At 34.5% G+C, this 120,084-nt stretch overlaps 5 protein-coding genes across 5 annotated transcripts; 2 read left to right on the top strand and 3 right to left on the bottom strand.

The window, feature by feature from the left end:
• Positions 1-366: 366 nt before the first annotated feature.
• LOC128245600 (heparan-alpha-glucosaminide N-acetyltransferase-like) lies at positions 367-6,442 on the bottom strand. The gene has a single exon (XM_052963808.1). The coding sequence runs from the start codon at positions 2,587-2,589 to the stop codon at positions 757-759; it is 1,833 nt and encodes a 610-aa protein (XP_052819768.1). The 5' UTR covers positions 2,590-6,442; the 3' UTR covers positions 367-756.
• Positions 6,443-11,288: 4,846 nt separating this feature from the next.
• On the top strand, positions 11,289-32,313 carry LOC128245591 (protein zer-1 homolog). The gene is made up of 16 exons (XM_052963799.1): positions 11,289-11,352; positions 13,727-14,820; positions 15,464-15,628; positions 16,404-16,518; positions 17,456-17,605; positions 17,918-18,009; positions 19,477-19,539; positions 20,208-20,295; positions 20,637-20,690; positions 21,159-21,323; positions 22,446-22,613; positions 26,074-26,118; positions 26,242-26,309; positions 27,301-27,492; positions 27,836-27,933; positions 28,926-32,313. The coding sequence occupies exons 2-16, from the start codon at positions 13,784-13,786 to the stop codon at positions 29,090-29,092; spliced, it is 2,667 nt and encodes an 888-aa protein (XP_052819759.1). The 5' UTR covers positions 11,289-11,352; positions 13,727-13,783; the 3' UTR covers positions 29,093-32,313.
• A 2,491-nt stretch (positions 32,314-34,804) lies between these two features.
• Positions 34,805-37,922, bottom strand: LOC128218106 (uncharacterized). Its single transcript, XM_052925657.1, has 3 exons — positions 37,816-37,922; positions 35,916-36,022; positions 34,805-35,706 (listed from the first exon to the last, which is right to left on the bottom strand). The coding sequence occupies exons 2-3, from the start codon at positions 35,994-35,996 to the stop codon at positions 35,347-35,349; spliced, it is 441 nt and encodes a 146-aa protein (XP_052781617.1). The 5' UTR covers positions 35,997-36,022; positions 37,816-37,922; the 3' UTR covers positions 34,805-35,346.
• Positions 37,923-38,625: 703 nt separating this feature from the next.
• On the bottom strand, positions 38,626-47,434 carry LOC128242810 (thymidine kinase 2, mitochondrial-like). The gene is made up of 11 exons (XM_052960150.1): positions 47,250-47,434; positions 46,835-47,067; positions 44,793-44,845; positions 44,382-44,456; positions 43,837-43,890; positions 43,374-43,463; positions 42,725-42,798; positions 42,369-42,457; positions 41,779-41,858; positions 41,385-41,465; positions 38,626-40,886 (listed from the first exon to the last, which is right to left on the bottom strand). Exons 1-11 carry the CDS (start codon positions 47,393-47,395, stop codon positions 40,800-40,802), a joined length of 1,062 nt encoding a protein of 353 aa, XP_052816110.1. The 5' UTR covers positions 47,396-47,434; the 3' UTR covers positions 38,626-40,799.
• A 341-nt stretch (positions 47,435-47,775) lies between these two features.
• LOC128218680 (guanine nucleotide-binding protein G(o) subunit alpha-like) lies at positions 47,776-75,388 on the top strand. The gene is made up of 9 exons (XM_052926339.1): positions 47,776-48,391; positions 55,547-55,638; positions 62,188-62,280; positions 62,666-62,826; positions 63,066-63,194; positions 69,479-69,608; positions 70,282-70,353; positions 70,767-70,854; positions 71,962-75,388. Exons 1-9 carry the CDS (start codon positions 48,268-48,270, stop codon positions 72,150-72,152), a joined length of 1,080 nt encoding a protein of 359 aa, XP_052782299.1. The 5' UTR covers positions 47,776-48,267; the 3' UTR covers positions 72,153-75,388.
• Positions 75,389-120,084: the final 44,696 nt, after the last annotated feature.

Genomic DNA, 120,084 nt, shown 5'->3' with positions numbered 1-120,084 from the left:
AGTACATACATTTGGCATCCTTCCTTCTGGCTGTCAGGAGAAAGTCCTTGATTTCTTGAATCTGTCGTGGCTGAAAATCAAACACATATGTTAAAACGAGAAATGCAGTTAATTAAAAGATAGTTCAAGCTACTTTTGCGGGATTTATCAAGGCTGAATAGAGCAAAGATAATGGAGAGTGTACAATTACTAGCGCACTTGAAAAAATAAAATAAAATAAATATATATATATATATTTAATAAAAATAAAACATTGTGCAAGTATTGTGTGTCATGGTACTCAAAAATTGGTCAAGACCCAGTCATATTATAGTTATGTGATTAAACCAGAAAAAAACATAATTTCAATTTTAAACTTACCATTGTGTTAGGATGTCAGTCACAGAGAACAAGGATCTGAAAAACACACAAAAAACAAGTTTTGTTAGATGTCACTTTAAAAAATACAGGATTTCAAAGGGTCAAGGCATTCGACATGAGATCTGTTGTTTTGTTCCATTCTTGGCACTGAATTTAAGCAAAGAAATGTACTTATATTAATTTACCTTCTACGTTAAATCGTTTGCCTTCAACACTGGTATTCATTTCTCACCAACAGCTCAATAAAGATCATAAAAACAACAAACATTTAGTTTGTAAATTTATGTATGTATTTGAACATGCACCATGGTTATTGAAAAACAGTGATAAGGATAAATCCTGAAGAACAACACACAATACTGTCACAGCAACAAGAAGATATAACATACATTGTCTTTAAACATTGATGAAAATTTTATGGCAGTACATAAAGAATGACAACATGATCCAGAATGTCACATCCCAAGTATTGATAAGGAAGAAGACAGCATGAGAGTGAGGCTCTATATCCCAGAAAGTCATGAATGGTTGGCTAAACACTTCATGGCACACGTATACCACTATAGAGTTCATGCCCGGGTAGAAAAATGGGGCGCCATTCCACCACTTGTACACATCAATGACAATGTAGCAAAATGTCAAGAGCACAAATGCCATAGATGCCATGGCTAGAATGTACGAAAGTGACCAAAGGTTCTTGTTTATGGGGATCCAGCCATCATTTTTGCTCATTTTACACAATATAGCACTGATGATACCAGTAACCAGAGCCCAGGCAGTGAAGCGTGTCACTCTAGACTTCACATCACGGTAGATTATCAGTATTTTTCCGGCCTGAAGTCCTAAGAAGCACAAGAAGCATGAATTCAGTGTACCAAGAAGGCCCTCAGGATCATAATGCACAGTGCTGTCATAGATTTCTTTACTTGTTGGAGAGCCATAGACCAGGGAAACTCCAAAAATTTGCTCATCTATGTACCCTGCAGCACCGCCAGTGCAGTTGAAGACATCTTTGCCACCCCCATCATTTGCCAGTCCTCCCGGCCCAATATAGCCTGTGGGACAACCCGGTACGGGCATGAAGAAGGTCAAACTCAGGTGGAGGACAACCAGTGAAAGCTGGACTATCCACTCCTTCCAGTAAAGGGTTAAATCCTTAATCAGAGGAAACTTAGTGGGCGCTTTGTTAACATTGAGCATGAAAGCCAACTGACTTGAAGCAGTCACCAGATATGTGAGGGCAAACCGTTGTAAGACGCCCATTATTCTCCAGTGCTGAAAGTTATGTGAACCTCCACTATTGACAAGAATTCCAAGTGCAAAAAGGGTAAGCGATCTTCTGAGGATTTTGACAAACATTGAACCAAGGCTTGCATTTGATCGTGCCAAGGACTGGAATGAATAGGCCAGAGCAGTTCCCATGATCCAGATAAACCAGGGAAACACTAGGTCTGCCACTGTAAGCCCATTCCATTTTGAATGGTTGAAGAACCAATAGTCAGCACCGCCATAGTTTACAAACATCATTATCACAAGTGAGATACCACGGAAAGTATCCAAAGACTTTAAGCGTTCCTTCTTCACTTTTTCTTTCTGTCCACTTTGTTCCAAAGCTGTATTTGTAGGCATGCCAAGATCTCTTTCAGTGACAATATTAGCATCAGCAAGACCCTCTGACGGGGCAATCTCTGATATCAACTTCAAACAGCATCTCCTTCCTTTTTTTATGGCAATCCATATTATAGCAATTCCAGCAAATATTCCCAGAGCCCCATACACAGCAATGTTACTGTCTGTTGGGGAATTCTGAAGCATTGGTTTCAGGCAATTAATAACTGAATCTTTCCGTGTCACAAAAATATAATACTGTCCACCTTCTAGAAATGTAAACCTGTCAACATCTGTACAGTTCCTAGCCAAGGTATCATCGCTGTTGTTGCTAATAATAGCCATCCTGACTGGCCAGCGTGTGTCCACAATGACAGAGCAGTTTTTCACCCCTGGGGGTATGTAGGAGACATTCTGTAGGTAACAGGTATGACACTCTGTGGACACCATCTGTAGGATCACGGTGCTCCCCACTCCCACCGCATTCACTTCAAGGTGGGCAACGTTCACACCGCTGTGGACTGAACGTGTGGATGGACACATGAACACAGGGCTTTCCCCATCACAAACAGGAATCCACACAATTACAGCAATAAAAACAAGCCAACAAAGTGCAGCCATATTTTAGTATAGAAAACTAATTGATGTTATCACAGGTACAGTTCAAGCTTGTCACAAGACATGTGATAAGCTTTATCTATTTAAAAATGAGATGTACAGAGATATACTCGGGTAAAGTTAAATACATGATATGATATGTATACACTGCAGCTCCATGAATCACTGCTGACCTCAATTATCTTTCAGATGAAATTAAGGGTTTTAGCTACAAGGGTATGAAAGGGTGCTGCAAACTGTCCTTTTTCAGTGGCACCCTTCTGCTCTCATGGAGACCAGCATGGGTACCATTCTGCCTTCATAGAATTAAACGCCCATGACTCAATTATTTCTTATGTTTTGTTTAAAACTTAAAATACATGTAGCCCGATTCAATGTGCCCTTTTTAACCTTAGCACCCTGTCCCTTTTCTGCAGCAACCTTTCCTTTTCAAATCCTGGCTAAAACCCCAAAATTGCAGTAATTTTTTAAAAGCAGAAATCACAACCAAGCAGAATTGTATCTTAAAAAGGGGACAAACAGTTGCATAAAGTCCTCCCTCAGAAAAAAATCTTCTAAGTCTTAGAATATCTATACATCAAAAAGTGAACTTCAAATTCATACAATGAAGCAAGTAGATACTTGTTACCCAAAAACTCAATAACTGCATAATTATAGAAATAGAAGCCGATATGAAGATTTTGTTCTAAGCCAGACTAAGGTGACATCTGTCTGAAATTTCCCAAGTCGAAGGGCAATCATTGCGAAACCCATCAATCCAACAGTCATGACCAGTAAATTTGATCTCAGTCCATCTTGAATTGTAGGGGTAACGTCCGTCTCAGTTTTCACCTTTTTTTAAAGAAGTAATCAATAATTAAAACACTGCTTAAAAGTGGATTTTTTTTAATTAAGGTTTTCCTCCATAATACTGTCGAATAACCAGGGCTTCTTAAAACCGACAATTTGCCGGTTTTGACTGATTTTGACCATGCTGAAAATGGTTGAAAAATCCAATATTTGTACATTTTTTTTTTTATAATTTTGGTCCAAAACGTCAAATTCAGTAAAATATGTAAAAATTGTTATACACAAACCTGGTTTGTCATTCACGTATCCCAATAATACCCCAATGAAAAGATAACCATCAGACCAAAGTGATCAGCAACTTTGTTCTACTACCATGAACACTCGATATTGACGGACACTTGTAATTGGTCTAAACACGTGGTAGACAACAGGAGACACATAATTAAACAAATTAAAGAACTGTTGAAATCGGTCCATGTGCCAAATTAACTGCGATACCGCTGATCATCACAGGATAAATACCAAACTGTTAAATTTAAATTAAGTACCACTTCTGTTTTAAAATAACATGAAAAGCACCCAAAGAAAGAAGACAATTCCTGTTTTTTTTATACAGAACACTCAACGAGTTAGACCCACTTTCCGTTTCCCTCCTCGGATTTTTGCTATCGAGGACAACAAAATGATTTTATCGACTGTCCGCGTTCCTCGGAGTTTGAAATTAAGGCCCTCGGAGGGTGATCAGTCGACCGAAGAATAACGAACTCGGCAAAACTCGGCGGACACTAGATAAGAATCTACGCTAAAGTTATATTTATTTTATTTATTAAAATTTTCAACCGATTACGACGGCTCAAGTAAATTGCTATTATTCTTTTTCCTCTGCCCGTTTTGCATTTAGTTAGCTTACCACAAAAATGCAGTCATATTTCACTAGTTGCACACGCATCTTATAAAAGTGTTTTTGCTAATGACTGATAAACATATTTCTTCCGAGAAATTCTAGGTTACACATTTTCGGAAAATCAGGAGGTCAAACACGCGTTCCAAGTTCACAGCGCATGGTTTTGAAGGCCTTCTTGCCTCGTTTTCTGTGGAAAATTCCATGAAACATCATAGCTATTTTTAACCACCAATAATAAATAGTATATCCTACATTGTATTGATCACGCACTTGACGTCAGAGGTCATGGTTCAGAATCTCGTAAATAGTCGGCTGCTTTATGATGCAATAACTTCAATGTTTATAATTCAAGACAATATTCAATTGGCGTTTATGGACATAAATACAAATTAAACGTTGGTACATGTAAGAATCTTTTACGCTTAACAATGTGCATAAGCATAAAAATAAGTAACTTCTAAACAAGAATGATTTCTTGCTTATCTGATTAGACTCGGGAGTTCCGCCGCGGGATCATAAAATCGGACGATTCTCATTTGTCAATGTTCATATTAAACTCGGCGGTAAGCCAGCCACTCTGAAGAACTTGGGGGGATTTTGGCGAGGGCAACAGTTTTACACTCGGAGGAAACCCGCGATCATCGACTTTATCCCTCGGAGTGAGCGAGAAGTGGGTCTAACTCGTTGAGTGTACTGTAGCTGAATGTGACATTCGTACCCTATCCTGAACATACCACAGTGATTTTTTTCTCTTTTTTGTGAAACAGCCCATGCCTTTTCTTTTGTGAAATTTTAGCGCATTTAAGTTTAAATTGTGAAAAATTAACAAAACCTTAAAATTCTAATTATGATATACAATAGTGCTATACTCATACATACAGTCTGATTAAGTGTCTGTATTGACAATAAAATGAAAATAGACAACAATGAAATTTTGATAATTGCATATTTATTAAAGTGACACTCTTATTCAAAATCGATACATACACATGTATAACAAAGTTCAATTTTGACTGATAAACCTTAAACTACTTACTAGAATAGATAATGCACTTATGGAAAAGAATTAATTGATTACACGATTGTAACCATGTATTTAAAAGCAGAAAGCGAAAAAATATGAAATGATTGCTAAAAGATTGACGGTGGTCTACTAAATGTTCATAAGGTAGAAATGCCATGTTTTATGCTTATTTCTATCAAATTAAACTCGGTAAATGATATCTGTTTAAAGGCGGAAAATATTGTTGGAGAACCGGCAGCGTGGATTTTTAAAAAAAATTCTGATAATACTTGCCGTTTCTTGCCTTTACATCTCAAATTGTTTACAAATTTGGCTGAGTCATTTTGCTCCGCGTGACTAAGTGCTTTGCGGCCAGCGCTTTACATTAGGAGCGTGCGTCTACTTGATCGGTATCGATAAAAGCTGTCATTCGGTATTCAATATGTATGCGAATTCGCAATCGCAGATTTCCATGTAAATCTTCAAAGTTTTACACAACTTTTACGAGTTTTGACGCCGATTTAATAAAAAAACACTTTGTTCACAAGAAGCTATTGGGAATTGGGAATTTTTATTCACATTTTTGGGAATTTTAGCGTTTTTTTTGGCGATTGTGAAAAGGCTGATATTCGGTGTCAAATTGTTAGTAAAAAAATCACTGTACCAAAATAAGATTCGCCCCCCCTACTATATTGGCAGTTCATTTATAAGGTCATTGTGATTGTTTCAAATCCTTAGCTGTCTTGCGTTTTTTTTATTTCATTTAAGATGCTATTTGGAGATGAACTATGTGACATTGACAAATACACTTGCCGAGCCAAAAATGATACATTATTTTATATAGTTATAGCAATCAATTTGAATGTGAATATAAACTGAAAAGGTGTGAGGTATGGCATAGTTTTTGTATCAGGTGTTAGGAAAAGTATCACTTCTCCCTAAAGTCTCCCCACTTCTCCCTAGTCCAAATAATTGTACGTTGACGGATTTTTTTTTAGATTTTTGATATGGCAAATCCTTCACGTACAAATTGTTTAGTATCAAAAGTGGGTAGTTGTTCCGATCAGGATTCCGGGTTAAAGCATATAGCGTATATAAAATATCATAAAAACAAGAAATATTACCAGATAATGTTATTTTATATTAGTTAAGTACACACAAAAAAAAATATCCAACTTATAATTATGAGTTTGACGGCTTTTTTTCATTTTATTCTTTCGGAGTTGTTACGATTGTATAACGAGGTCTATCTCGAAGCTTTGTCGGAGGAGGCCGAGCTATTACGATTGTATCGAGTTGTTCCCCTTCGCATAATTGTTGTCTGTGTCAGTCAACTTTTGTTTTATTGGAAAGGTAAACAACTTGTTTTAATGCATTAAATGCTTGTTTAGTGCAAAATAACATTTCACTTACATGGTAAAATATGAATATAACTCTTTATGATCAATTTCAACCATAAAATACTTCACTTAAAACAATTTCAATATTTTTAAAACACCCCCGTTTTTTTGCACATTCCCGTTTAGACGTTAGGGATTGGAAGAATCCCGTATAACACGTCTATTATTTTAGACTACACTTCTCTCTAAATTGACTGAAGGGAGAAGTCACTTCTCCCAAAATTTTCAGCCTAGTCAGAGCGCTGATTCTGAATTTGACAGAAAATTTTCACTCAACAGGTGAACCCCAGGAATATTATCCTATAAGTGCTTTACACCTGGCATGTTTAAAAACATAAGAGTTCGCTAAGTTATAGGATATCCCAGGGGATCTCTTGACCCCCAGTTTCATCAAAGCTTCTAATATCTGGATTTGACTGGAATTTGCAAACAATTCTATATTACCGTATTATATCATGCATAGGACACACTTTTTTACCTCCAATTCTTGTCTTAAAAAGGGCCTGCGTCCTTTCTATGCTATTAGAATTGCATCTGTTTTTTTCCAAGTCCATTTCAGGTCGAAAATATCGGACCGGGGAAGAACGCGGTAAAAGTAAGTATCTGTACTGCGTCACCAAAGAGAACAACTGACATAGGTAAAATCACGCAAGTTAACACACGCAGAAATGTTTACTTTAAAATGATTTATTGAGAAATAAATTGAAAACAAACAGGAGTGTTTACTTTTTTACAAAAGGGACGCTACTCACAAAAACTCGATGTGAGTCAGCACTTTTAACTGGTTTGAGTTATAACGGCAACGGAAAATCGGGAAAGGAGGTAAATATCAATTAATCATTGTTGATGATTTTAATGTTTCGATATTTTACAAAACATTTTGTTGTATCTTACTGTTTTTAAAAAATAATAAAAGAATGTGCATAACGCAAAGTAGCATTATTGTCACTATCAAATCTTTTTCAAATGTGCGAAGGTGTGAAAAACACCCGCTGTCTGTCATTAGAAAAACATCCATAGAACGAACTATTGAGATGTTAATACCGTATGGTTGTTTGTTCGCACTTTACCCGTCGTGCCTTCCGCTGGCAAGGATAATTACTGACACGCATTAATTATGCCTGACATGCTTTAATCCGCGCAGCGACAAGCCTTATCAAAACAATCATCAGTTTTGACAATACACAGTTTTGCAACGGTTGCAACGGTTGACTGTCATTCAGAAGGCATTTCAGAACTATTGCAACGGTTGACTGTCATTCAAAAGGCATGTGGAACTATTGCAACGGTTGACTGTCAGTCAGAAGGCGTTTCAGGACTATAACAGCAATTGTATAAGTCTTATAATATGCGTGAATGTTCTCAAAATGTCAAGACTTATATCATTGTTGTGTACACTAAATTACCGAAATACGACGATAATTATCGAAATACACAAGACAGTTATCGAAATATGCCTTATATACATTTTTTTTACTTCAATATATGTTATAAATACTTGACCAACCTCAATTTTTCGGCTCCGATTTTGACATTTTTTCGCTGCGTCCTATCTTATATATTAAGGGTTTTAACCCGTTTTTCCAACTATTTTTTTGCCTGCGTCCTATCTATGCTAGCGTCCTATACATGATATAATACGGTATGTCACTTTTGGCATTTGATACTTTTTAAGTATGTTGAGTCACAGCAGGGACATGTCTTAGTAAAGCACTAAGTGCTGTTAGACCCTGATAATAGCGTCAACCGCGCATGTGCAAAGCCAATTATTGCGCAATCAGTGTTTTCGCTAAAACCTGACCCGGAAATTTAGCATATTTTATATGCGTCATTGCGAAGAAAAGAAAGGTTAACCAAATGAAATATTAGCATAAATGGGTGGGATTAAGTCCAAATATGGCGTATATGACCTACATATTATATAAATGCTGATTTTTAGTAGGGAGAATAAGGTTTGAAAACTAAACAAATCGCGATTTTGTTGAAAACGGCCATATACGCGGATCTTTCTGTGGTTTTAATGAAGTTTGATCATTATTCTAAATAAAATGGGTAACATTTACACCGTATTTAACCGTAATATATGTGAATTTAGGTTATTTTCAATATTGGTGCGCGACCGCGAGGGGAGTTAAGAATGGATAAAATTACCTCCCCTGCCAATCGAGCACTTGCTAATGTGGACGTTTCCGGAACGATTGCAAACAAAAATTAATGCGTATTACTTCGTAATTGCAACAGCGATTTGTATCTGGTAGATGACAATATTGCCGTTTGGTGCAGGTTGGTTATATTGAGTTATTGCATGTATGCATTTATTGAATCTTATTTGTTTGTCTGATAAATTGATGCATTTTTGTGATATCCTTTTCGTACTGTACTCAAAATCGTTCGTACTTTTCATACATTTTTTTGCAATCGATGTTAAATATATAATCTAAAAAAAGCAAAACTAATATTAGGCAAGGCTTTCTTCTCATTTATCATGCACAAATATTGGTTCCAGTGTCAAACCTGAAAGTAATGTGTATAACTGAGTTAACAAATGGTTTTGTTTAAAAAATAAGTGCATTTGTATTCAATTCATTTTCAGAAGAAACTCACTGACTCCGTGACAGAGTGTGTACGCCTCGGGCTGGTTCAACTTTGATTTGAGTTTTATTATGAGTGACCGAGACCTATTCACAACTGATATCAGTGGTTCCCAGCTTTGGAGAATGGTATAATGTTAAATATGACAATGATGATGCTATTTATGCATATAACTTATGTCAGGATTACGTAATAAACAAGGCGATTTGCAGCTTGTGGTAGAATAATTGTGCTATTTATAAAAGATCAGCTTAAGCAGTATTTAAAGTTCAATGAAGATTATTTGAGCTTTTCAGATATTGACATAGAAACTGGTGTTGGCATAATCCACATTATTTACATGTAAGACACATTTAACAGTGCACATGTTCCAGTTGAAATCCTCTGTGTCTGAGGGAGAGTGTTAACTTTCCATTAACATTTATTATTTTCAGGTGCCAGTTTAACACTCTCATCTCATCCCTCATCAATCATGTTTCATTGTTAAGTTAATACTATTAAAAGGCACTCATGTTTCATTGTTAAGTTAATACTAAAAGGCACTCATGTTTCATTGTTAAGTTAATACTAAAAGCATTCATGTTTCATTGTTAAGTTAATACTAAAAGCATGTAGCATGTTGTTAAGTTTAGATGCTTTATAATGTTAACAAATGTTGCTTGCCTAGAACAGTAGATTAGTTTCCGAGTTTTAGTTAAGAAAAGTTAATTATTTTTGAATAAAACATAAGGCAGTTTTTTACATACTAAATGACAAATATCACATTCCATTCTTTGGTTCTAAAGCTAATAATGCTTGCTATTTCGGTTTATTTTCTGTAGATAATGTAAAATAATAACACATGCTAACAACTCTTTAGTTTATGTTCAGAATTATATTAACAGTTGGTTTATGGGGTAACTTCATAGCTTCTAACCTGACATTATATCATTCTTGCAGTGCATTATCATTTCATAATTGAGAAACTAACCTGTTTAATATGTATTTTTATAAAACTAATGTAAAATATAATATGATGAACATTTTTTCCCATATAAATGTCTTATATGTATGTTTTGCCTATTTTCAGGTATTTCTGTCTTGGCGCGGCGCACTTCGATTCATCTTAGCAGCATACTGAGAAGTTGCCTGGTCCAATACAAGATACGGGATAGGTCAGTTTAATATGTATTTATATAAAAGTAATGTAAAATATAATGTGATAAACATTTTTCCCCATATTAATGTCGTATATGTATGTTTTGCCTATTTTCAGGTATTTGACTGTCTTGGCGCGGCGCACTTCGATTCATCTTAGCAGCATACTAAGAAGTTGCTTGGTCCAATACAGGATACAGGATAGGTCAGTGATGGTTATAGAAGCAGTCAGGAGTGAATTGTGCACTGGAAAAACATTCTAGAGTGGAATAAAAAACTTGGGTCAGCTTTTTGTGAAAAGTGAAAAAAGTGACTTTCCGAATGTTGATTTTTTGCATAATCTGGAGTTGTTAAATTCTATGTGCTTTGACATAACATATTAAAAGTATACATTTTTGTTATAAGTATGGTTATATCTATCTGAAACAGTAAGGTTTAAGCTGGATTTGATTTTTTTTAAAAATCACTGATTGTTGCTACTGATAATCACAGATAAACAACAAATCCAAGCAAAATGCACTATTCATCAAAGCCATTATGCAGCCAATAGCCTTGAATAGGCGCGTGCAGACTTTGATAAACAAAAACAAGCAGCAAATCAGTCCAAGCAGTACTAAATATCATTACATGCTTCTCTGTAAAATATAACATTGGGGTATTTATACATGAATTGAAGTTGTAGAATGCCTCATCAAAATACTGCCAATTCAAACATAACACCAATTGGACAACGGAACTAACAACATATAACGATTGAATAAATATTAATATTGACGAAAATATTACTAAGGAAGTGAAGAATGGAACAAAACAAGAGATATATTAAGATATTGTCACTGACACACAAACTGTAATGTTTACCTCTGTGGAAACAACCGGAAAAGGAAGTGTTTTAACCGGTGTCGAAGTAAATAAGCATCTATAAACTAATTGATAAAATGGTAAATACTATTATTTTAACATGCACATAATAAATACAATCTGAAGTTTTCGAGTCCAAGATGTTTTGAATAATGTGTGTGGTTGTAAATAATAGATGAAGTGTACTGGATAATGATACAAAAGAGTACAACAATATTCAGTTCCAATTCGGATATTTTTTTCGGATAAACTCAGGTTACACTCAACTAAACATAAATTTCAATGTAAAATTCATTTTTGAACGTTCATATAATATGGTCAAAACTACTTGGATAAAAGCACTTTTTGCGATACCATTTCAACTTTATACCATTTCAACTTTTAAATTTGCCATTTTATAAAATAACATTATCTAGTAATATTTCTTGTTTTTATGATATTTCATGGACGCAATATGCTTTAACCCGGAATCTCGATCGGAATAACTACCCACTTTTGGTACAAAACAATTTGTACATGAAGGATTTGCCATATCAAAAATCGTAAACAAAATCCGTCAACGTACACTTATTTGGACAACTATAATATTGTGAGACTTGCCATATAAAAATTTGTAACAAATTTGGGGTGATATAAAAAGCACATAACATGCAGATATAGTTATAAAGAATTAGATGATGGGCAAAGAAAAGCAATGCCTTAAGCAGATAACATACTCAAAGAATGCCAGGAGATTACACAGATTATGCGATAATAATATAAAATTATGTAATGGTCTTGAGTACTTTTTCTTTTATCATTACTTGACTGTATGCATCAACTTTTGAAAGGGTCTATTACAGATAATGGAAAAGGTTTATTTGTGCTGAAAATTGTGTTGTTTTAAACTAGTAGTTTGGAGTTTTTTGTGTCAGAATATAATGATAATTAGTATGCTATCACTGACCTATAAACCCATTTATATTTTCTGACCATGTTGCTAGCTACAATAATGAGCGATCTAGGATTCTTTTTTATTATTTTGACTTTTCTTATGTATCCCTGTAATGCTACAACTCTCTACAATTTAACACCGGACGAAAGAATATATAGTAGTATTATGCATCGATGTTGAATAATGATGACAAAATTGTTCAATATTTACCCGACAGTGATATTAACTGGATTGAATTTGTCATTAGTTGTTATTTTCATATACCCGGTAAATATATTCTGGGTCACCAATACCGTTATAAATGTACACAACCAGTCAGATTTGTCCCAGATTTACAGATATCGGGATACTTGATAAACAATCAACACATGTAAGTGTTTTATGATATCTGAACCTGTATTTTTTTGCATAATGGCAAGGACCATTCGCTACTTTTTGCTGGGATGGTGGATGTCATGAGTCTGCCATAGTAAAAAAAAATCGTCAAAAGACTCGTTGACGGCCATTTAGGTGGACTAACCATGTAGCATACAAAAACAATGTATACCATTTTTGACATTTATAGAAACTTTATTCAATATGATAAATCAATATTATATTTATAATGTGTAAATTGTTACAATGTATATGAGTGTGTTAGTGTGTGCATGCGTGCGTGCGTGTGAGCGAGTTGTCGAGTTGTATTATATAATTCTAGCAACATGTAATTAGTGACCTCTTCAAATCAACGAAAGAGGTCTTTTATTGAATTGAAGAGTTCTGAAAATCATTTGGAGAGGTCTCTAATTATTTAAAGAGATTTTCAAGTATTTGAGTTTGTGTAAATTTGGCATTACATAATTATTTGAATTTCTGGTTTAGGTTTTGCATGTAATCAAATTTTAAACCAAAACTTTGCCATCCTTAAACTAAAAAGCGCGTAATAGTCAAGCACTCTGTCTCAATGATAGCTCTTGATTTTAATGTTTTCCAGTAAATTTGATACAATTCAATAAATTGAATTTTTAAGATACCGGAAAAATATGTGTCTGTGCAAAGACTGTTTTTCCTAAAAAAAAAATGAAAAAAAGTTATGCAATCAATGATCATTATGGTTATGGTGATAATTTAGTCTCCATTTTGAGGTGTGACTGCAAACTTTAACCTTGACCAAAACTTGAAAAACATTCAAGATATTCAAGTGAAACTTGGTACCGTACACATGTTGCCAACTTGATAATACATTAATTTCTATTAAGAATCATAACTGTAGCTTTCATTATTTCAGAAAAATGCCCATTGTTTGACTAAAAAAATGAGCCTTTAATGGTTGATGTTTGCTTTTGTTATACATACATTGACAATGATTATTTCAATGGACAAGCAGTTAATGGGATAGTAAGCTTTGTCCGTGTGTTTCTTCTTAATGACATTCAAATGCTGTATCTTAAAGATATGATCATTTTCTCCATTAGATAAATTATGTTTAAATATAGATATTTTTTGCATAATAATAATATAGAGCTGCATCTTATTATCAGGTAGATGTACACACATACACAACATTGCTGAGCTGAAATTCCCGTAACAAATATAAAATGGAGAGCAGAAAGGCATTTGCTGCCCCTGACTGTCTGCAGGACCTATGTGTCTTCTACTGCATGAATCACCTGGATGTGTTTGTGTCTGCTTTAAAGGCCTCAGATATGTCGGCTGCCTCTGGGGGTTCGTTCCCAGTCCTGCTTGGCAACAAACTGCTTGACTATTACATGAGATGCAGTATACCAAAGTATAACCTCACTTTTAAGCATCCAGACCAAAGTGAAGTTGATTTGCTTGATGATCTTGTCAGCAATGGACATACGTGCAATGAAATAAGTGTGATTCATGGTGAAAAGGTTTCTGCAGATATTTTTCACACTCTTTCAAGTAATAATTTGTTCAGGACTGTTGAGCTTACAAGCTTTGATGGGGATGAAATTGCTGGAATGAAAAAGGTTAAGTGTGAAATAATCAAGAAAAGCTTGAAGGTGCTGTCTTCTGTGAAACTGAATAAACTCAGTGATGAGGAAATGTTTCTTGAAATACTCTGTAATCTTGCTGGACAGTCTTACCTTGAATCGGAATCATCTAGCAGCGAGGTGGCAGAGAATACTGAGGACAACTTTGAAGATGAGAATATGGTGGCATTGCCTTTACAAGTTGACATAAACGAACAATTTACTGTTGCAAATACTAAATATAAACCTACAAAATTGCAACCAAATTGTGATAGAAACACAAATGCGCAAAAAGATGATTTCAGATGTGTAAATCTAAAATCATTCACATACAACCAATATGCTTCCAATTTTGACAATATGAATGAAGTGGTGATAAGGAAATTCAGTTTGTTTGTATCTGCGCTGTCAGAGATCTTAGAAAACAACTTGAACCTCCAAACATTCTGTGTGACATCGGCTCTATCATACCCGCTGGACTGGTTTTTAAATCTACCTTTCTTGCCACTATTGAAAAACCTGCAGTCTCTAACACTTGCATGTGTAAACGTCCCAAACATACGTATGGAAGAAATGTTCGCTGCTCCTAGGCATCCTGATCCACTTTCTATGCTGCCAACCTTGCAAAATCTAAGGTAAAGACTAACGCTAGATAATGTGATATCGGTATGAATAGGGACAAAACAGACCATGGAAATATTGACAAGATGGAAGTGACAATGTTTTGCAGTCTTATTAAATAGTAAACTAATACACTATACAGTGTTTATTTTCAACTGAAAACAGGGCAGAATTTCAGTTCCTTTCACAATCCCAAAGAGTTGTTGTTGTTGTTTTTTCATAAAAATTGACCCGAAATTCACAATCATAAAAATGCACATATTGCTTGGTATAACTCTTAAAATGTCAACTCGTACAGCTATTTTTAAATGCAGTCTTAATCTCCTGAAAAATCTACAAACCTTGGATCTTTAACGGGACGTTACTTTGTTTGAATTATGCTATGATAAAATCACAATTTAAAGCGTTTTTTTGCTATTTTCTTAATTCTCAATTCTAAGAGCCCTAGCCCCCTTCACAAAAATGTGAAAAACATAACTTGATAAAAATAAAGCATGTACTCTACAGAGAAGACGTTGTTTTCTTTATCTGTCTTTTAATTCTGAATGCATACTTAAAATTGTTATGAAAAGTAACTGCTTATATGCTGATTGCCAGATATGAATTATTGAATAAAGTTTTACTGTTTATAATCATGTTAAAACCTTTAAATTGTAGACATTTAGATATCTCCTTCTGGAATCGTGACGGGGAAACTTGCGCCACCTACAGTAGACTTCAGTTGAAGTTGTTTGTAGAAGGACTGAAGTCAATGCCCAATCTCCGATCCCTGGATATCAGTGGTACAAACCTACAAGACATCATCTCACATGAGAATGGAAGGTTGGTACTCCTTACATCTTTGACGGATACTGTTCATTGTTGCGTACATGTTGTCGTTGAATTGGCATTGAAGGGACTCTTAAACTTGCACAAAAATGTTTTATCCATTCTCAACCACTTGAACACTTATAATTGATATATTTTAACAGTTTTCTTTCACAATGCTGGTGAATTTGAAAAAAATTAACAAAATTTCATCACTAACCTTGAAACTTTTCAAATTTGTGCAATTTAGCACCAGCAGTATTGTCATGGGATACGGGTAGGATCATAAAAATCATACATATGAAGTATTTATAAAAAATTCCGCTGCACATGCACAAATATTTTGGCCTTTTTTTATCCAACTGGTGTTATGAAATTCTAAAGTGATGACGTACAAAAGACACAATTTTTACATATATGAACATTTTTTGCATGGAGAAAGCATTCAGTAAATTAGCTTTATTAAGTACTACTTGTAATTTTTGATACTTGCATACATATTTTTTTTTTTTTAAAGGTGCTGTTTGCCAACGTATGATAGTGTTCCTTTAAATACAATTTGCTGTTAACCTGACTATATTATGACAATTTTACCTTCAGATACAAATTTTATAAACAAATAATTTTATTTAATGCAAGCTGCATAACTGACTAAACTTTTGAAATGCCGGGTCTCCATTATTCTTACTAAAATTGATAGTTTCCAATATTTTTGTCTAGTTTAGTCTTGGGAAGATTCTCATTTGACTTGGTATGTAATTAGGTTTTATACGGGTAATTTGTATTTCAGTTCAGAATGTGAAGAACATTGTATGCCAGGGTTTCAAGGACGTAAATTTGATTTCCTTGGGCTTTATGAAACAGAGAAATGTGTCTGCCACCACAGATTCATTCCTGCTTACAAGGTAGGTGGCAAAAACAAAACCAAAGCAGTACAGGTAATATAGTCGTATTCAATTAAACCATAAAGATATTTATACTACTTTATTTTAGTTCAGTTTTTGAAGACAAATGCAAATGGATAAAAAACAGTTTCACCCATTTCTGGATTACAAAGCAGTGCATATAGTGGTGTCCATTTTATAAGAGGCCAAATAATCTTCATAAGGTGGGATCTCTTTTTTTAACCCACCAAAAGGCGAGGGGATATGGAAGTAGTAGGCGTGTGTGTGTTGGCGTCCTAACATTTTTGTCCTTGGCATAACTCCAAATGTCTTTGAGGTATTGCCTTCAAACTTTATAAACAGATGGATCTTATTGTTGAAAAGTGCAGTGCTCAAGCGCCATGACTGTGGCTGCTGTATTCTTAAAACTATTGGGGCTTGTTCAATTCCTCTGTCAAAATGTGAAGGAGATCCTGTTTGTTTACTGTAACTATGTTTATATCGGTAAAAGCTATACATAGCTTATGTTTAAGAGTTACATGATATCTGACAATAAACAAAATATTGACTTGCCTTGTACTTATTCAACAGGGGTTTATGGCAGTCTGTGGCTGCACTTGTTTTAAATGCAATGACAGAGGGGCAGGCGACATCCATCATTTGTTTATGCTCATTAACATAAGCTAGCATTGATGGACAGTAATGAAAGTTGGTGTGTAGATAGCTTATGTGAAGCGCTAGCTTGAGTTTTCATTTAAGAGGGTTTGGGTCAAGGTGACTGTTGAAAAATGAAAAATGGTTTCTGCCCAATAACTTAAGTAAGAATTGATGGATAATGATGAGCCTTGGTGTGAAGCTAGCTGTAAAGCACTAGCTTGAAATTGCTCTTTAGGGGCTGTGGTCAAGGTCACTGCTACTGAAAATGGCAAAATGGTACTTGAATGATCATGTTTATCAGGTGAGTGGGAGTGGGAGTGAGGAGCAGCTGATTGTGGCTCTATGGTCGTACCAACACAGCCCCAACATCATGACCCATGTCCTTGCAAACATACAGGAACTGGTTGTGGATTCTGAAACAACCCTTAAACATCCGCTGGCCTTATATGAGGTAAGTTTTATGTTTTACATTTAGAGGTAGTTTGCAGCATTTAATTTTTATACCCTTAAGATTTATCTAGTGAGGAATTCAGATTGCATACAAAATATTTTTTGTTTACATCAGGTGTATACCCCATTCATTCTATGTATCTTGTATCTATTGTACTAGTATTTGATATGTCTGTTAACAAGAGATTTAAACTGATTTTTTTTAAGGGTTTTGATGTGCTTATAATTATTTTATTTATATATTTATTTATGAACATGACTGTGTTAATAAAATTTCTTTACAGTTTTGCTGTATTGCTATGTTTTCATTCAGGGTTTGGTGGCCTACATGGGAAAGGTGGGGAGCTGGCACACATCCCAGAGTCGTAGCACCTATGGGATTGATGAAGGCTTGTATTCATCTGTGTAAGTTATGCATTACCTAGTGATGAAACAATTATCGAGTACAAACGATAAATCTATGCTATGTCGGCGATAACCGATAGTGGTTGTCCAAAATTGATGTCGCTAATGTTACTTCCAGTAACTACGTATTTTTCTTTTGTTTTGTGGTAAAATTTGAGTAAGTTTCTCGCTGAATTGAGTTCATTTTAAAAAGGGAGGTCACTCTCTTTCACAAATGCGTTGAATGTATACACTTTTGCTTATAAACTTACAAACTCTCTCAAAATTACAAATTGTTTTTAATTGTTTATATATTTCATAAAATCTTTTTCAATAACCTGTCTCTATGGTTAGGTTGGTCCGGTTTTACCTGCAAACACCGGGGATCCTGGCTCGATGCATTCTGTTTTGAAACCTTTTTTGGTATCATTTGTTATTAACTAATTAACTCTTCTTTTTATACGCCCGAAGGGTCGTATTATGTTATGGCCTCCATCGTCTGTCCGTCTGTCTGTCCGTCCGTTAGCAATTCCGTGTCCGGGCCATAACTTGGTAACTAATAAAGCGACAACTTTGTGTTACTACTAATAAAGGAATTTTTAGAAAACGTGTCCTAGCCACAACTTTGTAACCAATAAAGCAATTTTTAGATAACTTTATACAAATTATTGCTACATTAAAAGGATGTGTTGTGAGCACTTTCCAAGTCCTGCTACTTTTAAACTTAGTAAGCAGTATACTAGCATAACCTAAATGTTTATTAAATACCTCAAGCCGAATCTTCTTCGGGCGTATAATGCTCCATTTCGCGGTGCTCTTGTTTTTAAGTTTTATGAAATAAAGATATTCTAATGAAATGGTCAATTTAACAGGTTATTGAATGTTAAGCTGGTTCACAAATATTTAATAGGCTTTTAAATGGATAAAATGCTAAGATAACTTACTTGATGCGGTGTGCATCATTTTGCAGTTGATGTGCATTTAATAGTGTTGTGTTGTTATGTTAGTAAAGACAGAAAAAGGTTATGGAAATTTACTTACTGTTGCCAAAAGCATGACTATAGCGTCACACGTAGTGATTCCAGGTTTAACTATTTAAATGATTATGAAGATACTATGTACGAAGTATATATTCCTTACTGATATTATGAACTTTTGATTATTGTCCAATAGTAAATCAAAATGCTTGGTCCAATTCGATTGGAGTATTGATAGCAAATGGTGTCCGATTTTCAAACACTAGCATTACCTATTAACAAACTCCAAATTTTCCATTTACTTTGGGCAGGAGGATTTGATACTGGGACCTGGTATTACTACACAAAGTCATAACTGCTGGAGTGCTGAGGCATTGATATTTAACCAGTGATATTTAACAAGATAGACTCTTGGTTAACATAAATCTGTTAGTACCAGGTATCTAATACACACTTATGCCTAATCATTTGGCAAAATTTGCTTCACTAATTATATTGTAATTTGTTTCAGGTATATAATGTACTTTCTTCTCCGGAAGGATGTAAAACGTTTACTGACCATCCAACATAGAAGGTTGTATTCTGTTTAACTCTTGATAATTTATGAGAATTATATCCCCTATGTAGATGGCATAAATTTAGCCGGATCTAATAAAAAGATTTTTCCATAAAGGTTGATAAACATCAATATCACATTATTCACTCCAGAGTTATGGCCCTTAATTTTTTTTAATTTGACCATTTCAACATTGTGTGCTTTCTGACTCAAGCAATTCTTATCTAATTTCAATGTTTTGGAGCTTCATTTTCACTTAAAGGTTGAAAACAGCCAGATCATAACAACCACCCCAGAGTTATGGACCTTGAATTGTTCACTATAACAAATTTACATTGATTGCTGTATAATTTCAATAATAGCTTCAGACTTTCCTTTAAAAAATAAGGGTGCTTCAATCAGTTGACATGTTCAACTCGCCCCTTGCCATATTCTAATTCTTAAAATATGAAAATTGAATGTCTATATACACGTCTAGCAAAAGTTTTAACTTCTTATTGAACAGACTAATGCTGCATTAATCATTGAATTTCTGTGAGAAAAATATCTACAAGGCTTTCATTTTGGTTTAGGTTTCTATGTCTCTTTAGTTAACTCAATTTCCTATCTGCCCCGTCACAACATCGTCATAGGTGGCTCATACATGTACGTATGTACGTGAACTGTTGCATGTTTGTTTGTTGTAGACACATGTTGGAGAACCTGTTGACCATTATGTGGTCCGTTAGCCAGCTGACGAACTGGCCGCAGCTGGTCACAGACAAACGACACAAGGTAATTATAGTTACTGCTCACTCATTATTCATGTTCAGCTCTTCTATTATCAACAAACCCAACTGGGGCATTGTCATAGCACAAGTGTTGTTAGCTGCAGCATTTTCAGCAGAGTAAAGCAAGAAATGGACACAAAGTTCAGCATATATGTTTCCAATGTCAATAATTAAATGTGTAAAAAGGCTGATTATGTTTGATGTTTCCTATATTCATTTTACAAGAAAATCTGCCGTAGAAGGTTTATTCTTGCCAGTATAATTCATTGATTTGGTTTATTTAAAGTTACACATGTTATAGTATTGCCTTTGGTTTGTGACTGTGTGGATTTATGGTGTTTATAGATGATGAGAATCAGCATGCTGATAATCCTGGTGCTGGACCTTGAGAGTGTTGCTGTAAGTTAACATTATTACATGTGTTGAATTGACATGGTACAAAACTGCCCTGATATAAATATTCATAAATGTTAAACCAATGAAAAGATTTACTAGTTACTTGATAACTTTGGACAAACAAATACATGTGTTCTTAAGTTTCAATAAATATTTAAAAATAATGGAGGTATTTATTAACTACAGTCATAATCAGACTTTACAGGTTTAATTGCATGTGTGCAGCCACAGGTTTAATTGCAGGTGTATGGCTACATGTTTAATTGCATGTGTGCAGCCACAGTGTAATTGCAGGTGAATGGCTACATGTTTAATTGCAGGTGTATGGCTACATGTTTAATTGCAGGTGTATGGCTACAGGTTTAATTGCAGGCATATGGCTACAACTTAAAGTTTAGTTGTCTTCAAGTATTTGGCTATAGGTTATATATTAATTTATGATTGCAGAGTTAATTTCAGTTTTATTTGCAGGTGTACAGCCACAGATTTGAGCAGTACGTGCAGGTGTTGGTACAGGTGAACATGGGCTTCTGCAGGTCCACTCAGCGCCAGCTGGTCCTCCGTCTCCTCCACTCGGCCTGTAGAGTGAGTCAGGAGCACAAGGCTATCATCGGGCAGAAACTAGGCCTTGTACAGGTACAAGCACATTATGGTTCTTTTGAATTCAATTTGAATTTGTCTTTGGCAAGTATGGTTTCAACGTCTTTATCTTATTATACTTAAATTTTGCCTTTTCACTTAATATTGTCTAACTTATTTAGATCATTTTGTCTTGACCAGTAGATGGACTCTGTTATTTTTGGGATCAATAGCTTAAAGGTTTTGAGAAAATAACTCTAGAACTGTTTGATCGAGGACAAATTAACCTCAATAGTAGGTTGACTTTGTCCAGTAGCTTACCCCTTAAGTTTTTGAGGTCAAGATCACAGTCATATTTATGTGCACTATACCCCCAGAACAGTTTGACGAAGGACCATCAAACTTCAATAACAGGTTACCATTGACCAGTAGATGATGCCCATTGCTTTTGAGGCCAAAGTTTAATGTCTTGTTCAAGGTCTAAAAACTATGTAAATACATTAAAGAACTTAAGAATGGTTTAACCTGAGATCATCAGATTGCAGTGGTAGGTTGTCTTAGACCAATTATTAGTCCCTCTTGTTTTGGGGGTCAGTAGGTCAAAGTCACAGTCAGTTGAAATCTTTGTCAGCACAATACTAGAGAACGGTTTTATTTAGGACCATGAAACTTTAGTGGTGGGTTGCCTTTGACCAGCAATGACCCTATTGACTTTGAGGTTAGTGTATCAATTCAACATTCAACAGTCTTATCAAAACTTTGTCTGCATAATAACCCTCCTGTAATAGTCCTGGTTTTCTATATATCCATGAAACTTCATTCGTATGTTGCCCTTCTTGGTTGATAACTCTGATTGTCACAGACAACAGCCTTATGCAGACTTTGTCCTCAAAATCATTTGAGAATGGCTGACCTAGGACCCTGAAACTTCAGTGGTAGATTTCTCTGTTTTCAATGACCCCATTGAGGGTGTGTCAGTAGATCAAAGGTTACAGTCAACAGTCTCATGAAAACTTCATTTGCAGTTCAAAGTCTGAAATATTTGTCATCTCATGCATGAAAATATTAATAATAAATGCAGGTTTTCTTAATACACCTTAATTCAATATTGTACATGTTACTGACAAAGCAGATATCATGCAGCAAATTTTTTTACAAATATTTCTAATGAAATTTCAGGCCTTGTTAAAATACATTGAGCCTTGGTCGATAAATGGCAAAAATGTTCTTATGGAGGTTCTGGAGAAATACTGGAGCATTCTGTGGACGCTCACAGATGAGGTGCCAGTCAATTGTCACCTCTTCATGCAATATGGAGGCTGTGAGATCGGCAGGAAGTGCATCGAGGTAACTTGATCTTGAATTTATTTCTGGATTCATTCAAGATTAATACTCAGTCAATCCTTTTAAGCTGATTTTTCATCGAAAAATTACGGGTTATAGAATGGCAAAAACCAGGCGGGCGGGCGGGCGGGCGGGGGGTCGTTTACAATTTTGCGTTAAAGTTTTCATTTTATGTAATAAAATCAAGAGTTTTTATCCAATGGTAATCAAACTTCATACAATGGTAGAGCATAATAAGAGGAAGTGCAGTGTACAATAACCATAACTCTATTCTTGCTTATTACTGAGTAATTGCCCCTTGTTACTTTTTTTTTGTCCGGAGTATAACTTGAAAAGTACTGGATGGAATTCATTGGAACTTCACACAACCGTAAAGCACAGTGAGAGGAAGTGCATTGTACAATAACCATAACTCTATTCTTCCTTATTACTGAGTTATTGCCCCTTGTTACTTTTTTTGTCCGGAGTATAACTTGAAAAGTACTGGATGGAATTCATTGGAACTTCATACAATGGTAAAGCTCAGTGAGAGGAAGTGCAGTGTTCAAGAACCATAACTCTACCTAAACTAATTACTGAGTTATTGACCTTTATTTGTGTTTTTTTGCTGTCAATTTTTTTTCCAGACATTATCTTGCAAACTACTAGATGGAATTTAGTAAAACTTCATACAATGGTAAAGCACAATGAGAGGAAGTGAAGTGCACAAGAACCATAACTCTATTTCAGCTTATTACAGAGTTCCTGCCCTTTGTTACTTTTTTCTTTTCCGGAGCATAACTTAAAAACTATTGGATGGGATTTAATAAAACTTCATACAGTGATAGATCATAATGAGAGAGTGCAGTGTACAGGAACCGCAATTCTATTTCAGCTTATTACATTGTTAGTGCCCTTTGTTACTTTTTCTTGTCCGGAGTATAACTTGAAAACTATTAGATGGAATTTAATAAAACTTCATACAGTGATAGATTATAATGAGAGGGAGTGCAGTGTACAGGAACCGCAATTCTATTTCAGCTAATTACAGAGTTACTGCCCTTTGTTTCTTTTTTCTTGTCCGGAGCATAACTTGAAAACTATTGGATGGAATTTAATAAAATTTCATACAGTGATAGATCATAATGAGAGGAAGTGTAATGTACAGGAACTGCAATTCTATATCAGCCAATTACGGAGTTATTGCCCTTTGTTACCTTTTTCTTGTCCGGAGCATAACTTAAAAACTATTGGATGGAATTTAATAAAACTTCATACAGTGATAGATCATAATGAGAGGGAGTGCAGTGTACAGGACTTGCAATTCTATTTCAGCTTATTACAGAGTTACTGCCTTAGGAGAAAGAATTCCAAGGCCATAAAAATTCATTAATTTTTGTCAAATCTTTATGAAACTTGCTCAGAATATTTGTCTACTTGTTGTCATAAACATTTGTGAATATGGGTCACCTCAGATCAAAAACTAGGTCACTATGTCACTAGGTCAAATCTTAGGAAATATTTTCCTGATGTCATAAAAAAATTTTTTTAAATCATGAAACTTTTCATGAAACTTTCACATTTTTTTTTCTCCAGGATATCTTTGTCACATTTAAGTATAATAGATTTTTAAGAAACTATTACATTTTTCGCGTGCAAGACCCGTGCCCCTACCTCTAAGGTCAAGGTCACACTTAGTGTTTATTCACAATGGAGTGCTGCATATAGGACATAGAGTATAGGTTGTCGTGTCTGGGCTGTTACTTTCCCATGTATTGACAGATTTTAAAATAACTTGCCACATGTGTTTTACATACCAAGACGACGTGTCACGTGCAAGACCCGTGTCCCTACCTCTAAGGTCAAGGTCGCACTTAGTGTTTATTCACAATTGAGTGCTGCATATAGGACATAGATTATAGGTTGTCGTGTCCGGGTTGTAACTTTCCCTTGTATGGACAGATTTTAAAATAACTTGCCACATGTGTTCCACATACCAAGACGACGTGTCGCATGCAAGACCCATGCCTCTACGTCTAAGGTCAAGGTCACACTTAGAGTTTATTCACAATGGAGTGCTGTATTTAGGACATAGAGTATAGGTTGTCGTGTCCGGGCTGTAATTTTCCCATGTATGGACAGATTTTAAAATTACTTGCCACATGTGTTCCACATACCAAGACGACGTGTCGCGTGCACGACCCGTGTCCCTACCTCTAAGGTCAAGGTCACACTTGGGTGTTTATTCACAAGACGACGTGTCGCATGACAGACCTGTGTCCCTATCTCTAAGGTCAAGGTCACACTTGGGTGTTTATTCACAATGGAATGCTGCATATATAAGGACATAACAGTGTCGGTTGTCAAGTATGGGTGGTATTTTTTATGTTTAGAGGCAATTTAAAATAACTTGCCATATGTATTTGACATGTAAAGGCAAGATCAACTTTTCATGTACTGACCTTGTTCATAGGTCAATGTCACAATCGGGGGCATTTGTCACATACTGTGACAGCTCTTGTTTTTTTTAATTTTCATGACATTTGGTTACTTTACATACATACACAGTATAAATATGGGTCTTTTTGGTTAAAAATACTAGGTCACTAGCTCAAATCCTCGGTTTGCAAAATTGCATCATCAAATAAAAATACGGCTTTAATGCGGCGTTGCCACATTGGCGTCTTGTTTGTCAATACAATAGTTTCCTGCTTCTTATAATCTTAATATGCTTAAAAAAGTATAAACTGTCTTAGATGTGATAGGGTTTCTTTACATTTGAATAAGAGGCAAAACATTGATGTTATGATTGTGATCATTATTATACCCAAAGAAACACATAGTTACATCATGCTGGAGGCCATATAGGACCACGTCCCTGAAAAGTCTTGTGTACCATGTACTGTAGCTCCTGTATTTCAGACACTTATGAAACTTCCTAGTAATGTTGATCAGCATGAAAAATAATGTACCTGCATTTTGTTCGACATATCAGTCAGTCTAGCAAGAGTAATTGTCCTTGACACACAAAAAGGATTTGTATGAGAAATACCATTCCTGTGTCCAGGTGTTGTAATGGAGTATTCATCACTTTCGTAGCACTAGTTTTATGATTGAGTGTTTTTATGATGTCTGGGGCCAATGGTATAAAACAGAATAAAATGTCCGCAGGTTTTCTTTTAGTCAGTTTGCACATGGTAGCTATTAATTTGGACAACAGTCATTATTGGATAAATATTGACCAATCAATAAACATTTTGACTAACTTTAACCAATCATAAGAAGTAACTGGTTTTATACAATTTGCTGCAAGTGATATCATCAAAGTTGGTGAATATGTAAGTACAAATATAGAATGAATGAATGTGATTCACTTGGACATATCCTAAATTTGTACATATTATTCTTCATCCTATAATAGAATGATGGCCTATTATTTGTAAGAAAGTGTAACAATATTGTTTGTTTATCTGTTATATTGTAGCTCTTCAACGTCAATGATCTGCGGAGAAAAATCACTGGAGCTATTGTAAGTTCATATTTTGTACAGTAAAATTCTTAATATATCGATGTAAAACATAAACAACCTTCATATCAGCCGATATCTGTTCTATACATTAAGTTCTCTGTTTAAGTGGCCTGTTTGTTTCAGAGCAATGTATCTGAGAACTTTGAGCTTCACCCTCTGTTGATGACACGAGAGGTGGTAGTCCTGTTCAGGTAATATAAACATTCATAAACTTTATTCAAAACTTTTAATGCATATATTCTTCAGGTTTTTTTTAGTACAAGTAATGAACAACTAAAATGATCTTAATGTAAATATTTTTTTCATAATTTTGAAGAAAAGGTTTGTGGACCAAACTTTTTACATACCGGTAGTTTATGAGGGAATGATCTGAAACTAAGTACACATGTTCACAGTTAAGTGTGCTAGATGCTGATGCGGTTGGAGTTAAACTTGAATTTTACAATTATTGTATTATGGGAAGTTGAAAAGCAAACTACTTTCACAGTTTAGGAGGGGTCGTCCTTATTCTTTATACACATGATCAACTATCAAGTGTTCTAGTGTCTTTTAGAAACATTGTAGCAGTGCCTGGCATTGTTGTGAGGAAACTTCTTTTACAATTTTGGAGTGTGTGGAGCAATTTGCTCCCACAGTTTGAGAGGTATCACTCTGATACTTGGTACATATTACCACCATGATGGGTAGTAGTTTCTATTGTGTCATTCTTGGCCCCTTGCTAATGACACTTTCAATGATACCGGCCAACTCTTTTGTGAGTTGAGTGCGCTTTTGCCCATTTTAACACTTTGGCTATAATGAAGATTTTGTATTGACATTGTGGCAAACAAGATTTCTCTTCTTCATATATTCTTAAAACATCAATTACAATCTTTATTTCAATATTTGCTTTTGATTCAAGGTGGTGTGTGAGGGAAGTCATAACTTCATGATAGCTCTAGTTTTTTAGATTATAATAATTGCTAATAGTTCTGCTTGATGCTTATGATAAAATCGTGTCAAGGCAGCATGTGAGGCTAGACATCTCTCCTGCGAAAGATCTAATTGTCATTGATGCGAAAATCTGGTGTTGTCTCTATGACAATGAAAAATACACTAACAAAAATCTTTGTCTTCATGATATCAAGCAGTTCCCTTTTTTCGGGCACATAATTGTTTTGGTTATGTCCCTTGTTTTACCAGGGATATGCTGAAGTATGCAAGTGAGAGCGACTATGACGTGAGTTCACATGCTGCAAGCTTTTTGGTGCAGTTGGCATCCTCTGGTCCAGAACACTGGATGCTTGCTGAGCCTTCATGGGAGACCATCCTGAAGGAAGTAGATGAAGCCATACAGAAGTGGGACATTAATGGGCCCAAAGGCGTAAAATTCAGGTACTGGCATTAATGGGTCCCTTTTGATCAAGATTGGGTGTTTATGTTATCAATTGTTGGTAGATCATAAAGTTGTTCAAATGGTCGTTCATAACTAGATAACTGTTTGAACCTAGACTATTAACTTCACAGGTAGGTTGTTGTTTGTTATAAAAAGGTAATTTAAATCATTCTATGTAACATTTAAACAATGCATCTCTAGCTGAGCCTGAAGTTTGTGAATATTGCCTAGGACATAATTTTCTGTCTTTTGTTTGTTTTATATTAATAGCATGTCTCCTAATTGTATACAATCACCAAACATATACACAACTTAAATGTATGTTTTTCAATTTCTGCGCAGGTCTTTGTTACCGATGTTGAGGCAGGTTGGGAACCAAGAAGTGGGGGTTGCTCAGCTGTGGGCAGCCTGGGGCATTTGTAACCTCATCATTGTTAAACGTATGTACCGGTATACATCACTTCCTGTAACAGTTCTTGCTCATCATAATCAGTAGTACTTTGACTTCTCTTCATCTGTCTTCGCAACAAGTGGAACTGAACTTAGCATTTACTGTCTACCAGTATACTAATGGCTGTGAGTACAACTGATCCAATCCCAGGATAATTTAATGTGTGGTACTAAAGTAATGTATTATTAGCTCGACTATTCGAAGGGTGGGCTATACTACTCGCCTCGGCGTCGGCGTCCGGTTAAAGTTTTAGGGCAAGTTGGGATTTTCACTTATAAGTCCAATACCCTTCATTCAATTGACTTAATACTTCACACAGTTGTTCAGGGCCATCACATGATGAGGTAAGATAACTCCATATTATTCTTTACACAGATTATGGCCCCTGATTGACTATGGAACTTAGGTTAAAGTTTTAGGGCAGGTTGGGATATTTATTAATAACTTCTATACCCTTTGTTCAAAATTCAAAATTATTATTTCCGACCATCTTACAACAAGAAACATAACTTCATTTTAACCCTAAATACAAATTATGGCCCTTGAATTTTTTATTTATTTTTTTTAAATTTATTTTGAAAGACATATTTGTATATTCTTAACCACATTTTCATAATGGGAAATCAAGTTATTTGAATGACTTGCGTCATTGTTTGGTGGGCTGGTATTAGGGCAGCATCAAAGTCACCTTATGTATCGAATAATTTTAGTTAGGTTTGACATAAAGAGACCAAACTTGGTAATATTACATCGTTATTGTATTCACTTCTAAGTCAAAGTGGCGTAGTCGAGCGCGCTGTCTTACGACGGCTCTTGTTTTTAATACAGTTACTACACTTTCCTCCAATTTTAACTATGATAAATTGAATTGAGCTCCACACACATTCATAAATGATTCTCTAACTTCCTTTATTTAAAGCCATTGTAACATATGTTAACTAGGGAAATAGGACCTCTGGTGAGAAAGGATTTATATTTCAGCAAGCAGGTACTTCGCGATGTTGGAGCGGGAAGGAGGGTTAAAGGTGATGTCGGACGCCCTAGAGAACCCGGGTATCCGTGATGATGTGGCCAGCCTTATAACAGACATCCTGAACCGCCACACACGCTGGTCTGACGCTGATCACTCCATAGATGAGGATGATTAACATGCAGAAAACTTTAAAATTGAAGTGTGAATAATGTATAATTATCTTTTTTTTTTCTCCACGTAAAGCATAATATTGACAGCTTCTCTGAAAACTATTGAATAAAGAAGTTGACAAGGACAGTTTGCTATTGTGAAACACAAAATGATGTATTACTAATCAGCTGATGTAACAAGCGGTTGAATCAAGATCTAATTTAGGGGATATAAATACAGAATCTGATGGGACAGGGAACAGCCATCAGGAAACTACTGTACTTTTGCTATTAAGTGTTAGCATCCTGACTGCAATCATGCAAAGTATATTACAGAAACTGAATTATTTTCAGCTTTTACTTTTGTGTTTGCTAAGTGTCAGTAGTTGTGAATGAGCCATTCTGGAATGATATAACTGTGATACAAGGAATAACACTGTGATAATTGGAAGTTTTGTTGTGAGAGCATTTTGTATGTAGGACAGCTTGTGAGTTGACTGTGGTGAATTATACATGTTATAATGACCTGATCACTTTTTTTATAGCTGTCATTGTACATCTCACAACACGTATTTGTATGTAACTTGTATGTGATATAATAGGTCTTTTTGTACTCTGTCATGAACAGAAACAGTCGGGGATAATTTGTTTGTGTTAGGGGAAATGAAGTCTTTCTAACAGCAGTAAACTTGTAAAAGTACAAGTAAATCATTTTGACCCTTTTACTACACGCATATGTTCACTGCATAACAGCTAGTTTTGGTAAGATCTGAATATGTGATCTTTACTTGGTAGCATTTGTCTATTCATTGAGAAATTACTTCCACAAGGCAGTACATTTCACATCAATATCACATGTACCTTATGTAACTCCTATCATTTTGACGCTGATTTCAAAAAAAGTTTGCTACTGCTGACTGCTACTTGCTAAATGCTGTTAGATAGCGTTATGAAAATATGTATGGTTATACCTTTATAACTTAACACAATCATACAGTTATTTAAATATTTATGTATGAAATGTTTACTTTGATTACTCTGCAACTATCCTGTTTCAGAGGATTCTTTGATCATGCACCGTTACTATTGATTCTGATCATACTGTTATGTACTTTTGTACTTAATGATTTGTTTAAAAAAATGGTACTATGTTGTTAATATTTGATATAGAGTAGGGTTTTATATAAGGAGTTTTAAAAGGATGCTTCTTTTATTGTAGCACCTTTCTGACCTCATGTAGACCAAAATGGGCACCATTCTTCCTTCATAGAATTAAATGCTTCAGACTGTGAAATTTTACTCTTGTTTTTTAAACTTATCATGTTCATTTAAATACATGCAAATTTGGTAATTGAAACCAAATATTACTTCAATTAAACACAATCCCTAACAGTTTTGTCAAATTTATAAAAACTACGTTCTTCACAGCCTGATAAAATTTGCCCTCATCACCCTTAGCATCCTGTCCCTCTTTTGCAGCACCGTGCCCTTTTAAATACCTGCCTATAACCCTGTAGATGTATTTATATTATAAAAGCTTGACTACTTAAATCTAAACCAATATTTCCAATTCATTTTTAGCTCGACTATTAGAAGAATAAGGAGAGCTATACTACTCACCCAAGCGTCAGCGTCACACCTTGGTTAAGGTTTTGCATGCAAGCACCTTTAAGTAAATATCTCAGTAAATACATCATGTATTGCATTGAAACTTTAGATATGTATTCCCAACTATCTAACCTACTAAATTAATGAGGTTAGATAACACTTATTTGAATTTAATGCAAATAATAGGCCTTTATTATTCGACTTAGAAATTCTGGTTAAGGTTTTGCGTGCAAGCACACATAGGTTAATATCTCAGCAACTACTTGAGGTATTGCATTTAGTTAGATAACTTTAGTTTGCATTTAATGCAAAATAATTGCCCTTTTTTATTTCGACTTAGAAATTTTGGCTAAGGTTTTGCATGTAAGCACATTTGAGTCAATATCTCAGCAAAAACATCATGTATTGCATTGAAACTTTAGATATGTATTCCCAACTATCTAACCTACTAAATTAATGAAGTAAGATAATACTTTTTTGAATATAATGCAAATTATGGGCCTTTATTATTTGACTTAGAAATTCTGGTTAAGGTTTTGCATGTAAGCACACATAGGTTAATATCTCGGCAACTACTTGATGTATTGCATTGAGACTTTATACAATGGTACTCAACCATCCAATCTACTTATTAATAAATAACCAAGTAAGATAACTCTAGTTTGCAATAAATTCAAATAATGGCTCCTTTTTTATTCGACATAGAAATTTTGGTTAAGGTTTTGCATGTAACCACTTTATTTTTTAAGTCAATACCTCAGCGAATACATCATGTATTGCATTGAAACTTTACACACAGGCTCCCAATCATTTAACCTTCTTATTTAATCAAGTAAGATAATTCTATCTTTCATATTATATAATTTTTGCCCCTTTATTATGCGACTAAGAAATTCTGGTTAAGGTCTTGCATGTTAGCACACATATGATAATATCTCAGCAACTACTTGCATTGAGACTTTATACAATGGTATTCAACCACCCAACCTAATTGAATAACCAAGTTAGAAAACTGTGTTTTGCAAATAATGGCCCTTTACTATTAGACTTAGAAATTCTGGTTAAAATTTTGCATGTAACCATATTTATGTTAATATCTCAGCACATCATGTATTGCATTGAAATCTAATCCAACAGTGATCCGTGCACGTTTCGCAAAATCTTTTCAATCCTTACACTGAAAAGCGGCAGAATAGTCGAGCGCGCTGTCTCTGTGACAGCTCTGGTCTTATTTACACACATTTTTGTAGGCACTATATACATGTATGTGTTAACTGTTAAGTTGTATACTCCCTTGAACACGAACTTTGTTGTAACAGTAAGTCTTGTCGAAAGTCAAGTCAATATTTGTTATTGTCAGATGTGATATGTACAACATAGATAATGAGTATGATATGCAGTTTGATAAATGAAAGAAACTTCACATTGAATTAGTTTTGTAATTATTGAATGCATTTTTGGTTCAATATGACCCTTCTCAATGGCGAACTGTAGCTACAGATGTGCAAATATTAGGGATGCAAGCGAATGTTTTGAATATTCGATCGAACCTTTAGTGTTCATTCGATTGTCAAAATGGGTATTTGAATATTTCATGCTTTTTGTTGAATAAATAAAACAATAAACCTTTTGCCTACAACTGTGTTATTGTGTATTGTCTTGTATCGACAACAATTGGGCCCCATTGCCAGAGGTATGAAGTTGAAGACAATACTCTATACATGCGTCATATGGGACATATCGTACGAAACTACAAACAGTCACCGTAATTTACAATAACTGGCTATTACAGTATTTAGATATCCATCAAAGCTCGGATCCTTTGGAAAACCAGCCAGATCCGCACATGCTTCTAAACTGGTTTTTAAGACACTTATATAAGACAAACTTTCAAAGTCTTCTTGTGTCAAACCACAAGGCTCATACCTTTGATTTTTGTTGTGGAGCATCATGTGATCACCCTCTAGCAAAACAATAGAAATTATGCCCCTGGGGCCATAGCTGTCCCCACCCCTTTTGACCTATTTATTTATTTTTAAAGCAGCAGCAATGAAATTTGGACCATGTTTGTACAGTTTTGCGAATGAGCATCAACGTTGTCCTCAGATGACCTTGACTGTGACCTTTTGACCTACTTTCTTATTTTTTGAAGCTACAGCAATAAAATTTGGACCATTTGTACAGTTTTGCAAACAAGTATCAATGTTGTTCTCAGATGACCTTGACTGTGACCTTTTGACCTACTTTCTTACTTTTGAAGCTACAGCTGTGAAATTTTGACCATTAGTTCAGTTTTGAAAAAAAAAAGGTTTTTCCTTTGGATGACCTTGACTTGACACATCAAAATAGTTCATGCAACTACACTTTCTGTCCTCAGATGTTGAACGTGCAACGTTTTCAGCTAACCCAAACACAAAAGGTGAACTATGTTTGTTGCCCATTACCCATACATACTTGCTCTGGATTGAAAATGACCACAAGAGCCTTGCCAGTAGAGCATAGGCCCTCATGGGCCTCTTGTTTTTGTTTGTTCAAAATAAATTGCTTTTGGTTGGGATATATTCTAAAAATGGGAAGGGTAAAAAAAAACGTCTATTACTATAGCGAATAATAAAAGTTTACTACAACTTCTCAAAGATTCATTTTGGTAATCGAATATTCAGAATTTGATCAAAAGAATTACCGAATATTCCAATATCAATTTTGCCATTCGTTTGCATCCCTAGCAAAAATAATCTAGGTTGTTTCATCAGCAATTTTACAGAATTACTTCCAGCATGATTTTTGCGAATACTTCTACATTGGTATTTTTTTACTTTTAGGTATTGCTTAGTATGTAAGCTTAAGTACCTATAAAAATACAAACACACTTCACACTTTAAAAACTGTTATTCCAATGTCTGGCAAAATCAAGCACAAACAATACATACATTATGGCAATCATCAATTTTAAATATTGTCATGAGGAAGCTAAGATGAACAGTAGGTTCCAATCCCAGTGAACCAGAAGGTGTCAATCACTGAAGATTAATATATCAAAAGTATATCATTTTTATATGTATCCGCTCTGTATTTTTAATCCTTTAATCATGTAATGTGTCTCCGATGTACATGTACTTTTAGATTGATAGTATAACGTGTCTTCACCCTACTGATATGTCTCCTCTCTACATTAAGTTTCTTTTTATTAGTGTCTAGCTGTCCCGATGGGACCGAACAGAGGTGTCTTTTGTTTACGACTTCCTTTATAACCAATGGAGACAACCTTAGTAAATAAATGTCATCAAGTTGTTTCCCTATATAAAATTTTGCAAAACTAAAATAAAGTATTGTATATAATAGTGTATTGTTTCATTGTAATTTTAATGCCCCCGAAGATGGGTGTATTAATATTGCACCGTCCATCAGTCCAGTCAACTCAATTTCTTATGTCCAGACTGTTAATTTTCCTTCCTCTAAGGTCGAGCTAACACTCACAGATATTAAAATAACTAACCACATGTGTTTGACTTACCAAACCCCCAGGCATGACCTGTGTCCGGACCTCTAAGGTCAAGGTCACACTTAGTGTGTGTTTACATTGGAATGCAGCATATATGGACACAGAGTTTCAGTGAATGTGTCTGGGTCGTAACTTTCTCATGAATGGACAAAATTTAAAATAACTTGCCACATGCGTGAACATATCAAGACGACTTGTCGCCTGCAAGACCCATGTCACTAGTTCTAAGGCCAATCATTCTTTCCGGCTTCATTTCTCATGTCCAGACTGTAACTTTCTCTTTTATGGACAGATATTAAAATAACTTGCCACATGTGTTCAAAAAAAGTCTACTGTCAATTGTAACTGATGATTTCAACCAAAATGCAATTGCCCGTCCAACGCTTCAAATATACCAGAGGTTCACAGGAAAAGGAGTCAACCCGTTTTCTCACACACCGACCCATGTATTAGGTTCTTGTCTTGACCATATGTATCTCTCTGGTTAATTTGGCATAAGATCAACTTCAACACTGACATATTACAGTGACCATGCATGGATCTCATGTGTTGTTTTAAAATAAGTATTTTTATATATTCCACTTGTTTATAAAAAATCCTTTTTCATCCACACATTCGATTTTCATTTTTTCCTTTCTAAATGGCCTTTGAATCACACTTCAGTAGTGAGTACCACTTCAGGGGCATTTGTCACTTACAGTTCTTGCATAAATCTTAAATCTAGCAACAAAATTTCGTTTTTTTTTTATTTCAGCTACTCTATTTGTACCCAATTATAATGTGTATACATATACCTGATTTCAAACACTATCTTTTTGTTGAGATAATTTACAACAATTTAAACCAATACAAAGTGACTGGTCAGTATAACATTTCAACATATTTGTATTGCAACTGCCTTTAAGGTAGTGCTGTTTAACAGCAGTGCATTCAGTAAGGAGAGCGTTTACCTTACATAAACAAACTATTCTGTTTTGTATCCCCGTTACAACATATCGCATACACTGCAAGAGAGGAACCAAAACAGCAAACTTTCGCCGCCAACACGTTTACTGAACGCATGGCAGTATTCCTGCTGTATTTTACACTGTTATTACATCTTGCATATAACAATAATGGTGAGCATAATTTTATGGAAATAAAAGTGAATGACATTCATTGAATGTTGCATCATGAATTTCCTAGTCTGTTTCCTCCACTTTGTGATGGCCTTGGGCGTCCTTGACCTTGACCGCCTTGACCACCAAAAAATGAACTAATGCCTCCATCTGTTGTGCTTATTTTAGATATAACAAACAAGATTGCTGCCAGCAGCAAACCTGGTAATCCCAACAGTAATCCAGCAAGAACAAACCCAACCAAGACTATGGGTTCAACAGTATGAGCACCAATATTGAATCTAGGGACACCGTAGCCCGCAAGTCTTTCATTTAGTCCATCGAACACTGAAAATTGCTGCCCACCACCCTGCCCCTGGCCTTCATACTGCCTTGCCATTTCATCAGGGTCATGCTGTATACGTCCAATATTCTGAAATCAGTAATAATATATTTTCAAAATGGCCCAGATAATTCATTGTCATGCAATAATTATACTTATCATTCGAAAATTGCTAACAAATGTGATTTTATTAATTCTTAAGGATCAGCATAAGACACTGAAACTAATACATGAGTTTAAGTTTATTTTAGATGATTAATTTTTTGTGAGTGAGAGGGAAGATATTTTTCATTACACACCTGTCTGCTTCTGCTAGTTCCTTGTTGAGCACGGGGATCACTATCCTTTACAATCTCTCCTGTACTCAGAATGCGCACCATTGCAAGGAGTAAAAAATCGGTGCTGCCTGAAATTCACCAAGTTTGTACATTTTAGACACAGAAAAAAAGCATTTCCACCCTTGTTTTAAACAGAAATCCCAGCTGTGACCAGTATTTCCGATGGAATCTGACTTCAGGTTTGAAATGTTCTTTTTTGGTTCAGAACAAAGCTGCAATCCATATACAACACCCACTAAAACATTTACAGCAGTGTAGCATATAAACCATTAAAACCTTGTTTAAGCAAAATTTATCATAGACGGCATGATCGGTATCATAATATAAAAGGTAAGATAATTTGCTTTCTATCAGTATACAATTTGATCGTCAAAACAATAGCTGAGGAGTTTTATGGTAAGTTAAAAAAACAATTTCAAATTGTTCCATGGTCGATATCTTTCAGACAAAATGTTAACAGCATTTAGAAGGCTCAGTTTTTTAAAATCAAAATTCATAAGGTTTGATTTCCAGGCAAAACTGTTGTGGCATAAATGTGACATAGCCAGCTTCATTCAGAATAAGCCCTTTTATCAATGAAATAGTCCTGGTGTGACTGTGATCATGTTAGTGTTTGTAAATGGATTTTTTTAATTGATTTTTTTCATTAAAACGATAAAATATTGAAAAGCGCACATTTAACCAGTTCCTATGTGAAATTGACTTGCTTACTTTCTCAATGTCTAATTGACTTCATGCAATTATTACATTTTTGATGTGCACGAAGATCATCAAGGTTGTGGTGACTGAAAATCTGTTACCCATCAATAACTGAAGAACACTTAAAAGGCCCCAAGACAAGTTGACCTCCATTCCATCTTGCAGTGACTAATCATTTCAACATACAAATTTTGCTCTTGAATAATGTAAAGGGTCAATATTTCCTAACCTCAATGGAAGGGTGGGTCTTCTTAAAAAAATATGTGTTACATATTCAAGGCGTTATGTGCTAAACATGCCCAAATACTAATTGCTATCTGTCCAACAAGGCCTTTCTGGGACATTTGTCACATTCCTGCAATAGCTCTTGTTTTAAATGCATACTTGCATTGCGTTGTATTCATTATGTCTGAAAGAAGCACACCAATAAAGGTGAGTGGGCATTTTTTGGTCAGTTCCTACTTGGAAATGTTTCTGAACTCTTCCATGCAAATGTGCCATGTTTAAGTAAAGATAGTAGTTTTGCGCCTTTGAAAATAAAATGATCTAGCGTTGAATATTGACACACTTTTAGGCTTTTCTTCAGAATTGATGCTAACATGAAGCTGGTAGCAATTGATTTGCTGAAACACATTCCTATCACTTAGAAATATGCGCCCAATTTTGAAATGTATGTATGCAAGTCCTGAAAATGTGTTAAAATGTGTTTAAAGCAACGTGATTTAAAAAAAAATATGCAACAAGGTCCTGGACCCAACCAAGCCTCCCCAACACAAGATACATTCCAGTGCCTCTGAAAGAAACTCAAGATAATTAAAATTATCAGCTGAACAAGTTTAAGGTACAGTTGGCCCTGGTTTTAGTAATAACCCTTATATTTTCAATATCATAAAATTCTGAACAACAAACACAAACCAAATGAGGCAGCAAAGAACTTTGTCCAGCTTAAAAGCAAGTTAATATTATAACATCGCACTTTATTGTTTAGACACACGGTAATAAGTATCGAATGTATACATTCAACTTTCATGTTCTGGAAGTGACTTCAACTTCTGATTGTGAACAGGACAGGTCGGTGTCAACACAGACAGTAAAACTGTATATAAGAATAAACAAACGCTAAAGAGGTGGAGGAAATTCTTGTTTTGTTATCAAGACAAACCTTTATTTCTGGTGATTAATGGATTTTTCCTTAGTTCTATCAGTATGTCACGTTACAAAATAAAAAGATCAACCTGTCAAAAAATAGTCTGTGCGATGAAACGCTTGCATGGCATCTAGTCAAAACGGTCCAAAGAATATCGGTGAATGCATTTCCAGGTTGATGACTTTCAGTCATTGACCTCATACTTCGTCCATATTCCCTCACCAAACATTCATATTGCGATTGTATTTATTTCATGTTGGGTGCAGTTACTTGACATATGCTGTTTTAATTCCAGTTTAAAGAAGTTAAAACCAATTTGCTGCCTCTGTCAGAAACGTGTGATAGTTTAAATGGAAGTTTATTTAAGAAATATTTCAAGAATAAATGCATTTTCATTTTCATGAAAGAGAAGACATTTTGACCTTTGAACGATGGGTTATTTCTGGTCAACGACAACATATCATTGAAGATTCACGATCCTACATATAACTGTCCTCAAGTAATAGGCAAACAAAGTTCGCATAAATGTTGATGGTGACGTTTGACATTGGCAAACATACATGCCCCTTTTGTCAAGTGATCATAAAGAGTTATTGGATTCATGGTCATGTTGAGCGTGTGGCAATACATTATAGATAATAAATTTAGTATGCTTAACATTCTAATAATGTGCAAATTGATCTTTGATCAGGGATGCATATATATCCCAATATATTTCCATTGAAGTGCACACATTATTGCCAGAACTGCAATCAGGACATTGCAAATGAACATTTATGAACTTGTCTGCATTTAGAGACTATCTAATATAAAACAAGCAATATGTATATTTCTTTTGTTTTTATCTGCATGTAAATACATACTGGTATATATCATAGGTTATTACAAAATATAAATAAAATAGCTACATGTACGTTGAGACTGTAGCCACAGATATACATTTAGATACACATTTATTTTAAGAGTCAGAAGAAAGGAAGACATGGACAGAAGGAACAATAATTTCAAAGATACAACATTGCCAATTTAAAACAATTCCTTATTAGGATTAAATTCTAAAATTAGAAATATATATATTTTTTAATCATATATTTATGGTAAATAAGTTTAGTGACAAGTTAAACTGATACTTTAAAGACTGAGATACACTTACTGGTAATTTTACTTAATTCATACTAATGCAATATGTAATCATTACCAAACCAAATAATATTGTACTTTAACAAGCCAGTACATTAATATTGATTAAAAATGAATTGTTGTTATCCATAAGCTGTATCATATTTTTTTTATTTATTCAAAGCTCATCCATACTGCATTATCTTACTTGTGTTGTTTGTATCATAGGTAATATTGATCTTAATCAAACATATCTTGTATATAATGATACTGAATAAATGTTATGTCTAAAATCAAGATTTACAATTCTGCAACATTACATCTTTAAAATAAACACATCTCATAGTTTAATCTAAATAATTGTATGCATGTACAATTCTAGTACTGGCAAAATATCTGCATTTACATTCACACAAATGAACACAATTAACCTTCCTGAGATCAGTAGACGTGTATTAACTACACTTGGAATCCAAACAAGGTATGTTTTCTAATGGAAAAAATGGTATGCAAGTTAAAATAATGATTTCACACTTCAGGAAATGAAACAAATTGGCAAAATGTACAAGGTGATACATTTTACTACAGTCTAGTAAGGAGTTGTTTTTGAAGTAATGATCAAACTGGTTATCTCAATGAAACCTAAGAAAATTAAGCACCAGACTCAGTTGTAAAAAGTACATGGCAAGCAATACTGTTATAATACAAATATTTAAACAGCAAGAAATGTTTTGTATGTTTAAAAAGAGTTTATCCAATAGGATAACAGTTATAATATACCCTCCATTTGCATAAGCTTATGGCAGTGATGCTTTTATTAATTTATGTAGTTATCACATATAAACTAGATGTCAATTAAAAATAAAGCACAACTCTTAAACAACGACAATAAAAGAAAACATGCACAGCATTATAAAATGAAGACATATTTGAACAATGCATTCAAATAAAAGAAAATGCTGCCTAATTCAATAATTTCACCACACATTCAACCCCAGAACAACTATCAGTTAAAACTACACACTCTTCAAACAGTCAGCACATTGTTTATAATCAAGTATACGCCATTTATACTTAAATGCATTCAATGGTTTTAATATATAAATATCAATGACAACTTATTTTCAACAAGAGACAGCGCGCTCAACTATTCCACCGCTTTTTGGTGTATGGATTGAAAAGTTTTGGCGAGACATGCATAGATCACTGTTAAATTAGATTTCAATGCAAAACATGATGTGCTGAGAAATTTACATGAATTTAATTTGAAAACCTTTGTGGTACGCAAACTTTAACGTAAGTCGTAAAAGGGGCATAATTTTGTCAAAATGCGTGAGAGAGTTACCTCCTCCTTTGTACAGGTTGAGGGCATGGTGGTGAACAAGTTTCAAAGCCAGATGTCAATGGACTTTGAAAATATTTGAGGTGGTACGTAAACTTAACGTAAATTCTAAGTTGAAAATGGGGCATAATTTTGTCAAAATGCTAAATAGAGTTACCTCCTCCTGTGTACAGGTGGGGGGCATGATGGTGAACAAGTGTGCAAAGTTTCAAAGCCATGTGTCAATGGACTTTGAAAATATTTGAGGTGGTACACAAACTCTTACAAAAACTTTAACAAAAGTGGTTATGCGGATGCCAACGCTCGGGTGACTAGGATAGCTCCCCTTATTCTTCGAATGGTCAAGCTAAAAATCATGTAGATTTCTTATTGTTACTAGTGCACACAACTGCCTCATTTCCCATGGGCCACTTTGGTGTGGTTACAGCACAGACTGTTCCTCTTTATTGGATTCCGTACAAACACGGGAACAGTTCTACAGAACACACAATTCCACTCAGACACTACTCTTTGTTTTATAATAAGAAATTAAGAGAATTCACGCTTTTATTCCACAAAGAATTTCATGTCTCTTTTCCTCGTAGATTTCTGTCATTTTGTTGTATTCATTGTTGGCATCAAGTACCTGAAAACAGAGGATTATGGTTGGCTTTAGCATGTTCAATCGGCGAAGGTGAAAATAAGACACATACACATTTTACAAAGCCTTTGCGGGCAACCAGCTTTAATCACATTCACCTGAAACTTTGTCTTCATTATTAATTTTTATGTTCTATGTTTCAACAGTTTGTAGCGTTACAAAATTTGACAAATTAATATTTATCCACTCTCTTCACAATTACGGGTAACCAGACAGGTCAGGTGGCTCAAAAATATGTCTTACAATCAAACTCTGGCAGAAGAAGGTGTGTATCAAATAGCCATGCGGTTAAGTTTCCGGTCCAACTTACTATTAATGAAATAAAAGACAGAACTTTTGACAGAAGACAAATTAGTAATCAAGAATGCCAGGACAGACATTAGCAGATATACATCAGACATTTTTCCTGCACCTTGACAACCATGTTAAGCATTAAGGAGGTATAAAACTGAAAAAGAAATGTCCTGGCTGTTTTGCACCTACCAATACAGGAGCAGGCAGTTTCCCACAGATCTGCTGTACCAACCACTCCTCATGCAAGTTATGTAGATCATCTATCAGTTTCTGAAAACCAACATGTTCAAAAGTTTACTCCATGCATATAAATTAAGTGTGCTTCAATAATTATAATCAGTACTGGTATGTATAAGGCTTAGTAAACCTTCAACTTGTCAAAAAAGCCTGAAATTGTTTGTCAGTTCTTTTGCAATTCAGGCAGAAGAAACATACAGTCATACTTGAAGATTTAATACAACAACATAAACAAACCTGCTATATTAGATGCTGAAACTCTGTTAATGTTTTCTATTCTAATGTAATTAGTTGAAAATCCTAAGTAATAAAAGCATCAATTCATGAGTTAGTCAAATAAACATACATAAGGTACTCCAGCCTCCTCCTTCCTTGATCTCCTCTTTATTCTATCAAAGCACACTTTGGGGTCTGCTCTCAAGTACACTGTAACAAACAGGAAATCTTTGATCAACATGTAAATAATTGACCTATACCTGTACGGTCATCAAAATTAGAATTTTTTATACTATTGCTAGGCATTTTTTTTTTTAACAAGCCCTGCTATAAAATTCAGAATTTGAGGAAGCACGAAGGACATTTTACCAGAACAGGGCTTGCAGGCTTGTTTTAATTTCAACCACTGCCTGGATATCATATACTTATTTTAATTTGAATTCAATTAACATAGTGCAATGCATGTTTGCAATATTACTTCAGTCAGCTGTGGGCAACTTTTTTCCAAAATATTCAATCACTCTAGCCCCAATAATCTTCTATGGACAGTGTGTAAATAATGTTAAGATACCGGCTTCTTATTAAAAGAAATGGCATCAATGATCATTTGGAATTTAAAGTAAACCAACTGCAAATTCTGATTAAATGACAGATGGCCAGACTTCATGCCCAAGTCACAAATAAACATTTGTATGCACTGTTTTTTTTGTACTCTATTACCTATAAGGTCAATCCCAGTCCTCGGCATCTCTGTGAGGTAGTTAAACCACTCATTCAGGATCGCATATTCAAGGCCATTAATCGTTCCACTAGAAAAACAAAATACTAAAGATAAAGTTCACTGCTGAGAATACTGAACATGGAAGTATATCAGAGAACTACTCTAAATTACTAAACAGATCTATACACTTTAATAGGATAATCATAAAAAAAACACAAAATAAGCTTTAAAGGTTACAGAATAGAAATAACCATTTTACTTTAGTTTTGTTGAACAACAGTTTGAAAAAAAAAATAAGACATGAATTTCCTACTTTTCATTTTTCTACTTTGGGTTTTTCTACTGGTCAACTTACTTTCTGAAGTCGTTTTCAACAAAGCAGTGTTTAGTGCTGAATAAAGATCTCTCCAACATCTTGACTGGTTTGTGCTGTAATAAGGAATAGCCTGATAATTAAACATACGACAAAAGGGCTATTGGCAAGTTTACATGTTTTAGTGTCCAGGCTTTTGCCTCCACCAATGGGATGGCTGGACAGACTCGCATTTAATCTTGTAAAGAGCTCTGACACCCAAAAATACATTATAAGCAGATTACAGCTGCCAATTTTCTGTTTAATCATTATTTGATTTTATAAAGTGACTTATTCAAAAGCTTGTCACTATGCATGAGCACTTGCTAGTTTAGAAGCATTTGTTTCTGGACACCAAAGAAGTCAGCATTTATTGTTGGCCTTCTAAATGATTAGTTGGTGCCGGCCTGCTGACCTTTTCGTGTAGAAAAGCAACAGTAAACACTACAACTTAGATACAAAAGGTAGAATTGATTCTCACATGCAGGCCACAGCCATTTCATGATCTCATAATGCATTCCATGTATTTCAAACCAATATATGATGTTGCAATAATAATTTATCAATTTTGTCAACAATTTAAGGGCCTTTCAACCAGTGACGTCCACTATCTTGTTTTTCAATGTAAAATTGTACAGTTGTAGCTACTTACATGTGGTCTTGTGTGCATCTGGACTCTGGTCAGTTGAGCATAGTTGTTGAAAGAGAAGCTCCATCGCTTGGGGTCATCATACAACAGTTGCTGAAACAAAGAAATTAAAAGGTAAAAAATGCATTTTAAACTGATTGGGTAAGGAAGGGTATATGATTCAGGTAAGAATATTAACCAGTCTTTCTTTTTATATAGTGGAAAAACGCACATAATTACATAGACCAAATTTGCAGGGAGCATGCCCCCAAAACCTTTAGCAAATGAATACTGGTCAAACTATGCCCCTGAATTATAACCAGAACTATCATGCATAACAACAGGTCAACAAATGTAAGGGTGCAATCTGAAATATTTGATAAAGGATATTTATTCTTTTTACAGTTAAGCAGTTTACCAAAAGACATTATTATCTAAACAGTTTAATGACTAACAACTTCTAACAAAACTGTCTGTCACTACTTACCAATGCATTGTGGCCCTGCACATTGGTCCACTGGCTTACTGGTTCTTTTATTGCCTGAAAAGCAAATATTAATAATAGAGAGCGCTTTAGAAAAATATAACAAGAGCACCGCCTGTGGGTGCTGAATGCTCGTCTAATTTTATCCTTTTACGGTGTATTTATTTCAAATTGTACATCTGATAGTGAACAGGTATTCCAAAGTTTGAAAGTGATAGCTTTGATAGTTTGCATGTAAGTGACCCAAGCACAAAACTTAAAAAAATCAGACTAGCTAAAAATTACAAAGTCCAAAAATACTAAAATATCCCCACCCTCCCCCTTCCCATCCAAATGTGTTACTCAAAAACCTGTTTGATATATTGAAGGCATTATTCATTTATTGTCTGTGAAATAAAATCAATCCAACAAAAATTAAAGAAGCTATGTCCAATTATCAAAATCCATCAAAATTCATGTTTTTACTCTCCATATTTAATATAAATGAAAAGTAAGCAGTTGGCATGATCATACAACATCAATGTAAATGTTGACAGCCAATCCATTACCTCTACAACTTTTGAAGACTTGAAGTACTCCAATAAAGTTGTTTTTCCACAGCCAATGTTACCTTCTATGGAAACCTAGAAAAAAACAACATATGTTACACACATTTTTTTTGCAAATGTAACACAGTCTCAGACTTTTTCGTGTGAATACAAATACTTAGTAGTTAAAATAAATGGAAATATGGAGAAAAAAACATGATGAAAGATAACAAATCTAAATTCCATTTCAGATTGGTGTCAAAATAAAAAAATAATTTCAGAAATACAGTACTTTGTACTTTTTTGTACTGCTTGAATGCATGTAAAAGATCCATTATCACTAAGAATATCTGATATTGTTAGATATAAACACTTTGTTACCAGGCATGGTGTTACAAACCCTTAAAACCATTAACAAAACTAAAAACTTACAGTATATTCCCTTCCTGGCTTCAGTGGTATCTGGATGTTGTCTTCTTGAAGAACTGAAAAAGTCAGAATGTGATATGAAAATAACCTCTTAAAAAATCTTGTAACAGTTAATTCTGTAAAATTTTGAGTGATCTATGGTCTTGGACAAGACATTGCCTTTCACACACACACACACGCACACATAACCGGTTGGTGTGCTACCATGGAAACACATTCATCCTTGTAATTGTTTAAGGTAATCGAGGAAACATTTCAAATATCAACTTACATTGTTTAACTGGAAAATTTCAAATATAGAAATATTTTAGCTAAGCTCCGATTATCCACCCATAATCTAAACATTAAACTAGGGGACATAATATTCATAGACAAGATTGGAAATGTACACTGTGTAATTTAAACGATATTGAAGATGAATTTCATTTTGTATTAGTATGTCCAAGGTATAATGATATAAAGCAGAATTATATTCCTAGATATTATGTCAGATATCCTAGTATGGTAAAATCTATATCATTACCTAATTCTGACAATAAATATCTGTTTGTAAGATTAGCTTATTTTTGAACCAAAGCTTTTTAAATAAGAGACTTGAATGTATAAATCACCCTTAATAAAGACCTCCTCACATTCACTACTGCTAAATCAGCATTTTTAAGTTTGCTTTTTACTAGCTGTATTGTATAATTTGATTGTAAATAGTAGAATGCAATATTTAATATGTGTATTTATTTTTGTGTTTATAACGATGAGCTATATATATGCTTAAGTTGAATCAACATTTTGTTCTGTTCTGTATATTGAATGTTGAAAGTGCAAAATGTGCAAAAAGTTTGAAATTCTTTCGGTTATTTTTTAAGTGTTTCATATCAAGCATTAAAAAATCACAAAACACTTTGAGTACTAATCATATGGTCTTTGGATGAAATTGAAACACATAATCTTGAGTATGCAACAGGGTGCATGTGTCTAAATGAACGTTGTGCTATGATAATGATTGTTTATTTGAATTGTGAAAATGGTATGAAACAGTAATAATAAATATAATATTAATAACAGATATAAAATAATTATGGCATGTTTTACTTAGTGAAGAAATGTCACACAACCATTTTATTTCAGAATAACTCTAAAAGGAAGGTCAGCCAATATGAACTTGATGTAATGACCTGCATATAACCCTATGCTCTGCTCAAGAAAGTAATTTTGGAGACAAAATAATAAAATCAGTTATGTACTGTTTTAAATATTCAACTTTTACTCAGCTATAACCAAAATTTGCTTCAGGTGAGCATTCCAGGTTTTGATGTTAATGTTAGGAAGTGTCCATAAACAAAACTGCTATTGTCAAATAAAAAGTTAACCCCTTTGTAACACCTCATTTGGAGCCAAAGAGAAATTCTTTCATTTCACTGAATTTTGCATCATATCAACAGAAAAAAGCTTAAGTTTATTGCATAAAAAATATTTATTCAGATATCTTTAGACTTAAACAACCAGGAGAATATCTTCCAGTGCTCTGATTGAACTTAAGATGTATTTTGGATTTTGTTCTTATTTTAATAAAAAATTAACATTCTGCCAAAGAATTATCTGATTATGACTTTATGGGGTCAGACTTTGTGTTTGCCAGGATACCTAACTTGAAGGTAAAATTTGGTGTCCCTCCATCATCCATAACATGAGATGTTCTCAGGATCCCTTTACACCTAAAGTTCAGAATGCTGTACTGTGTACACCTTCATTACAGGTCAAATGCAGCAGTGATTATAGTAGTACTGTACTGTACTGTACTTGATTAGTTGTGATACGGAATGAAAACCTAGACAAAGGGGGCAACTACTTGCAACCTTTTATCACAAATGACTGTGAAAATCACTTATACACATAGTTATATTCAGATTAACCATCTAGTACATCTTATTTTAGAAAAACATTGACAAGGCAACTGAATACAGCAACATGAAACCCTCAAATGGTAAGACATAAATAGTCCTTTTTTAATACAAAACAAGAAAATCAATATATTTTTGTGCACAAACCTTTAGTTGCAAGCATTTTTCGTTGATTGGTACCCAACATGTTGTCCGATCTTGTGCTGAACCACCTTTCCCCAAAAAAAAATTGGCCCTTCCTTGTGGCTTTTGCAATGGCGCACTGAATGTTCCCACCAAAAGATCTTGTAAATACCGCCAAACGCAATCCAACAAAGCGCGTTAGTCGATTGGCTGTGAACTTTCGTAGCGCCATCTGTGAGTTGTTTACAATCGTAACACTACAAAAATTAAAAAAGGTGTCCTAAGACAATGCTTTTTTTGTCTATGCAATCCCGTTCATTTTAGCTTGTAGTTTTATATTGCACATCAACTCATACATGTAATATCACATCATATCCACATATTTATCATTCAAGCGCTATAAAACTAAAAGCACAAGGTCGCTGAACGCATGGCTCACATTTCGTTGTTCCACTTTCCTCTCCACTGGTACCGGTGGGAATGTTGTTTATTTATCTGTTCAGTACAAAACGTGAGAAATACATTTCGTTCAGGCGTTGCCACTGACATTGGACATATAAAAGCAAGCAATGTCAGCATTTTCATTTTTATAAATTTCACAATCCATCCTAAAGTCAATATGATGTAAACGCTTGCTTTTCTGTGAAAGTTTTTGAGTAGCCTCCCTTAGGTTAATGGAAAAAAAAAAGTTTTCATTTTGTAAAAAAATGTGCAATATCAAACTTGTATAACTTATATATATATGTTTATTGTGTTTTAAATTTATAATCTGAAATGTATTTAATGTACATATATATTTATAAATATATATTAATTAATTTACTGTGTGAAATTGTTAAATTGCTATTGTATCAAAGAAATAGAAAGTTGCCACGCCCACCTTCTTCATGCGCCCGTTTCATTGGTTGCTATTGAAGCATTACCTGCTCACTCAGGTGAGTTAACCTCATATCACCTTGTTTTGCAATACATGAATGACACTGTTTACGATAGGGATGTGATGATAGTATTCCACATGTTATAGTGTTAGCAAAATCTTATATGACTTCATTGATTCATTTATTGGAAATTAAGATTTAAGTGGATTACAGTTGTAATCCTAATTTCACTTGATTAAGTGTCAATTGCTTATAGCTTTACTGGTATAGCGATATTAATTTTGATGTAAGTAAATCACAAGTGTTTTAATAAACTTAATTGGAGATCATTAGAAATACAGCCCTATCATGTCATCCAGTTAAAAAGGAAAAGTAAAGATTATACACATTCATGTGACATTTCAACAATTCAGTTGTTGTTAATGACACTTTCATAACTTTCTTGTTTTACTGTGGATATATTTAAATGAAGATAATGATGTGGTAGTTAAAATTTACTTCAATTGTGCAATAAGAGACTTTAAACATGCAGTCAGTGAGACTCAGACTAGGAAGTGGTTAGCATGACGTAGTGTGACGATGGGTTCTTGTCTCAGCCTTGACCAGGAGGAACTGAAGGCGCGAGCCCGCAGTGATGACATTGACAGACAGATCCACACCTGGGCAAAACAGGAAGAGAATGTTGTCAAGATTCTGCTGCTGGGTATAATTTTGCATTTCTCAAACAAAATGAATACCTAAAAATACCAAATACTTTTTTGCAAAAGCAACAACACTTTTTGAATTTATAATCATTGAAAATAGTGCCTTTTAAAGAGAAAAATATAAAGGTTTGTTAGAGGTGGAAAAGTGAAACACTATTACATACATAGGTAGACTAAATAATAAATCATTTGAAAAAAAACTTAGGGTTTTTATGGCAGAAAGGTTTTTTTGGCGTTTTAAAAAAAGAAAAACGACTGACATCAGATTCTGTGTATTCATTCAGTGTAAATGAAAATCATGATAATCATCTTTAGACATGGAAAGTTTTGTCAGTGATAAATATAAGAGCCTGTGGCAGGTATATATTGTAGTTTGATATTTGAGGAATGCACATTTTAAATGAGGAGTGGTTTCTTAACTGGATTGTATTTTTGATAAGTTGTATATTTTTAAAGCCTTGGAAATTTGTGATGAAATGAATGTCAAAATGTGGCCTTGTCTTTAAAAAATCCATTTGATATTACGAAAGATGTAATTATCAATTATGAATACTGGTAGATATTGTATAGGTATTGTAAGAGTTCTGTGTTGAATGATAAGTATGTGTATTTGGTCAAAGTAAATTTATGAAAAGTATTTAAAAAATGTTTGCAAATAAACAAGTTATTTAAACAGGCTATTCACAAAATATTAAAATATTAGTAATTTATGTTTGTAGAAGTGCCCTCAATAAATATTTTCTCAAAATCTTAAAGATATATATTGCAACGATTAAGCCTCTTACGTTTTGAAAGGTTTATTGATACTTGTAGAAAAAAACATTTTCACATTTAGTTAATTTGATAATCATACTCTAAGAATTTGTAAAATGTTAATTGTCTTGAACTTAGTTAAAGGCCACATTTTATAATTGGTCTTCAGACTTTATACAAGAATATAACATGTTCTTTGAAACTGATATTTTGTGGGTGCTGCAGTAATAAATATATGAAATAGATGTACTTTAAAAAATCTGAAGGCCTCAATGCTATGATTTTGTGAAATGGTTAAACCAAGGTTATGAATTGTACTCTTTTCTGAATCAGGCAAAATAACAGCCCTCTAGTATTATGATTTACATGTATATGAATAGCCATGAGGAAAATGGACTAGTAATTAGTCAGATTATTATCAAACTTTTGATAATGTTGTCAATATTTTTGTAACCAGTCCATAAAGTGTTATGATTATATGTAAATGAATGTCAGTTACATTGAAGGATGAATATTATACAGGTTTTGATTGTAGATATAAGACATCTGCAGGTCCAATGGGGATGGCCAATTCATTTTGATGTAATTTGACTTCAATTGTAAGATTTTAGTATTTAAAAAAAATACCTGTAATTACATGTAACTACTTTTTTTAAAGAAGATTCAGATTAGAATTTGAGAATTTTATTATGATGGTGATTTTTGTCTTGAAAACTGATATCATAACTTCAATAATTAATTGAGGTAACATCATCTAAATCCCAGCTCAATCTGAATTCCTGCTTGGAGATAGGAAATTAAATGCTGAGTTCAAAGGACGCTTGTTTTCCGCTCCATTTATATTAAAGTAATTGCCTTTTATGCTCCAAAATGAGCATCATTGCAGCCCATGTAATCTTCCCCCAATGGGCTGTACCAAATCCTCTTGAAACCCAAATTAAATATTTAATGGCCACCAAAAGAGAAGGTGTTGAGTATGAAGAGACAAGGTATTTTTTCAGAAATTTTAACAACAAAAGTGAAAGCCCTATTACAGTCACTATTGCTCATTTAAGGAAAAGAAGAAATAATTAAGTATTTAGTGTGATAGGACAAATTTTCTTCTTAAAGGGAAATAAAACGTAATTTAAATTAACAGAAAGGAAACAAATAGATTGATGTACAAATTGAATCCTTACTTGAAGGAATTGACAGTATAACACCAAGGAGGTGTTAGATTTTGATGGTCAAAAGATGAAAGGTTTGTCCAGCGATGACGAGATGACATATAGTCCTGTTAGAGGGGCAATAAACACTTGAGGTATCGTGGTGTGCTGGTATTAAATTGTCACCAGGATGTCAGTGAGAGGTGCTCATTATTGGTCTTTTGGTCAGCTCATAAACGATCACAGTGATATTTTTAATGGTTTTCAGCTAGATTTTTTTCTTCTAGAAATTACTTGTTCAAAGAAGAACAGAATTTTCTCTGAAACATCAAATACATGTTGACTGCATATGGTGGAAGTTTTCAAATGCTATGAAATAATACTTTTGTTATTTTTACCTGCCTGTGAAAAAGGCAAGGTGATAATTGAGTGTAACCAATGATCTTTCTAATATTTTAATTTATCAACAATTTGTTGTTTTTTTGCTTTGAAAAATATTTTCTAATCTCTATATTTGTAGTGTATTCAATTACAATGTAAAAGAAAATGTTTGGAATGCAAGTGTGCAATATTTGACAGATCTCATTGCCTGTTTGATCAGATATCACAGTCTTTCTTTTATCAAATTATTGTATCAATTAGTATTTTCATGATGAGAAATTAAGATTAAAATGTTAAGAATATAAGGTCTAAGCCACTAAGTCAACAGACAGGTTTGGTCATACATATGTCGTTGTAAATAAAAGTAATGCGATAAGGGGGAAATTTGGTCTTGATCTGCTAAATACTTAACGTCAAGTTGCTGTAAGACAGATTAATAGTAATTAAAATACATGTTAAAACTTGTACTCCAAGGGACAGTTTTAACTAATGTTTAATGTTTTCTTGACTTGAGGAGTTTTTGTTTATTCCTAAATGTTTGAACAGCATGAACTTGTTCCCTTAATCAGATTATATCTAAAGTTAAGCCATACTCATAATTTGCAATCCTTGCTTAACGAAAGAGAGAGCACAAATTGCTCTGTGCCTCGTGTGGGGATTGAACCAACAACCTCTTACTCTGCAGATGGATACTCTGCAGTCTGGCTATACAAGCTAGTTCAATCGATTTTTTAATACCCTGTTTCTTTAAGTTGTACCTTGTTTCTATTGTGAAGACTGGATAATTTATTTAAGGTGATAGGTTGAAGCCAGTTCTGGTGTCCACTTTAAGAGATCACCATAAAAAAGTCACTGGTGTGGCTCAAACCAGGGACTCCCTGGTGTGGCTCAACTGGGAACATCCTGGTGTGGCTTGAACCAGGGACTCCCTGATATGGCTCAACTGGGAACATCCTGGTGTGGCTCAAACCAGGGACTCCCTGGTGTGGCTCAACTGGGAACATCCTGGTGTGGCTCGAACCAGGGACTCTCTGGCGTGGCTCAACTGGGAACATCCTGGTGTGGCTGGAACCGGGACTCTCTGGTGTGGCTCAATTGGGAACATCCTGGTGTGGCTCAAACCAGGGACTCTCTGGTGTGGCTCAACTGGGAACATCCTGGTGTGGCTCAACTGGGAACATCCTAGTGTGGCTCGAACCAGGGACTCCCTGGTGTGGCTCAACTGGGAACATCCTGGTGTGGCTCGAACCAGGGACTCTCTGGTGTGGCTCAAATCAGGGACCTCCTGTTGTGGCTCAAATTATAGACCTCCTTTTGTGGCTCAAATTATGGACCTCTTGGTGTGGCTCAAATTATGGACCTCTTGGTGTGGCTCAAACCAGGGACTCTCTGGTGTGGCTCAAAACCCGGGACCCATCGATGGATGTAGAGGCTCACGCCAATTATAACACTAAATGTTACTCTATACCTATTTCTTTTAGCCCCATTTAGTTGAAAGCCATTATCCTGAGTTCTGAAATGAGGCGCTCATATTTATAAGGTTAACATCATCTGTTTAAAGCAGGGATGTTTATAGAATAGTTAAACTTTAAGCTACAGCAGTTAGCTTTAAGAATATAATGGTTGACTTGAGTCCACTTTTATTTTATTCAAAATCCTTGATTTTGATTGTTTAATCAAATGATCACCAATATGTTGATGTTATGTTTCGTTGTAAGATCAAATTCATTACTACAACTCATAATTGGTAATTGAGACCAATATTTCGTTTATTCTCAAACATTTGATAAGAAATTGGAGAATCTGATAAAAGGTCAAAATAATGTGTTAAAAAAATGGGGTGAAAACAAAAACTAAATGGAAATTGAGACAGTCAGGGGACGTGTCAAATTAAATATCTTGATTTGTTCACTTAATGGCATTGATTGTTTTCTGATACGTCTGTCAGACTGTCAATCACAAGTTTGCTGAACTCGCCTAAAACGTAAGTTTTGCTATCTTGAGGTGGAACATGTTTTTAAACCTTTTAGAGTAACCTTTCAATATTAGATAAGGGAAGATTTAGTGCATTTGCATTTTATTGATTTTCATATTTCCATCACAAAACAGCTAAGGATAAACTAATCAGAAATTAAACACTATCATTTCCTGTCACAGAGTGATGTCAGCTTAGGGTGTTTATTGATTTTGTCATCACTGTTTTAAGAGGGCTTATTCAAACAAACAAACCTATAAAAAGGAGACTGGAATTGCAGAAAATGCATTTCATAGCATTATACGAAAAATGCCTATACAAAGAAATGTTTTTTCATTATCAAGCTTTTAATTGCTTTACTTTAACAATCTTTATTTGTGTTAAGTGACTGTAAATTGATGAAGTAATAAATTAGACGATATAAAGAGCATTTTTGTATTAAAATGTACTGTCAAAACTTAATAGAGTGGTTCCCCTATTATGGTACGCAGTATCAGTATTCAGGAGCTTTTAAAGGAGTTTTCAAGACTCCAGAGGATTGTGCACCATACACAAGAACTAAAAATATGACAAATATTCAGTACTCAAATAGTTTAATATTATTTGTTGAGTAGGATTTTTGTAAAATATGAAGGAGTATTCAGTACCTCATGGGGGAGTCGGGTTACAAACTGATATATTAGCTGTTGCAGCAAACTTCCATAGAGCTATATAATGTAGACTATTGTTATCACTCGGGTTGAGATCATACAGGTGTTCCTCTCCTTGTTGTATTCATGCTAAAATAATACAGGATTATGGCCCCTTGGTGTACTCAGGCTGAAAAATACAGTGGTTCTGCCCATTGATGTACTCAGGCTGAAAGAATGCAAGTGTTCTGCCCCTTGATGTACTCAGGCTGAAATAACATATGAGTACTGCCCCTTGATGTACTTTTGCTGAAATAACATTTAGTACTGCCCCCTGATGTACTCGCGCTAGAATAACACGTGAGTACTGACCCTTGATGTACTCAGGCTGAAATAACATTTAGTACTGCCCCCTGATGTACTCGCGCTAGAATAACACAGGAGTACTGCCCCTTGATGTACTCAGGCTGAAATTAAATTTTAGTATTGCCCCCTAATGTACTCGCGCTAGAATTACAAGTGAGTACTGCCCCCTGATGTACTCGCTCTAGAATAACACGTGAGTACTGCCCCCAGATGTACTCGCGCTAGAATAACACGTGAGTACTGCCCCCAGATGTACTCGCGCTAGAATAACACGTGAGTACTGCCCCCAGATGTACTCGCGCTAGAATAACACGTGAGTACTGCCCCCTGCTGTACTCTGGCTGAAATAATACAGGATGTATTTTAAAATTCATAATGGTCAAAACTCCAGTAGATGTGGATTGTCATGTGCACGTTGGCATTTTGCTTTAAAAGGCATATGATATATTATGCTACATAATGATGCACTTTTTGAATTGGTGAAATTGATGATATTGTTTGATTTTCATTGAATTATGAAATATAAGTGAAGAAAATGCATGTTGTCAATCATTTTCTTAAAATGTTTTAACAGACAATAATAGCCATCCTGTGTCTTATGTACACGATGTGTCGATATGACGATAATCAATCTCGACCAGACATGTTTGTTTACTTTCACCGCCTTGGTATACGCCAGATAAAATGGCCTTGTAAAAAAAGATTTCCGCATTTTAATTTATAGCCTATATCTCATTTTCAATTTTTTTTTTTGACAGGCCCTATTGTGTTTGATATAAAGAAACTATAATAAAATTATTATTTCATTTTCAAGTGTTATCATTATGTACTTGTGGGAAGAAATCATATTTCATGAACTAAGTGCAAGACAGTTGTAACTTGATTAAGAAATAGAAGGCTTTATAACAGTCTTGTTTTAAGTCCGCTATTTGTATATTTTGATCGTTAGACTGGTTTGTAAAGGTAGGAGTCATGCAGTCTGTCATTCTTACAGCTACCAAACAAAGTCTTTTTTATGTCTGATGCAGAAATGAAAATATAAATAAATTAATTTTGTTTAAAGAATACAATCAAAATTATTATTACACTGAAAAATAAAGTATTAATTTTGCTATACCGGTAATTGTATGTGCATGTTGTGCATTATTGTGTCTGCTCGTAATGTGTCGGTTGGTTGGTATAATGACTTTCACAGGCAATGAAACATTGCTTCCTGCATTGGAGGTGTACATCAAAAGTAAAGGCCATTTTATAAATTGTTATGGGTAAACATTTTGTATTTCAAGAGTTATTACAGACCCTCTGGTTATGGAGGAATCTTAAAATCCCAACTTGACCAGTCACTGAAGAACGGTCAAGGAGAATTTAGAAATAACATTGTTAAAGTAAATATCTTAAAACATAATCTTTTTACCAATCCTATTTTGCCTACCCAATCCAGTGGTGTGAAAGGATATATGTGTAATACTACATTGTAGGTGTCAGAGAAAAATTGAACATTTAAAATTCCAAACAGGATTAAAATTTTATCATCTATAATTAAATTTGTAGTTGAATTTTTGCCCAATTATGTCACACTGACAGTTCAGTGATCAAACGTGGCAACAAGGACAGCATGAGACAGACAGCGAGAGTTGCCCCTTTAATAAAAAAGGATGAAACTAGAAATAAAAAAGGGTGAAACTAGAAATAAATAAGGGTGAAACTAGAAATATCATCTTCAAGTTTGAAATTTTTAACTGCTACAGTTACCGACCCGTTTAATGTAATGAGCAGGTGAATAATCAACTTTAATCAGTTCTATCTTTTTAAACTTGACTCTCCATAAAACAACAGTTTTATGTATTTATAATATGTTAAAGGTTATCTGACTTGTTTAGTATAGGTCCATGTTTATTATTCCAGGGGCGGCAGAGAGTGGGAAGAGCACGCTGGTCAAGCAGATGAAGATTATCCACAACGATGGCTTCACCTTCGATGAACTGCTCTCTTTCAAGGTAGGTGGGCATATCAGAAATCTCCACCTATTTAATTTACATTATAATAATCTATACATTTTGGCCCTTCTAGAGGAAGTTGGGGTGTTCTCTGTGACTCTTAACATCTTTGAGTACATAAGTGATTTTGAGATTTTTTTATAAAACAAGGTCCTGAATAATTTTTTCTTTTACAAGCAGTTCAGGGCGTGAAAATTGGTCACAGACCGGTTGCAGACTAGCCATTTCACATGTAGTCATTTCATATACTAGCCATTTCACATGTAGTCATTTCACATGCATGTATTAGCCATTTTACATACCGGCACTAGCCATCTAGTTCACATGCAACAATTTTTCATCTAATTTTGAAGAAAGTACTTTCTAAATGATAAAATCATTGGTCATTTTATTGAGAATATAATTGAAAATATGAGAATTTACACTAAATAAGGTCAGTTAGTTACATTAAAAAGAATGCCTGTCAATGTCTTACTAATGAAGAGACTGTTTCTAATGTGATGTTGATGAAATGCTTAAATGTTTTTTTTGTAAATTTTAAAGTTAAACTGCATAGAAAAACAAAAACCTTTCCAATGACGCAATATATTTATTTTAAGCATACACGTGATATCGGGAAATCATTATGTATCATTAAACTGTGTTATTACCAATCCTTTTACTCAGTAGTCAAAATGATTAAAAAGTATGATTGATTCAGTGCAAGGAACACACCGGCATTTCTTCGCCTGTTATAATTATATGCAAAAGGTAGACTTGTCGGTATTTCTCAGCCAATTTTCAGGGACAGTGGTGCTAATGGATTTATCAAAATGAACAAAAATGTCTTTGTGAACTGATTTGTGGTTTCGATGTGCATTTTATTCAACTTCTTATCTACTTTTATCAAGTATACAATTTGTCTTTGTCAAACAAATCAAGTTCATATTAAACTTGTACGCCCATGCATTTGAGTAAACCAAAAAACGAACATACAATGCCTCCTGTCATGAGAAAAACATTTCCATCTAGCGATGCGACACATCAGTTGCTTAATTGTTTGAACTCAATACACAAATTTAAACAATAGTACTTCCATTATTGAGATTAATTAGTGATGCAGCCAGCCCTTTATTGATTGATTGATTGTCTGTACAGTATTGATGTCAGGGGGGGGGGGGTAGACAGGTGTGCATGTTGGGTGTAACGTCTCTCACCTGGATAGACAACTCAATCACCATCTCATGTTCCATCTTGATGTCCTGCTAGAGGCTCATTTTACCCCATTTTGTTATAAGTACTGCTACTTACATTCCCAAACAGACAAGCATAAAAATTACTCTTAGTATTTTTAAGCTCATGACTGGTCCAATGGAATCACTGGTAGAATTTACATTTTATAATATAGAAAGCCTCTAATGAAACAATTGCCAAATGAGTTATTACCTGTTTTTATTTAGTGGGTTGGTTAAAAGCTCACACATGATCACGTTGGCTATTATAGAGGCATTTGGCATTCAACACCAAGAAAGTTAGCATTTATTTTTATTCAATTGAACAATTAACTCTTCACCAATTCTGGCACCTTAAGTGTATATGTTACTAGAGACGTATCTGTATACAAAGTAAACAAGCAGTATTATAACTAAAATTAAAATCTTTCTTTTTTGGTCCTGAAAAAGATTTCATTAAGATAAAGTGACATCAGGTTGAACCTATGAAAGGACAGGATGTGATCCCTAATGTCCATATATGTCCTCATCAGTAAGAAAACAGACCTACTATACATGTTTTGTGATGACGATTTATTGTAGATGTGACAGGCAAAAGCAATCTTCTAAATGGTCTTTTATTGAACAGTTGGATTTCAAAACAACAAAATCGAAAAACCAAGCTTTAAATGCCATTTAAATTTAATCTTACATTAATGGTAATGCGGTACATGTTCTGGGTTGGTCTGTTTGATAAACATTAAAGATGGTCCCCCAATATAGAAATACCCAAAAATGACAGATAAAAACCACAGATTTCTTCCCTATAAAATTTGATAACCAATGATTGTGTGATAGTACAGCTCATAAACAGGCTTAATTTCCCATTTTTGTGGTGGAGAATCGATGTTGATATGAACAAAATAACAACTTGTCAACGATGCTCCCTGTAGTCAAACTTTCACTTATTTTTTAACGGTTATTTCACAACCATAATTATTGGTATATATTTCATTTAAATATATACTCTATGTAAATATGTCACTGTATCAGTCTCAAAATTCATTATTATGATTCAAAAAATGAAACCTGACACATTACAATAGGCCAGTTCATTAACCATTTTAGCCATTTAAGCTTTATTTAATGCATTCAAACCCAGCATTTTTGTTCGCATAGTCAAACGAAACCATCTTGTCATCCATAGCTGTTATTAATGTTAATTATGGGAAAATACACTTTATTTACATACTCACAGTTGCATCTGTTTAAATCACCTTCTCAAGAGATTATTATAAATGTTATCAGTTACTGTATCTGATAGTAGGGCTATTACATATAATGATTATGACACATTAAATCATCTGTGACCTGATATATTATTAAGAGTGAGTAGTCATGTCCTCTTTAAAAGTACATGTACTTGTATCACACATTTTAGGAAAATATTTAACCACCAGCGTCACCCCCCTTAAATCATCCCAAGTTTTCTTTTTATTACAATGTGGGAGAAAAAAAGTAATAAAATAAGCCCAAACTGCACCATTTCGGAAATTGTCAAAACTTTCTTGGGCGAGTCAATAGGTTATGCCCCTAAGTTATGCCCCCTCTTACGTCTAATCCACAGATAGCCCCTGCTAACCCCCAAAGAATTGTGGAAGACTGATTGTAAAAATCTTTTTTATTGTAGAAAGTTAAAAGCTCATCTTGGACAAATTTAGATATTCCTTATTATAGAAAAATACATGGAAAGTCCCTCTTTTTGCAACATTCTGTCATCAGCATTGTATTTCTCCCCCTAGCAGCCACGTCAGGGGGGTCCAATGGTATCATTGGAGAAATGACTCAGTTTATTAAATAGAAAATGATAGTCATCTCCAACATGTTCATGAAACCAAAGATGACAGGTATTGTCCATGCACACTGACTGTGACTTTGATCTTTCCAGTAAGTTGACCTTACATTTATAGGTGTTCATGTTTCCTGCTGTTCTGATCAGGGACCTTTCTTCTATCTTGTAGCTTGTCATGAAAAGAACATTCGTTAATGTGACATAATTGGCCCTATTGAAATAAAGTTGTCACATTAGGCAAAAAATAAGAGTTTTTTGTTTCCACTAACATTTAAAAAGTAGGGTTGGTAGGCGTAGCATAATCACTTCAAAATTACACACCTTTTAGGAAATTATGAAAAATTTGGGTCGATGGGTTATTGGAAACAAACATTTAAAAAAACATTACTTCTTAACTTAACATTAAAAGTTAGAATTAAAAGTTGTTCAGAAATTTATGTTTTGGATTTGCAACTGTCTTTTTGAGAGCAAATACAAAATTACTTGTACTTGAAATAAAAATAGACATTTTGTATAATAGGAGTTGTATGTAAATACCTTTTAAATGAAACATGTGATAAGATTTTCTGTAGCTGTCATTACATGCATGATAAACAAGTAACTTGATGCTCTGAAGTTGAACCAACTAGTTGAAATCAATGTACAATAATTTAAACAAGGTGGTGAAACACAAAACTGTGTGGTCTGTAATTTCTTCTGCATGTTTTACTTTTAATTGCTCTTTGATCTAAATAACTTTATAATTGTCAGGGTCATTCTTTGACATCTGACAGCACCAGTGTCTATAAGAATGCTTCTTTTGGCATGCCATTGCCATATGATCTTGAAGCTGACCTTGCTGTTAGGATAATGGTAATATGAGTCAGAAGATCATCAAAATCATCAAGCTATGAGCATTAATTGTTAAAGTTTGATTTTTGACACTACAAGCAGAGGCAGCCCTGTCATTGGTGTCAGCATTATTTGCAGAGCCATCTCTGTAATTGGTGTCAGCATTATTTGCAGAGCCGACGGACTCTGTCATTGTTGTCAGCTTTATTGGCAGAGCCATGTAAAAACATAGTTTTTCACATGAAGGCATGTTTATGATAACAAAACACACATGTGTTACAAGTCCCATAACTCTTGTTTAGTTATTTGATGAGTTATGCCCTTAAAGTGAATTGAAAATTGTACTTAGTGTTGGCATTACTGAATCCTACTTTTTTACTTACACAGTAACATGTTTATATTGACCCAGAGGGCACATGCTATATATGAAACAGTGTGCTGCCATATTTTGCAGCTGTTAATTTTGTATTTTTTAAAGATCAAGACTATCTGAATGCATTATTTGTTCCTGTTTGTCATGAAAAGGTGTGAAGATTTCCTGTCAATAAACATTCTCAATGTGGTAATTGATTTAGCAACATGTTGGCGATCATAATCTCAGTTTGCAGTTGATTTCCGCACTATGAATACTCACTTTGCACCGGTTGGTACCCTATCTTATAAAGCAAATGAATCTAGCCATTTTGGATACTTAATTTACAATTAAACTTGTTCAAATACGGTATCTGTTAGTCTTATGAATAGGGGCCCTCCCTCAAGTGCGAACTTAGTCTAATTTATACAAGTATGTTAATTCTACCCTTGAAATGTATAAATGAATGAGCCCTAACACTGGAATATTTGCCAGCGCCATTAATGATTGTCATTAGTTGCCCTTTCATGTAAGAAGTTAAAGTATCAAATACTTAATTATTTCCCATATTTTTTTCTTATTTAATGAAATTTTCTTTTTATGGTTGGATTACTTGATTTCATGTAAAAAAGGCATCTACTTCTCCTGGTGTTTAATAGGTTACAGTTAAAGTGATTGCTTATTGAAAATAGAGATAAATGTTTTTTAAATGATGCGTAAAGAATGTCGATTACATGCTCTACAATTATGTACTGAGATGACTGAATAAGTTGAATTCTATATCTGAAATATTGAAAGAAATACACGTTTTTTTCTGTCACTATATATTGTGTTGCCACATGCTGTTCATTTTCAATGGTTAAACTGCAGACAACACTACTTACCTGAGGCAAGTTGTACTCTTCGCCAGATAACACATAAGAGCCCCCTTACCTTAGCAGCGACCTGATTTTTAAAAGCGCTTTTGGTTGAATAATAAAAAAAGAACATGAGAGTTTGAGCCCCAACTCCAGATAGTCCATGTTAGAAGTACCGTTCAGAGGCAGCAAAATTCTAGCCAAGGGGATAGTCCATGTTAGAAGTACCGTTCAAAGGCAGCAAAATTCTAGCCAAGGGGATAGTCCATGTTAGAAGTACCGTTCAGAGGCAGCAAAATTCTAGCCAAGGGGAACTACGAAGGGCGCTCTGCTAATGTACCGGTTCCATTGCAAAGAAATTTGTATCAGGGCGCTTGGGAGCTCATAGCACCCCAGGATTCCTTATCATTTAATCCAAGGATGTTGCTTGTCTTCTTAAATATAACTTGGAAACAAAAGTGTAAATATCATCAATTATTTTTCACAATAAAAGGTAATTTGAAACAGTTGTACAAAAACAACAGTCAGATTTATTAATTGATCAATTGAAAATACTTCATGAAAATAATTGTGAATTTAGTACATGTGTTATCATTTAAAGTAAAAGAAAACTCAGTATCTTTGATAAAATAGAGCTACCTTAGGCTTGAATGTTTTACAATAGATTTATATTTTAGTTTGTGACATTCCTTTCATACCTCTGATAATTACCGATAGTATTGCTTGTAGTAAAACATCCCTTTAATGTGGCGAGAGCTATAAATGGTAACATTTTCCATGTCATCCACTGATTACAGGTGCGACTATATTTGTGAATGATGACATTTACTAGTCAATATTGTTTTGGGGACAAAAGAATACAATTATTGCAATTGACAATTCAAATACCATTATACACAGCACGTTTGAGCATTAAAATTCAAAATGCTAATGTTGTTTTTTAGCTTTCACTTTTTCAAGACCATGTTGTACTTCTTGACTAATGTTGTCCAAAACACACACAAAAGGTCTCCTTTTTAATATAACCAAATGAAAGAAAGAAATTCTTAATTATAAACAAGTGGAGTGTAATAAAAATCATATTTGAGTTGTTTCTGGTATTTTTATGACTAGCAATACATCATCTCATAATTATTACATTACAACTGAACATTGGATGATAGATACATATATTACCTTGATTATCAAGTGTTGTTTGTTGTACACAGGACTTTTATTGTAATTGATGAATAATGTAATGAAATGCATCTAAAAGTTGTTGACATAATATCATTTGAATGTTATTGTTGTTATAGTAGCCTCTAAACAAAGAAAACAGTTTCTCATTTTCTTTTTTGTTGTGTGTCGTAGTATTTTAAGAAACTGAAAAAAATCACTGGTATTTATTTTACTTTTTCACTGCTATATCTGGTACTTAAAATGTTTGTTATAAACATGAATTCAGAAGACTGTCTCTCGTTGTTTCAGCCGGCAGTGTTGGACAATCTAGTCAGCTCCATGAAGTATGTTCTTACTGGTATGGGCCTTCTACGAGTCAACCTGGAAAACCCAAAGAACAGGGTAAGGCAAAAGATTGTTACGCAGTTGATGCTCCTGTATACATGGTCTTGATTTGTGTCGAGAAATGTAGTTGATTTCATGTTGGTCAAATGACCAATAGCTATAATATCTCATCTTGGGATTGTTACTAGTAAATAAATAATCATGAGGTGGAAGTTGATTGTTGTTTTTAATGTTAATGTTGTCATTTACACATAATTAAAAAAATATTCATAGAAAGTTCCATTCCAATAAAACATTTTAGTCGGGTTGTTTGTTAGAACGAAGGTTTCTGTTTTATATTACTGACTTAGACAGGCTTTATAACCTCAGTAACTTTTTCAAAGTAAAATGCTACTCAAGAATTATTTCTGACTTTTTTAATTCCCCATATCCTGAACTCCAGGTTCATGCTCAGGTGATTCTAACGTGTGACAGCAGTTTTGACCACAACAAAAACATGCTGCGCGATGTGAGCCACGCCCTCAAGAGTCTCTGGCATGACAAGGGTGTCAGGACAGCCGTTGCTAGGGGCTACGAGTATGAGCTCAATGATTCAGCTATATAGTAAGCAGTTTGCTGATATTTTCCTTTTTTCGATGGAGATTAAAAAAGTGTCATAAAACTATAATGACTCAATATGGCTTTTGTATCAGAATACTGCTATACAAATTACTGCGTAGGGATATGGGTAAATCATTTAGATATCTGATATTCAAAAACCAGACATTTTCACATTAATTTGTCTAGCATTATCATGTTACCTTCTGTTTGCTCCCAAGCATATATGCATGATTTCATTGCAGTTACTTTGAGAACATGGAGCGTATCTGTTCGTATAAGTTTGTCCCGACTGCGCGGGATGTGTTGAGGGCACGAGTCCGGACCACAGGCGTTATAGAAACATGCTTCCAGATGAAGGGATGCCTTATCAGGTAACTAACATTATCAGGTTCAAGTTACACATCATATAACAGAATGAATGTTAAGAATGTCCCATTACTGCACTCTTCTAACAAAGCCGTACCAAGCTTGGTTCCTGGCTTGGGCTACTAAGTGAGGTTAGTAGGTTGTCACTAAGATGTCCCAAGCTTGGTTCCTGGCCTGGGCTTATGTCCCAAGGAACCAATTCCTAGCCTGGGCCTATGTAAGGTTAGTAGGTGGTTATAAAGCAGTACCTAGCCTGGTTCCCGGCCTGGGCCTATGTAATTTTAGTAGGTGATCATGAAGCAGTACCTAGCCTGGTTCCCGGCCTGGGCCTATGTGAGGTTAGTAGGTGGTCATGAAGCAGTACCTAGCCTGGTTCCCGGCCTGGGCCTATGTAAGGTTAGTAGGTGGTCATGAAGCAGTACCTAGCCTGGTTCCCGGCCTGGGCCTATCTGAGGTTAGGAGGTGGTCACCAAGCTGGACAAGTGTGCTTCATCCAGGTAGTTCAATTTCCTCCTCAGCACAAAATACTACATTTGCTTGTAGCATTGTGTCAACAAGCATGATCAGGATGTTGTTAACTTGTTACAGAATTGTTGCCAATAAGTTTAGAATAATTACTGTTGCCAAAGTGGCTTGTATTGTGCCTACTAAGAAGTAGCCATTTCTTTTTATGTACATTTTATTTTAGAAATAGATAACTGTTAGTGTCTTTCACTCTTTGGAGCTCATCAAGGAATCTTGTCATGTTAATATGCAATCATTCTGCAATGTTTGATTATCCGTATATGTCAGGTAATATGAGGGCCATTCCAAAAAATTGTTGACTTTTTTAATAAGTTATGAAGTTTTGATTTTGTTGCATAATATTTGGTGATATTACAAAATACGATATTCTTTAAAAGATACCGCAAGAAACCCCCCCAATAAAACAAGGCTTGCATGGAGCACACGGTGTAAAATGGGGTTGTACTTAAATGTTTAAATGATTAAAGTTAAATTTACATGTGTGTATAATGCTATCAAACTTGGTGACTCAGTGCACTAATGTATTATTGGTGAAATATAAAAAAAATAATCCAAACCAAACTTTCTGAGAATCCAGCTTTTAGATGCAAACATATATATGCATGTATATAAAAGTAGTTTCTCTTGAATTTTGCTCATGTTCTAATTAAAATGATGCCATAAATAGTTGAACTTATATTGTGTTAAGGCATATATACTATTCAGGGTTGAAGGATTCATTTGTGGTCTGAAAAAGATTTTTTGGAGTTTAACTCTCATGGAGTTGAATGAATGAATTTATCGACTTTTTCAGAAAATGACATTTATTACGACTATAAATGGGTCACTTTCTTGTTCTTTTGAGGTGACTTCTGAAAGGTTGACAGGGCGATTGACAAAGATAATCCAGAGATTGAATTAGTAGACTAGATAATCTGACGAGATAAGTTAGGGGTGCTCCAGCAGATTTACCCTGACAAAACAAGGCATTGATGACTGGAATACATAACATGGGTTTTGATTTTCTTCACTTCAGCAAATGTACTACCTGAATAAAATTCTGATTTTTTTTCTCTCATTCCATAGAGCAATATAGCTTTTAATTACTTTAATGGAGATGAAAGAGATAAACTATATTTTTACCTTATTTGTATGAAATTATTTGAAAAAAGGAGAAGATATAAATCATCATGTACAAACGGGATTGGATTTAGTAATGACTATGATGCATGCATTCATTTTTTCAAGTTTTTTAATTGTCTCATAGGTGTTCACAATTTCCAAAACTGCTTGTTGCAGAAAAAACATGGAACACTTGCAGTCTTAATATGAGTTTACTATGTTTGATTATTTTTGTGAATAGATTTTAATTGCACAAGAAATATCATTCATTACTGTAATTGTTTAAATTCCAAATATATTGTGGTTGTGTAATTGTCACAACATGAAATTATTCTCTGCTTAGGTCTTATTAATCAAGTCGAAGACCCATTTATAGGGAAAATATGAATCTGGCTCATATTTCCACTGATTATGTTAGAAACTGACAAAAGATCTGTCCAAAATTGTGATTTGTAATTCTTCAAGTCTTTGAAATTATTTCTGAATGTTTGTATATCTTTTGGAATGAAAGTCTTTCACTTAATTGCAAAGTACATGCTTTGTAATTTATAAATGTGAATTATGTAAGAAATGGAATTATAGGCCCGAAAACGGTGATGTTGATCATAATGAAGTTTTTGATTGGGAAGATTAATAATTTGAAAAGAGCATGATTATTATGTTATATTTCTGCTTCTTGAAGGCCCTGTGATGAGCCCATGAGGTGAAAACATTTAGTAAGCAAGGAAATGCTTAATTTTTATTATTTTAGTAGTTATATGTATATTCGCTGTGAAACAAATACACATTTCAACAATGAAATTGAATATATAACATATTCAGCCAATAACACTTTAAATGCAGGTTTGATTATACGAGTTAAGTGTTTTTGTCGTAGCTGAATTTAAAACGTGAAAGAATTTAATTAATCATCATTTGAAAATGCAGTGACACTGGCAGCTGTTAATATTCAAATTTCAATGCTCATATAAATGACAAATATACATCCACTAGTGTGCATTGTATGCATAGAATTTATTAATGGAACTGCCATATGAATAGAAATGAGTTCATTGTTATAATGGTTTGTTTTAATTATTCACAACAAGAACATTCAATTGTCCTATAAAGTTATGACAAACATGCGACAACCCAACATATATCTGGAGGGGAAAAACACATTTAAAAAAATAAAAAAATCTGATTATGGCAAGGTTTTTAGACTTTTTGAGATAAACTAGTGAAATTTATTGTTTTAATACATTGTCAACTGAAAGCAAGAACTTATTATCTGATTCTATTTCTGTACTTAGTATTTGAGTTATTGCACTGCAGTGATGTTATGTTTTTTATTGCATCCCGATGTTTATTTAGACATCAATTTTGAGTGGAAAAGTCTGTTAAACTACTGTCTGAACTTGATAGGAGAAAATTGCTCCCCTGTGATAAAAATATAAAATATTGTATGCAGCAGAATGTCTTTGAAATTTGATATTAACATTTTCACAGGAAGGTTTATTTTTTATAGCTGCACATTTAAGGTAATCAACGTACAGATAAGTTTTGCTTTTGGTAAAAATGTTGGACTTTGATGCTGAAGATGAATCCATGGCAAGCTATTGGTAATACTGTTAGACTCCGATGCCTCAGGTGAACCCATGGCAAGCTATTGGTAATACTGTTAGACTCCGATGCCTCAGGTGAACCCATGGCAAGCTATTGGTCATACTGTTAGACTTTCATACCTCAGGTGAACCCATGGCAAGCTATTGGTAATACTGTTAGACTTTCATACCTCAGGTGAACCCATGGCAAGCTATTGGTAATACTGTTAGACTTTCATACCTCAGGTGAACCCATGGCAAGCTATTGATAATACTGTTAGACTTCTATGCCGCAGGTGAACCCATGGCAAGCTATTGGTAATACTGTTAGACTTTCATACCTCAGGTGAACCCATGGCAAGCTATTGGTAATACTGTTAGACTTTCATACCTCAGGTGAACCCATGGCAAGCTATTGGTAATACTGTTAGACTTTCATACCTCAGGTGAACCCATGGCAAGCTATTTGGTAATACTGTTAGACTTTCATACCTCAAGTGAACCCATGGCAAGCCATTGGAAACAATGTTAGACTCCGATGTCTTAGGTGAACACATGGCAAGCTATTGGTAATACTGTTAGACTTTCATACCTCAGGTGAACCCATGGCAAGCCATTGGAAACAATGTTAGACTCCGATGTCTTAGGTGAACCCATGGCAAGCTATTGGTAATACTGTTAGACTTTCATACCTCAGGTGAACCCATGGCAAGCTATTGGTAATACTGTTAGACTTTCATACCTCAGGTGAACCCATGGCAAGCTATTGGTAATACTGTTAGACTTTCATACCTCAGGTGAACCCATGGCAAGCTATTTGGTAATACTGTTAGACTTTCATACCTCAAGTGAACCCATGGCAAGCCATTGGAAACAATGTTAGACTCCGATGTCTTAGGTGAACACATGGCAAGCTATTGGTAATACTGTTAGACTTTCATACCTCAGGTGAACCCATGGCAAGCCATTGGAAACAATGTTAGACTCCGATGTCTTAGGTGAACCCATGGCAAGCTATTGGTAATACTGTTAGACTTTCATACCTCAGGTGAACCCATGGCAAGCTATTGGTAATACTGTTAGACTTTCATACCTCAGGTGAACCCATGGCAAGCTATTGGTAATACTGTTAGACTTTCATACCTCAGGTAAACCCATGGCAAGCTATTGGTAATACTGTTAGACTTTCATACCTCAGGTGAACCCATGGCAAGCTATTTGGTAATAATGTTAGACTCCGATGTCTTAGGTGAACTCATGGCAAGCCATTGATAACAATGTTAGACTCCGATGCCGCAGGTGAACCAATGGCAACCCATTGATAACAATGTTAGACTTCGATGCCGCAGGTGAACCCATGGCAAGCCATTGATAACAATATTAGACTTTGATGCCTCAGGTGAACCCATGGCAAGCCATTGATAACAATGTTAGACTTCTATGCCGCAGGTGAACCCATGGCAAGCCATTGATAACAATGTTAGACTTTGATGCCTCAGCTGAACCCATGGCAAGCCATTGGTAACAATGTTAGACTTTGATGCCTCAGCTGAACCCATGGCAAGCTATTGGTAACAACGTTAGACTCCGATGCCTCAGCTGAACCCATGGCAAGCCATTGATAACAATGTTAGACTCCGATGCCTCAGCTGAACCCATGGCAAGCTATTGGTAACAATGTTAGACTTTGATGCCTCAGCTGAACCCATGGCAAGCTATTGGTAACAATGTTAAACTTTGATGCCTCAGCTGAACCCATGGCAAGCTATTGGTAATACTTTTAGACTTTCATACCTCAGGTGAACCCATGGCAAGCCATTGGAAACAATGTTAGACTCCGATGTCTCAGGTGAACCCATGGCAAGCCATTGATAACAATGTTAGACTTTGATGGCTCAGCTGAACCCATGGCAAGCCATTGATAACAATGTTAGACTCCAATGCCTCAGGTAAACTAAGGGCAAGCTATTGGTAACAATGTTAGACTTTCATACCTCAGGTAAACCCATGGCAAGCTATTGGTACTACTGTTAGACTTTGATGCCTCAGCTGAACCCATGGCAAGCTATTGGTACTACTGTTAGACTTTGATGCCTCAGGTTAACCAAGGGCAAATTATTGGTAGTACTGTTAGACTTTGATGCCTCAGGTGAACCAAGGGCAAGCTATTGGTACTACTGTTAGACTTTGATGCCTCAGGTTAACCAAGGGCAAGTTATTGGTAGTACTGTTAGACTTTTATTCCTCAGGTGAAGCCAGAACATGTTTGTATCATAAGAAAGGGTATAATTGCTATCAGATTACTTGATGTAACACAAATGACCAAAAACAACATTATAGATCAAGTTAATGCAATTTGTTTAATTGTTTTTGTGTGTTTTTTGTTATTGGTAGTGGCATGACCTATTTAGCGATCTTTCAGAGCAAAAAAGCATGTTTGTAACTTTGTATACATTTTTTGGCGATATAATTTTATCATTAGCTTTTCTTACCACTTAAACCCATGTATATGATTGCAAAATGATATAGAGTCAGACATTCCCCATGCATCTTAAGTTCCCCTCATTGTACATGGGTCACCTTAAGAGGTGTTTTTCTATTTAAATATGATTGCACAGGAGTGTGAGTTAAACCCAGTCATCAGACATGCAACAATCAATAGAGGGTTGTAAGGAAAAAAGTGTGTCAGTAGGTTTAAACATTCACTTTGAAAACATGCTCAAATCCCCAAGTTTTGAAGCTATTTTCCTCATAATAATTTGATCCTTGGTAAATTTCAAAGTTTCCTTGGCAATGATGCTCCTATGTTTAGGGATTGAAGGCATGTATATGTGCTATTTATATATACAGCCACTCACTGTGCAACTGAAAGTGATATAAGAGAAAACTTCCTGTTAAAAAAACAAGAGCAAATAAAATCTTAGGTGATAAGTGTTTTTTGCTTTATAGACAGGTGTGGACAGGAATGTTGAACTTGACATAACTTGGACAGTATAATTTATGCATCGTGACATATCTTTAAACATTGTCATGATTATTTATACTTAAATTTGATTGTGTCTATTGTTTTTGTGTTTTAGAATGTTTGATGTCGGTGGTCAGAGGTCGGAGCGTCGGAAGTGGATCACATGTTTCGACGACGTCAAATCCGTCCTGTACGTTTGCGCTCTCAGCGCGTATGACATGTGTCTGTTGGAGGATTCTAATGTGGTAAGAGCCGTCATAATATTGCAGATGTCAAAAATATATTATGACCAGGGACATCTAGGTGAATTTTGATCTTGCACATCAGGTATTTTGTCAAGTGCCATATGCACTTTGCCCTTCTGTTTTTAATACTGCAGTTCTTGCCATAATTTGTTTTTATCTTAACACCTGATATTATGTACATGCTTATGAAGGGTAAACACAGATGCCGAGCAGCTGGTTGTAATGGTCAAGACTATTTAAAAAGACATCAATCTCTCACTGTAACTGTTACTATATGCAAGATTTTATTAAATTACAGAATGATTGTAACAATGGAGTGAAGTTGATAAAATTGAAAAAAAAATCACAAATTAATTAGGTTTAACTGAGGCAAAAATACTTTCGTTGGACAGATTTTGAAAGAGTAGTGTATGGTTTCTATTGCAACTTTCATTCTTAAAAAAATTGCTTTGATAACCATTCACGCTTGTTTCAAGTGCAGTATTTGCATTCAAAGCTACAGAGATATTGGGTGATTAATTTGTAATGAAAGGGTGTATCTTGGTTACGTTTGTCAAGGCATGAAATGTAATTCTGCTGAATAATGAAGTTTAACTGTGAGGAGTTGTCTCTCTTCATATATCATCCTTTTCTGTAATGATGTAAGGTCTAAAGAGTTGTCTCCCTTTTTCAGAATCGTCTCCAAGAGAGTTTGAAACTTTTCCGGGGTATTTGCAATAATCGTTTCTTCTATAAATCATCCATGGTAAGTGCAATTACAAGATAGATATATTTTCTAAACATTAATGTGCAGCTGTGATTAAAGGTTAGCTTTCATTTGCTGTATCACCAGTTGCATTTGATATATAATCTAAATCAATATGAAAATGCATTTAGATTGGACATGTTTTCCTGATATATATTTTTTTGCTCTGTAATTAGAAGTTCTGTGATCTGTTTATTTTTTATATTGGCATTAAAAATTTAACAAAGTGATATGATTGAAAAATAAACTATTGCATCTTGGGTAAAATTGAAGAAAGTTCTTAAACTTTTAAGGCACAATACCTCGCCAAAATAAAATTGTCGCTTGTTTTTCTCCACAGTGCTCATTTGATATGAGGACACCATAATTGATTGGAATGTTCTTGTGTTTACTGTATGTTACTCTGTTTTCAGATCCTGTTCCTAAACAAGGTGGACCTGTTTCAGGACAAAATTCGCTTCTCTGGCCGACATCTACGATACTTCTTCCCGGATTTCAAGGGTAACAATACATGCTCAGTCAAATCTCTTGTCACAAACTTACTGCAGATTCTATGCTGTTGATATCAGTGTCAGTGTAACAAAAATGCAACAAAAATGTCAAGTTTGTCAAGGGATTATACAATCTATCCACTTTATGCTGATTCAAACTGTGTATTAATAGCTTGTTTTGGATCACCTGTCGAATTGAATAATAATAAAACCGAAATGGACAACCATTATGGATCATTGAATCAGAATTAATCGAAAGTGTATTTCCATATTTAACATTGGTATGAAAAAAGCCTTTATGTTTTATTTCAAGACAATTATGTATTCAGGCCTTCCAGCGTTCCTACTTTTTCCTGTTTTTCCTACTTTTTTAACAGCTTCCTACTTTTTCCTACTTTTTTCTAAAAAAACTCCTACTATTCCTACTTTTTTGAAAATAAAGTCCGCAAAAATATTATAGTTTGATCTTTGTACTAGTTTTATTTGCAAAAAATGAACAAAAGATGTCAAACTGGCTGGTTTCTGTTGTTGAAAGGTGTGGCAACATGTTCCACTTTGACGTGCATCATCTTTTCACCCACACAGTTCAGCAACAGAAACCGACCAAGCAACATTCACTGAAATATTCAATGTGGCATATAGAATGGTATGATTTTGCATTAAAAACATCTCCTCTAGGTAAGTTAATAGCTATTAATAATTACATATTTAACCAAAAATATTCCTACTTTCCCTACTTTTTTGTAAAAAATATTCCTACTATTTCCTTCTTTTCTGTCAGAAAACCTCCTACTTTTTTCCTACCTTTTTGTTAGTGGCTGCTGGAAGGCCTGTGTATTTTATGGCTCCTATATAAAATAATAAAATTTAATAAAAATAGACAATGATGGATAATGATATTCCATACCGCCAATGTTGGGAACCCTTCTACTATTACTGATTTATATTTGATCAGTAAGCCATTACTAATTTGCACAAAAGGTATTGTGCTGTTTTATGGTCCTATTCACATGTTCAATAGACATCTGAGGCCAGAGTTAGGGTGGTTCTTAACTATGAGGTCAGGGTAATGGATGGCTTATAGATGATGCAACTGACTTACATGTAACTGTTGCAGGTGCGGACAAGGATGTGGACAGCGCCGCCCGCTACATCCAGCAGCTGTTCCAGCAGCAGAGTTCCCTCCCTGGTAAGGTGATCTACCCACACTTCACCACAGCAACCGACACCTCCAACATACAGGTTGTCTTCCAGGTTGTCATGGATACCATTCTCAGAGAAAACCTAAGAACGGCCTCTATATTATGAGAAAACTTTGGGTTGTGAGGAGAAACTATTTTATGCTGAGAGAATCCACACAGTTTGGCAATTCTATGACGTTATGATCTGTGGAACTTTACGTATATCATTTCGTGACAACAATCATGGTGCAGTCAAAATTTTGTTGATTTGAATGTGAGTTTAAACGGATTAGTGGAAACATTGGTTGTGGAATAGTGAAATGGATCAAGAATGATAGTGCTATAATTATATGGTTAGTGGTTAGTGGTTTAATTGGACTATTAGACATATAGAATGATAGTGCTATAATTATATGGTTAGTGGTTTAATTGGACTATTAGACATATAGAATGATAGTGCTATAATTATATGGTTAGTGGTTTAATTGGACTATTAGACATATAGAATGATAGTGCTATAATTATATGGTTAGTGGTTTAATTGGACTATTAGACATATTGAAGACATATTTGTCTAATTAATGAATGTGTTCTCGAAAAATGCAATTTACATTTATGTGTTCCAACTGTTGAATTATTTCCTAGTTAATTGAAATATATATCAAATCATTTGGACCATCTGTGCTTAATTTACTGCAAATCTTCTGTCTGTCTGATTAAAATTTTGACAGGATCCTCAAGACAACCAATAAAAGTTAAGTTGCATTTGGAACTTCAAATTGTTTCAATTTCATGGGCTGCATTAGGAGAAGCATTTAGTAATTTATGGCAAACAAAACGATATGTCTTTAAAATATTTCCCTGAATGCAGTCCAAATGCATTTGGCATGTCAATTGCATAACTTATAAATAATGTGTTATATTATAGCAACAAATGTGATAAAAAGGCACAATTATATAATGGAGTTAAATTTTACAACTTGAAAATTATTAACAATATCTGCTGTAATATCAACCCACTTGTGTACCAATATATGCCAAACTCTGATTGTTTAATTGTATTATGGGAAGATGCAATCCTGCATGTTACTGTGTTTTCATTTCTTTCAAAATCATTTGTTGCAATTTTAAAACCATTTAATATTTAGTTTTGTTTGTTTTGTTTCATTCACCATTTGGACAGTGTGTAGGTATTTGTAGGTATCTCTTTTACACAGTAGGTTTTTGTATGCCTCTGCTTGTGGCGTACCTAGGCATACTCCAGTATGCCCGGTCGTACAAATGAACTTAGGTTCCCGCTTAATGGCAAGTGCTTAAACTCAACATCCAGAAGCTAAAGGGGTATAACTTTTCACTGGTTTAAGTTTGTTGTAATATGATTCTACCCCTCCTACACCCACCCCATAAAACATCTTCCTATCAAAATAGAGAAAGACCTTCATATGCTTACATGTACGGGTGTACAGTTCAAAATGCTTCAGGTTATGTTGGCTGATCCAAAAATGTTGGTACTGTTCAGGAGGTCATACTGACTGACCCCATAATGTTGGTAGTGTTTGGGAGGTCATGCTGGCTGACCCCATAATGTTGGTAGTGTTTGGGAGGTCATGCTGGCTGACCCCATAATGTTGGTAGTGTTGAGGAGGTCATGCTGGCTGACCCCATAATGTTGATGGTGTTTTGGAGGTCATGCTGGCTGACCCCATGATGTTGGTACTGTTCAGGAGGTCATGCTGGCTGACCCCATAATGTTGGTAGTGTTTGGGAGGTGATGCTGGCTGACCCCATAATGTTGGTAGTGGTTTGGAGGTCATGCTGGCTGACCCCATAATGTTGGTAGAGGTTTGGAGGTCATGGTGGCTGACCCCATAATGTTGGTAGTGTTTGGGAGGTCATGCTGAACATGCTTTATACATTTTTTACAGGTTATTACAGATAATACTTTTGCTCTTTATACCAACTGAACTACTGGCATAAGGTTCTAAATTCACTACTTAAACTCTTTCAAGGTAAAAATGGCTTGATTCTAATATTAATTTTGTGTGTTTTTTTTACATTTTCTTACCTTATAATGAAAAATATATGGGGGCATCTAAAATTCTCATATTCCAATGTCAGATTCCTTAAAAAATAATTCAGGGGTGGAACTGTTAAAATAAAAGAAATATGCTTAGTTTAATTCCAATGTTCTTATTGTCTGTTAAATACAATGTATGATAACTTTTTTAAAGTCTTTACAGATAATGGTATCATTCCTTTTAGGAAAATAAATACATTGAATGTTTTAGATAGTTAAAATAATAGTCCTAACTCATTGTGTTTGTGTTTTGCCTGTAAATAGTTGTGGTTATATACATACAATGTATAATGGTTTGTTTGTAAATATTATACTGCATTTACATTTAAAATGCTTTATATGCTGCTTCCTGATTTGATCTCACACATTCTCACTTCCATCTTGTCATTTGTGTGGGCTTAGCCAAATGTGTTTGAACATTATATTATACACATGTACATGTTTTAAAAAGCTTTGTATACAATAAATATTTTTCTACATTGTTTTCTAGATAAATTCTTTCAATATCCATTCCTATTATTTCAAGTGTTTTTACCGTGTTATATGTGTGTATAAAACTATTTTGTAATTTACATTTGAAATTTTATAAGATTAAATACAATCTTGTTAACATTAAGAGAGTTGACACTTGTTATGTATATATTAGATATGTGCTTTTTTCCTTTGTTTGTCTACAAACAGTTATTTTTTAAGATTTATATAAATAAGGCTGCCTTTAAACAAATGTCTCAGGCTGCATTTACCCCAAACAACCATTAGAGTATTCGAGTAGGTAAACCGTTTATTGTCCAGAAATCACTGTCAAAATATCCCTATTTACTGACTCACTAAAAGTATGGGGTAGGGTCATAATTTACAAACATTTGTGTAAGGATGGTCTAAAGTTAAACGGATGTACCTACGTTAGTGTATGTTTCTGATGCCCTTGGCAATAGTGGGAGAATACACTGATTGATTGTTAATTCTGCAATCTGCAAATGCAATTATCTGTATCTATTCTTAATTAACAGAGCATCCTGCTATACGGAATACAGGAATTCACTTCCAATTAATTATCGTTTTTGATAAACTCCAGAATCACTGCACGCCATGTGTTATGCATTATTGTGAGGTTTGATTGTTTTCATTTTTCATTATACATTTTGTTCATTATCACTGATTTGATTGTTAAGTTATTGAACTGTTTCTGCCAGTTGTTGGCGATGTTTGGTGATATCTTGCAGACGATGAAGAAATATTTTGATAAAAAATGTTACAAAAGGAATAATAAAATGCTTAAACACTGACCACAATTCTGTTTACTTGCAACGTGCAACAGGGAGACGTAATCGTTAACGCGCAATCAAATAACTCCATGGAAACTGGTAGGGAAAAGCCTAGAAGCCGGGCCTCATGTACAATGAGGTGTCAACCAGAAATATACAAGACAGCACACTAGCAGATTTGGATGCGTAACCCCACCCCTAAAAATACCGAATTTTAATCCTGGAATCATAGAGCCGCCCCCGCATCACACATGCAGTTTGCCGAGCTAAAAATAGATCGTTACATGTTCCGGATTGTCCGCATTTACAGGTTTTCTCAATTTAAAAATACACCAACACTTGTTGATACACATCTGCGTCGCCACCAGCGTCAACTAGAAGGCAACGGAATACTAGTATAACAAGGCCAAAAATGCGCTCTTGAATAAACTTCAGGTATGCTCAACGGTTAGAGGTTTACTGGCACCAAGACGGTCCCAGCTTCTACATGTGCCATGTGACACATTGCACCAAGACGGTCCCAGCTTCTACACGTGTCATGTGACACATTGCACCAAGACGGTCCCAGCTTCTACACGTGCTACGTGACACATTGCACCAAGACGGTCCCAGCTTCTACACGTGCCACGTGACACATTGCACCAAGACGGTCCCAGCTTCTACATGTGCCATGTGACACATTGCACCAAGACGGTCCCAGCTTCTACATGTGCCATGTGACACATTGCACCAAGACGGTCCCAGCTTCTACAGGTGCCATGTGACACATTGCATTGGTCAGAGCAATGTGTCACATAGTACATGTAGAAGCTTGAAGCATTAACAAAGGTAGAGGTAAAGATCTAATATACTCGTACATTGAAATTTGAAGCATAGTGCCTGCCAAGTTTCATAAATATTTTAAGCTTATGTCGGGGCATACACACAGTTATACACCAATGATTACAGTCTGTGCCAATGGACCATATCAGAAAATTCATATTGATGTTTGGAAGATTCAAGAAAACGTTTTAAAGATACCGACAATCTTTTGTAACTAATAGGCGGGTTCTTCAAAAACAATATGTTACATCGTAAAAAACGTACAAACCCCTAAAAGACACACGAACTCGCCTTTTTGTAACTTTGTAATATATGTATTTCATTCGCAGTGTTTATGAGATGTATTACTTCACAATTGAAGAACATTATCATTTGTGAATTTAATTCAAACGGCGAATTTAGGTATGGATTGTTGGACTGTTTGTTTCCGAAAATTGCCTTTATATTACTTATTTGCCAGAAATCTCGTCGCGTCTATTCATAATACGATCGTAAATACTATATTTGATTGGCTATCTTCGTTCAATCACTGTTAAGCGACTGACAAATATATTTCAAGCAAAAAATGTGTTATCTGTTACCGGGATTTCGGCCAAACAGGAAAGCAATCAGATCAAACATGCTTGCCTCGCCCATTCAATTACTCGGCCCTTTCCGGGACTGCTGTCCCAGTCCACTATATTCGTATAACATGGCTTCTGTTCACAATTATATGGATTTAGATGACACTTGGTAAATTGGCAATCAACAAGCCGCCACCGGATGCTGATTTATGATGATTTGTTGGGAGGAAGGTGACCTTGGCTTGATGAAGAGTATGTATATACTTCTATTGTCCTCCCTCTCAGCATCGCAGACAAATGCCACAACGCTTAAGGAATACACAGCATTTCAATGATTTGTAACAACAAGGCAGACTGAACTGTGATTACAAACAAATGGTCAAACGGCTTCCATCTCGTCACATGAAGCAATCCCACATCAGTATGATACTTTTAATAAATGTCGCATTTCAGACACACACCACCCTCACACCTTGTCATTTCGTTTTTGCTGGTGATTTCAAGAGAAACAAATTTCCTCCAGTTATCGGCATTTGTGCCTATAATTATGTAATGCATCTAAATTCATTGCAGAAATGATTTCTGATGCTGCACTGTTTTCTATAGGATTTTGTTTAAACCACCGGAATTTAAAGAGACTAAATTATTATGCCCCTCTTCGAAGATTCGGTAAGTATATTGCTTTGCATATGTTGGTCCATTGGTCGGCTGGTAGATAAAACCTTGTCCGATTGATAAATAGAATATACGTGGACTTAAGGTCCTCAAACTTGATAGGGTGGTTGGTATTGACAAGAAGATGACTCCTTTTGATTTCGAGGTCAGTATGTCAAATGTGGTCGCGGTGACCTCATACACAAAAGGTGATATCAGGATACTTTTAATACTGACGCCTTAGGGCCAGGCTTTGTATAAATACCAGATAATGGTCATCTTTCAAAACAGATGTAGTTTTTAAAAGATGAATATCTATAATGTTTTGCTTCTCTCAACTTTACATTATCCATGTTATCCATCATAGTATATGACACTGTACAATGTGACCTTCTATAAAAGCAACACATAACCAATTATTATTGAATATTTAATTTTGGTCGTCTTTATTCAGTTACATGAACGCAAGATTAAGAGACACATTTGCATTTTCGTGAATATTTGTCCTCAATAATCGTTGAGCTTTAAACTATTTCTCTTTTCCAGGAATTCTTCCAGTAACTGCCATTTGTGACTTTAATTATGTAATGCACCTTAATTCATAGCATATTGGACAGAAACAAAGGAGAAGTTGCGTGATTACTGCCTCAAATATAGGAACTGACACACGAAAAATGAATGCGGAAGCTAAACAGATAGAAAGTAGGTTGTTTGTTTTCTTTTGTCGTTTGAAGTTTGATCTTTATATACTGAAACACTATCAAAGCAGCTTCTGTCGATTGGATTCAAGAATACACACATTCATGAAAACAATCCTGCCATGCCAGCGACTCATATGCAACAATGAATTCAATCGTAGTACCAACCTGTTATAAATTGTGCAATTTCATTGATGTTTATTTCGTTTGAAGTTTAATACCGCTACACAACGTCTTACTGGGTGGTAATTTTAGCTGTTACTTGGCACGACAATCAGATTTAAGATTATAGTAAGACTGCAGCTTAAATTTGTTCTCTCAAATACAAAATTCATGGAAATGTGATTCAACAGGTAAATCGTCATAATTTTTCAAAAGTTAATTAACCATGCTTTAAAAACCGACCCCTCCGATGAATTGAGGGCAAAGGACAGCTATGCATGTGGAAAACAAGTTTTCCACGAACATTATCGAACAAACTGATATTAACAATCTGATATTGACTCAACCAAGTCATAAGCCATACTGACCAACGCCATACGTATTACTGATCAAGCCAAAAGCCATACTGACCAAGTCAAAAGCCATACTGACCAAGTCATAAGCCATACTGACCAACGCCATACGTATTACTGATCAAGCCATAAGCCATACTGACCAAGTCAAAAGCCATACTGACCAAGTCATAAGCCATACTGACCAAGTCATAAGCCATACTGACCAAGTCATAAGCCATACTGACCAAGCCATAATCAATACTGACCAAGTCATAAGCCATACTGACCAAGTCATAAGCCATACTGACCAAGTCATAAGCCATACTGACCAAGTCAAAAGCCATACTGACCAAGTCATAAGCCATACTGACCAAGTCATAAGCCATACTGACCAAGTCAAAAGCCATACTGACCAAGTCATAAGCCATACTGACCAAGTCATAAGCCATACTGACCAATTCATAAGCCATACTGGCCAACGCCATACGCATTACTGATCAAGCCATAAGCCATACTGACCAAGTCAAAAGCCATACTGACCAAGCCATACTGATCAAGCCATAATGGCAAAGGCCTGTTATTTAAAGTGATTTAACGTGTTATTTGTTTGTACATTAAATTGAAATTTTATATGACCACAATCCTGTTAAGATTAAGATAATTGTTACGTTTCATGTGTGCAAATTGTGCTGTTTTAACTTCGTTTGTCTGTTGACAGTTTTATATGCAGTAAGGATGTCATTTCTTGTCAATGTATTTCGAATTTGGTATAGAAGGTGACTACAGTTTGAAAAGTTTAAGCATAGCCATTGCCAAAGTTCATACATATATTCCAAGCTTATGTCGTGCACACACACAGTTATAAAATTATGGCAATGTTCTGTGCAAACGTTCTTCATCATCTCCTGCCGAATTGAAGATTTCGGGAGGGGGATATTGTTTTGGCGTGGTCCGTCCGTCATTCCATCCTTCCGTCCCGTCCTTCCGTCCGGTACCATATCTGGGTAGGCATTGATCAGAAAATGTTCAAAATTGGTCAAAATGTTCCCCCTGATCATATCTCGACCACTTTTAAAAGTGGGTCACATGGCGTCAAAACTAGGTCACTAGGTCAAAACTTAGAAAAAAAATTGTAACATACTAGAGGCATTATACATTGTCAAATATTCATGAAACTTTATCAGAATGTTTTCATTGATGAACTCTTGGCCGTAAATAAAACTGGGTCACATATGATCGAAAATTAGGTCACTAGGTCAAATCTTAGAAAAATCTTGTCCAGAACCATATCATGGTAATGATTGGTCAAGTTATGTTCAAAATTGGTCATGATGTACCCCTTGAAGAAATATGGACCACTTAAAAAAGTGGGTCACATGGGGTCAAAAACTAGGTCAGTAGGTCAAATATTAAAAAAATCTTTGGAACATACTAGAGGCATTATACATGGTCAAATATTCATAAAACTTAATCTGAAAGATATCCTTGATGAAATCTTGGACTGATTTAAAACTGGGTCACATATAATCGAAAATCAGGTCACAATGTCAAATTATTATTTTTTGTCCTGAATGGAAATGATTGGCCGGATTATGTTCAAACTTGGTCATGATGTACCCCTTGATAAAATATGGACCGCTTGTAAAAGTGGGGCATTTGGGGTCAAAAATAAGGTCACAAGGGCAAATTTTAAAAACACATTAGAGACAATATGGTCTTATATTCATGAAACTTGATCAGAATGTTTTCCTTGATGAACTCTTGGACATGTTTTAAACTGGGTCACATGTGATAAGAAATTAGGTCACTAGGTCAAATCTTTCAAAAATCTTGTCTGAAACTATTTTATGGTGGTGTTTGGTCTGATTAAGTTAAATTTTGTCTGCGTTTTAAAAGTGGGTCATATGGGTCAACAACTAGGTCATATCTTACAAAAATCTTGGGAACACTCTAGAGGCAATACATCTGCTCTTATTTCCATGAAACTTAATCAGAATGCCTCGATGAAATCTTGGAATAGTTTGAAACTAGTAGGTTATGTGTGGTCAAAAATGAGGTCACTGAGTGAAATCTTAAAAAAAAACCTTGTGGACACTCTAGAGGCTATATTTTTTGCATATATCATCAACAATTGATTTCCATTCCTTGACTTAGCCCAATCAGGCGGGGGATATCAATTCAACGAATTTGCTTGTTAATCAGAGTATTCATGTTCATGTTACGATGATTTAAGGAAGTGTTTATGATACCAACACTCTTATGTAACTTATACGAGGGTCCTTTAAAGTATGTCATTTGGTACAAGCATACACATCACGAAAGACACTCGAAATCGCATTGCAACACCGCAATTCATGCCCCCTGTACACAAATCCTAATCCTAATATTCATTGTCTGAACGCGTCAGACCGGTCTTGGTATATGTTTGAGATACTAACACTGTTTGCTTCAAAATGAAATAAATAATAGTATTATACGTCAACCAAGCTAAGTTTTTAGACCAAGAGTTTTGAAAACATAACAAGTACAAACACATAAAGAATAAGTACCTTTTCGTTGTGTTTGTCCATGAATAATAACACCACCTATAAATGGTCTGGGAAATTTTCATATAACACTCCTATTTTCTTAGTCAGATGCAATATGCCTAATGTGAAAGGTGTCTTTGCTGGCGAATACGGATAATACTGCGGCCACATTTGGTAGACCAGCAGTGTCTATAATTGTTCATGAACGTCAGCAATGCAGAAAGTCCATTTGTATCAGTCAACTCTTCATGTTATTTGATTGAATACAATTTGCTTATTCCAAGACAAAATCAAAGCGCTTAAGGCGTTGAATGGCGTTCGGCCTGCAACGTTTTGTGACTATAGTCATGTAATTGTTAAACATATTTATTAACATAAACATCTAAAGATAGTATATGCTCGCTCATAATTTCCTTCGCAAAAACTTTTAGAGTTTAATGTTGATTCTCAATGAGATCATGAAGTATAAGTCACTTGAAATGTGGAATACGCCATATTGTTACTTATAAGGTATGGAGTAATACTCAATATCATATAAAACCTTATCTGGAGCTTTTTTCATATACAATGCACTGCCACGGATAAAGCATCAAGGAATTTTTAGTAACCCTTTTCTACACTTCAAACTTGACTTGAGTCGTATTAAATTTACAGGGTATGCCAGCTTAACCAAATGCATCCCAACAAAATGCATTGGACATATTAATTAGGTTTATGCTTAAGATTTCTTTCTACAACGCCAAATACCTCAGGGTCGAATCACCCACATACTATTTCTTCCCTGTATGCTTTATGTACATGACCCTCAACATATGTCACTCGTGGACAAAATGAGTTTATATCAGTTGTGTTTTTAAACATGCATATGCATATGCATTATGCTACATGCTCAAGATATTGGACTGAACTTACTGAGACAAATTAAGAACTTTTCACATTCTTTCCGTTTCATTCGGCATTACATGACTATGACAAAATTGTAGAAGGTCGATAGCCTGTCAACGCTTTGCGCGGTTTGATTTGAATTGTAAAAGTGTATAATATTCATTTAGTAAATGGTTAAAAGGTTGTTCGTATGTACTTACACAAGATAATGGTTTTATGCGACACACATTTTACAAATACAATTAAAAACTAACAATCTCAATAAAAAGTTTAAGTAATAGCCGATTTAGGCAATTTAAAACAAAGAAATTATACTTATGAAAAAAAAAAAATGATTGTAGGATAAAATGAAGTATTATAATTTCATTTTAAACATTATGTTTTGATATCTTATGCCTAATTAGCATTTAATTGCATCATAATACGATCCATATTTTTCCGTCTTTTAACGACTTCTAAGAGTTTATTTCCAGGGAATAAACCTTTACGAATGCGATGACCCACATTCTATTCTTAACTACAATGTACATGTAGATATTATCGTTCCTCGGCCGAAGCAAAATCTAAACACAGGTATACAATACATGTATTTATTTGATTCAGAACGCTCATTTTGCAACTATTTGCGGATTCTGCTTTTCTTTATTCCGATCTGTAATTCGCCGATATCGAAATATATATCAATTGCGTTATATAACGCAAAACGCATCTTTTTCAAACTATATTAACCGCATAACATAGACTGAAGACTCATTACAGCGCTATTTAAAGCAAGCTAATAAATATGCAGATCGCAGTCCGTAGCAATTAGAGCAGATTGCTTACTAGGTATTTCGATGTAAATGTAATGCAAATTAGGTCGGTGACCACCGCAGTTCTAACCGCGCTGGGGTTGATACGGCCGTGCGCGCATTAATTCGCTAAAAGTAAAAAATGTTATGTCGATCTGCCGATGCGATTTCCGAGATACGGTTATAAAAGTCTGCAGGCCTAGCGGCCTACAGCCTAAAAATAAAAAGTGGTCAACACGGTATATCTGTGAGAGTGCAGCTTTAAAGCGTATTTTGTCCTCAACATACTTACATATCTTTGAAATATTCCATTTTCTACAGTTATTGACATGTTTTTGCATTTAATCACGTAATGCATCAAAGGATAATGTAGAAATATTGCTGACGCTGCAAAGTATTGTATAAAATTTTGCTTTAAACCAATATCCAATATGTTATCGGAATTAAGAATGATCATGTTGATTTATCAATAATTGCTTCAGAGAAAGAAAAACGACTCAATCAGCGAACACACAAATTTCAATGCAATGTTTGTCTAATGAAAGCATCTTTGTACAAACCAGGAAGTACACAATGAAAATAGAACAAAACAATAAAATCGAAATTTTATGAACAGTTACTTATATATGAAGCGGCATCTGCGTCTGGAAACATTGCTTATGGTGTTGATTTATATGTATTTGCATGGTTGGCAGGTTTCCATTTGTATTTTGATCTTTCCCCAATTAAATAGCAATATTATTGTAATTGAGGGCTCATCTCTGTAGTTTCAAATGCGTTACAAACCATGAAGTCTTAGATAACTAGGCCATATCATCAATGAACAACTAGTCAGCATTCCATTAGAATATGTACTATTAAAAAATCTTGAAGTTGACATTGTTTTCGATTGGATTTTCGCTGGGCCCGACCAATCGAAAACAAGGTCAACTTCAAGGCCATCAGCCAGGCGCTTGCAAACATAAATGGCCGATATTGACAGAAAGTAATTAGCGGAAAGTTGTTTTCACTGAGTTTGGATGATAAACACAAGAAAGGTTGGTTTTTATTGATGCATTTAACAAACTTTGTTTGTATATGTCAGGAACAGTCGATGCATAGTCGCTATATGCCACCGTTACATGATCTTGACTCTGATCACACTGTTTTGCATTGGGTTCTATAAACTTTTCCGACCTGGGAAAATGGCACTGACAGGAATGATTATGTGCTCGATTTCTTTTTATTTCCGATAGAAGTGTCAAGTGTTGTATATCATCACAAAGGTTATGGATAGGGCTTTTCAAAATTGTACAGAATGTTTAGATTCCGACGGTGGTGAAAAAGAAAACGGAGATCAAAATTGACTTACCTGATTTTGGGCACGTCCGGAGTGCCGGTCATTTCTCTATTGATAGTATAAGTGACCAGGTTTTTGTCCGAAATTCTTGTTTTTTGTCAGTTTTTGGACATTTAATGACCTAATATATCATTTTTGACCAAACACTGAGTCAAATTCTTGAGCATTTCTTAAGCTTAAGTTAATACTTTGCATTGCTGTGCATTAAGTAACATGCCTGCCATATGCTTATAATAGGGTGGAAAAGCCTTTTCTTAGAAACATGCATTTAAAGGTGTAAATCCAGATTCCTCTCTAGTTGTATTTTGCACAGACAATGAGACTACACATACTTAATTCAATAGACGTTTACGAACATCTTCTAGATAATGCAATCAGAACAGGGTAAACACCAACAGATAAACTCATTTTTGTTGGAAATACAACGTTCAGAATGTTTCACTAGAAATGCGTGTATTAATGATGAAACTTTTCCTTTTAATATAATTATATCAAGTATGTTTGGTAGAATGTTACTATGAAGGGCCAAAGTGATAATATAGTTGTGACGGGATAAAACACGAAATAGTTCCCTCATATTGCAGATGACATTTTAGCTTAAAACGAGTTTCTAATAATACCATACAGGTGCAAAACCAAGTCCCCGCTGCTTATCCCCGACTACATACATGTAGATTTAATATGGTGTTTTCCGGATATTAGTTGGTTTTACATTTCACCACTGTATTTTGTAAATTCAAGAAAACAAAAGAAAATAACATTCACAAAGTTTCCGTTCAACAGATAAGCCATAAAACTCACAATGCGGAGTCTGCTGGTATGATACTCGATAGTCACGGGTAGGATAACGACGCACCAAGCTATATATACAAACATAACCTCATTCCGGAAATGACGTCGTTAAAATCGTATCCACGCCTTGTGCGCGATGACGTTTGATATTGACATGAGAGCGGGCTTAACTGTCCAAACAGTGACAAAATTCAAAACGTTATTGCACTGTTTGAAACAGTGAAATATATAGAGGATATTTATTGATTACAGTCTAAGATCGTACTTAATTTCGCGAGTGGTTCTAGAAAATGTATTTTTTCCATGACCACGTGTGAAATAAAATACGATCTCGCACTGAAATCAACAAAATTTCTTTTAATTTCATGCATTTTCGCGCTTTTTAAACCTGTTTCCCAGCTTGAAAAATTTATGTTTGACGACAAACCCACTGGGAGGCCTCCTTACGTGAGTAATCTCGAAAACGGGTGTAAAGTAGGTACATTAACATCAAATAGTACCACGCTCATCGATACTCCCCCCGCCCCCGCCCCCCCCCCAAAAAAAAGAAGAAAAGGATTCGGGGGGTCTGATGAAGAGCATGTATATATTTTTGTCCGCCCTCTCAGCATCGCGGAATAACGCCACAACAATTACTTCAGGACAACACATCATTTCAATGATTCTTTTCAACGAAAGAGACTGAACAGTGAATACAAATATTTTCTATCGTCAAACGGATTCCATCACTTCACATGATCATATTAAGAAACCGTGTGTTGACATGATACTTTTAATAAATGTTTTCAGCTGAGATCACATATTTCATACCTACAGCATTCCGACCCTTTGTCATTTCTTCTTTGCTGGGGATTGCAAGATCAAAGTTCAGAAACAAATAACACTGTTGTAATTTCTTAAAGCGTATTTTGTCCTCAACATACTTCAGTCTCTGAAATATTACATGTTCTCGTGTTATTGACATTTTTTGTCTTTAATCATGTAATGCATCAAAGGATATTGCAGAATTATTGCTGACGCTGCACTGCATTGTATGGAATTTTGTCTGAACAAATATCCGATATGTTATCGGAATTAAGAACATGTTGATTTATTTTTATTGTTTCAAAGAACGTAAAAGGACTCTCCGAACGAACGCACAAATTTCAATGTAATGTAGAGCAACAGTGCTAGATATTATAAGGTACGATAAAGTCATTCAAAGACACAGGTCGCCTCAGCATGGCTCAAAAATATTTGTAAAAAAAGTATCATTGTATAAAACCAGGAGGAAAACACAATGAAAACCATACAATAAAAGATATGTAAATGCTGCTGAACATCCTTCAAGATATAAAAGCGAAATGAATCGAAAACTTTACGAACAGTTTCTTAAATTTGAAGCAGCATCTGCAGTTGAAAACAATGCGTATGGTGTTGATTAATATGTATTTGCATGGTTGGCAGGTTTCCATTTGAATTTTGATCTTTCCCCAATTAAATAGCAATATTATTGTAATTGAGGGCTCATCTCTGTAGTTTCAAATGCGTTACAAACCATGGCGTCTTAGATAACTAGGCCATATCATCAATGGACAACTAGTCAGCATCCAATTAGAATACAAAGTCTATTAAACTAACACGAGCATCGAAAAAAGGGATTTAAAAAAACCCCTGACAGAATGAAGTGTATACAATACATGTGTTTAGATTAAGTTAAGACTGCATTCCTATCTTGTATGAACTTGCATTATGCTTGCGGTATGCTTATGTAATGGTGGAAAAGCCTTTTCTTAGAAACATGCATTTAAAGGTGTAAATCCAGATTCCTCTCTAGTTGTAATTTGCACAGACAATGAGACTACACATACTTAATTCAATAGACGTTTACGAACATCTTCTCGATAATGCAATCAGAACAGGTTAAACATAAACAGATAAACTCACTTTTGTTAGAAATACAAAGTTACGATCAGAATATTCCTCTAGAAATGCGTGTATAAATGGTGGAACTTTTCCTTTTAATAGAATTATATCACGTACGGTTGGTACAATGTTACTTTGCAGGGCTAAAGTGATGCTATTGTCGTAACGGGATAAAACACGAGATAGTTCCGTCATATTGAAGATGATATTTAAGAATAAAACGATTTTCTAATAAAATCATTAAAGTGCAAAACCAAGCCTCCGCTGCTTATCCCCGACCACAGAGACTTGAATTGAATAACCTTAGTGGATTTTTAGATTTTATAGAATGTTGAAATATCGTCGACAAATCATGATAAATAGTCGTATTGTGTCCCATGACATGATAAGCAGCCCATAAAATGTTGTATTATTTTCATTTTCAAGATCAAGACCGACTTTTGCCCATCTGAGGCCACAGGCAACTATTTAAAGTTAGCCAGGGGCAGCTGTTGGGATCTGCATTACACATTCAAGTCTCTGTGTCCCCGACTTACTATGGTATTTTCCGGATACTAGTTGGTTTTACATTTCACCATTGCATTTTGTTAATTCAAGAAAGGAAAATAACATTCACAAGGTTTCCGTCCATCAGATAAGCCATAAAACTCGCAATGCGGTTTCTGTTGATAGGCAGTAAAACACACACATAGTGTTGCCGTTTTAAACAAATAAATCGCATTGTTGATGTCGTAGTACTACATATTGGACATTGGAATCAAACATTGTATTTTCAACACCATTATTACGTTTTCATTCAATTTATTGATCGTAACTTTGAAACCATTTTGAACAACAGAGAATATGACCGATGAGTTATGGTTGTATAGATCTATCCTTTACTTTACTTTATAACGAGAAAAGTGACTTTCCTTGTCATAAAATTAGCCACTAAAAGTTACGTGTAGTTCTACAGTTAAATGAGGAACATCGACTAAGAAGTCGAAGCTGAAATTTTGCGAAAATAATATTTATCAAAATCAGAATTCTTACCAGAATATTTACGAACAGATATGCGTCCTTACAGGGGCGAAGCTATCCCTCTATTCATGTGGATTCATAAAATCAAGTACGAATACTGCAACTTTGGCTGTATTTTGTTGTTTTTGTTTGGTCAGAATCAAGTGGATGCAGCCGCGTTCTCGCGTATAGGCAGCTACGCGCCTGCCGTAGAATGTAATGACACTTTGTATAAGGCATTATTTATAAGTCTGTAGATCTACATTGTCGCTTTCATGGTTGATGTCAAATCCAAAAGGCAGAACCCATGAATGGAAAGGGAAATGAGCTTACACAATAAGGTAGATACTAAACACGTTTTAATTAAAATGTCGTTAGCATTGAAAAAAATGAAAAAAAAATCCGCACACACAAATTTATTTAAATATGAGCTTTAACCCGAGGTTTGCTAGATATTTGAATTTAATAATATTTTCCACTCTTTCACCCATGTGCATGTAATTATATTTTTGTATTTAGATCTATTATAAACTGATACATCTTTTTAAATCACCGGGAAGCATATAATAAACATTTATAAATTGATCAGCATTTTGAGCAACACTTGTATAACAGAGGATTGAATCGTAGATGTAGAACTATGTTACATGTCAGTGAAAACCGTTGATTCTGAAACAAATGACAAAAACATTTGAGTCCATAGTGCCATGTTTATAATTTCAATTTAACAACTGTAACCGTAGTACAGTCTTAATAACCGGCAAAGGGATATTAGTTGTAATTGCCGAGTCCGTTCAATTGCAATTTACACAGACATATAGACTGCAGAAATTTGATAGACGTAAACGTACATTGATTTGGTATTGAAATAAAATCGTTGGAAACATCAATAAACAAACTAGATTTATTTTTGAAATTAGCATATGTGCTATATTTACAACATTTGAAATAACAAAATTGAACGACATCAGTAACTATTGTTTTAGCGCAGCGTATCTAACACGAATACTAACCATGGTATTTTGTAATATTTTTTTATTACCATTGCACGGCCACTTAACACTCTGTTGTATTGGATGATTCTTTCTTTTTATATTTTAAATTCCTTGTATTGTATTTCTTAAAAATATATGAGTTCATAACCATTTGACATACATGTTCGTTTATGTATGTTTAGAATTTAAAATAAACCAGTCGATGGTTCCTAGTATCACCATTGTGACTCACCTCCTTCAGAACCAAAATGAATCTATCCATCGAAAAATCATAATAGGGTCTCTTTTATTTATTGTTTCAGGAAAAAAAGAGTTTCCTACCAACCTCATATTAAATTATATCAATTAAATTCATTTCGCCAATATCTTAAAAATGAAATGCAAGCATTGTTTTTTTATTTTATTATTTTGTTACATTCAGTCGTTAAACGGTTCTATACAAATTGATAAAAGTTGTTTTGATAAAATAGCTGTATATATTATAAAAGCCTCTAAATTAAGAGACATGCCGTATTATTAACACTGTGCAATAGAATATTGTATCATTTTCTTCTTTCGTGTAATTATATGAGTTGAAAGGCATTTTTTTGTAATGGTGTTGTATGCCATTCTTTGTGTATGTGTACATTTGTGATTTATTTACATGTAAATGATGATAAGCTGTTTATGCTTAATTCTTAATAAAATTAGGTGTATATGAAAATAATATATCAGATGAATGTTTGTTGTATTAAACAAATGTCCTATTTTGATATTCTTTTTCTATTGTGCAATGTCATTCATGGGTTTTGCTCTTGCAGTTTAGGAGCGCTGTATTTGACGTCTTACCGAATTGTTATTTTAGCTGTTATTTGGAAAGTTAATCACGTTTCATCACATGTGAGTTCATAGTTCGACTATAGGTATTTTCTCTAACTAATCTGAATGTGAATCAACAGGTTAATCGTCGGAAGATTCAGAAGTTTTTTGAATTTCATTATTTGTTTGAATGTCAACATTTTTCAGACGATAGAAAGAAAAAATATTAAATTGTACTTTTGTCGTAACTCTAATTGTATTAAGTTAGATCAATTAATGAACAGTAAAAACAAAAAAGAACTTATTAAACTGGCTTTATTTTGTAAATCCCTTTTATCTAATGTCAAATAGTCATTCTCCTTACGACTTATTTGTCTTAGTATTTCCTATTATAGGAAACTGTATGTAATATATGTCCACTTTGTTTATATATATATATATATATATATATATATATACATATATATATATATATATATATATATATATATATATATATATATATATATATATATATATATATATATATATATATATATATATATATATGTTTAATTAATTGTTTGTTAAAGCATTATTGATCTGATCACATGGTTGTAATAACCCATGATCTAAATAAATCTTGAAATCTTGAAATCTTAAGTTACCATGATTTATTAACGGACCCTTCGGTGTATGACGATCTGTCAGCTTAGACGATAAAAAGTTACTTATATAGGAAAAAAGCAATTTCGTGAAAAAAATAATTATAAAACAATTATAAACAAGGGAAACTTCTTAGACACGCCCAGAAGCCTTAATATTAACCAAGCTCACTGATAAAAGGCAACCAATGAAACATGAATGCCAAATTGATACTACCTCAGAGCAGTAAGCATAAAACGTCGAACATTATTTGAGCAAGCTAAATGGTTTGCACTTATAATTAACCTTCATTAACGATTACGTAAATCTAACATTTAAACCAAACGGATGTAAGTCGACCTTGTTAGTCTTCTGTTGTTTAGATGTAAATCCAGGTGCCTTTCATCTTGCTGTTTCGTGACTAGTTCATTGTTATAAATTACAGATATTTTCTATATCTAGCATCTAGAACAATAAAATCCACGTTAAGTCGAAGTAATACAGTCGAATTTGCTTTGAAAATTATTATTTAACTCGGCACTTGTAGAATGTTATATAATAAAAATATTAAATTGATAATAATCTTGTGATGAGATAAGACACGAAATACTTCCGTCCTAATGAAGACGTCATATAAGCATCAAATGGTTTTCTAATAATTACCTATATAAAGTGCAAAACCTAGCCTCCCAAGTTAAGCCCCGTCTGGTATACGCAACACGTATATTTACCATGCTATTTTCTAGACGAAAGCTTCGATACTTACTGCAAATGTCTTTGTTATATACTATATACCACCGCGTTAAGTTTGATTTAAAAATGAAAAATGAATGACAATTTCGAAATATGTCCGTCAAACAAATATACCACAAAACTCGAAGTGCGGAGTCCATTGGTAAGATTGAGACTATTGAATTAAAATGAATATTAATGTCAAGGGCGATTCATGTTGGTCAAGTTTATTTTGGGCTACATATTATGAGATGTTCATACGAACTCCATACTAATTGCTTTGAAATAAAATGAAACAATTATTTAATTTTCGAATTATTTGTTAGATTCCTTAAATTAATTTTCCATTGCCCGACTCTAGTTAAACAGTTCGAAGACAAACTGATCTAAGTCTTATTTTAAACTCGCATGCTCTTTTGTCTCTCTCTCTTTGAATCCTCGTCTTCCGTGGTTGAATTTTATGTCTTTATTGAAGAACTTAATTTATTGCTAATTCTCAATAACATCACCGTGTAAACGGTAATAATATGGTAAATTAAGTTGATATTAAGATTGATTAAACAATTTTAAGTATTTTGGGTCGTGGAACTTAACGAATAAATTGAAAAATAAAATGCAAATGATGTTTGAATTTTAAAGTAGAATATCTGCAGCCAGTTGTATAAAACCGGTTAATTCTTTGGTTTAATTAAAGTTAGTCAACATGTTTATTGATTGGTTGATATTTATCTATTTTTTTTTTACCAATTACAATGCTTGCATGTGCATACCAAACAAAAGATAACCTGGTATAAGTGATCCTGTTTTATACAATTGTCCCCTAGCTTAGCTGTTTTTCAATATAAATTAGATCTAAAAACGATGTAGCTAATCGGGTTACTTGTTATTAATAACTGACCAATAGAGTGAACGAAGTCAATGATGTATAGCTATTAGATTAAACTGAAGCTGAATATTGAATAGCATCCCGAAAACTAGCTATAATCTCACAGGTGATCAAATGTGAGTGTATTTGCAAATAACAGCTAAAATTACAATCCTGTAGTAAGTTATGTAGCGATACTAAATTGCAAGAGAAATACATTTATATGACTGACAATGTGCAGTTCCATAGAGGAATTCAAATAAAAGAAGAAGATTATCAAAGGGAATGACATTATATTATTTGGTACAATATATATACATTGATATTAAAATAACTTGGATCATATTGTGTCCCAATCGTTGAACCACTGTCTGACTTTAATTACTCACATGAAAAATAAGTTTCAAATAATGTTTTAAGTGGGTCCAAAATGAGTCTTGCATTTCGTTTCAACGAAATTGGCTTTATGGTTTGTATAAAACCACTTATCTGAATCAGAAAATAAACGTTAGCCATGATTTGTCTATTTAAAAGCCTATTATACTACACGCACATGTAAAATGATTTGCGAACAAGTACACTTTCAATAATTTTCAATCTTCTGATAACAGAAAATTATGGCTACGTGTTCGAGGAAATGCCATTTTTACTTTAAATATGGACGTTATCGTTACGTTATTTCATACGAAATAGAGTAACTTGATGTTCTGTCCAATTAGAAAACAAAAATAAAGCAATTTAATGATTCCTTCTTTTTAAACACTAACACTCACATTCGTTATTGAATAGTATATGTAAACTATTATACCATGTATATTGGAAACATCAATAATTCAAATTCTAGCGTATATCTAACGTGTTGCAGTCGAAGACTCTTGACAGCCGAACACGTTATACCAATGGAAACCCCAGGGCGGAACCCTTTCAGCTAGGAGTAGGATATTGGTCCCAGCTTTCAACAGTCAGCAAACACGCCGAGTATTCGATCAAACAATAGATGGACCTGATTTATTTGAAAATGTTTTATTACTTGCATTATTTGTTACGTACTTGTTGTAAAACATTAAACTTCTTTAAACCTTCCTGTTAGAAAGTCATTAGGGTGTCGCCTACCCCCCCCCCCCCCATCCCCCCTTCAAATTGATGTTCATTTTGGCAGTATTCCAGATGCCGAAGTACGGTACGCCAGATTCCATTAACAGGGCAAACTTGATGAAAGTTATAGAAATAAATATCATTTACAAATATCCAGACAACGTCAAGTCAATATAGAAAAGAAAAATACGAAATATAAGCATTTTATTCAATATTGATACAAAATGATATTCGGGGTTCCAGTTTAAATGTTTATATATTACTTCAGATTCCGGTCCAAAAATAAGCGGTATTCTGGATTCCAAGAGGAGAGGGGGATGCATCATCTTTCATTGAGATTTATGTTCTACGGTAATATTTTTTATTTCATTGTTAAAGAGTGGTGTAACTGCCTAACTAGATTGTGTTTGAAATACAATATTCTAGTTATTGATAAGCCAATAAATGCACCCAAAGCTTGAGTTGTTGAAACTATACACGGACAATTCAGCGGGTAAAGGATATTGTTTTGCACCATGTTGTCAAGGGTAACGTTTTACAACTAGCGTGTGGTATAAAAAAGTGTTGTTATTCATCCGCAGGCGAGTTATTGAACGGTGAAGTTCCGCAAGTTTATTACACTTCGATATGGGATTGAATGCAATGACGAAAACGTGGTACAATAATTTTATTGTAGATTTTATTCCCGCTCTTTGTTACATTAATAAATCCAATTAAGTTAGTATGTAAGTGTCTACACATCGGATTAATATTAAAAAACCCGAACACATTTGTGTTTGAATGCGATACGGAAAGATAACAATTATGCTCAATATAATAAAACGTTAAACTTTATACAGAAGTCGTTTTTATATGATTTACCACGAATACAAAACGATTGCTCGTCGTTATATTGAATTTCTATTATATGTTTAGAGAAATCTTTACGAACCCGATAGGTGGAAACTTACATAACATGTTCAGCATTTCATTGGAAAAGTTTTGAAGTCTCGAATAGTTTCTGAAACAATTTGCAATTGCAGGTGCCCAAGTGTCGAACAAACGTTCGATCATAAGGTTCGCAAAATGTTACGTTCAAAGGGTTTTCTAAAACGTATTCAAATTTGACAAAAAAGACTTTGCTTAACTACTTTTGTCGTTATTAGCGTTGTAAAATGTCACTTTAACATTGTTTCTAAACCGTTAGTATAAACCGCTACTTTTCAAAACGTTTAAAAAAGCTTAACCTGAACGACCAACAGAAATATTTAGAGACATTTGTGCCTTTAATCATGTAATGCATCAAAGGATATTGCAGAAATATTGCTGACGCTGCAATGTATTGTATGAAATTTTGTCTAAGCAAATATCCGATATGTTATCGGAATTAAGAACATGTTGATTATTTATTGTTTCAAAGACTCTCCCAACGAACGCACAAATTTCAATGAAATATAGAGCAACAGTGCTAGATATTATAAGGTACAATACAGTCATTCAAAGACTCAGGTCACCTCAGAATGGTTCGAAACTATTTGTAATGAAAGTATTATTGTATAAAACTAGGAAGAAAAACAGAACAAAACAATAAAAGATATGTAAATGCTGCTGAACATTATTCAAGATATAAAAGCGAAATGAATCGAAAACTTTACGAACAGTTTCTTATATTTGAAGCAGCATCTGCAGTTGAAAACAATGCTTATGGTGTTGATTTATATGTATGTGCATGGTTGGCAGGTTTCCATTTGTATTTTGATCATTACCCCAATTAAATAGCAATATTATTGTAATTGGGGGTTCATCTCTGTAGTTTCAAATGCGTTACAAACCATGGATTCTTAGATAACTAAGCCATATCATCAATGAACAACTAATCAGCATCCAATTAGAATACACAATCTATTAAACAAACACGAAAACGGAAAAAATGGATTTAAAAATAATGACAGAATGAAGTATACACTGCATGTGTTGAGCTTTTAAAGTTAAGACTGCATTGCTATGTATGAACTTAAATTATGCCTGCGATATGCTTATAATATGGTGGAAAAGCGGTTTCTAAGAAACATGCATTTTAAGGTGTAAATCCAGATTCATCTCTACTTGTATTTTGCACAGACAATGAGACTACACATACTTAATTCAATAGACGTTTACGAACATCTTCTAGATAATGCAATCAGAACAGGGTAAACATCAACAAATAAACTCACTTTTGTTGGAAATACAGAGCTACAATCGTAATTTTCGGCTAGCAGTGCGTGTATTAATGATGGAACGTTTCCTTTTAATAAAATTATATCACGTACGTTTGGTAGAATGTTACTATGAAGGGCCAAAGTGATAATGCTGTCGTGACGGGATAAAACACGAAATAGTTCCGTCATATTGAAGATGATATTTTAGCATACCACGATTTTCTAATAAAACCATTAAAGTGCAAAACTTGACTTGACTTTGACTTAGTCCGTTCACTTGCAATTTACACAGACATAGAGACTGCAGAAAAATTAATAGACGTAAACGTACATTGACTAGGTATTGAAATAAAATCGTTAAAAACATCAATAAAAAAACTAGATTTTCTTTTGAAAATTAGCATATGTTCTATATTTATATCATTTGAAATAACAAAATTGAAAGACAACAGTTACTATTGTTTTAGCACAGTCTAACACGTATACCAACCATGGTATTTTGCTATCAGTGTTTTTTTTATTATTGCGCAGCCACTAAACGTCAGCCAGCTCCTTTGCTGTATTGGATGATTCTTCGTTTTATATTTGTTATTCCTTGTATTGTATTTCTTAAAAATATATTTGTTCATAACCATTTGACATGTACGTTTATGTATGTTTAGAATTTCAAATAGACCAGTCGATGATTCCTGGTATTACCATTGAGTCTTACCTCCTTCAGAACCAAAATGAATCTATCCATCGAAAAATCATAATAGGGTCTCCTTTATTCATTGTTTCAGGAAAAAAAGATTTTCCTACCAACCTCATCTTAAATTATAATAATTAAATTCATTTCGCCAATATCTTAAAAATGAAATGCAACCATTTTTTTAATATTTTGTTACATTTAGTCGTTAAAAGATTCTGTACAAATTGATAAAAGTTGTTTTGATTAAATAGCTGTATATATTATAAAAGCCTCTAAATTAAGAGACACGCACTATTATTAACACTGTGCTATAGAATGTTGTATCATTTTCTTCTTTCGTGGAATTATATGGGATGAAATGCATTTTTTGTAATGGTGTTGTATGCCATTCTTTGTGTATATGTACATTTGTGATTTATTTACATGTAAATGATGCTAAGCTATTTATGCTTAATTCTTAATAAAATTATGTGTATGTGAAAAAAAGAAAGAATATCAGATGAATGTTTGTCGTATTAAACAAATGTCCTATTTTGATATTCTTTTTCTATTGTGCAATGTCATTCATGGGTATTGCTCTTGCAGTTTAGGAGCGCTGTATTTGACGTCTTACCGAATTGTTATTTTAGCTGTTATTTGGAAAGTTAATCACGTTTCATCACATGTGAGTTCATAGTTCGACTATAGGTATTTTCTCTAACTAATCTGATTGTGAATCAACAGGTTAATCGTCGGAAGTTTCAGAAATTACCATGATTTATTAACGGACCCTTCGGTGTATGACGATCTGTCAGCTTAGGCGATGAACAGGTACTTATGTAGAAAAAAAAGCAATTTTGTGATTTTTTTTTATTACAAAACAATTATGAAAGGAAACTTCTTAGACACGCACAGAAGCCTTAATATTAACCAAGCTCACTGATAAAAGGCAACCAATGAAACATGAATGCCAAATTGATACTGCCTCAGAGCAGTAAGCATAAAACGTCGAACATTATTTGAGCAAATGGTTTGCACTTATAAATAACCTTCATTTACGATTGCGTAAATTTAACGTTTAAACCAAACGGATATATGTAAGTCAACCTTGTAAGTCTTCTGTTGTTTAGATGTAAATCCAGGTGCCTTTCATCTTGCTGTTTCGTGACTAGTTCATTGTTATTAATTACAGATATTTTCTATATCTGGCATCTAGAACAATAAAATCCACGTTAAGTCGAAGTAATACAGTCGAATTTGCTTTGGAAATTTTTTTTTTTTAAATCTGCACTTGTAGAATATTATATTATTAAAATATTGAATTGATAATAATCTTGTAATGATATCAGACACGAAATACTTCCGTCCTAATGAAGACGTCATATTAGCAACAAATGGTTTTCTAATTATTACCTATAAGTGCAAAACCTAGCCTCTCAAGTAAAGCCCCGTCTGGTATACGCAACACGTATATTTACCATGCTATTTTCTAGACGATTTTAAGCGTCGATACTTACTCTTTGTCTTTGTGTTATATATACCACCGCGTTAATTTTTTAAATTTAAAAAAGGAAAATCAAATAACAGTTTCGAAATATGTCCGTCCAACAGATAAACCATAAAACTCGCAATGCGGATTCCGTTCGTAAGATAAGTATGGTGGAATATTACTGCCGTAAGATAACCTGTTATCGCTGGGCGAATTGTTTCGTGTTAACCACTTAATTTTCGCGATAATTATCTAGCTATCTAGTTAATATTCGCATTACCTTTTTGGTATCATGAGACTAAAAACGGGCTTGAAAGTGCCCAGAAATGCCACCTTTTACCTTTTGTAGATGTACAACATTAACAGGTTATTAGTTATGGTTTGCGAATTCCACTTAATAACTGAACGTTAACAGGTTATCTTACGGTAGTTATATGCCACCATAGGTACCAGACTATCTATCTATCTATCTTCTTTATTTCCTCAATTACTAAAGATAAACAAGTTATGTACAACTTATTACAATAAACATATTATAAATGGAAGGGTTACATAATGTTTAAATAAAAATAAAAAAAACAAAAAAACATGGTGATGTACAATGCAGCATACATGTAGTTAACACAATATGTGTACAGCTTTTGCGTGTCGGTCAGGTACATGCATTTACATATGTATACATGTATATATTTCTATAAACGTCAGCAACATGTCTTGCGTGCCCTACGCATTACCTTCCCTAAAGGGGAACTTTAACACAGTCGAAGATGAACTTAAATGATCGTTTGAGGAAAACATTCAACAGTTATAAGATAGGAGCACTGAGGAGTCTTAGTAAAAAGAAATTCATGGGATTCATATTTTGGAATGTTCATACGAACTCCATACTAATTGCTTTTAAATGAAATGAAACAATTATTTAATTTTCGAATTATTTGTTACATTTCTTAAATTATTTTTTTCCATTGCCAGACTCTCGTTAAACTGTTCGAAGACAAACTGATCTAAGCCTTATTTTAAACTCGATGATATTTTTCCATACTAGTGTAGTATACACAATGCTGTCCCGCTTTGAATCCTCGTCTTCCGTGGTTGACTTTTATGTCGTTATTGAAGAACCTAATTTATTGCTGCTGCTCAATAACGTCACCGTGAAAACGGTAATAATATGGCAATTAAGTTGAGATTAAGATTGAGGAACTACTTTTAAGTATTTTGGTTCCTGGAACTTCAAAAGGAATGAAAAATGCAAATGAATGTTAAAATTAATAGAACAAAATCTGCAGCCAGTTGTGTAAAACCGGTTAGTTTTTTGGTTTAGTTTAAGTTAGACGAAATGTTCCCTGATTGTTAAATATTTATCTAATAATGACTTTTGTTTTACCAACAACAAAGATTGCATGTGCATACCAAGCAACCACTAAACAAATGCCTATCGTCTTCCGGGAGGGACGTTAAATGGGGGTCCCATGTGACAGTGCTATACACTGGTGCACGTATAAGAAGCAGGGTAGCTCTAAACAGGGCTGCATTAGAATTGTCTGTGCAGTATGCTCCAAAACATAAAATGGCTAACAATCTTATCGGACACTCGCCGAATTGGCAAGGCCCGAGTGCGAGCATAAATAAGCCTACACACCACAATATTTTATAGCACCACTAAAACTAGCTATACTCTCACAGGAGATGAAACGTGATTGTATTTTCCAAATAACAGCTAAAATTACCATCCTGTAGTGGGTTATGTAGCGCTGCTAAACTACAAAAGAAATACATGTATATGACTGGCAATATACAATTCCATAGAGAAATACATAAAAAATAGAAGATTGTCAAAAGGGAGGACATTTGTTTATATGGTACAATTCATAAACATTGATATTAAAATAACTTTGATAAATTTGTCTCCCAGTCGTTGAACCACTGTCTGACATTTATAAACATATTTGTACATATGTTAGGAGGAAATAAGGTTTTTGATTTGATTTGGATTAAACAGTATTTATTAAAAAATAGCATTATAATGATATAAAAAGTTGAAGCATACTCAATAATAAATGGTTGACGGAGGTAATAAACTAATAATGCATGAAAGGTAGACAAATGAATATGCGCAACACGAAATAATTTCGACGGAATTGAGAAGGAAGCTATGGTAGCTTATACTATGGCTCGCTTCTGTCACTCTTTCAAGCTGCTTGTGATGGTGTAAATGTTGTAATTATTTGTATATTTATGTCATCGTTATAATTTGGTGGATAATGTGAAAGGTGAATGTCAAATAAGTAAAGTAGTAGGAGTATGGAAGAGAGTAACGTACAGAGCAGGAAGAGGGGGGGGGGGTCGTTGAGTTTGTCTGGTCCGTGGCGTTTTTTTATCCAAACAATAGAACTTGCAGTGACATAGGCCTAATAGCAGGTAATTGATCGAATAGATGATGCTTTTGTGCATGATAAAGGGGGCATGTGAAGAAGAAATGGTAGGTGTCCTCAATTTCACCACAATGGCAATGTGGGGTATTGAAAATGTTTAAAAAACAAATGTTCATTAAGATTACTACAGTGCATCCGCAGCCTTGCATGTGTGACGCTCAACTTGCGTTCACCCTCATAGTAAAATTGAGGAACTGTTTGTTTATTATTTTTAAGGTTGAACTTGAAGGAGGGCAAGGATGGAGAGGAACGAACTGTTTCCGGAAGTGCATTCCACGACGATATTGTAGATGGTAGAAATGAATTCGATAACAATTGAGTTTACAAGAAATATTACGAAGGTTAACAGGTTTCCGAAGATTGTATCACCAACTCGAGACGGAATAAGTGAAGTGAGAAAGGCTGGCGTCAGGAGATGAAACAACTTTTAAAAACAGTGTGAGTTTATTTTTCTCTCGTTCAAGTCCTCTTTCAATATAAAGATTAAAAATAGAAACGAGTCTTGTAGCTCCAGAGATGATTCGCACTGTACCTTATGCTGAACATTCTCTAGGTTTTCTTCATCAGCTTGCGTAAGATTGTCCCAAACCACTTCTGCATATTCTAAAAGTGGCCGAATAAAAATTGTATATAGTACTTCTAAAGATTTACGTATTTGAATGATCGCATTAGGTAAATACATTGCCAGGCCTTGGTTTTGACGGACTGAATATGTTCATGCCATGAACAGCTATTTGAGATTGTGACGCCCAGATGTTTATGAGTAGTAACTTCCACTATTTGAACATAATCCATAAAGATGGGTGAATGTCTCTGTATGTTTGTTTTTCGAGAGCTGAGAAGTGATTCAGTTTTCGCTGGGTTGAATGATACAACCCACCTTTCTGCCCACATATGGATCTTTTCCATGTCACTATTTAATTGTTGAGCAGCAATCAAGGCGTCATCGCCAATGATATAAATGTTAGTATTATCTGCAAAATGACGTATGGGTGAATTTATTTCACGAACGATATCATTTATGTAGACAAGAAAGAGTAAGGGTCCAAGGATTGAACCTTGCGGAACCCGAGCAGATATTGAAACCGTATCTGACGAAGTACCAGACATGACAACGCACTATTTTCACTGAGATAATCAGTAGCCATAATAAAGGGGAACCGGAGATACCACTTTCACGAAGTTTGAAAATGCCATACGCGATCAAAGGCTTTTGATATGTCACAGAATACTGCTCGTACTACTTTACCCTCATCTAGAGCGAGGCAGAATGAAAGATAAATAGATACAAGTTGATTAAAAGTGGGGTCCTAAAGAACAAAACCTGACTGAAATGGTGTATGTATGTTATGACGGAAGAAGTTGAACATGTATTTATGCAAAATTCTTTCTAGAACCTTACTTATAACACTCAACAGAGATATTGGGCGTTAATTACTGACGTCTTGGGGATCTGATTTCATAAGTATCGTGCAGACATGAGCCAGTTTCCACTGGCTAGGTATCTTACCAGAACGAAGATAGTAATTATAAAGGTCTCGAAGGGGCTTTGAAATTCCGGTTGCTATGTCACTTAGAACATAGCTGTTTGCTGTTTAATCCGGTCCTGTTGCCTTGTCAGCCTTCAGAACCTTTATTGAGTCAAGAACATCTTGATTGGAAATATCAAAATCCTTCAGGGAAGGGACAACAGAGACAATGGAAATAGGTCTGTTAGGTATATTAAGAATGGTATGTGATTGGAAAAAGGTATTCAGACGATTTGCCTTGTCAATGTTCAATTTGTGGACGGTGCCATTTTGGATGAGAGGGGGATTATGCTGGGGTAACCGACGTAGGACTAGTAAAATTTTGGGTTTTCGGTAAAATGAGTAGCGTGACGGATGACTTGTAAGAGATTAAACTGTTGAAATAAGGACTCAGTATTTTGTGCAGATTATGATTTATTCACATCAAGATTGAAATCTCCTGTAATTACTATGTCTTTAATACCAGTATCAACCGCCAGTGATATTGTGTTGGTAATGGATTCAAGAACATATGAAGTGGAATCAGGAGGTCTGTAAAAGAACCAAAAAGAAAACGTTTTGTTTAAATGCCAAAGACATTCAACAAAATTAACCTCAAGATCACGTCCCCCTCTACTAAAAGGAGTATGAAAGGCAGGAAAATGCAACGTTAGGCGCGAGCCATGTTTCAGTAAAAGCTAAGATATCAAAGTGATGTAAGTCAGTATACAAAATGTCTTTTTTTTGCCGTAAAAAATCTGCACATTGCAATGCACTTTACTTAAACTGCCATGATCAGCAAAGGAGACTTCTGAAGAGGAGGTCGACAGAGATGAAATAGGACCGGGATCTTTTCATGAACATCACCGGAAAGGAGTTAAATCATAGACAACCAACAAAATAATTCAAAATAAGATAAATGTGTAGTACCTTTTTTGAGCTAGATAATAACAGAACAAACAGACCTTCGTGTGTCTATTTCAATAATGGTCAAAATCATTGATTTTATTTGATTTATTCAAAAGACTATATACTACACGTACATGTAAATTGTTTTGCGAACAAAATACCTTTTTATGCCCCCGAAGGTGGGCATATTAAAATCGCACCGTCCGTCCGTCCGGCTCTGTACTTTTCCCTTGTATGAACATATTTTAAAATAACTTGCCACATGTGTTCCACATACCAAGACGACGTGTCGCGTGCAAGACCCGTGTCCCTACCTCAAAGGTCAAGGTCACTCTTAGTGTTTATTTACAATGGAGTGCTGCATATAAGGACATGGAGTATAGGTTGTCGTGTCCGGGCTGTAACTTTCCCTTGTATGGAAGTATTTTAAAATAACTTGCCACATGTGTTCCACATACCAAGACGACGTGTAGCGTGCAAGACCCGTGTCCCTGCCTCAAAGGTTAAGGTCACACTTAGTGTTTATTCACAATGGAGTGCCGCATATAAGGACATAGAGTATAGGTTGTCGTGTCCGGGCTGTAACTTTCTCTTGTATGGACAGATTTTAAAATAACTTGCCACATGTGTACCACATACCAAGCTGACGTGTCGCGTGCAAGACCCGTGTCCCTTCCTCAAAGGTCAAGGTCACATATAGTGTTTATTCACTATTGAGTGCTGCATATAAGGACAAAGAGTATAGGTTGTCGTATCTGGGCTGTAACTTTCCCTTGTATGGACAGATTTTAAAATAACTTGCCACATGTGTTCCACATACCAAGACGACGTGTTGCGTGAAAGACCCGTGTCCCTACCTCAAAGGTCAAGGTCACACTTAGTGTTTATTCACAATGGAGTGCTGCATATAAGGACATAGAGTATCGGTTGTCGTGTCAGGGCTGTTACTTTCCCTTGTATGAACAGATTTTAAAATCACTTGCTACATGTGTTCCACATACGAAGACGACGTGTCGTGTGCAAGACCCATGTCCCTACCTCTAAGGTGAAAGATACACTAAGTGTTTATTCACAAGGGAATTCTGAATATAAGGACATAACAGTGTAGGTTGTCAAGTATGGGTGGTAATTTTTATGTTCAGAGGCAATTTAAAATAACTTGCCATATGTATTTGACACGTAAAGGCAAGATCAACTGTTCATGTACTGACCTTGTTCATAGGTCAATGTCACATTCGGGGGCATTCGTCACATACTGTGACAGCTCTTGTTTCAATTAAATGAAACAAGCAAATTTCCAACAAATCATAACCTTCTGATAACAGAAAACTATGGCTACGAGTTCAAGGAAATGCCATTTTTTCCTTAAATATGGACGTTATCGCTACGTTATTTTATACGAAATAGAGTAACTTGGTGTTCTGTCTAATCTTTTTTTTTCAAATATAGTACAATTTTAATGCATACATATTTATTCTAATATGACGTTACAGCAACTTTGTACTGAATCATGATCAGAAAACAAAAACGAAAGCAATTAATAATTCCTTCTTTTTAAACACTTAAACTCACATTCGTTATTAAATAGTATATACATGTAAACTATAATACTATGTATATATGAAAAATATCAATGATTTTAATTCTATCGTATATCTTACGAGTGTTGCAGCCGAAGACTCTTTAAAGCCAAACATGTTGTATCAATAAAAGAATGGAAGCCCAAGGGCCAAGCCCAGTAGCCTTAATATTAACCAATATAATGTTTCAGCAAATACACAAACACAAAACAAGAGAAAGTACGCAACGTTTCAACAAACATTACACGTCCGATTGATCCTCCCTTACAGCTGGGAGTAGGATATTGGTCCCAGCTTTCTGTTGTCAGCAATCACGCCAAAAAGCATTCGGTCAAACAATAGATGGACCTCATTTATTTGAAAATGGTTTATTGCTTGCATTATTTTTCTACGTACTTGTTGTAAAACATTGTACTTGTTTAAAACTTCCTGTACTGTAAGGAAGTCATTGAGGGTGTCGCCTAACCGCTCTATGTTCGGCGGATACAGGCCCATTTTGGCAGTATTCCAGATGCCGAAGTACGGTACGCCGGATTCCATTAACAGGGCAAACTTGATGAAAGTGATAAAAATAAATATAATTTACAAATATCCAGACATCGTCAAGTCAAGATAGAAAAAAACAATACGAAATATAAGCATTTTATTCAATATTGATACTAAATGGTATTCTTGGTTCCAGTTTAAATGTTTATATATTACTTCAGATTCCGGTCCAAAAATAAGCGGCATTCCGGATTCCAAGAGGAGAGGGTGATGCATACTCTTTCATTAAGATTTATGTTCTACGGTAATATTTTCTATTTCATTACTATAGAGTGGTGTAATTGTCTAACTAGATTGTGTTCGAAATACAATATTCTAGTTATTGATAAGCCAATAAGTGCACCCAATGCTTGAGTTGTTGAAACTATACACGGGCAATTCAGCGGGTGGCGATACTGTTTCGCACCATGTTGTCAAGGGTAACGTTTAACATCTAGCGTGTGGTATAAAAGAAAAGTGTTGTTATTCATCCGCAAGCGAGTTATTGAACGGTGAAGTTCCGCATGCTTGTAATCCTTCGATAGCGGACTGAATGAAATGACGAAAACGTGGTACAATAATTATATTGTAGATTTCATTTCCACTCTTTGTTTTATTAATAAATCCAATAAAGTTTGATATGTTAGCGTCTTCACATCGGATTTATATTAAATAAAACAAAACATTTGTGTTTGAATGCGATAAAACGTTCGATCGTAAGGTTCGCAAAATGTTACATTCGATGTGGATTTCAAAGCGTTTTCATTAAACGTACTCAAATTTAAAAAAAAATCGGCTTAAAGGGGCTGTACTCCGTATGATGAAATAGCGAAAAAAATGTCGATAACTGACATAAACTTGGTATCTATGTGTACAATGTATTGAAACTTACTAACTAAAGTACCACATAGTTTACAATGAGTTAATATTTTGCAGTTTTTTCGTATTTTTCAATTTAAAAATATTACTAGGTATGTCTACCTAGTAGAATTCATTCCTTATGCATGACTGGCTAGTCGATGTTATCACGTGATATTACCAAGTTAGGTATATAGCTTAAATATTCCGACCATTTAGGGTAAGCCTTCGTAGCACTGTGGATACAACACTGAACTGCAATTTTTGCGACCCCAGTTCGAACCCGGTCTCCGACTCGATTTTTTTTTTTACATTTTGGTATTTTTTTAAAATTATGATATCAAAGAGTAAAACATTTTATTAGATAATTGTCCTGAAATTCGTTACAGTAAAATTCTTTTTTGGTGCCGATCTGGTGTACAGTCCCTTTAAAAGATTTTTGTTGTTATTAGCTTTGTAAAATAACGCTTTAACATCGTTTCTTAGCTGTAAGTATAAACCATTACTTTTCAAAACGTTTAAAAAAAGCTTTAACTAAACGACCAACAGGAATATGTTTTTAAACATTACGACTAAAGATACTTTAGCTACTTTCCATGGCGTTTCAATGATGTTTTTAAAACCAAAGATACTCGCAAGCAAAATTACTAACAACCGTTTTGATTGTCCAAAACCCACTCAGTAATAAAATCATCCCGACTAAACAGATGGGAAAGGGCCACTGATTACTACAGGAAACCTCGCATTGTTACATAATACATGGAGTGCAGTGTCTCGGTATTATAGCAAATAATGATAATTATTTGAAACTTAATTCCTATATTTTGTAGAACAGGATTCTCTGTTAATTAATAATAGATACACATAATTGCATTTGCAGATTGCAGTCAATCATTGTACTCCCCCCATTATTTCCAAGGTATCAGCAAAAACTCTCATTGCGTAGATACATCCATCTTGGACCATCCTTATACATATGTCCTTGTTTTCATTTTTCATTCGTTCTACATTTTGTTCATAGGCAATGATTTCATATTAAAGTTATCGAACTGTTTCGCTAGTTGTTGGCGATGTTTGCCTATATCTTGAAAGCGATGAAGAACTGTTTAAGGAAGAAAAGTTATAAAATGAATAATACGAAATGGTGAAACTTCATAGATTTTAGCTCTTTTTTGTTTCATTCAACAAAAATACGTTGTACTTTCCTGGCAAATGACAGTCTATAATAACAAACGTGACAACTAGAAATTTACAACACAGCTAACATGGTGATTGAAGGAAGATCGATTAACCGTTTCATGTTGGAATAGCCAGCATAAATCGAAATTTACTTGGAGCTTAGCTCAACTTGACAACAGTTTTTGACAACAAGTATGTCTCGGCACCTGCGTAAAATTAAAGGCAATTAAGTATACCAGCCAAACACTACACCACGATATACTTAACGGCCAGATACATACTGGCAACAAGACATAAACCATGATTAAAGTTTTAAATAAATATATATTTATTTTGGTGCAATACTGTTTCCTTGTCACTGTAAAATGAATTTGATATAGATATCAAAATATCGGCCAGTATATATGAAATATATTACTGTAGTTCAAAACTGAAAAAAAAAACGTTTTCGTTTATTCATCAACTTCCCCGAAATAAGTATTTAAGTACGATTTTTTGAAATAATTAGACACGTTTTGGTATACAATTTAACACAAGGATTACAGAGAGGCAATCAAGTTGCTGGTTTGTTTACTTTATAAACTTGCCTTTATTAAACCTATCTGCATGAATATAAAATATATCGTCTTCCAAACTTATAATAAATACTCAAACATTATTGGCTATCTTGGTTTAATCACAGTTAAAAGGCTGACAAATACATTTTATTCAAAAATGAGTTATTTATTTCCGGAGTTCTGTAACACAGGAAAGCAATCAGATCAAACATGCTGGCCTCGTCCATTCAATTACTCGGCCCTTTCCGGGATTGCTGCTGTCCCAGTCCACTATATTCGTAAAACACGGCTACTGTTGACAATTATATAGATTTAGATGACACTTGGAAAATTGTCAATCAACAGGCCGCCACCGGATGCTGATTAATGATAATTTGTTGGATGGATGGTGACTTGGTCTGGTGGAAAGTATGCATTCCGTTTTGTTCCCCCTCTCAACATTGCAGACCAACCAGAGATCTAACGTTCCGACATACTGAATACAAACATATATTTGATTGTCAAATGGGATAGCATCTGGTTAAATAATCATGTTAAACAGGCCCGTATTTAATAATGTCAAAGGACATATTTCCCACTCACATAATCGATTCCTTTTCGATTCTTGTGATAACTTTGCATTTTATATTTTAATGGCAACACTCTAACCCCTTTGTCATGTTTTCTTTGCTTGGGAGGCAATATTCAAAGTTAAGAATCAAATAACACTGCTGCAAAATACGAACGTATATTGCTCCATATACTTGATTACTGAAATAGTCGTCTCCGGCCAGTAATTGACATTTGTGCCTTTTGATTATGAATTGCATCAAAGGTGATTGTAGAAATGTTTACTAGTGCTGCTCTGTATTACATGTGTATATGGAAATTCGTCTTAACAGAAAAACGTGTACGTCCGATATTTGGCTGGAATTAAGGAGATGTTGATTTATAATTTCTTTTTCCAAGGACAGAAGAAAAACCCTCATATAATGCATTTCGCTAGGTACGTAGGTAAGTCAATGTATTCGGCTCCAATTTACTTTGCTTACCTTTCCAAGACGATGACACCAATATGTTCTAAAATAAGATACACTCTAATAGCTGTATATTTAGTTGTGTGTGTCTTGTATGGTAGTCCGGTTTGATATATTTTTCATTAAAGAGCATTATTGTTGTATTATTGGGGCTTGTTTTGGCTACAGAAGTTCAAGCGTATTACAGAACTTCAGCTTTGATATAAAAAAAGTAATGTCATCTACAAATATATATGCGACATCAATTTTATTGAAACAACCACTCCAGTGAATGAAGAACTTGTCAGCATCCGGTTAGAATACAAATCAAGCAACCAAACGCAAGCAACGAAAACAGAGTACTTTAAAAGAATAAAATAGCTTAAATATCAATAACTACCGTTTCGGGTTTGCATTGCTGTATTGATAATACCGGCAATGTAAGGTACAAACGTAGGGTTTTAGAACATGAGATTTTAGGTGTAAATCCAGATACATCTACTTGTATTTTTCACAAACAATGAGACTACACATGCTTACTTTAATAGACGTTTACGAACATGTTCTAGATAATGCAATCAGAACAGGGTAAACATCAACAAACAAAACTATTGTAAGAAATACTGCTTTAAAGTTATATGTCTGATTAGCCATGCGCGTACTAATGAAGAAACTAAGGCTTAAGACCCGAAGTAATAATTATTTTGTATTATAATCGATTTTTGCGTGAACGTTAACTTTTAACATTGAACTTGTACGTTTGGTAAAATGTTTCTACTATAATATTAAAGATATAATGAAGTTGAAATGTCCTTATGAAGCCGATATAGAAGCATCAGACGATTTTCTAACAATTACATAAAAGAACAAAACCAAGTCTTCGCCTTGCCTTTTTACACGTTGAGTGGCTGTTAGTTAAACAGTAGTTGGTCACGTGGTATCTGCACCATTGATACTGGAGAACCAAGATGACATTATTTCTGTCAATGGCGATTCATGTTGTTCACGTTTATTTTGTGATTCATATCATAAGGTTTTCATACGAACTCCATACCAATAGCTTTACAGAAAAATGCAACATTTATTGTATTTTGGATTCAGTCTTTACAAAATTTGAATCAATTTTAAATACCAGACACTCGGTGAAAGGTAATAAGGGATCAACGTGTTATTTAAATATCGAATGATCATTTGACGTACTACTAAAGTATATTTAATCTTGTCCCTCTTTGAATATTCTTCTTTTGCTGTTGACATTTATGACTTTATTGAAGTACTTAATGCAATAATAATACGATATATAAGATGTTTTATCATGCTCCGATATTACAATGTCAATAACATTGTCAATGAAGTTAAGATACGTACACGACTGACATTGCAGCATTCCGCAGAAGAAGAATTTCCAAGGGACGACTATTAGCTAATATGGGACAAATATTCATCTGATATTAAAATAGCTTGTATCAGTTTGTCTCCCAAACGTTTAACGATTGTCTGACATTTATTACTCTATGGAAAATAAGTATGGAATGTATCATGTGAGTCCGAAATAAATGTTGCATTTCCTTTTAAGGAAATTGGCTGAATGTAATTAAGTATGTGGTTGGGTAGAAAACCATTTATTTGAACAAAAAATAAACGTGATCAATGAACTGCCAATTCAAATCTTATCACGCTCATGTCAATGGTTTCCGAAAAAATAGAATATTTTTTAATAAAATACATTACGGAAAAAATAAAGCGAGCAATTATCCAATAATCATATCTGTTCATAGCGAAGTTAACGTGTAAGCAAGACTGGGCTCAAACAACTGATGATGTTCAATTTTGTTTATTTGAGTTTATCAAGGTCTGCCCGCGCCCATTGGCTGCATTATGGCTTGACCCCGCCGTGACGCCATCACGACTTAAATTGTGTTTAAATGCCATAAGTGACATGAGACAGAAGTGACAGCAATTCGCAGTCAAATCCAGACATTGGAAGACTTGAAGAAACAGAGTGAGATACAAGAAATCCGGGTGCGATACCCTAGCTCTTTGCGAAGAGACCTCTTGGTTCTTTAACGTGCTCGGTGTAAAGCACCGATACACGGGATACTTCTTTCCTGGGTTGAACCAGCACTGAGTACTCAACCTTCCCAAGCACTACCCTTTAAATGCCAAGCGCCAGGCAAGAGAGCTACTTGTACCAGCTTTTAACGTCTTTCGGTGTGACGCGGCCCGGGATCGAACCCACGACCTCCCGCTCCGTAGGCGGACGCTTAACCACAAGGCCACGGAGACGGTTAGATGATGTTCAATCCTGCATGTCTGGCTTTTCAATAGGACTCATAGTGTTTATGATGTCTTAGCTCATTGCAACATCGCATTATCAATTTAGTCCTTTATAAGTAACCTTGTACCTTCTACCAAACGTAGAGTTTTATTTACCTTGTAAGGTTCTGTTCAAGCAAGCATCGAATGTTACTGAGTGGCATAAAGCACTTGGCTATTTGAAGACGTTGCTGTTTGTTGATGTGTGCAGCGGGTTTATTGCAATATCTGGAAGATGCAGTCTGCAAGGAGACGGAATCTGGATATATACAATTAGGAAAAACCAATTCTACTTGACATATGGACAGTTTCATAACGTAATTTGATGCAAAATAATGTTACTTATCTTTGGTTATCTGTCATGGCATGCATTCGAATTATACAAAACAGAAAACAACAAATGATATACTAATTATTTCTTTGTTGACACAAGCACGCATATTTCTTATTGCATAATACATAAAAATTGAAACCAAGTAACACGTGTTTTTCTTGCAATCTTGTCAATGATTTAGGTTCGATATTTTATTTAACAAATGTTGTCAATGGTTGACATCCTTACATGTGGTATACAAATAAACTAATGGATATTAGCCCAGTTTCCTCAATGACGACCAGAGCCAGATATATCTAAACGCACTATGGTCAAGGTCAAACAAACACGAACAAAGGGACACAATTCTACAAGACAACAAACATTACAAGTCAGGTTAATACTACCTTGAAGTAGTATACAAAAATTTCGGAATACATCTTGGCAAATCATCTTGTTTAATTCTGGTTTAAAACAGGATCCTGGTAATTACCGTCCGATATCAAAACTGCCTGCTATCTCAAAAGTATTTGAAAAACACATTGCAAATCAAATTCAATCTAAAATGGCATTTACAAATTAACTTTGTTTGCAAAAAAGATCAAACTCGAAAAGTTCGCTTCTGAAGAATGATGAGTTGAAACTTATGTTTTAAACAAGGCGTACATATGCTTCCAATATTTAACATTTTTTTTGTAATTTTGGGGGTTAAGATAATCATTGTTACATAACAATGTAACAGACCCTGCAAAAAAGGATTGCAATACTACTTCTTAAACAAACCAAGCGATCGATATCCAATGGATTATTGTGAGAACTTCAATGGTTAACCTTTAAGTTTTATTGACCATTGAAAATACCACTGTGGTTCTCTGGTATATAAAACGCGTAATTATAAGGCCCCTTGTGATATGGCTGCGATGCTTGTTTTTGCAAACAATCGACATTATTCATTCAGATCGGCTTCAAAACATGACTCAATTTTGATGAAAGTACCACGAACTATTTATTTTTAAGGATTCATTTTTTTTTACTTTAGTATGAATGTATGGAATGACATCCTAGATGACATAAGTAATATTATAAGTGGTAAACAACCTCCAAATATAAATATAAAACTCATCCTTAAAATACTACACCTTAGTAATTCCGTTTATATGTGTATATATAAATTACATATTATTATGTAAAAAACAACAAATTACTGTATATGATGTAATTGATCAGGTGTCTGTAGGTGAATGAATGAAATTAAATGAATTATTATTATTATTATTATTATTATTATTATTATTATTATTATTATTATTATTAAAACACCTTCAATTATGGTTACATTAATTTTAAGCAAACATATACCTGTAGGTCTTCTATTGTTTAAAATCCAGTTTCATTTCAGCTGACAGTTATGTACAATGTGACTAGTTAGCTGCTTCTTGGGAATACTCATCTGTACAGTCAAAATATTTAGTTTAAATATATACTGTGTTTTCATTGATATTTTATATACAGTACATGTGGACTTATTTACTATGCATATTAGTATATATTATTTACTTTACACATGTAATTGCCACAAATTGTCACAATTTACAATACCATTATCATAATTTAGTATTATATACATTTAACATATTTGAATATATGTACATATGTGTTTGTCTTTGCCATAAAATGAATGTTTTGTAAATGGCCAAAGGCAAATTTTGTCGATTGCCAATAACCTTTGAACCTTTGGTTTAACCAGTATTTATTGCAGAAAAAAGCATTTGAGCTACACAAATGCAAACTTTGAACTTTGACGTGTATCCAAAACTCTGAACAAACCAATTTTTATATCTTCTCAATAAAAAATACGAACTTTTTAGTTCAAAAATTGTTTTATTTGCTTGTACTGATTTCTTCTTCTTATGTAATTTAAAACGTTGCACTTCACATTTCTGTTAGACTGTCATTGACATTTATAGTTTATTACAGCTATCTTCTTTATATGACCCTAGAATGGTGTAACTGCCGTTTATGACGGCGATTGCAATACAGTAGTCTGAAAGGTTGTCGTTAAATCTTTTGATATGTATAACCGGATCATATCTTAAATAGCATGTATTTGATAAGCAAAGTAGAATATGAAGGCTCAACGATGAGATTAAGTCCATATCTCTTAGAAGAACATCTCTGTCCAGATACGAGTGTAATAATGATGTTGTATATTACATTTCCACTCGTTGTCTTGTTACTGTGTAGTTGCCTAATTCCGGACACTTTTTAAGGTTTCTTTTAGAAATACCTAACACGATGATAATCAACAAGCAAGAATTTTTAACCAAATATTTTTGGTTCTGATTTTATAACTGTATCTAGTAAAATCAAATAAGACAGAAGAGTTTATGCTTAACCTAGACATTAAAGTTGCTAAGCAACAGCGGCCTTACTAGCAGAGAGCCTAAATATTCGAATTTTTAATCAGTTTTTTCCTTATAATATGAACCAAACGTCAGAAAAAAAGAACAAGAAATTATTCATTGAAACAAACAGGTTAAACAACGATTCTGCCAACATTTAGTCGTGGCAAAGCTGTGTACACATTGAGATATACGAATCACAAAACACACGCTTGGTCCCTGTTTTGTCCGAATTTGGATCCTCGGTGGTTTTTCACAAATAACACGAGCATACTGAATATTTAAAAAATATTACACCCCTTTGGCCCAAATTACATCATTTTTTTACACCGAGCACGTTTAAGAACCAAGAAGTATCTTCACAAAGAGTTAAAGTATCGCACCCGGATCTCTTGTACCTCATTCTGTTTTTCGAGTCTTCCGATGTCTGGATTTCACTCAGAATTGTTGACACTTCTATCTCATTCCACTTATGACATTTTAACTGTATTTAAGTCGTGATGGCGTCACGGGGGGGGGGGGGGAAGAAATAATGCAGCCGATTGGCACATGTTTTGAATCATCAATCAACTGATTCTAATAATGAGTTCATCTTTCGCTAAGGATATAAAGATTGATATCTGATATTTTTATTGTTATAATATAAAATGAATGTTCCAATGATACTTTTGATTTGAATTTTAATAGTATTTACTTTTTATTAAAATTCCACAATTTGGGGGGAATCCGGAAACAGGCTTATATGAATTTCCTTAAAACTTGGTTGAGATTGGCCATTTAGATAAATAAGAATCTAGGAAGGGATCCGGCCTTTTCACCATGTCAACTATCCATAACTGTTGCCCAACGACATGATATAACAAGTAAAATTACAGAAAAGGCAGAGTTCCAAGCCATACTCAAGATGAAAAACTCAAAAAAAAAATGATTGATGGCCTAAGACGTAGTTCTTCTCAGCGACGTCAGACTCAAGAACTCATGATTTTGTAAGTTAACGAAAACTATTTAATCGATATATATGTTCTGAAACAAAACCGATAACGGTTTGTTCCACGTTATAAAAAACTACACACAAGAAACCGCTATAAAATATAACTTGTCATAACGTTTAGTCCATGTTGTTGGAAACGTTTGAAAAACACCCAACGTACTAAAATATAAAAATATAACACATTCGGGTGTAAATACCTCGTCAAATATTCATAAACATCACTTCACAAATCTGCAAGTGCTGGTGTTGATACGTTCCTTATTCGATTTCCAACCAGACCAAACCGTTTTGGACGACAAATTGAAGAATTTTAAGATTCGGTTTTGAAACACCAAAAAACAACCATTTCATTAATATTTGGAAATTTTAGAATTCTTTCGTAGTGTTGCACCTTGCTTCACGTTAATGTTTTTATTACTTTTATTTATTCGCTGCTTATCTTGGTTTGTGCAATTGTGCTTGCAACAGAGGCGTTAAATTTGCAGACTTCATGAAAGTCTAGGTGACACTTGAAGGTATAGGAATAGTTTTGAATGCAGTTATCTAAACCATCGACCGAAATTTTGATTGAAAAGTTCGCAAATTGTAGCGCTCTTTTTGGCTTTCAAAACGTGTTCTCAAACGTTTCCAAGTTTTCGAAAGGGATTTGGTTAAAATGTTTTGAAAGTTTCAAATGTTATCTTTGTTTATTTGCGTCGTTTACATTTTGAAAACAACAACAACACAACACTTAAATAATGCTATCGAAACGTATGTATACAGTAGATTTTTGATACGTTACTCTATCCATAGCATGTTTTCATGACAAACACTTTTAAATAACTTTTATGCGTAAGACTATCAAACGTCGAGGTATAAAATATTAATTCAAAAATTCACTTTACAACGATACTAAAACAGTTACTATTATAAATGTTTCTAAAACCGGTTTAAATGCGTTTCCAAATACCACTACGTAAAGTTCTGTTGACACTTTCAGCAACGTTCCAATGATGATTTTGATACGATAAACACTCAGAAATTCTTGCAAGCGTTCTTTAAACCAGAAATTAAAGACATCAAACTGAAAGCGAAAATTGCATCTAGCCTGAGGGCCGAACTTTATTGGCCAAGTAAGCGTAAACATTTTGAAAAGAGCTATCGTAATGTAATGAGTACGTAGTTGCCAAAACCCTATCATCAAAACCACCTCTAAAAACACGAGATAACGGGGTTTTTTTATTTAACGTTCATCAAACGTCGATTTTTTTCACATTTTGACAATTTTGGAAACAAAATGCATTCAGGACGTTTTTAAGAGTTGTAATATATTGAGATGTTTCGATTTAGGTTTTAGACAAGACTTCTGGAACAAAATCGAAAAGCATTTCAAAAACCGAAACCCTACGTTTATTGGAAAACAAATACATATGTATTTAGTTTTTATTTTAGATTTTACATGTGATGATCAGAGAAGTTAAACAATACGACACGAGAAGAGGCTTGGCGGAGACAAAGCGGCTACGGGTATTTATTGAAGTTTGGAGTGTATTTTCAATGGCAAATCAGCGCTCACAATGATTGTTTACACCGTTGTTTGAATCTTACCAAAATGTTTTTGAAAATACTAGAAATTATCTGCCTCTTTTAAAACATAAGACAACAAACATTAGCAAAGAAACAATTTTAACGTTTGCACCAACTTAGATAATGTCAATGATCCGGTATCTAGATAGAGTTATCGCCTGACAATAGAAGCATAGATGTTGCAACTTCAAAGGTATAATGGAATCTTAAACTGCGGAGTTAAGCACTACTTGAAACTGATCATATGCACTTAATTCTATGGAATACTCTTCTTTAACGTGTCAAGTTCGGCAAACTTTTTTCTGTAAATGCAAAAGTGTAAAAAACCACAACGTTAAAGCAAACCTATGACATAATAATTCGAGATATGAAGAAAACCAACTTTAACTTATCAGAAAACCTTATCAGGACAGAAAAGCGAAGCACTTTAGCACACTTCCTAATGTTTGAAAAACTCGTATTTATGACACAATCGCAAATCCTGCCCGCTACACCTTAGTCTCTAAGCAAACATATTCAAGAGATATCCCAACAAATAGCGGAAAGATTTGCAATTTCTGACCATCGATTCACATGAGGCCGGCTGCCTAGTTTTGCCCAATTACTCTGGCGACCATTCTCCAATTGCTGACCTAACTGGATTGCGTTAAAATGAATTGTACTTCTTAAAATGACAAGATGACATGACCACTTGAATACCAAGTATCAATGCTCCTGCTCTTATAAAAATACGGCATTGCTTCATTGGAAGGATATACATGAACGCACGGCTTTTAATATGGTACGAACGGAGCACATCCCTTTTCGAAGTATGACTGTCAATGACTTTCTTAAAAACGCTTATCTTTCAACAATTTTTGATTAAATCAAACTATTGGGGCAATGCAATTAGTTTGTTATAATAGCCATCACCCAACAGACAGACAATATTTTTTACGAATTCCTGATACTAAACCCAGTTAAAATCAGATCAGATTTAATCAAAATGTTTAAGAAGTTACATTTAGTAAACTGGAAACACATTTAAATAATTATTAATTCCCACAGGACTGACATTCTTTCAGGGAGACGTTCGCGAGTGTTTATGTTTTAAAACGAGTTGAATCAACTCACACTCAATTATTAAGCTGGTAAAATCATTTATTTCATTCGCCTTTTAAAAACTGGTGTCAAATAAAAAAGGCAGTAACAATTGTTAAGAAAATATTCAATAAATAGCATTTTTACATCATTTATAGCATTTATATCACCTTAAAGCATGTTTGCTACTTTTCCAGGTCTGCAGAATGACAGAAGCATTCTAGAAAAGCTGAGGTGTTTTTAACAAGGCCATAACTACCATCTATTGCTTTCTTTTTTGCGACGAACAGAAACGTTTTAACAATATATACTCGAAATGAAGGAGTGTACAATAAAACAAAATATGACGTTTGTGAATTAAGCAAAAGATTAACGATGTTAGAAATGTGAAGCAAAGGCTACGTGTTGCTCCCGAGAGCTGTTTTAATTGAAAGACTCGACGGTAGTAAACAGTTGCTTGAGAGCGGGGCAGCCTTATCAATAACTTGTGGGAGAAATCGCGGCGCATCGGAACATAGGACAACCTCATAGAAGAGGGGTTACACACAGATTCACAAGTTACTGTTAAAATTTTCTAGAAATGGATAAGACGTTGTATTGGTCGAGCTAGGCGAAGTGCTATGTTTTTAATAAGGCATGATGCCTTCGGGAGAACGATCATTTGTGATGCAAATATTTATCATTAGGTTATATTGAAGACACAGTTAAAAGTATCGCAGTCGTTGAATTTCAAACCACAGTGAGAATGTAAGGGTTCAAGATTGCCTATAACAATAGACGAGCAGAATTTCTTCGTCTAATTAACCTCATGCCAAATCTATCATTTTTCTGGAAGAAAGCAAACGCCGGTCGAGATTGATAAATAGTTGGAGGACGACCATTGACATTGTTGCCAGCATGCACGTGGCGCATGTTCTTGTATTTTTGCGCGCTAGAATGCACGTTGAGCGATGAAGAACAACGTGAGTTTTATGACGGGGTCTGATCCCGGGGTTACCATGGTGCTGGAGGACCTCGAGGACTGGGACAAATGGTGAGACAAACCCTTCTATATATACTTTTTATTGGATGTATTTTTTTGCTTATTATATAGCGGTGACTTCAACTTTAATATCATAATTTCAGTGCGTGTTTAAATGATATAAGTAATATAACTTCTCAATTTCATTTCGTGTATGAAAGCATATTTTGAAGAATAAAGTAGCTTTGACTCGACATTAAAAATAACAGTCATTGACTTGGGTATAATTTTAGTTTTTGTAACATTCTTATGTTTCCGTTTTAATACTTTCAAAGTAGCACATCACAAACCTGCACAAATCTTGATTGAATATATTGCGCACTATTCAATCAATCAATGACTGATCACACTGTTTGGGCAATCAGTTGCAAGTAGTTAAATAGTATCCGAATGCTCGTTTTCTGAACAATTCGATTCTATTAATTGTATGTTGTTTTTTGAAATGACTATATAAAAACAATATACTTTGTAGAAATTCATAGCAAAGTAACACAATTTAGACTAAATGTCCTCAATTACTCTCGACATTCGTGAAATAATGATATGAAGTACAGAAGAGTTGTACGAAGCATTCCACAAAATAGCCAGATAAAGCTCTGAATATGTTAATAAATCGACGTCCGATTGGATTTGGTCAATCTGAGACGCAATAGACAAGTTCCTGTCCTTAGCGAAATATGTCATAATCTTGACACCGTACGCATCCTCAGTCTCCATTCGCCATTTGTCGAGCTCAGAGCTGAGCTATCGAACTGTTCTACTTTATTTTAATCTTTTCTTGTATGTACTTCTTCGCTTTTGGAGGATTGTCGTTCTTAAATTCGCTTAGATTTTCACTCTTCATATAATATCGTTGGATATCTTGACTGGCCAATCCTTATTCTTCTTAACTTGTTTGCCACTAGAATATGCAGTAGATGCACATACCCCATGTCAGTGGTCTGCGCATTATTCTTTGGCAGGATTTCGTACATTAGCAAAGGTTTGATAAGACTGAATTGATACAATTATTTGATATAACACGGTACGGTGTAGATGAGGAGTTATGTTGTTGTTTTCTGATAACCAGTAAACATTAACACAGAAGAACCACGGGGACAAGCCAAGAGGCAAAAATAGTTCACATTAGATAGAGTTTTGTTTGAACATAAATCAAGTATTTGTGATATATTAATGAATCTTTGAAATTCAAGACAGTAAATGAGTATGCAACTGCATTTTCTTGAAAACCAGACTAAACAGATTTGAGAAACAATATCTATATCGCATTCATTGGAAAGGGTGCTCTGAACAGAACCACTATTACAAAACCTGCAACATATCCAATAATCATTCACCAAAACAAATTGTTTGGCTAATGGGCTTTGTCCCTGCAGTTTTCATTGTATTATTTAATTGAAAAGGCTTATTTAAATCCTTGGCAATAGATTGCTACTTTCACTGAAAGATAATACAAAACATGATCTAATGATAAAATAACTTTCAATCGGGCACCTTTGTTTCATGGACTGATTAATTTAACGATTAAAATGACGCAGAGAGAGTTAATAAGACACAATAATACAATTCATGAGGGACTCAATATTTCCCAGAATCCACAGGTGTCTTCAAAGCATGGGAAGAATGTTTCGATACAAATAACAGGGACGATTTGACCCGAGATGAAATATTTGTGTATGTATAAATATTGTGAATACTGTTCTCGAAACCTAAACAAGTGTAGCACAATGAAACACAGGAGTGTGTTATCCATTGCAGTGAAACGTTAGTTTACAGACGTCTCAGATTCCTGTCTGTTTGTAACAATATGAAACACCCTCTAAAATTTATAAGTTAAGTATATGAATACTTATTATTTCTGTTTAAATATTGACACAAATGCATGAACTATATTCGGGTTATTACATTATTTGTGTACCGATTTGTTCAGTTCATTATGTCTGTAAACAAATGAGACTTATAAAGATAATTTATTTACGTATACAATGGTTTATATATTTAATGGTCTACAGAACTAAAAGCGCACTTTTATGAATTACATTTCATGAAGATAAAAATCTTAATACGAATATTTGCAAGTCAATAAATTCTAACAGATAAAGTCAGCATTTCTATTGAATATGAATAGGCGAACATTTAATAATATATATTCTCATAGGTCCTCAAACATATGCATACATTAAACTATTGAATCACGTGATTGTTAGGCTAAGTATAGATTATTTAATAGTTATTGTGTATTGTTGGTCTTCTAAACGATCAAGTTGAAAGGCATGCATGTTTGCACCCCTACTGCTAAGATGTGTACTGGATGAGCACCTAAGTCGGGACAGTACCTTAAAGTGACACTCTTATTCAAAAACAATACATAGACATGCATAACAATCATCAATTTTGATTGACAAATCTTTAACTACTTACTAAATAATGCATTTATGGAAAAGATTAATAACTGTGTGTTAACCGTGTATTTAATAGCAGAAAACACAAAAATATTAAATGATTGGTGAATGCTAAAATATTTACTGAGGTCTATTATAGTCTCATAAGATAGAAATACCGTG

Source organism: Mya arenaria, chromosome 2, assembly GCF_026914265.1.
Source record: "Mya arenaria isolate MELC-2E11 chromosome 2, ASM2691426v1".
In the NCBI taxonomy this organism is placed as follows: Eukaryota; Metazoa; Mollusca; class Bivalvia; order Myida; family Myidae; genus Mya; species Mya arenaria.
Note: the sequence above shows the minus strand (reverse complement) of the source record. Positions and strands in the feature narration are given on the sequence as shown.

Excerpts from the sequence above, each read along its gene's own strand:
- LOC128245600 (XM_052963808.1), bottom strand. The coding sequence starts at position 2,589 with ATGGCTGCACTTTGTTGGCTTGTTTTTATTGCTGTAATTGTGTGGATT.
- LOC128245591 (XM_052963799.1), top strand. The coding sequence starts at position 13,784 with ATGGAGAGCAGAAAGGCATTTGCTGCCCCTGACTGTCTGCAGGACCTA. Across the intron at positions 14,821-15,463 it reads CCAACCTTGCAAAATCTAAG|ACATTTAGATATCTCCTTCT; the intron begins GTAAAGACTAAC and ends TTTAAATTGTAG. Across the intron at positions 27,934-28,925 it reads TAACCTCATCATTGTTAAAC|CAAGCAGGTACTTCGCGATG; the intron begins GTATGTACCGGT and ends TTTATATTTCAG.
- LOC128218106 (XM_052925657.1), bottom strand. The coding sequence starts at position 35,996 with ATGGTGCGCATTCTGAGTACAGGAGAGATTGTAAAGGATAGTGATCCC. Across the intron at positions 35,707-35,915 it reads GAACTAGCAGAAGCAGACAG|AATATTGGACGTATACAGCA; the intron begins GTGTGTAATGAA and ends TACTGATTTCAG.
- LOC128242810 (XM_052960150.1), bottom strand. The coding sequence starts at position 47,395 with ATGAAAATGCTGACATTGCTTGCTTTTATATGTCCAATGTCAGTGGCA. Across the intron at positions 44,457-44,792 it reads AGCCAGGAAGGGAATATACT|GTTTCCATAGAAGGTAACAT; the intron begins GTAAGTTTTTAG and ends GTTTTTTTCTAG. Across the intron at positions 41,466-41,778 it reads AGGAGGCTGGAGTACCTTAT|AAACTGATAGATGATCTACA; the intron begins GTATGTTTATTT and ends GTTGGTTTTCAG.
- LOC128218680 (XM_052926339.1), top strand. The coding sequence starts at position 48,268 with ATGGGTTCTTGTCTCAGCCTTGACCAGGAGGAACTGAAGGCGCGAGCC. Across the intron at positions 48,392-55,546 it reads TGTCAAGATTCTGCTGCTGG|GGGCGGCAGAGAGTGGGAAG; the intron begins GTATAATTTTGC and ends TTATTATTCCAG. Across the intron at positions 70,855-71,961 it reads CTTCTTCCCGGATTTCAAGG|GTGCGGACAAGGATGTGGAC; the intron begins GTAACAATACAT and ends TAACTGTTGCAG.